At 38.4% G+C, this 123,140-nt stretch overlaps 1 protein-coding gene across 1 annotated transcript; it reads left to right on the forward strand.

Moving 5' to 3' along the window:
* Positions 1-45,028: 45,028 nt before the first annotated feature.
* CHST15 (carbohydrate sulfotransferase 15) lies at positions 45,029-121,058 on the forward strand. The gene is made up of 4 exons (XM_043980372.1): positions 45,029-45,284; positions 113,848-114,970; positions 116,088-116,427; positions 120,865-121,058. Exons 2-4 carry the CDS (start codon positions 114,431-114,433, stop codon positions 121,056-121,058), a joined length of 1,074 nt encoding a protein of 357 aa, XP_043836307.1. The 5' UTR covers positions 45,029-45,284; positions 113,848-114,430.
* The last annotated feature ends 2,082 nt before the right edge of the window (positions 121,059-123,140 follow it).

The raw sequence follows: 123,140 nt of genomic DNA on the forward strand, positions 1-123,140 counted from the left end.
AACTGAGACAGAGCTTGCCCTCCAAGGACTAACTGACGAAGCCAGTGGTTGATCCAGGGGATGGATGGATGGATATGGATGAAGGAAATAAAAAATATGAAACCAGGCCTCTTCAGACTCCATGTCCAGCATTCTTTTCCCTATACCACAGTATCACTCATGATAATAGCCTACATTTTCATAGCACTTTTAACCTTGCAAAACCATTACTTTTGGTTTCAGATATTGGTTAATTATGAGAGATACTGTTATGTCTGTTTCTGCCACAAATTCCAAACATTCTCCATAGGAAGGCAGATCCTGTCATTGAGAGACTCTCTAGGATCAATTCACAGCAGAAAATCTCAGAGTCAAAAGGGACTTGACTGACCATTTATTTCATTTAGTCCTGAAAATGAATCCTACATTGTTTCCCCTCAGTGGTTCCCCACCCTTTGCTTGCTCTGCTTACAGTGAACCTACCACCTCCCAAGACATACAATTCTCCTTTTCAATTACTCTAATCTTTGGGAAGATTTTCCTTATTTCAAGCCAAAATCTGTCTCTTTGCTCCTTCTACTCATTGCTTCCAGTTATGCACTCTGGGTATAGAAATTGCAATGGTTAGTTAGATCATATTATAAAGCATTTTTTAAAAGATACATTTTTGCCTTTAAATTTTACAACCATAAAGTGTGGTCCCATAATTTGATAAGAAAAAAAAAAAGGTCTTCAAGATACTTCCACCTCCTCCAATCATTGCTATACATAGATATGTCTAGGTGTCTCAGAATGTCCCAGGATGAATCTTCTCCCTTCCCCCAGCCTTGGACCACAGGAATTCTTCAGCCTCCAAAGAATCTTCATGAGAAATTGCTGATTTTATCTATACTGGATCAAAGCCAAGTTTCTTATCTTAAAGGGAGGTAGGATTGAAAAGGACAGTGAAAGAGAAAGTAACCATATATAACCTATATCAGATTATTTGCTCTCTTGGGGTGGGGAGGGGAAGGAGGGAGAAAAATTTGAAACTAGAAATCTTATAAAAACAAATGTTGAAAACTATCTCTACATGTAACTGGAAAATTAAAAAAAATTTTTATAATTTAAAAAAAGAAAGTAACTGGGCTTGAGATGAATAGCTTAGCTAGCTCTATTACATCTACATCCTCCCCTTTTCCTGTTCCAATTTTCCTAGCCCACCCTGTTTCCCTTTGCCCCCACTGGGTTTTTGTTTTTTTGTGTTTTTTTTTTGTTTTTTTGTTTGTTTGTTTGTTTTGCTTTCTGACCAAAAGGGAATTTTAAATATTAAGGTTTTTTAGGCTAAAATAGGATCATCAAGCAGAACCAGGAGAACATTGTACACAGTAACAGCAACATTGTGTGATGATCAACTGTGATAGACTTGGTTCTTCTCAGCACTGAAATGATCCAAAACAGTTTCAAAGAACTCATGAGAGAAAAGGTTCTCCACATCCAGAAAAAAAGAACTCTGGATTCTGAATGCAAACTGAACCATACCATTTCTACTTTTTGGCTTTTTTTTCTATTTTGAGGTTTTCCCCTTGTATTTTGATTCTTCTTTCACAATATGACTGATGCAGAAATATGTTTAATGTGATTGTACATATATAATCTATATCAGATTGCTTTCTCTCTTGGGGAGGGGGGAGGGAAGGGAAGGTGGGAGAAAAATTTGGAACTAAAAATCCTACGAAAACAAATGTTGAAAACTATCTTTACATGTAACTGGAAAATAATAAAATACTTTAATGATTAAAAAAAATAAAATAGGATCATCATTTTTGGAAAGGCAAGGTATCCCAAAGACTTAGTGAAGTTGGAGGTTATTCAAGTTCAAAACTGCACCGACTTTTGGGATGCCTTGTATTTAATATGATGCTTTTAGGATTCAGGAATCTGAATTAGTCTCTTCTGTTCGAACTGTTTCAACATTCCAGCTAAACACATTGAAATTGATGCATTAATAAAACCAAATTATACATGGGTGTGCTCTAGGGTTCCTGCTTGAGTAACATGGAGGAATGCTGAACCCTTGGGGCCAGTAACTCAATATTACAAAGAAATTTGGGAATGAAATCATTTGGGAACACTGTGGATATCAGTAAGAAATGTTGTATGACAGTTTCTGGAGAGAGAAGACTGTTTCAGTCCATCAAACAAGAGATAATTTACTGAATGTGTAGTAATACTCTGATTCACTTTACCAAAGTTAGGTGGACTACATCTCCCTCTCAGTGCTCTGGGGGAACTCCTGAGAGGTGGGGGTGTCTTTTCTCTTATGTTATCAGCTCAATTCTCCATCCCATTGTGTCCCCATGATAGAGGAGAATGTTCTCCAGCAGCACTCTCAGAGGTGGGTGAAAATGTTTATAATTCTGCCATTATATCTTTCAATAAATAGCACTTTGTATAAACTAATTAATTGTAATTGGCTAAATGGAACACCATTCCTTCTTATGTAGTATAAGCTCCATCCAAACTAGCCTATTTGCTGATCCTCTTCCTGGCATTACATCTCCTGTCTTTGTCCCTTCACGCAAATTGTCATCCATACCTGGGATTCTTTCCTTCCTCTCTGCTTCTCTCTTCAAAATTAAATGGAGGTATAGTTGTTTAGTCATTTTTCAGTTGTGTCTAAGCTTTTGTGACCTCATTTGGGATTTTCTTGGCAAAAATATTGGAGTGATTCATCATTTCCTTCTCCAACTCTTTTTACATGAAGACACTGAGGCAAACAGAGTTAAGTGATTTGCCAGGGTCACACAGCTAGTATGTGTCTGAGGCCAGGTTTGAACTAAGGAAGATGAGTCTTCTTGACTCCAGGTCCGATACTCTATCCATTGTGCCCTTTCCCAAGTTGTTACTACCCACCCTCATGTATACACAAACAAATCACTATAAATTATTTTTTATATATATGTATATGTGTGTATGTGTGTTATGTGCTTAGATATGTGTGTACATACTTATATCCTATATTGACTTATCTGTGATACCTATTATATTTTCCAATAGACTGTAAATTCCTTAAGATCAGGGAGAGTCTCTTATATTTTTATCTCTAGTGCCAGTACTAATGACTTAAGAAATGCATGTTATTTAGTTAGTTGATTTGTCCATAGATTTATACCAACTCAGTGATCTTGTTGATGGCACCTCTCCATTGCTGCCTTGTCTTGTCATTTCTGCTTGAATAATCACTCTCTCTACTCCCATGGAGCAAAGAGGAAGGAACTGAGGATAGAGAGTCACTATTACATCTGAAGACATCTGGAACACTATATGGAGGTAAATTGATTTTTCCCTTTTATTCACTCATTTTAGTCATGTCTCAACAACTAGACCATGTTCCATGAGGACAAGTACCATGTCTTATATTTCTTCTAAATCCTCGATATTCTCTAGTGTATGGTATGTGTCCATATATTTGTAGTAATTGCTCAATTATCTGAATCCTGGTGGTAATTACTAACTATAGACCCTGCCAAGCTTGAGGGTCCACTAAAGGAAATTCTCTTTCTCTTCCAGAACTGTAAAAATTCCTAGGATTCATGACCTGGGTGTTTCTTCATGTCAAGTTTTGAGGAGCTATTCCTCATAAAGTTTTATGTAGAGCCCCATCATTTAAACTTATTCTGTTGATCGAAAGAGAAGGGAGACCTTTACTTACCTAAATTTTCACAGCCTCCATTTCCTAAATTTTGAAAACTGACTAAAAGATTTAATCTTTTCATTTTATTTAAGGGTCCTGCAGTTCTAAAGAACACTAAGGGATGAGTTGGTTAAGATTAATATTATTACATTTGGGGGCTTAATTAATTAAAAGGCAATCAGGTCTCCAATATGCTTTCCCCTCTCTCCCAGTAAGAATTAATAGAAATCCTTTCAATCAGGAACAACTTCAGAACAATTTCTGACCTTGATGATAATCAATATTTCCCAGCAAACAGTTCCCCAATCTTTATGATTATATCATTTCTAGTGCTTTCCAAAATTAGGGGCAGCAATTTTTCCTTTCCTTTTTAATCTTTTTATACATATTGTATTTAAAAGAAATTAAAAATCTGTGTTGCATTTCTGAGTGAATTCCTAAGATCTGTGTTCCTACCTACACCAAATTTAGTTGTTGCTCATATTTTGAGGCAATGGAAGCTTGATTACATTAGCAACAGTGAAAAAGTAGACTAGAAGTGAGCATAAACAGTGATAAAGTTATTAGTGACCAGTATAAGAGCAACTAACTAGACAGGATGAATTTTCCTATGTAAAATAGAGAGGACAGATCTTCAGCCTCTAACACTGACTAATATGATCAAGAACTAGAGAACATTTGGGTGGTTAGGAAATAGGGAGAAAAAAAGTCATGGAATATTTTTTGAAGGAAGAAATATATTGAAACATACTATCCACCTCCAAAGAACTGATGTTGATGAAACAGACTGAAGTGTGCTATTTTTCACTTTCTTTCATTTTTTTCTTTTAATTAAGTTTTCTTTTACAAAATGACAAATATGGTAATGTTTTACATAATCATGCATGTATAACCCATATCTGATTGTTTGCTGCCTCAGGGAAGGGTGAGGGGAGGGAGGGAAAGAGGGATAAAAATTGGAACCCAAAACTATAAGTAAAATGTTTATTATTTTAAAAAATAAAATAAAGGAAGAAATATAGCACTTGCATTGGATTCCTAATTTGGAAAGAGGGGAAAAGAGGGTAGTTTTTCCCAAAGCTAGTCTAATTTATATAACCATGGGCTTAACCATATATTCATGAAAACACAGAAACTATTAGCAGGCCAGTTGGAAACTGACAATATCTTGTTTTCATCAGTAATCCATGAATGCTGTCTGAGTTTAAAAAGCTTTATGGAAATGCATTTTTATAAATGCCAGTTGACAAGGGATTTTGCCTAATGGCTAAGTATTCATGTTCTCGTGGGTGAATCTTTTCAACCCCTGTGTTGCCCTCTGTCAAAAGAAAGGGATGGTTTAGGGTTTAAAATTCTTTGAAATTCAAACCTGAAAAGTAGCTGTCCCAGGATGTCTATTTGACCATAAAAGCTCTAGTGAAACAAGTGACAAGTAAAGAAATAGCCCCAAATCTCACTACTTTGCATTTGCGAGAAGTTTTCCTGAATTGGGCTAAGGTTTATCTTCCCCAGATCAATAAGAGAGGGTTTGCTAAGCAAATCAAGTCAACAAGCAGTTATCAAGCACCTACTATGTTGCCAGACACTGTGCTAAATATTCGGGATACAAAGGAAGGTGAAAAACAATCCTTACCCTCATGAAACTCATAGGAGAGTCAAGAAAATGACTACATGCAAACAAGCCATGTGCCGAATGAATTGGTGATAATCTCAGAGGCAAAATCTCCAGCATGTAAAAGCATCAGGAAAAGATTGTAGAAGGTAGAACATTATTGAGATTTGAAGGAAGGCAGGGAAGCTGAGAATCAGAAATGAAGAGGGAGAAGGTTCCGAGCATAAGAGACAGTCATTGGGGCAGCTAGGTGGTGCAGTGGATAGAGCACCGGCCCTGGAGTCAGGAGTACCTGAGTTCAGATCCAGCCTCAGACACTTAACACTTACTAGCTGTGTGACCCTGGGCAAGTCACTTAACCCCAATTGCCTCACAAAAAAAAAAAAAAAAAGAGACAGTCATTTGTGAAAATTCATTTTTGGGACAGCCACTGAAAACTCATTTAGTCAAGAGATGGATTATCACATGCAAGGAACAGGAAGGATGTGTTCAGTGGATCACAGCAAATTAATTCTATAAGCAGTTCTAAACCATGGAGTCTTTAAAATACTTTTCAAAATATTTTTTCAAGCTAATGAGTTATTGTATGCAAATGAATGCTACTCATTACAAAGTAGTCTTCTGGCTTCAAGAAAGCTGGCCAGACAAACCGCTGCTTAAAAAATAAATGCTTTTGACTAATGCTGAAATATGCTTAATGTGATTGTACATATATCAGATTGTTTTCCGTCTTGGGGAGGGGGGAGAGGGAAGGGAAAGGAGGGAGGGAGAAAAATTTGCAACTAAAAATCTTATGAAAACAAATGTTGAAAACAATCTTTACATGTAACTGGAAAATAATAAAATATTTTTATTATTTAAAGAAAAGAAAAGGGGCAGCCAGGTGGTACAGTGGATAAAGCACCGGCCCTGGATTCAGGAGGACCTGAGTTTAAATCCAGCCTCAGACACTTGACAGTTACTAACTGTGTGAACCTAGACAAGTCACTTAACCTTCATTGCCCTATAAAACAAATAAACAAATCAATGAACGAAAGAAAGAAAGGAAAGAAATGCTGTTATATGAACTTAAAATTTAGAAAACTGCATTTATCATAAATTTCAGATTTCTCATGGTATTATAATATGTTTTCCTCATTAGTCAAAATTATTAGGGTTGCATAATGCCTAAGCTCTTCTTCAGTCTATCAAAAAATACAATTCTGGTCTTTTCCTTATGTTTCACTGCAAAATCATACAAAAGAATGTCCTTAAAAATCCATTCAACAATAAGATAGTCAAGGATGTGTCCCCCACCTAGTATGTAGAATACTAGATTGGGAGTATGAAGACTAGAATTAGTTTCCCATCTCTACCACTTCCCAGCCATGTGACAGTGGGCAAATCATCCAACTTCTCTGGACTTCATTCTTCTCATTTTTAAATAAGTTACTATTATTACTGCATGGGATATTCCCTTTATGAAAGAAGGAGAGAGGAAAATGGAAATTTATTAAGGTCCTACTTTGTGACAGACACTGTGCTAAGTACTTTATAAAATCATCTCATTTGATCCCCCCAATAACGCTGGGAGGTAGGTGCTACTATTACTCCCATTTAGTTGTTGTTGCTTATCCTTAGTTCTCAAAGAATACCAGTGACATCATGAGGAAAAGGGATTATTGCTTGGAGCTTTAGAGGATGGTGTTGCCCTCAATGATAATAGGGAATATAAATATATCCCCATTTTACAGTTGAAGTAACTGAGGAAAACAGAAGTTAGTTAGGTGACTTGCCCATGGTTACTAGCTGTGACGAGCCTACTCACAGCTACTGAGTGTCTGAGGTTGGATTCTATTTCAAGTGTTCCTGACTCCAGGTCCAGCACTCTATCCACTGCAAAATGCCTCTAGAAATCCCACCATCCCCCTTTTATGAAATTGATATTCCTAAAATATAGTTTTGCCTGTGTTACCCCCATTCTCAAGACATTTAAATAATAAGAATGACAACAACAATAATAATAACAGTTAACATTTAAATAGCACTTTAAAAATGTTATATGTTCTACAAATATAATCTCATTGCATCTTACATAATGCAATGTTCACAGTAATAAATACACAATATTCTATGGATTGCCATGAGCATAGCACAGTGACCGAGATATAGAAGCTATTTTAAAATGCTTATTGATTGGTCCATTCATTATATGAGGACAGGACAAAAAAGGAAAGAAGACACTGGACTGATGTCAGAAGACCTAGGTTTTGTTTTGTTTTGTTTTGTTTTGCTTTTAACTGGCCCTTCCACTAACCAGATGCCTTTTACAAGTCACTTTAACTCTTGGCTCCATTTTCCCAATTTGTGCAGTAAAGAGATTGGACATGGTAGATGATCTTATGGTCCCATCCAGCTGGTCCCACCTTGAATTCTTTGACCTCCTTAGATTCTCTCCATTATAAGTCTCAGGCCTGGATTTCAGGGCAATGTGGAAATAAAAGATGCATACTTTATGCTGAGTTCTCCTGTCCACAATTGTGAACCTCAAAATTCCCAAGGGGATCATTGCACTTAGTATATTCCAGTACAGATAAGCATCATACATTATGAAGAAGAGCTCTTTTACATATAGTATGCTGTTAGTCTAATAAGTAAGTCAAGCCAACACCAATGTCTCTGTTTCTGGACCTCTTATCTTCAACTTTACTGAAGTCTAAATGGACCAAACTCTTTAGTAGAAAAAAAAGTATAGTGGAAAGAAGAATAACCTTGAAGTGGTAAAACCCGGGTTGAAATCCTGCCTCTGGGGGCAGCTAGGTAGCACAGTGGATAAAGCACCGACCCTGGATTCAGGAGGACCTGAGTTCAAATCCGGCCTCAGACACTTGACACTAGCTGTGTGGCCCTGGGCAAGTCACTTAACCCCCACTGCCCCACCAAAAAAAAAAAAAGAAAGAAAGAAATACTGCCTCTGCCACTCTAATAGAAAAGAAGAGGAAAGAAAGAAAATAATTTCTCCAAAGAGGAGAAATAGTTGCAGATGATCTGGAGGAATCAGCTGCCATGACCAGCTGAGTCAATGGGGAAGTACCTGGACAAATCAAATCAATTCTCTTGATGGTTCCAAAGTATTCTTTCAGGCTAAAGGGAAGCTGGACAAGCATTGGAATAGGAGAGTTCTCTAGAGGCTAAACATGTCCAAGAAGTTCACTGCAGTCATAAAAACAACTCACTGCTCCACAGAGTGGACTGTATTTTTCACTTTTAAATCCCATGTTTGACATCATGTAGTCATCCATTGAAAGATAAAATTCAAACTGTCTGGTCGCTTAGCAGGGCGTCTTCCTTCTCTACTCAGCCTTACCAATGCAAAGTCTGTAAAATATTCCTCTTATTCTACACCAACAGGAGGATCACTTTCTTTTCTTCCAGATGCTCAAAATGATGCATCCATTTGTTAAATGAGGTGGGTATACAGACAACTAACTGACCATAAGGGCTATTGGAAAATTTCATCTAATTAATGTTCTTTGGCCATTGTGTACAATTTGTATCCACATTCTTCAGCCTCCAATAAAAAATACAGCAATGAACTAACCATTCTTAGGCATTCAATTGTAAGAGCAGTTGGGCGTGACAGCTATGAAAGGAGATTTTTTTTTTCCTTTTAGAAATGGCAACTGAAAAAATCTCTGGAAAGGTAAATGTTACTGGCCAGCTGACCTTGTGCTGGGTATATCTTTCTAGATACACCATACCATTTACTTATCTAAATATTGCTGTGGGTGGGAATTATCGCATTCATGAAACTAAATATCTTACAAAATGAATGGTACAGCAGAAAGAACACTGGATCTGAAGTCATGTGACTTATGTCCTAACTCCTAGATCCAAAATTCATTAACCATGACTGAGTCAGGGCTGGAACTAACCCATGGACAACTAGGGCTCTGTCCTACAGCATTAAAATGAAGAGGGTGCTGCCAGCACTCACACTCCTTCAGCAGCATCACTTAGAGCTTAGAACCTGGTTCATAGAATAATTAAGGGAGGCATGATGTCCTTCCTCTCTCTAGTAGTTGCACCCCAAGGTAAGCTTCTTCTGCATAGTGATTGCCTCCCAGGTAAGGGTCTCCCTTGCCAATCCCTACTAGCCTCCTTCTCCCTACCGCATCCTCCTCCTCCAGTGGCAGCCTCCCTAGAAGCACCATGACAGCTTGTATCTCAGGATCTACCCTCCTCCTCAACTGAATTGCCTTGAAAAAATGATGTGGGTCATTTTTTTTAGCTGCTTTCTCTGGGTATTAAAATTACTAGTTGTAGCTATGCTCTGGGTAACTAACCAAACTCATTTCCTTATCTTATCCTATTTTCAAGAGTTGTTTTAAAGAAAGTATTTTGTGAAATTAAGGTTCTATAAAGACTAAGGAACTCTCTCTCTCTACATACACATACACACACATATACATACACATACACACACATATACATATACATACACATATACATATACATATACGCATACACATACACATATATACACATACATATACACACATATATACATACATAAACCTATACATATATATGTATATGCGGGTGTATGTATGTGTATACACACAACATATATGTGCATTTGTAAATATGTAACATATATGTGGTCATAGTCAATATGTGGGTAAATAGTTTCTATAGCACTTTGTTCCACATATATACTATATTTTTAATATTATGTGTTATATATAAATATATGCACACACATATATATATTAATATACGAGCCCCAAATCCAAGAATCCTGTTTGAGACCTGTCTTCCACCCCGTCTCCAGTTATAGCTGAGAACACCAACTCCTCACAGAGTTTCAACCATCATGCTTCTTTATTCTCCCCCTGTTGGGGGCCTTTTTGAAAAGACAGAAAAATCAACTCGTTTCTAAGAGAACAATGGGGAAGCTGACATATTAAAAAGCACCATTTGTTAGCTAGGCAACTGAAGTTCTGAAACAGGTGATCAATTCCCAATGTGAGCAACGAGGGCACAGAGAGGGGAAAAAAGGCAACTGCTAATTATGGCGGGTGGAAGTGTGCTTTTAAGGCAGAGGATAGTAAGAGCCAGTCCAATGCATGATCTCTTTTGTGATTATCAAGGTAATTGAAATAGTATTAACCCCCTGATACTTGGGATTTGGAATTCAATATATAGTAAAAAGCATTAGCACTTAAAGTTGGTGATCTAACCCAAGCCACAGTGCGGAGTTATTCATATAACCACCATAAAAGTCTTCTTGCATTATTGAACAGTGTGTGTAGTTTTGCTCGGGAGTCTTTTATTCTCTGTTCCTTTGTTGTGCCTAGGAATTTCAAAAGGCTTTTTTCTACAAGTGATGCCAAACCCCACCCCCCACCCCTCATGTTATACCTCCAATAATGACCACAGCATTGAAAATACTTCCTTTCTTCTGTCCTCTCAGAAGAGCCTGGTTACACTGCAGCATCTTGCGGAGAAATTAGAGTCAAGCTCTTTACAAAGCAATCAATACATCCATTTTATTCAAGCCATCTTGCCAATGGATAAACCTAGCTGTGGAGAGGTTAAGTCATTTGCTCTGGATCACAGAGCAAATCTACAATCCTGTAAGAAGAAAAAAAAAAACCTGGAATGAAGAAATACTCTTTTTTCTCCTCAGAGGTGGTGGACAACAGCTTGGAAACAAGGCATGCATTGTCAGACATGGTCAATGGGTTCATTTGTTTTGCTCAGTGATATTTCTTTGTTACAAAGAAAGGTTCTATGGGAGAGAAAGAGCCACTGAGAAGTGACAATTATGTAAGAAAAAAAACAATAAAGCTTTTGTTTAAAAAGAAAATAATGAAATAATATAGAGGTATTGATTCCATCACACATGGAAATCATGACTATACCCTCCTGGTCTCTTAAAAAGGAAGCCCAGACCCTACCCACAAAATAAAAATAAAATGCCAAATCCTACTAGACAAATAATGAAAGAAAATATATTATCAGCGTTCCATCAGTAAGAAGCAGACTTGGAAAATGAAGCCATACTAGTTTCAGTTCGACTGCTCTGCCGTAAGGCCCAGGTACCTTTTATTACACAGGACACTATTCAACAATAAATATTTTTTATGCAAGGCCAGAGAAGTTACTGAAATTGGCTCTTTCCCAGCTTGACTGATTCAGCAGGAAATTAGCCAATGTGCACAAAACCTTGTGTTCTAGGGTTTGGTTTTTAAAAAAAAAAAACAAGTTGGGAAGTCCAAGAAGTGAAAAGCTCATATAAACACCCACACTTTTCCTATTTGTGAATCCCAGCAAAAATAGAGCAAGTATGCTGTGGAATTGGTGCCTAAGGAAGGGTGTTCACAAAACACAAATGATAGGCCAATGGATGCCAGATAACCCAAATCAATCAATGCCCAACCTTTTAGTGAGAAGAAACTTTCCATTTCACTGAAGCCTTTACATCAGGGTGGGGCAGTTCTGGGAGTTTGAGGGGCTGATGTTGAAGTCCTTGAGGCTAATTGGTAGGGGAAGCAGAATTGCTATTAACTACAGTCCTCTCTCTATCAGAAATCAAGTCAAACCACATAGAACCACAAAAATAAAAGGGGGATTCCTGAAACAACTGGCACCCTAGAAATGATTCTGATTCCTTACAAAAGGAAGCTCTGCTGCCTTTTGTCTCAAAATAGCTTCCCAGGTAACCTTTTGCAGATTTCTGAAATTCCACAGTTAGTGCTTTATTCCTTTGACTTGAAACGTTGTTCCCCATTGAAATGAAAAATATTGGGAAATGATACATACTAACCCATTTCGGTCATTAATATCATAATAGAAATTCTAGTCTTTCATCATATATGATAGCCAGGTAAATACATCTTCAGTGGGAAGGAAATGCTAAATAGGTATGGCTTTATGAAAGGGAAGGAGGAAGAGAAGGGCAACTCCAAAATTAGGGTTCTACTAGACAAAAGTCAGTCTTCATGAGATGACTCAGTGGACTTGATGAAACAGAAGGAATGGTGGTAGACAGGCATGAAAACCCTATATGGCTGGGAGAATCGAATGCCAGGCTGATTGAGAAGGGCATTGAAGAGGGTGCACAAGGGTACCCAAGGGAAATTTAACTTATTTTGCCCAGCTCTGATCACATCACTCTCCTGCTGAAAAATATTCAAAGGTTCCCTACTGCTGGAAAAATTTCAACTTTATTAGCCAGGAATTCAAAGCCCTTTAGGATCTGACCCCTTCACAAATCTTTCCAGGTATATTGCTTACTACTTCTCGATGTGATTTTTGTGCTCCGGCTCAGATGAAATATTTGGACCTTATCCAAAGCCTCCCCACCCCAAACCCCTTTTGCTGATCCAGACTCCCTTCTCTCCTGTGATGCAATCCTACACTCCTGCCCTTATCAGCTTTTGAAATCCTGCCCACTTTTCAAACCCAGCAGAAATGCTCTCTTCAAGGAGCTTTTCATGATCTCCCAGATATATGAATTATCTCTCCCTTATTTGAATTCCTATAAGCCTCTGTCTATACCTCTGTTTCACTCCTTATCACAGCTTACTCCATATTATCATCTTATACATTTTCTATATCTCCTTCAATTATTAGATTTTTCAAGGGCAGAGATTGTACATAACTCATCATTGACCCCTGCCTCATTTCCCACAAGTTCTTAAAATAGTACCTTGTAGATTCTCAAAACTGTTGGATTGAATGACATGATTTTGCTTTAAAAGTTAACTACAAACTTTGTGGAAATTAGACTTGAAAAGACTTCTTTGATAGGGTTCCACAGAAGATGATGTCCTCTTACAATCCTGTGCTTAATTAATATTCCATGCAAGAATTATGCAGCCATTTCCTATGAATATTTGATTCACTGTCTATATCCCTATCAACCTATCTTTTGGTCTGACTGAATGAAGAAGGGATTTTTTTTTCAACTTTTACATGTGACAAAACCAGTCATACACTGAAATTTCAGGCTGAAAAATCATTTGATTTTGTTGAAATGAGGGAAAAGGCAAGTGAATAAAACATTGGCTTAGGTAAGGAAATTCAATGTATATATGAAAGGAATATTTTCAATTTTTTTTCTGAATGGAAAGTCAAGACCAGTCAGTATTTTTTGAAGTAATATCCCAAAAAATCAAGTTCTAAGTTGCTGAACAGACATGTACAACAACAAACAAAATCCACAAGGAATGATCATTAAAATAGACTTCACTTATAGGAAATTGACTTTACTTATAGACCGGGGACTCATTAATTTCTACAATGTATAATGCTGCTTCCACTGGAAAGTAATTGGCTGCTATGTGGAACACTATACTCTATTATGTAGAACTGAGGATATGCCGACATGAGGATAGGAGAATGGTGTATTGTGATGTTGTTCAGTGTCCCTAAGTTTCTTTCACTAGGACTAAAGAACCAGAAGCAGACTTAACTGGCACAAATCGTATGGGAACTACTCTACTAGATCTGATCAGTTATCATTACTTCTTTCTCCCCACCCACCCCTATACCAATTCTAACATACAGTGCATATAGTAGTATAAGGACAGCCTGAGGCACTAATTCAATGGACACAGATGCTTTTGAATGTTTCCTATGTTCCATAATGATAACACAAAAAAAGTAGACACAGATCAAATACTATGGATATTTTCACCTACACCTCTTTGTCATACTACCCATGTTTCCACTACCTGAATTTCTCTAGTCTGTATTAAGTTATTTGCTTAAAACAAGGAATGCAAGATGAAGACCATGATCTCATACACTAGACTCTTTCCTTACTATGCAAGATGCTGACATCAACCACTTTCCTCATCAGTTACTCAACATTGGTGAGATCTGTGGCAGCAACTTTTATTCTGAGCTATGATTTCCAAGCCTGTGTGAAGGCTGCATGATTCCAGTTTATTCTCATGATAAAGTAGTCTAATGGAAAGGACTATAGTTTTGGAGTCAGAAAAACAATGTGATAGTCTCAGTTCTTCTACTTATCAGATGTGTGCCCTGAGGCATGTCTTATCAATTCTCTCAGCCTTGCTTTTTTCATATGCAAAATAGAGATGATAATTTTTTTCAACACAAAATACAATTACTAGAAAACAAATAAACCTAACTGTATAGATCATATACCTCCTCTTACAAAGTGAACAAATGTGTGTATATACATATATACACATACATATACATGTATAGAGAGATTTATAGATATGTGAGTATATATACATATGTATGTGTGTATATATGTATATATGTGTGTGAGTACACACACACACACACACACACACACACACACACATATAATGTGTCCTTAATAGCATGGTACTAACATCAGCCATTGTATTTGACCAGTTTTTTGCCTCTCTGAGTTGTCTGTTTATGTTGGTAGTGAAATATATTATTCTTTTAAGTACACTCTTCACTCTGAATCATTTCATATGTCTTTCTACAAATTCACAATATTCATGATTCTTATAGCTCAGTAATATTTCATTACATCCATATACTATTCAGCTATTGTCCAGTCTTTTCCACATGCTTTTTTTCTAATATTTTTATCACAGATAATGCAGGTATGAACATCTGTTAACGTGTTTCTTTTGTTTTGCTTTCAATAACCTTCTTGGAAAATAAACTCAGTAATAGTATTTCAGGGTCAAAGAATATGAACAATTTAATAAACTTTGTTGAATAATTCCAAACTGTTTTCCAGAATGGTAGAACTCATTTACTACTCTGCGGTAGTGTGCGTGTCTATATTCTCACAGTTCCTCCAGGCATGATTTTTTCTTATCTCTTAAGCATCTTTTTTGGTTTGATAGATATGAGCCAGCACTCCTGGGTGGTTGCTTCAATTTACATTTCTCTGACTATTAGTGATTTTGGATATTTTTCTGGTAGTTATAGATAATTTGTATTTCCTTTCCTAAAAACAATTCATGTCTGTAGGCTAATTATTAGAATTAGGGAAATGGCTTTAAGATGACATATTTGTGTTCATTCCCTATAGATTTTAAATGATAAATTTCCATCACAGATATTTGCTTTTTAAAAGTGCCCAATCTGTACCTTCTCTTTGATTTTAGTTGCATTGATTTTTTATTTGTACAAACTTTTTTTAAAAATTTACTTTATATAATCAAGATGTTCTGGGGGTTTTTTAATCTCTTCTAACCTGTTTCTGCTTATGACATGATTATTATGAAATATGTGATCTATTTTCTTTAATTATTTTACTGTACTATAAGATGTCAGTTGCTGATCTAAACTTATTTTTCTCTAGACCAGGGCTTTTTAAACTTTTTCAGGTTGTGACATTTTTTTGCCTGAGAAAATTTTATGTGACCCTATGTATATAGTACATAGAATAGGTTTACATAACCTTTTACTGTTGCCAAATTTTTCATGACCCCCATATTGTCATAAGACCCGAAATGGGGGCATGACCCACAGTTTAAGAAGCTAGCATCCAGATGACCACTGTCCAGTTCTGTCAGCAGGTCTTTTGAACAGTTTCTTCACCAGTAGTTTGTGATCTTGTCTTTTTTATATCATATAAGTATTTTATTATTTTCCAGTTACATGTAAAGATAGTTTTCAACATTTGTTTTCATAAGATTTTTAGTTCCAAATTTTTTTCCTTCCCTCTTCCCTTCTCAAGACAGAAAGCAACCTGATATAGGTTATATATGTACATTGACATTAAACATATTTCAGAATTAGTCATATTGTGAAAAAAGAATCAGATTGTGTACTTGTCTTTATAAAACATTAGACTTGTGCATTTTTGGTTTTTGATCTTATCTCCTGGTATAACTTTTGAAGAAAGGACTCTGCAAACCTTAAAGTACTGGGTTCAATTGGGAAAAGATCTTAGGATATAAAAAGGAAGTCTTGTCTTTAAATCTTTACTCTGCCACTTACTACATGCATGACCTTGGACAAATCACTTATTTCTGTTTCTTGAAATGGAGGATTGGATTAGATCAAAGGTTCTTAAACTTTTTTGTGTCATGGTATCTAGTGAAGTCTGTGGACTCCTTTTCACAATAATATTTTAAATTATGGAAGGAAAAACTAAATTTCAGTTAGAGGTTAGTGAAAATAAATATGTGATTAGATGTTATTGTTGTTGTTGTTGTTTTAACTCCATCCAGCTTCACAAAACTACTGAAATTTATCCATCAACCTCATGGGCATCCATGGACCCAGGTTAAGAATCAATGAACTGTGGGCAGAGCCAAGATGGCAGAGTAAAGGCTGTGAATCCCCCAAGCTCCCAATAAAACCATCCACACAATCCAAAATAATGTCATAAGACAACCCCCAGAGCAGCCCAACCCACATAAGAACAAAGTGAGACTATTTTCAAGCCAAAGACAGCAACTGGGATCATTGGATGATCAGGCTGAGAAAGGAGCTCAGCTTGCAGGGTGGACCCAGACAGGATCAGACCACACCTCCAGGACCTTAGAGTTTTCAGCACCAGCAGATTCTTCTGAGGCTCAGCTCACAGTCTGGTGAGGGGGTTTGGCAGTTGGATGGGGTGAAGTGGCTATGATCTCTGATGGAGTTGGGGCAAAGCACCCTGGTTCTAAACCAGTGGGCTAAATTGAGTGGTGAGGGCCCAGTGGGGGAGAGGCACAGGCACGCCAAGTTTCCAACCACAGAGAATCAGATTTCAATCGGATATCTACTTCCAGGTTGAGATGAGTAAGAAGAGAAAGCAGCATACCATAGAAAACTTCTTTGGGGGAAAGATAGACCAGAATATACCCTCAGAAGAAGATAATACCAAAGTCAAAGCCCCAAAATCCAAAGCTTCCAAGAAAAATATGAATTGCTCTCAGGCCATGGGAGCACTCGAAAGGGACTTTGAAAAGAAAGGAGAGATAGAAGGAAGATTTAGAGTGGTGGAGGAAAGAATGGAAAGAGAAATGAGAGTGATGCAGGAGAGTCATGAGAAAAAAGTCAACAGCTTAAAAAGCCAAATGGAAAAGGAGATACAAAAGCTCTCTGAAGAAAATAATTGCCTAAGAATTAGGATTGAACAAATGGAAGCTAGTGACCTTATGAGAAACTAAGACACAGTAAAGCAAATCCAAATGAATAAAAAAAAAAATAGAGGACAATATGAAATATCTCCTTGGAAAAATAGCTGACCTGGAAAATAGATCCAGGAGAGATCATTTGAAAATCATTGGACTACCTGAAAATCATGATCCAAAATAAGAGTTTAGACATCATCTTCCAAGAAATTATCTGGGAAAATTGCCCTGATATTCTAGAAGCTGAAGGCAAAATAGAAATTGAAAGAATCCACCAATTACTTCCTAAAAGAGATCCCTAAAGGAAAACTTCCAAGACTATTATAGCCAAATTCCAGAGATCTATTGAAAGCATCTAGAAAAAAGGAATTCAAATACTATGGAGCTACGGTAAGGATAAAACAAGATCTAGCAGCATCTACATTAAAAGACCAGAGGTCATGGAATATGATATTCTGAAGGACAAAGGAACTGGGACTACAGCCAAAAATCACTGATTATAATATTTCAGGGGGAAAAATGGGTCTTCAATGAAAAAGAGGATTTTTTTTAAACATTTGTGATTAAAAGACCTGAACTGAATAGAAAAGATGACTTTCAAATACAAGACCCTAGAGAATCATAAAAAGGTAAACAGGAAAAAGAAATTATGAGGGATATTAAAAGATCAAACTGTTTATATTCCTATGTGGGAAGATAATACTTCTAACTCATAATAACTTTCTCAGTATTAGGGCAGCTGAAAAGAATATACTTAGACATAGTGCACAGGTGTGAACTGAATATGAAGGGATGATATCTGTAAAGCATTTATTTTTTGTTTATCCTTGTTTTTTTGTGGGGCAGGCAGGGTGGTGTCGGCTTATGTCTGGGGCCGGACCTGGGCTTGGGGCTTTCTGAGTCCAGGGCTGGTGCTTTGTCCACTGTGTCACCTAGCTGACCCATGATGACAGCTTTAAAATAAAGTTAAGGGGTAAGAGGAATTCACTGGAAGAAAGGGAAAGGGAGAGGTGGATTGGGGAAAAGTAGCTCACATAAAAGAAATAAGAAAAAGCTTATGGAGTAGAGGAGAAGATGGAGAAGGAGTGCAGGAGTGAGCAAACCTTACTCTCATCAGAATTGGATCAAAGAGGGAATAACATATACACTCAAGTGGGTATAGTAATATATTGTCCCATTAGGGAAAGTGGGAGGGAAGGAGATTGGAGGGGGGGAGCCAAAGAAAGGAAGGTAGATTGGGGAGAGGCAGTAAAAAGCAAAAAAAAAACTTTTGAAGAGGGATAGGGTGAAGGAAGATAGAAAATAGAGTAAATATCAAGGGGAGGGAATAAAATGGAGAATACTACATTTAGTAATGGTAACTGTGAAAAAATGATGATCAGGATCAGAAGGATGTATGAAAAATGCAAACCATCAACAGAGGAAGAACTGATAGTATCTGAATACAGATTGAAGTAGATTTTTATTTGTTAGCTCCTCTTTCTAAAGTTATTTTGTCTATTTTTTCACAACCTGACTAATGAGAAGATGTTTTGCATAACTGTACATGTATGACTTACATTGAATTGCTTGATTTCATAAGGGGGTTGAGGAGGGAAAGAAGAAGAAAATTTAGAATACAAAGTTTTAAAATATCAATGTGAAAAGTAATGATGAGCAGGAAAAGTTCAGAGTATCTGGAAGGACTTACATGAATTTATTCTGACTGAGAGGAGCAGAACCAGGAGAACATTGTATATAGTAACAGCAACATTATGTAATGAACAATGGTGACAGACTTGACTCTTTTTAGTAATGCGACAATCCAAAACATTTTCAAAGAATTTTATGATAGAAAATGTTCTCAACATACAGAAAAAAAAAACTGTGGATTATTAATACAGATTGAACCATACTGTTTCTACTTTGGGGCTGTGGTTTATTTTTCCTTCTTTTTTTGAGGTTTTTCCCTTGTGTTCTGATTCTTCTTTCACAATATGACTAACACAGAAATATGTTTAATGTGATTACACATATATAACCTATATCAGATTTCTTTATGTCGTGGGGAGGAGGGAGCGAATGGAGGGTTGGAGAAAACTTTGTAACTAAAGATCCTATGAAAACAATGTTGAAAACTATCCTTATATGTGTAGCTTTTAACTGGAGAATAATAGAATAATAAAATTAAAAAATAGAAAAAAATTGATGGACTATATGATCTCTAAGTGTACTTCCATTTCTTTGTTTCCTATGAACTTTATTTATTTGCATAATGTGTCCCAGAACCTCATGGGCATAATGCTCAAACTTTTTATAAAAAAGATGTGGATACATGATCTCATTACTTTTTAAAAGTCTTATTAAATAATACTTTCTGTTTGTGAAAGCAAAACAGTCCTAGGAAATCTTTTATGTGTCTTTGCTATATTCATGGAGAAAAACTGTAGAAAGAATGAATTGGTGTTGCAGTCCATGAATAGGTTGTGTATGGTCTTTTTTTTTTTTTTTTTTTTAGTGAGGCAATTGGGGTTAAGTGACTTGCCCAGGGTCACACAGCTAGTAAGTGTTAAGTGTCTGAGGTCGGATTTGAACTCAGGTCCTCCTGACTCCAGGGCTGGTGCTCTATCCACTGTGCCACCTAGTTGCCCCTGTATGGTCTTTTAAAGAAGGAAATCTCACTTGATTCTCAAATGAGTTGGAAGGGGAAGAGTTAGGCAAGACAAAATGTATCACCTTAAAAGTCTCTGTGACCTTCTGTTTCCTATTCAGTGACAGAAGAAAAGGAAAATTTAGAAGGGGAGAAGTCTGGAAATGGAAATCCAGTGTAAAATGACAGTGTCATTCTGTGAGTTACAAACCTAGATCAATCCCTGTTTAAGTACTAAAGCTCATTGAGGAGTCCTATAGCTATATATCTAGTTGAATACCTATTTGAGTGCTGAAGTTTGAAGGAGTCCTACCATACCCCTGAGACTTTCTGTGCTCTGGGTGTGGTAAAACCAGGTAGGAGGAAATGTCAGAATGAGACGGAACAGAGATCAGCTGAGCAATAAAGACAAGAGAGAAAAAGCTCATTGTCAGTATCAGGGAGTAGAACTGGTAAGAATGATCCATAGAGGGCCTTGGTATAAGAAAAATACTCTAGGTGTTAAATCTATGACACTGGGACATACTCGTTGGGACATCTTTGAGACTTGGGGTTTCTGTATATTGCTTATTGCCAAAAATGTTTGTTGATTCTTCCTTTTATATTAACAACACCTTCCTTTGACATGTTGTGCCCAGGAGGCTTGCAAGTAGGGTGTTGGTGCCAGTTTTCTGGGCTGTCCAGTGGAGAAATTTTCCCAGGTTTTTGGAGTGGGCTAAGCCAAGTGAAATGCGAATTCCCCTCCCCACAAACCATAACCAGTGTCCTTTTACCACAGGTAGTGTGTGCACAAAGGTTACATTATCAATTTTCACATTTAAATTGCTTCATTTCTAGGTTGTTTTCATACCAACTTGTCCTGGTTTGGACTAATACCCCAGAAGGTATTTGGCCATAAGCCTAGGTAGTCTGTACTTTTAAAAGAGTCTTGAGGAGAATAGAAGTGTCTGACCTCTTCATTATTTTTGCCTCAACACCAGTGACATTTTGATGTAGCTCACCAATCCCCAAACACCTCACTTAGTGTCATGAAATTTCATGGATATTTGCCCAGGATACTAGGTAGAAATCAATGATCTCTACTGGGATAAAATGTGGTCAGTTTGAAGGGACAATGAGAAAAAATGGTTTTAACTAGACCAGGGGTTCATATGGGAGGATACTGAGAGATAAGGTTGGAAAGTAAGGTTACAGCAAAAGAGTAGAGGAGTTTGGATTTTAATCCTTTAGGCAATGGGAAACCATGGAAAAATGATTGATTAACAAATTTATCAAGTCATTCAACAAGCCATTATGTGCCCAGAAAAACACTGGGGCCTATGGAGATATAGAATAGGAATAAGGTATGATATTAGTCCTCTAGTACCTTACAATTCAATTGTTGATGAATGATGAGATCATAGGTAAGAAGTTCATGGATTTAGGAAAGGACCTTGGAGATCATCAAGCTCAATCCCTTTCATCTTACATGTGAAGAAACTGAGGCACAGAGAGGGTAAGTGAGCTCCCTAGGGTTACACAACTAATAAGCATCTGAGGTGGTATCTGAATCCAGGTCTTCTTGTTACTAAGGGGGCAGTTATTAAGACCCTTAGTTTGGCTTTTAAAGTCCTTCATAACCTGGTCACTTCCTACCTTTCCAGTCTTCTTACAGATTGCACATCCTCCCTGGTCCCCCTACAAGTACTTTGCAATGAAGTTGCTCTGGCCTCCCTGTTTTTCCCCTCACACAGCACGGCCTTCCAACTCCTGGCTCTGTCTTGCATTTCAGGAACTTTCTCCCTCCTCATCTCCACCACCTGGATTCCCTGACTTGCTTCAAATCTCAGCTGAATTCCTGCATTCTAGAAAAAGCTTTTTCTGATCCCCCTTACAGTTATTGCCTTCCCTCTGAGATCATCCCCAATGGATCCTCTCAATAGCTTATTTGTACACAGTTATTTGCATATTGTCTCCCTCAGTAGACTGCGAGCTCCTTGGTGATGGTGTTGTTGTTGTTTTTTAACATTGTTGTTGTTGTTTCTTCTTTTTAAATAATCTTTATTTATATCTCTAGCACTTAGCACAGTTGTTGGCACATAGTAAGCACTTAAATGCTTGTCAACTGATTGAGTAGAGCTCAGCTGTGCCAGATATGAAAGCCAGCAGGGAACACAAGTGCAGTGGATAGATTGCCAAGCCTGGAGTCAAGAAAAATCACCTTACTGAGTTCAAACCTGGCTTCACACACTTATTGGCAGCTGTGTGACCCTGGACAAGTCATTTAACATGGTTTGCCTCAGTTTCCTCATCTGTAAAATGAGCTGAAGAAGGAAATGGCAAACCACTCTAGTATTTGCCAAGAAAACCCCAAATGGGGTCATGAAGAGTCTGACATGACTGAAATGATTGCAAAAAAAAAAAAAAAACAACAAACCAAAACAGCACTGCCCCATAGCAGTATTTAAGTGGGGTTAGTGAGGCAAACAGTACTTGTGCACAGATGCCAAAGTGGCCAGTTTTGTAGGATATCCCCTCTTCAGGGCATAGCAGAATGTGAGGAAACTGTCAGGTTAGGGAAGGACAAACTCTCCAATGACTTGGTTATAGTAGGGCCAGTCTCATTTATGTCCCAGAATGTAATAGAGTGCTGAACATAGAGGCTGAGGGACTAGACTCAAATCCCAGCTCTTGTACCATCACCTTTGTGACTTTGGGCAACCTCTCTAGGTCTGTTTCCTCAACTGTAAAATGAACTGGTTGGAATAAATGCCTTCAGCTCAAAACCTACCATCCTGTAATGTCCTCTGAATGGACTTGTCTACTGACTGTGAAAGGCAGTCATAAATTCAGGTGATATATCAGTATTCAAGTCAATTGTCAGTTCAGAGGACCATAGGTTCAGAGCTGGGAGAGACCTCAGAGGTCATCCAGTCCTACTTTATCATTTGACAGATAAGGAAATGAAGGCCTGGAGACATCAAATGACTTGCCCAAGGTCACACGGATGCATCAGAGTCAGGATTTGATCCCAAATTCTCTGACACTGGAGCCATTATTCTTTTCCATTCTACCACCCAATCTCTCCAGTCCTGGCATACTCCTGAGCCTAAGAATCAAGAGCATGACCCAAGTAATGGTGATATGAATGATGAATTCAGCTTGAAGCTTTCTATCCCATCTCATGGCACTGGGCTCAATGCCCTTTACCTAAAGAATGCAAGAATCACCAAGGTCTTAACAGTAGTATTTAACTGAGCACAAAACACTTTTACTGAGTTGGAAATTGTAAGCTCATGGGTTCATAACCATGGAGTTGGGTTTTATTGTTGAAATGAATATAAAGTAAGAAATTGTAAATGGTTAGGAACCTGGTCTTGGATGTAATATAATTCTTATAGCTTCTACCTCAAATGTATTTTCATTTAACTTGATGGTTCCTAAAGCCATCTCGAGCTTTGTGAGAGTTACTTGAGATAATGGAGAGGACTCCCAACTGGTTCTTTTTTGTTTGTTTGTTTCATTCCACAGCCCCCAACATTTTTAAAAAGTATAATTCACTGAAAGGATTTTTTTTATATCAAATCACGTCTAGACATGTTCACATGGCTGCTCCAGAAGTGAGCATTCCTTTGTATCCAAGAAAAACAACCAATACATTTACCTCACCTAAGGATATATGAAATATTCTGTCCCTATAGTTTCCCTCATCCCTGACATTTCTCTGCCAAGAGATAGGTCACCTCCTCTACTTTTGAATAGCACCCCTACCTAGTAGATTTTTACAGGTTTTCTTAACCTGAAGTCAATGAACTTTTTTGTGTGGGGGCAATTAGGGTTAAGTGACTTGCTGAGGGTCACATAGCTAGTAATTATCAAGTGTTTGAGGCTGGATTTGAATTCAGGTTCTAGTGAATCACTGTGCCACCTATTTTCCCCTTCAATGAACTTTTAAAAAATCTTAATAACTATTTCAATATAATTTGTTTCCTTAGTACTGCTATGCATTTTGTTTGAGGAATTTAGGTTGTTTTTGTTTGTTTGGTTGGTTTTTTTATGAGAAGGGGTCAATAGACTTCACTAGGTGACCAGTGGGGTCTATGACATATATAAAGTTCAAGAACCTTTTCTATAGAATCAACCAGTCATAGAATATTGGAACCAGAAAGAACCTTGGATATCATTTAGTCTATCCAATTCATTTTATAGATAAGAAATTAGCATTATCTAGATGGAAAATAACTGCCACCAAGACACACAGATATTTAATTGCAGACTCAGAACTAGAACTCATATATCTAGTCCCAGATTCTTTTCTCCACACTATACTATCAGTTATTCAGAATTTTTCTTGTTTCCCACTTTATCATTTTACATTTCTCCCCTTGACTTGAATTTCCCTTCTTCTCTTTACTTCCTCAAAGTCCAAAGTATCAGATGTAAAAGGGATGGAAGTTTAGGGTTGAAGGTATGTTAAGGACCAGAAGATGCTGAGTATTGGGGAACAAGTTTATTGGACAGTCCATTGCTCAGCAGAACTGCTCTGTGCAGGATTTCTGGGGTGGAGCTAAGGTCTCAGAGGAAAGGCAGTAAGCTCTTATAACTCACAGCACAATCTCTCCAAAAAACCTTCAAATAATGCAATTGGACAATTCCTGGAGCAGCAAAATCCACAAAAGAATGACCTGATATAATTTTCCAGGAAAAGACAGCTTGGAAGGTCGGCAGGAGGGGGCTGCTATACCAAAGCAGGAGTCCAACCCCAGTCACACTGACACAGATCCAGTCCCAGGCAGGTCAAATCAATAAAAGAGACCCTCAGAGACTCTGAATCAGCTGCAGTGCCAGTGTTATCTGGAACTAAGCTCATGGTCTGGTGAGAGGGCTAAGAAATTGGCAGAGGGGACATTACAGGGGTCTCTGCTGGGGCTGAGGCAAAAATTGGGTTTTTCGCCCCTGCTGGGAACCAGAAAGTATGCTTGAGCAGTAGTGGGACAGGGGGTGGAGGGGCACAGGCTTGTCAGAGCTGACAACCACAGAACACAGAGTTTTGCTGTCTGGAGAATTAGCAAGTTGGCCTGGGGTTATCTAAGCACCAGGGAATAGGACAGGTGAGTGAAGAACCTGATCCTCCTTAAAGCATACCACCTGGGACCCTCTGAAACTTGGGACAATGCAGCCTGGAAACAATGCCCCAATTTAAGGATGTAAAACTCAAGTAAAAGACAGGCAAGATGAGCAGACAGAGAAGGGTGAGGACCATAGAAAATTTCTTTAGTGACAAGGAAGATCGAGGTGCATCCTCAGAAGAGGATAGCAAAGTCAGGGCTCCTACATCCAAAGGTTCCAAGAAAAAGATGAATTGGTCTCAGGCCATAGAGGTGCTCAAGAAGGACTTTGAAGAAAAAGTAAGAGAGGTAGAGGAAAAAAATGGAAAGAGAAATGAGAGTGATACAGGAGGGTCATAGAAAAAAAGGCAACAGCTTGAAAAGCCAAATTGGCCAAATGGAAAAGGAGGTACAAAAGTTCTCTGAAGAAAATCATTGCTTAAAAGTTAGGATTTATCAAATGAAGCTAATAACTTTATGAGAAATCAAGACACAATAAAACAAATTCAAATGAATAAAAAATAGAGGGCAATGTGAAATATCTCCTTGGAAAAACAACTGACCTGGAAAATAGATCCAGGAGAGATAATTTGAAAATTATTGGACTACCTGAAAACCATGATCAAGAAAAGATCTTAGATATTATCTTCCAGGAAATTGTTAGTGAAAATTGCCTTGACATTCTAGAAGCAGAAGGTAAAATAGAAATTGAAAGAAACCACCAAACACCTCCTGAAAGAGATACCAAAATGAAAACTCCCAGGAATATTATAGCGAAATTCTAGAGCTCACAGGTCAAGGAGAAAATATTGCAAGCAGCTAAAAATAAATAATTTAAGTACTGTGGAGCCACAGTCAGGATAGCACAAGATCTAGCAGCTTCTACATTAAAGGATCAAAGGGCATGGAATATGATATTTCAGAGGGCAAAGGAATTAGGATTACAAAAAAAGAATTACCTATGCAGCAAAACTGATTATAATCTTTCAGGGGGAAAATAGTACTTCAATGAAAAAGAGGACTTTCAGGTATTCATAATGAAAAGATCTGAACTGAATAGAAAATTTTACTTTCAAACCCAAGACCCTAGAGAAGCATAAAAAGGTAAACAGGAAAAAGAACTTAAGAGGGATGTTAAAAGGTTAAGCTGTTTACATTCCTACATAGGAAGGTGATGCTTTCAACTCATAAGAACTTTCTCAGTATTAGGGCAGATGATAGCAATAAATTTATACAGAGGGCACAGGTAGGAACTGATTATGAAGATATGATATCTTTAAAGTATCTTTGTTTATCTTTTTTTGTGGGGTGGTTTGAGTTGGGTGACATGCCTGGGGTCATGCAGTGGGTTAGTGTCTTGTGTCTGAGGCAGGATTTGGGCTCTGAACCTCCTGGGTCCAAGGTGGGTGCTTTAGCCACTATGTCTTCTAGCTTCCCCATGATGACATCTTTAGTGTAAAATTGAGGGGTAAGAGGAATTCACTAGAGGATTGGGAAAGGTAGAGATAGAATGGGGTGAAATCCCACATGAAAAAAACAGAAAAGGGCTTATGGAGTGGGGTGGGGGAGAAGGGGGAGGAATAGGGCAGTAAATGAACCTTATACTTATTAGAATAGGCTCAAAGACCTTAATCTCATCAGAGTTGGCTCAAGGAGGGATTAATATACACACCCAATTGGATAGAGTAATCTGTCTAACCCTGTAGGAAAGTAGGAGGGTAAGAGGATAAGGATTGAGGGGTAAAAGAAGGAAGGGCAGATTGAGGGAGGAAGCAATCAGAACCAAATCCCTTTTGAGGAGGGATAGGGTGAAAGAAGATAAAAATAGAGTAAATATTATGGGGAAGGGAATCGGATGGAGGGAAACAGTTATCAATAGTAACTGTGAAAAAGAGAAAAGGAAAAAAAATTGTACAAAAATATTTATAGCAACTCTTTGTGGTGGCTAAGAATTGGGAATCAAGGGAATGTCCATCAATTGGGAAATGACTGAACAATCTGTGGTATATGATTGTAATGGAATATTATTGTGCTATAAGAAATGACAAGCAGGATGATTTCAGAAAAACTTGGAAAGACTCATATGAACTGATGTATAGTAAAGTGAGCAGAACCAGGAGAACATTGTGCATAGTGACAACATTATAGCTCTATGAGCACTTGTGAATGTCTTAACTACTCTCAGCAATGCAATGATCCAAAACAATACCAAATGACTAATGATGAAGCATACTATCCACCTCCAGAGAAAGAAGTTATATTGACTGAACACAGACTGAAGCATGCTATTTTGCACTTTCTCTTTTTTTTCTTTACTTGAGTCTTTTTAATATTTATTTTTGTGGGTTTTTAAATTTATTTTTTCAGGGCACTGAGAGTTAAGTGACTTGCCCAGGGTCACACAGCTAGTAAATGTCAAGTGTCAGAGGCTGGATTTGAACTCAGGTCCTCCTGAATCCAGGGACAGTGCTTTATCCACTGAGCCACCTAGCTGCTCCCACTTGAGTCTTTTTATGTAAAATGACTAATATGGTAATGCTTTATAACCTATACTGATTGCTTGCAATCTTGGGGTGGGGGGGAGGGGAGGGAAGGAGGGAATGAGAGAGGGATAGAATTTGGAACTCAAAATTTCAAATAAAGAAAGAAAGAAAAGAAAAAAAGAACTGCCCCATGCATTTGGAAAATACTTCCTAGCTTTACCATTGATGAGAATTACAACCTGGTCAATTCAGCTACAGATCACATATGATAAGAGAACAAGACTTGATAGAAAACTGAATTGTGATCATTCCCTAACCTAGTCTGCAAAATGGACTCAGATTCAAGGGAGCATAGATTTAAACCTAAAAACTTAGAGATCATCTAGTCCAGCTCTCTCATTTCACAGATGTGAAATGAGCCCAGAAATTCTTAGTAACTTTCCCATGGACCCACAGGTAACAGAGTCAGCATTTCAGTCCACATCCTCTGACTCCCAATCCAATTCTCTTTCCACTGTACTATGGTGACTCACTTGAGCCTAACCCAACCAAAGATGGAGTCTTTGGAGGGCCAATTTGTAAGATTGTAGGTTTAGAAGTAGAAGAGAATTCTCCCAGTCTAGAGCTTCTAACTCCCAATGCAATACAATGCTCTTTCCATGACAATTTAGGGGCTTCTGGAAGATTTCCCCCTCTGCCCCCTATACACAGACTAAAATGGAACTGGATGCTTCTTTAGTGTTTTGTTTCATCCTTGTGCATAAGTGACTGAGTCATGGTCCTAATATGAATGTTTTCATTCTGGGAAGCAGCCTAATGAATTCAAGAAATCCAAAGATCCTAGATCCCTCAGTCAGAATTGGCTGGCATCATGAGGAGTTTTAGCATCAGAAAAGAAGACCATTTGCAGGAAGCATACAAAGCCATGACCTGCCTTCCAGAAGACATTAACCTGGAAGAAATTGTTTGGACAGTGCAGAGCAGAGGTACAATGTAAAATGTTTGTTAAGTGGTCCTGAAAACTACTGAATATTTTGAAGTTTAAAACATAACCTCCTAGAAGACTATAACAGTGAGCATTTATGAATGTATTATATCAAGTATATCTTTTGTATGGAGGGAATACATAGTTTTCTTAAACTTATTTACATTGGATCTTGATCACTTTGGGGAGACCCTTGACATTAGCAAAACTGAAGCCTTAAGTCATTTCTCCCAGGGCTCTGGGTAAGAGCACAAAGAGCAAGAGAATGAAATAAATAGGGCTTTTCTTGTCTATTTAGAGGCTGATTTTGCCCATGATTAAAACAATGCCATGCCAGAGCTAAGAAGCACCCGTTGGTGGAGAGGGAGAAGCACAAGCAAATGGCAGCATAAGGAAAATACTACTACAGAAAGTGGTAGCTGAGATGCTAAGCATCCTAAAGTGAGAGATGAGGGGGAGAGCACATTTTAAGAAGTAGAACAGTTTAGCTGGGATGTAAAATGAGGGAAGGGTAGTTATGTGTAATAAACCAGAAAGGAACAAGATTGTGAAGGACTTCAAATGTTAAATGGGTCTCTTCTACTCTAAAGCAATCATCCTAAATATAATCCCTGAATTTTTTTTAACAAGAACCAAAGTCAATTCAACCCAACAAATATTTACTGAGTGTCTACTGCATATCAGGGACTGTGGTACTTGCAGGGAAACCAAGACAAAAAAGGAAAGAAATAATGCCTTCTCACAAAAAGCTTACAATCTGAGGGAAAATAATATATGTCTAGATAAGTATTCACAAACTCTATACAGAGTTCATACAAAATAATGGGGTATGCTTGAGGGGATGGTGGGTGAAGGAGAGGAAAAATCAGAAAAAACACCTCCTATAGTCTTCAAAAGGAAATATCCCTGGAAGACTACATAGAAATCACTGTTAGAAGAACATAATGCTCAGATCCTGTCCTGAGGACAAATTTTGGTTGGGGGCTGAGATAAAAAGACTTCCAGGTTCTAGATGCCTTAAGACTTATAAGGAGCCTATCAGTAGAAAAGGGGAAGAAATGGAGAAACAAGAGAGGCTCAGAAAACCAACCTGATGACATAAGCCATCACTCACAACTTTGCTTATCAATCAATCTATAGGTATTTAAGTGCCTACTATGTGGCAGACACTGAATTAAGTGTTAGATCCTAACCATTTCTTTTTCCTCCATTTCTTTCTACTTTTTACTCTTTTCTACCCTTTGCTGAATGGTAATGATGAGTGCTGCATGATTTAGAAGGAGGAAGACAGCATTTTGGGCCAGCCTGCTTATGGAAGGCTTAATGAAGGTCACAGAAATGGCCATCTTTTGCCTCAATTCTTGCCTAGCCTTGCCTTGCCTTGCCTAGCCTTGCCTTGCCTTGCCTAAATAGGCATTGTCTCAGACAAACTGAGGCCTAGGAAGGACCCTAGATTAAAAAGTCCAAGCTCTTCCATTGTATCTGGGGCCAGTTCCAGTCATCCTGACCGATGTCTTGCCACTAGACTTGGATAACTGGAGGAGAGAGGCTGATGACTGCACAATTCACTTGCAAGTCAAGATATCATCCTCCTGATGTCCTCTTTCAGAGAGAAGGACTAACAACAACAAACAATCTTCTTTTGGACTTGAAATTTATTCAGTCCATACACTACAGTCCTGATGGGGCCAGAGTGAAACCCCACTGACCATGATTTATCAAGACTTCTTTTTCCCAAGTGGGGTTTGATATTTAATCCATATTTCAGGTCTTAACAGGGCTAGACTGAAACTCCATTGGATGTGATGTTATGATTTATATTTTTTCCAGACTGGCTTCTCATTTTAGCAAACTGTCACAAACTCTCATGCATTAACTCACAAAATGTTAATACCGAAAATAATTTCAGAGATTCCCTAGCCTAATACATTACTATAAGCCAAATATAAGGAAACTGAGGCCTATAGAAGTGATTTTCCCAAGGTCACACAGCTAGTAAGTTACAGAACCAGATTCAAATCCAGATTTTACTTCAAGTCTCCAGTGTCCTTTTACCTCAGTAGAATGTCTTCTGTTTACAGGGACTTACAAAAAGGACAATTGGAACTCTAACAGCTCAAGCCAATAAACCTCAATTACAATTTGAAACAGTTACCCACATTTTCATAATGAGCAGATTTGCCCTCAGCATATCAATTTCTTCAAAAAATGGGAAGCAGTGAATTGCTATACTGAAGGTAATGCACTGGATCAAGTCAGGACAGCAGATGATGTCCTAGGATTTAGAATTGGGAAGAATTTTAAAAGTAATCTCAATTTACCTCATTTGACAGCAAAGGAAATTGAGGCCCAGAGAAGTATAGTGATGTGTCAAATAAACAAATAGGATCATAGACTTATAGCAAGAAGACCATAGAAGCCATCCAGTCTGAATTTTTTATTTTATGGATAAGAAACCTAGCCATAGACAGGTTAAGTAGCTAGTCAGATGTAAATTTTGAACACAAATTCTGACTCTGAGTCTTGTGCCTTATCTACTATGCCCTGCTGACTGTTTGAACCCATGCCCCTGGTTCCAAATCCAATCCTCACAGGAAAGATTTCAACATGGGAAACAAACCTACATCTCTGAGACAGAGTATCACATTCTCCCCACTAAAATAGCCTGGCACTTGGATAAATGTGTTTTGTGAGTACTTTCTTATATTATCTTATCTGATCTTTGAAATAATCTTTTGAAGATGAAATAACTATTATGAGCTCTATTTTTTTTTAATTTAGTGAGGCAATTGGGGTTAAGTGACTTGCCCAGGGTCACACAGCTAGTGAGTGTTAAGTGTCTTAGGCCGGATTTGAACTCAGGTACTCCTGACTCCAGGGCCGGTGCTCTATCCACTGCGCCATCTAGCTGCCCCTAGCTCTATTTTTAAAAGGGGGAAACTGAAATCTAGAAATTTTGTTATTTTCAGTTATTCAGTGAGTTGCCAGATCTTGCCCATTCTTCCTCTACATCTTTCATATCCAGCCTTTTTTCTCTACTACCCTAATTCAGCTTTTCAACAGCTCTTACCTGGGCTACCACAATAGCTTCTTGATTGGTTAGCCTACACCAAACCTCTCCATTTCCAAATCCATCTTCCACATAGCTACTAAATTGCTATTCCATATAGATATTCTACACTGAGGGCAGGTAGGTGACACAGTGGATAAAATGCTAGGCTTGGAATTGATAAGACTTCTCTTCCTCAGTTCAAATCTGACCTGAGACACTAGCTGTGTGATCCTGGACAAGTCACTTAATCTGTTTGTCTCAGTTTCCTCATTTATAAAATGAGGTGGAGAAAGAAATAGCAAACCTCTTCCAACATTTTTGCAAAAAACAACAACAAAAAAACCAACCCAAAAGGGTCACAGAGATTTGGACATGACTGAAAAATGATTCAACAACGACAAATGTGATTTTGTCACTCTTTTACTTAGGACAGTTAGGGAACAAAATGGATAGAGGCTGAGACTAAAGTCAGGAAGACCTGACTTTAAATCTTACCTTAGACACTTATTAGCTACATTACCCTGGGCAAATCACTTAAATATTTGTCTCAATTTTACCCTGGGCAAGTCACTTAAATATTGTCTCAGTTTTTGTCTCAGTTTTCTCATCTGCAAAATGAGGCTCATAACAGTCCCTACTTCCCAGAGCTATTGTGAGGATCAAACAAGATATCAATTCTAATGTGCTTAGCATGGTGTCTGGCACATAGTAAGTGCTACAGAAATGGTTTTATTAATATGGTTGTTGTTGTTATTAAAGAACTTTAGTGGCTCCATGATGACTCTAGGATAAAACACAAAAGTCTCAATCTTGCATTTGAGTCTTTCCACAATCCGACTCCCACCAACCTCTCCAACTGTCATGTCACTTGTTGCTGGACTACCTATACATTTTTATTTATTTTTTTGTTTGTTTTTTTGGTGAGGCCATTGGGGTTAAGTGACTTGCCCAGGGCCACGCAGCTAATAAGTAGCAAGTGTCTGAAGCCGGATTTAAACTCAGGTCCTCCTGATTCCAGGGCCGGTGCTCTATCCACTGTGCCACCTAGCTGCCCCTACCCATACATATTAAAGATAGGATTGTAGCAACGCAGGAGGAAGGCAACAAGCATTTTTTTTCCCTTTTTTTTTCTTTTTTGCTAAAATTAGTTTGAATGACAGATGCAAAGTATGTTGGGTAGCTTAAAAACAACAAAAACAACAACGACAAATGGAATGGATGAGAATCACGTAGCTATGTGAGGTTTTCTCAGAGACTCCCTGAAGTAGTCTTAGGAAGAATCAGAGAATTATGAGGACTTTCTTAATTCAGACAGTTGTGCCAAAGATCCTGCCCTTAATAAGCAAGAAGTCAAGGTTAAAAATTAAATTGTAGTTGATGAACATTAGGTAACTAGGACTTTTGTTACCCAAAGATCTTGACTCCTGGATAGGGGAATTTCCTTCTGTAGATAAAATTCCTATCTTAGTCAAAGCTCTGAAAAGAGACAGATCCTTCCCTTGAGAAGAAAAGACACTAAAATTTTATTTTCTTTCCAGTTCCATGACAGGGTGTTTGAAGGCTCTATCTTTTTAAAATGCCTATAATTATAAATATGTTTTATGCCAAAAGAAAAATGACAGAGCCCACTCGTTAGCAAAAAAGTCATACTTGAGCTAAGTTCTCCAGCTGGAGCCAGAAGCTCGAGAAATTCTACAACTTTGTACTCAGAGCAGTCACTCAGGGTTAGTAGCAAGCAATAGGAACCTGGGACTAGCAAAGCAACAAATAAAAGAGGCTGTGTGAGATCCACAGAGGCAACATCTGACAGACTCACACACACACACACACACACACACACACACCCCTCCAGAAACATCTTACCTCTCCACCTACATACCATTGCTTCTATGAAATCCCAAAGTGTATCTGTCCATATGTATTCTATACATGTGTACATTCTTCCCACTAATGATATTTTTATTTGTGGGACCACATTCTTTTTAACCATGTGTGTTTAGTGGTGGAGAAATGGTTGGGGGTTTTCCCTTAGATTTCTTATTATGGTATTGCATTAAGTGTTTATCCTTTGAATTAGCCATGTTTTCTGGTTTATTAGAATAGTAAACATTGGTGAAGACTCATGAGCTATGGTTTCAAGGGTATGCAGAACCAGAGATTAACTTGACTCTGGGATTACCTTGTCTGGGAGGCCTATTCTCTCAGATGAGAGAGAGGGAAAGGGAGGGACTCTGAGGTGCTACACAGTCTTACTTTATATTATTCCCCTCCTAAACCTTTTCTGCATAAACTGACTTCTAGTACCAATCCTTGCACACACCATTCCCCTATTGACCAAATGCCTTTGCAAAGGCCACATCCTCCATATTTGATATGGACTCCCCCCTCACAACCACTTCTTAAAATCTCTGCCTTGTTATGAGTATATTTCATGACTATAACCCAAATATAAGGAAACAGAGGCCCATAGAAGTTAGATGACTTGCCCAAGGTCACATTCTAATAAATTACAGAACCAGATTCAAATTCAGATTTTACTTCAAGTTTCCAGTGTTCTTTTCACTCAGTGACACCTACATCTTACATAAGATGTCTACCTCTTAAATTACTTTGTATTAATTTCTATATATTTTAGAATGTACTTGTCTATGTACATATTATATACCCATGTTGGAATGTAAGCCTTTTCTAAATAATAGAAATAATAATCCATTAATTCATTTATTTTTCACATTCATTTAAAAATGTTTGATTTCCAGATTCTCTCCCTCCCTCACATCCCTCCCCACCCATTAAGAAAGCAAGTAATTATATCAATTATCCACGTGAAGCCCTGCAAAACATATTTCCATGTTAGCCATGTTGCAGGGAGGGAAGTAAGAAAAATAATGAAAGTGAAAAAAGTTAAATCTGCACTGAGAGTACATCAGATCTCTCTCTACAGATGGAGAGCATTTTCCAGCATGGGTCCTTTGGAATTGTCTTCCATCATTGTATTGATCAAAGTAGCTAAGTGTTTCAGAGTTGATTATCATTACAATATTTCTGTCACTGTGTACAATGTTCTCCTGGTTCTGCTTACTTTGCATCTGTTCATGTAAGTCTTCTAGGTTTTTCCGAAACCATCCTGTTTTTCATATCTTATAGCACAATAGTTTTCCATCACAAACACAGACAACAATTTGTTCAGCCATTCCTCAACTGATGGAAATCCTCTCAATTTCCAATTCTCCCCCCCCAAAGAATTGCATGTACACAAATATGCACACGTGTGTGTGTGACTATGTAGGTATATATGTATGTATACATATACTGCTTCTAGGTCTATATTCCAAAGCATTCATATACATGTGTATACACACATATATGTATGCATATAGACATAGATATAGGTCCTTTTCATTTTTCTGTATATATACACATATATACATAGAGATATGTGTCTTTTTCACGTTTTACTTGTGTGTATATATATGTATACACATATATACATACACACATACATATAAATATAGATATAGTTCCTTTTCACTTTTCTTTGATCACTTTGGAATACAGTTAGTTCTAGGAGCAGTGTTGCTGAATCGAAAAAAAAATAGACAGTTTTATGACCCTTTCAACATAATTCCAAATTACACTACCCAATGGTTGGACCAGTTTAAACAACAGTGAATAGTGTTCTATTTTCCCCCACATCACCTCCAACATTTATCATTTTCCTTTTCTGTCATATTAGTCAAGCTAATAGGTCTAAAGTTTTACCACGGAGTTACTTTCATTATGCATTTCTCTAACAAATGTAATTTTGAGTATTTCTTTGTGTGTATATGACCATTGAAAGCTTTGATTTTTTCTTCTGAAAACTGTTCATATCCTTTCACCATTTATCATTTGGGGAATTGCTCTTATTTTTTTAAAATGAAAGTATTTTATTATTTTCCAGTTACATGTAAGGATAGTTTTCAACATTTGTTTTCATAGGATTTTTAGTTCCAAATTTTTCTCCCACCCTCCCTTCCCTCCTTCTTCCCCAAGATGGAAAGCAGTCTGGTATAGGTTATATATGTACAGTCACATTAAACATATTTCTGCATTTGTCATATTGTGAAAGAAGAATCAGAGTATGAGGGAAAAATCTCAAAAAAGAAGGGAAAAAACATCTCAAAAGTAGAAACAGTGTGGTTCAATATGCATTCATAATCCATAGTTCTTTTTTCTGGATATTGAGAACATTTTCTATCATGAGTCCTTTGAAATTGATTTGGATCATTGCACTGCTGAGAAGAGCAAAGTCTATCACAGTTGTTCATTAAACAATGTTGCTGTTACTGTGTCTAATGTTCTCCTGGTTATGCTCCTCTCAGTCAGCATCAGTTCATATGAGTCCTTCCAGGTTTCTCTGAAATCCTCCTGCTCGTCTCTTACAGCACAATAGTATTCCTTAACATCCACATACCATGACTTGTTAAGCCATTCCCCAATTGATGGGCATTCCCTTGATTTCCAATCCTTTGCCAACACAAAGAGAGGTACTATAAATATTTTTGTACATGTGGGTCCGTTTCCCTCTTCTATGATCTCTTTGGGATACAGACCTAGCAGTGGTATCACTGGGTCAAAGGATATGAACAGTACCATAGCCCTTTGGGCATAGTTCCAAATTGCTCTCCAGAATGGTTGGATTAGTTCGTAGCTCCACCAACAATGCATTAGTGTTCCAATTTTTCCACAGCTTCTCCAACATTTGTTATTTTCCTTTTTTGTCATATTAGCCAAATTGATAGGTATGAGGTGGTGAATGGCTCTTATTTTTATAAATTTAGTTCAGTTCCCTATATATTTGGTAAATGTGGCCTTTATTAAAGAAACCCACTATGTCCCCTCCCTCCCCACCCACCCCCCACAGTTTTATGCTTTCATTATAATTTTAACTACATTTGGTTTTGTGCAAAACCTTTTTAATTTCATGTAAACAAAATTATCCATTTTCCTTTTCATAATCCTCTCTAGATCATGTTGGTTATAAACTCTTCCCTTATACATACGTAAATCTTGCAAATAAATTTTCCCATGATCTCCTAATTTACTTATGAAATCACCCTTTATGTTGTTGAGCTGGGGTTTTTTTTTGTTTGTTTTTTGTTGTTGTTGTTGTTGTTGTTTTACCCATGAGCAATTACTATTTCTCCACTTACTTAGATCTGTATTTGTGTAAAAATTGTTCTGTAATTGTGTTCACATAATCCCTGGGTTTGTCTTGGCAGATAGATCACCAAGTATTTGATAATGTCTATTGTTATTTTAAATGCTGTCCTTAATAAAAGTTTATTGCTTTCAGCTGACTTCTCAAAAGTATGTGTCTGGTAAATGATAAAACTCAGATTTGAATCAAAGTCTTTTGATTCCAAACCCAGTATTTCTTTTGATGTCCTATTGGAAAACTTGTTGCTACTCCTGGCTTTGTCATCAATGAATGGCATCACCTTAAGCAATTTACATATTCTCTGGCCCTCAGTTTTCTTAGAATTAGGGAATTGGGCTGGATATAAAACAGGAACACATCATATTGAATTTCTATGAGCGAATTCTATGAAATATATATATTTTTTATGACTAGGTTAAGAGGCTGTATGATATGATGGATAGAGAGCTATTCTCATTCAAGAACACTTGCGCTGAAGTCCTGCCTCTGAACCATACAAGCCATCTGACTTTTGGTAAGTCCCTTCACCTTTCAGTGCACCACAGGCAAACGGGGAATTTCTCAACCGAGAAGAAGTTGGCCCTTCAAAGATTGTTTAACCCACCAGCTGGTCTGCAAAATTGTATGTCAAATAAAATGAGTAGTCAAACTGAAAGGAAAAGAGATTTATTAGTGCACTAAGGAAAACTGCTCACTACTAGGATGTAGATTTGGTTTCTATAGCTTTTCTGGCCAACTTAAAGTATGCTTAAAGTAGAATAAAGTAAAGTAAAGTAAGCCAACTTAAAGTATAGGTCAGGGAAGCTTAACTAATCAATTAGGTGTTAAGTTCCTATACTTGGAAGAGTTATTACTGGAATCTATGGCATCTCCCTGATTTGGTAGTCACAACAATATTAGGCAAGAGTGGAAAGTCCCAAAGTGCTTTACCTGGATTATTTGGAGGGGGTTTGAACACTTCAAGATCAAAATGGAAGATACCACTCACATAAGGCATTTAGTAAATGACATTGTTCTCCCTCCACACAACTCTTTCAAAGACTTTAAGTTGTTTAATAGGTGCTTAACTAAATTGGTAGAGTGTTTCCTTACTGAAACTGTACCCTATACCATTAGAGTCATAATCCCATTATCTCCTCTCCCTTCCTACCCAAGATTAGATCATCTCTAAAATCCCTTCTAGCTCTAAAATTCTGGGGGTCTATGTCATTAGAATTCCCACCTTATCCCCCCTTTCTACTCTATGAAAGGTTAATGTAAGCAGATCTCCCACCTAGTCAGCATCTGTCACTTGGCAGATTGAACAATGTAGAAGGGGATCCAAGAAAAAATCACAACTTGATACGCATAGGGAAGGGCATGCCTTTTCCATTATCTTCCTAAGCCCTACTCTGAAATATCTGAATGTATCCAACATTCACCCAAGAAAATGAAACGAATTTCAAAAGCTTAGAAATTTCATACTTGGAGCAGGAACTGCTACTCTAAATATGCCAAATCAACAACTCATTTTTTGCTGTTTGGTACAATACAGATCTGAGAAGTAAAAAATATCCAGGATAAATCATTTTATTTTAGTGTTTTTTGTGTAATTTCAAATGTTAACAGGATAGACTCTGCCCTGTAAAACTTTAGCTACTCTCCTATTAATTGGCATTGTGGTAATAACCACTCTATTTCCTGTGTGTTATTTGTTATCAATAGTTTTTAAACTCCAGAAGATCAGAGCTATCTCCTTCCCTATATCTATATCCTTTTATTTTGGGGGGTGGGGGGGATTATTTACTGTGAAATGACAATGATGTTGAAAAAGAAAACATCAATTAAACATTTTAAAAAATTTAAATGGTAGTTGTAATTACTGAGAAATGAGGTGCTTGGTAGCATCTACTTGTAGCAGTGATGACAATGCTTTAGTCTTCATAATCAGGGGCAATACCCAATTCTTGGTCTGTCCATTTAGAAGGATCTGGATATGTAAAATGACCCAATACAGCATCTGAGTCATGCCCAAAATGCCATAGAATCCCAAACCACATGGTAGCACTTAACAGCTCAGCTTGGAACAGTTGAGATTTTGTTAGTTGGAGATACTGATGGTATTGAGGTTGAATGTGTACACAACCTCTAGCATGCTAGACTCCTCCGATGCCACGACCAGCAGTTTGCTCACTCAGATCCTCAAGGAAACGTCGGCCTCCTACAAGAAGGAAAGGGCCCAGCCACCTCAGCACCGACATGACTGTAGGGTTCCGCAGAGAAGAGCCCAGACACTGCAGAGCTGTTGCCACCTCCTATATCTATATCCTTAGAGCCCAGCACCAAGCCTCGATCTTACTAAGTATTTAAGGTTTATTGTTATTGAATATCCCAACCCTCTAGGACATAGGTATGACCGGAAGAGTTCAACAACCTACCAGGACTGACATATATGCCACTGAAATTATGATTGTCCCCTTCAAAGTAGGCCTCCTAGGCATTTATATCCATGTTCTAACGACGTTAGCTTTGCTTTTCAGACTTTTTGAATTCTGAAAGAACTTTCTTAGCTTGTGATGCTCTCTTTTGGGTACCTTCAAAAATGGCAAATCTTTATCTTTTGAGGATTTTTTTTTTTGACTCAGTTACAAGGCATTTTTAGCTGTGGTTAGAAGATGAAAAGGGTGATCAAACTGGAGGGTACAATTTGGGGCAAAAATAAATTAATAAACCTTCATTATAAGACTATACAAGTAATAATAAGAGCTTAACTTCTTCAAAGTTCCTTAACCTCTCTTTGTCCCCAGTTTACTCATCTATAAAATGGGAATAATAATAGCCCCTACTTCACAGGGTTGTTGTGAGGATCAAATGAAACATTTTATGTATATACTATTTCATTTGATCTTCACAACCCTGTGAGGTAGGGGCTATTATTATTCTCATTTTACAGGTGAGTAAACTGAGGCCAAAGAGAGATAAGGAAATTTGTCAGGGTCACACAAATAGCAAATGTCTGAGGGGAGAACTTAACTCAGGTCCTCTTGACTTTAAGTTCAATACATTATACAATCTAGTGCAATAGAAAGTATGCTAGATGAAGGGCCAAAGGCTCTGAGTTCAAATTCTGCTCTCTATAACTTATTACTTGTGTGTCTTTAGGCAAGTAACTCAACCTCTCTGGGGCTTAGCTTCCTTGTTTGTAAAATAATAGGTTTGGAGTAGATGATCTGACTATAAATCTGTGATTTTCTTGCACAGTTGATAAACTAGCTCTGAAGCATGCTCCCAAAGAGATTCCAGAAATGGCAGCAACTTTATGAGGAGATGCCATTTGCATGTGGAAGGGAGACCTTGACAAAGGAGTGAGATTACAGAGCAAAGGCAACAACCTACCTTTAAACAACTCTAGCTACTTCTCCTAGTCTTAAACCTCAATTTCATCTTTGCTAAATGCGGATAATGGGCAGTTAGGAGCACAGTAGATAGAGTTGGGGGCCTAGAGTCAGGAAGACTCATCTTCCTGAGTTCAAATCTGGCCTCAGACACTCACTAGCTGTTTGATCCTGGGCAAGTCACTGTTTGCCTCAGTTTCCTAATCTGTAAAATGAGCTAGAAAATGAAATGGCAAATTGATCCAGTCAGTATCTTTGCCAAGAAAATTGGCAATTGGGTCTAATTGGTCATGAAGAGTTGGACAGGACTGAAAAATAACTCAACAACAACAACTAATGAGAATGAGAATGCTTATATTACTTACCTCACAGGATTTCTTGTGAAGAATAATTGATATATAAACTGTCAAGGTTCAGAAATATAGGCTATTATTAGCTTTCAAAAAGCAATCTCACTACTATATAGCTATATCTCATACCTGTTGCTTCAATTTTGCTAAAAAATTGATTATCTTTCTGATGAATTATTATAGGAGCTACTATCTGGCATAATTAGAGTTCAGATTTAGATTTTGGAAGAGGTGTAGGAAATTTTCACAAGACCCCAAATTTCATGTCTATCGGTAATGGATTAGCATACCAAAATTGGTTTAAAGTGCACTTAATGGATGCATTACTGTAGAAGAGTTCTGTCTAACCACAGTATTTCTAAATTTATATAATTTAAATGTACTTCAAATTGCTGCAGAGTCTAAATATGTCAGTCAGAGTACAGACAGAAAGGTCATTTATTTGGTAGAAGAAATTGGAAGCTTACTCTGGAGCTGCTGCCCTGATCTGGGCCTTACACACCAGACAAGCCTTAACCAATATCACAAAGTAGGTAAAGTTTGTCTTTGGGGCCAGCCTGCTTCTCTCCCTTGCCTTCCTTCATCCCTTTAGTACTGGGTCCATTTTGGCTAGTAATTGCTAAGTGATAAAGAACATGTTACCTGCCTAAACCATATTCTCCTTGGGGGCCTGGGGGGGGGGAGAAGGGCTTGGGAAGGGGTCAACATCTCTACAAAATGAAAATCTTAAGCCCTCAAAAGAGTATAGCTCTAATATGATGTGGGTGATATTTGGGGAATATCAAATCACCCCAATGTAGGCAGATAAGCATGTAGAAAATTACTGTTTATCTATTATCTCCCTAGTAATGATAGCTCACATTTATAAAACATTTTGCAAATTACAAGAATAATTTTAGAATAGGAAGCTATCTTAAAGAGATTGCTTAGAAAGGGCAACCCTCTAATTGAAAAGATATGGATATTGGTAGTTAGGAAGGTTAACTACCTAAGTCACAAAGGTAGAGAAAGTAGCAAAGATAAATTTGGAATTCACATACTCCTACTTTACCTGGCAACATCACCATACCAGATGATGTTTTACCTTGTAACATCACAGTACTAGGGGGCAAACATTGCCCCCATTTTACAGAAGAGGAAATTGAATTTTGGCCATACCACAATTAGAACACGAACTCAAGCCTTCCTGACCTCAACTGAACCCAGTATCATGGAGCTGGACTGGGAGTTGTAAAGACCTGGACTCATATTCCAACTCTCATACATAATAACTGTGTGTCTCTAGTGAAGTCACTCTATCAGTCTCAGTTCCCTCCTCTTTAATAGATGGATAATAAATAATAGTGTCTACTTCCTAAGGTTGTTCTGTGCATCCACGGAAACAAAGGAAAAGTCATTTACAAAGTGTGAGCCCTTCCCCTAAAAAAAGTAAAGGGCTTTGAAAACCTTAAAGAGCCATATCAATATAAATTATTACTGTTCTGCATATTATTGTGAGTCTTGACATGTCTTCTACAAATTAATTCACTCCTTCAATATCCTACTGAGTACCCTTCACTTTTTCCAGATCGTCTTCCTGAATTTGAGTCATAAAATGGCTGGAAGTGGCCTTAGATATAATGACGCAAACTCTACATGTACTGGCTCTTCTTTCTACTTCATTTCAAAAAAAGAAAGTGTTGTTTTAAAGTAGCTTCATAGAGGGAGTACCCTTTGTCTGACTATGTGTTCAAAAAGACTGTAGGGAAATTCGAATCAAAGTCATCCAGTTACTTTATTTAAACACAATTTACAACATGTCAACTCTCATTTTTAGCATATGAATTTGGAAGGGACATGTGCTCACATTGGTCTGTTTCCATAACTAAGTTATGTGTTTACATGGAGAGAAGGAAAGACCTCGGTATGTGTGGTCACTGAATATTTTCCCCATTCAAGCTTACAGAAAGGGAATTTCCTTTTGCTGTTTGCCTCTAACATTCTTTATGTTTGTTTAAACCAGTTGGACACCATGAACTGATGGCTGTCTGGCTGAAAGCCTTCTCTATCTACATATGTACAACCAACTCTCTTTAGTCACTGTGGCTCTGAGTCCCCACTGATGCAATTATTTGTCTATATAAACCTTACTGAGGGAAAAAAGGGGTCTTTTCTTGGTAGCTAATAAATAAACCCAAATGGAGCAGCTATGTAAGAATTTGAAAAATGGCGTCATCATCTACAGGGAATCGTGAATGTAGCAAAAAGGAGTTCATTGTATTTTCTCGAAGGGCAGGGGAAGTATTTTGTTGTTGTTTTAAAGGCTTAGTTATTCTACATGAAAAACGGGTCTATTCCAAGCAAGCATTGCTAAATTCATTTTCCACATTAATCTTTCTTGCTAGATTAAAAAAAAATTTAGATTAGTATTTTGTAGGAAAACAGGATATTGTTTTGAAGAACTAATTTATTCCTCCTATTTCCCCCTGCCTGAAGTAATAATCCCTTGATTATAACCTCACAATTAGTTGCTATGGAGAGGTTTATGGCATCACTGTGGACTAGGAAGGGAGTTGGGGGTGAGGGGGGAGGACCTGAAGTTAAAGTAGGAATAAAAAATCATGATTTTAGAAAACGGGACATACCAGTTTCAAATACATTAACCACTACGGCATTTTTTTTTCTAAGTAAGCCTATTTTTCAGATTTCTGTGAAGTGTCCATTTCTTTACTGACAGCATCGTCAATCCTGAGAAAAGAGGTTAAACACATTCAAATTACAGGCTTCTTCTGAGCCTTAACCAGGTGTTTTCCTCAGGCAGCTGCCTCTGAGTCAGTTGTGGCAAACCATGGAACTGGAATCTCTTTGAGCCTTTGCACTCCAAGCATAAGCAAACATTCATGGCTGACAAGAAGCAAGGGTCCCCTTGATCAGAATAAAAAAAAAAAAAGTGGGCACCCACCCCATATGTGCTGTGGCCTTGAATATCAATGTATGGGTTGACTCCAGACCTTGAAGTTATTTCGGAATGTCCCTGGGAGTGAGTAATTGCTGCTCTCCATTTGGACAGTTTTCTGTTTGCTTTTTAATTGTATTATACCATCACTTAAAAAAAAAACAAAGTGTTTACTTCACGGCAAGAACAACAACAACAAACAAACCCAATGAGCTAAAACTTCTTAATTGGAAATTGGAGACGAATTGTGTCCCAGAGCCACGGGAGTGGGAGGGGTTGTTGAGAACGGGATGCGTTATTGGAGTGTTTATCAGTAACATGCTTTATTCACTTCATTCTTGAACATTTTCTTCTTTCCCCCTATCATCAGTTGAATCGTTTAAAGAAGACTCGAGATCCCCTTTATGGAGGGCACTGTTTGGACACTCCGGGTACAAGTTTTGTCACCCATGATTAGTGAAAACATATAAGTGATTAAACACACAATCACAACCAACGTGTTTCCTCCCGTGCATGCGTGCATAGGGGTGGACATTGCTTTTGGAGCTAAGGGGCAGAATAGCGCACCATCTCCGTTCCCCCCCCCCCCCCCGCCCCGGCCAAACCCCTCACTCCCCCGCCCTCCATAGTCAGGATAAAGACGGTTTCTAAGAGCACCTGGGGAAAGTCAGGGTTTGCTTGCTGTAGCAAGGGCTACCCAGCTCCAAGGCTGAGGTGGGAGGCAGCAGCCGGAGGGAGCTGCGGCGGCTGCAGCGGTCTCAGCCAGACACCCCAAGGCTGTAGAGCGCCTCGGAGACACAGGGACCCGAGGCTGCGTGCGCACAGCCTCCCTCTCCCACCCCGCGCTCTTCTCGCGGCAGAGGCGGTGGCAGCGGCGGCGGCGGCTGCAGCAGGAGAGGAGGCGGCGGTAGCAGTGGGGAGAGCGACGGACTAAAGACGTAGACAATGAACTTAGGAGTTGGCAGAGCTGAGACCCAGGTCTGTACCACCCCGCCCCCCTCCCTGCACCGCCCCCTCCCGCCCTCCCTCCTTCCTCCCTACCACCATCTCCCGATCCGCCCGGGGGCTGCACGCGAGCTCGCGCCTGGCTAGCCGGCAGTCCTCCTCCAGGCAGCCAGAGGCAGGGAGCTGAGCTCTGGAGAGGACATCGCTTGGGGGAGGGGAAGGGGCTCTCGAGTCTTCCGGGTCTGGTCTTACTCACCCCCTCCCCGAGCTGCGGGAAGCGACCAGGAAAAGGCTGCTGGAGCGGAATGGAGTGAGTTTCAGCGGCCCTTTGGGCTTGCAAGGGGAAGGCTTGGGGATTCTCTTCAGGAAGCCCGAGAGACATTAAGTAGGGCTGGATGAGGGGTACAGCGGGATGAGGGGCATACTCATCGCGGGGCAATACCGGCTGGAGAGGAGAGTGAGTAGGGATGTGGGGAAGGGGTGGTTCAGTGGGCATCGATCCTCCTGTAGGTCCGCGGAATGGACGCGCGCGCGGGTGGCGGGACCAGGCTGAGAATTCCTAGTGGGCGGCCCCAGGTCATGTAGGGGGTGGGGGGTGGGGGTGGAGAGTGCGGATTGGCGCCTGGCCTATTGGGGATGGACAGCAGAGGGGGTTAACTGAGGGTGTCCTGGGGACTGGGAGCAGAGTGGCTCTGAAGAGCTCGGGGTGCCCAGGGGAAGTTGCTGCTTTTCCTCCTGCTTTGCCCCCAGGGCAGGCGGACCCGCTCTATACCTCCAGGCTCGGAGCTGCATCTTTTCCGTCTTGGGGCAGCATTCCGAGCGTCTCAGAGTGAGTGCCCGGGGTGCCTAGTGCTTGGCAGAGCGTCGGCTATCCCGCTGCTTCTTGAAGAATGCTTGGTGAGGCTGGTGAGGGCAAAGCGCACTTGGTGAGAAGTTACCAGCAGACGCTCCCAGCTTTCCTCCTCCTCCTCCTCTTCCCTTTTCTCCTCCATCTCCTTCTCACTCACCCCCAGGTCCCCTTCTAACGTCACGCGCGTTTTTGACACAGCTGCATTTCCTCAGAAGGAGGAAGCCCAAACGGGGGTTCCTTTTCCCCTGGGCAACTAGCTAGGTGACTTGCTCTTCCTGGGCGGAGTGAACTCTCTCTCTTCAGAGATTCCCACAAGGTCTAGGACGCCTGGTGCTGGTGTTGGAGAACGCTGGGGATCTTGAGGACTGGGGGTAGATCGGGAAGAAGGGATTTCATCTTAATTCATTTCAGATCCTCCCTACAGGCATTTAACCAGGTGGCATATTGGATAGAGAGCTGAACCTGGATCTGAAAGACCTGAATTCAGAATTGACCTCAGACACTTAGTGGTTTTGTGACCCTGGCAAGTCACTAACTGATGTCTGCCTCACCTTTCTCATCTGTAGAATGAGGATAAAAATAACACCTACCTATCAGGGTTGTTGTAAGGGTCGAATGAAATAATGATTGTAAAGCTCACCTCTGCCTCAGTAATTGCACCCACCTCCCAGGGTTGTTGTGAGAATCAAATGAGTTGTTTGCAAAGCGCTTTATAAACATTGAAATTCTATATAAATTATGCGGGTACTATGTGTCCAGTTCACATTAATGGCGTTTGGTCTTTGTATTCTCGACGCCTAAAATCTGCCTGACACGTTCTTGGCGCTTAACAATGATTGTTGTATGGAACTTAAATGAATAGAAGGCACAGGACTCGGTACAAGGATGCTGGGACAAAAATTAAACAGTCTGCTCTCAAGGAGTTTGAATTCTTCTAGAAGGATGGGAAGGAGATGGAAGGAATTGCTGGAGGGTTGGGGGGGGGGGCGGAGAGAGATTAGAAGTGACCCTGAGCATTGGTGCATAGTGGAATCGCACTCCCTAAAGAGCTGAGGTCCGCTGGATTGGAGAGCCTCTGCCCTAGAGCCTTTCCACACTACTGATAACCTTAGCCCAATGTGCAGCCTAGAGGCCAGGAAGGAGCTTCTGCGATCATATTGTTCCCGGGTTAACTAGATTCTTCTGCTGAAAAGCAGAAGGGTTGTGAACTTTTCCTCTCTTCCCCTTCATTCTATTCTCCCACCCCCACCGCCCTCACGAACTTCCCTTTCCTTTCCCTCCTACACTCCCTTCCTCACTCCTCCACTGCACAGGGTCCCTATCTTCCTAATGAAGCTTGACACAGGATCTCTTGGCGCTCCCCAGAGCAGAGCAACTTGAATAGATCCGCAGCGGCTGCGGTATCCCCTGTTGGTCTCTGGGATATGGGGGGCAGGATCCGGGGTTAAGATGTGGCAGTATCTTTACTGAATGGAGGCAGAACATGAGGGGATGAGATGGGGAGGAGAGGTGAATGTGTTGAGGAGTGAAAGGTGTGTGTGTGGGGGGGGGGCGGGGTGTCTCCATGGTGCTGACTCAGGAATTTGTTTATATTTTTACTTTTCAACAAACTGTGTGTGAGGGGAACCTAAGATCCAAGTCATTAAAATGTATGAACTGATATCTCAGCCTTAGGAGGGAATGCCTTCTGAACTGAGGGGAATTGATTGATCAATTTTAACTTATATTTAATATGTGGTATTGATACATATATATTAATATGTGTGTTGTGTGCACATATGTATATCTATATATAAACATGTACATATAGGATATATAATAGAGTGGTGGGGAATTAGACATGTATGCTGTATAGATAAAATGGATGTATGTAGCTATGTGTTATAAAATACAATATACACATATATACATGTAATACTTTACTACTATAGAAACATATTTATCTGTATATACATGTATATATGATATATATTTGCCTATTCCAACCACTAGATATCTATTCAGTATGTATATTATACTTATTATTTATACATGTGTATATATTTATATGCAAGTATATGTATATTTATATACATAGATAGATAGATATAACATACACTTACACATGAAATATAGGGGAATTGGCCAATTAGTTGACCTAGGCTTTGAGAGATGTATGACTGAGAGCCTACAAATAGATAGATAGATAGATAGACAGATAGATGTGTATAGATAGATGGATAGATGGATAAATAGATGAATTGATAGATATTCTATGTTTGAACCTATGTTTTCATAGATGTGGGGAGCTGCTAGTGTGGAAATGCCTTCTACTGATTCAGATCTACAACTCTTCTGTAATTTATGGCATTAGGGAGCTGCCTGGTGGTATTGAGAGATGAGGTGATGCCCATAGTTACCCAGTTTAGTTTGTATCTGAGGCAAGACTTGAACTTGGGTGTCCTGTCTTCCAGACCTACCCTTTCCCCACCACACCAGGCTACCTTAAATCTCTTTCTCTCCCTTCCCTCTTTCTTCTCTCTCCTCTCTCCCTCTCTGTCTCTGTGTCTCTTTTTCTCTCTGTCTCTCTCATACACATATATACACACACACACACACACAGATGATGTATGATATCAGCAGACATTAGTTATAATTCTTACCTAAAGCTTTTTTTCCTCCCTCTCTTTCCACTTTGAGAAACAGTTAGCCCTGCTTGGTAATGCATATTTGAGATTGTGAAGAATGGTCCTGAAATGCAGGCTGCTGGCAGTCTGAAATAGATTCTTCAAAGAGCATTTGCTGAGGAGGCATTTAGGTTCAAAGGCAACTTATTATGGCTTGACTCTTTTCAGGCAACTCATCACAGCCTAAACTTCACAGCCTCTCTCTTGTAATCCTCTTCTTCTTGCACTCTCTATCATTGGATAGCTCTGGGATTGTATGACAGCTTTGTTCCCTAACAAAGAGATTCCTTTTATTGTCATTCATATTTCATGAATTAATGGGATGCGATTTTCTGGAGTAAATTGGAAGCTCATTGGAAGCCTATAGATGCTGGTCTAAAATTTGCTAAAATGATTTAAACTGTTAAACTTTTTTTTTTCCAATTTAGTTTCTCATTGAAGAGTATTTAATGCTTAGATTTCCCTGAGTCCTAATTGGTAATGACATTCTTTATCTGGCATGAATGAAAGGAGTAGTAGTGTCTTTAGGGCTTTCAACTTAGAGATCACAGGCTAGCCCCTTGATTTTACAGCGGAGGAAGCCAATCCAGAGAGAACAGCAATAGCTTGAACATAGCTGTCCATCCAGTCAGTATCAGAGTGAGAACAAATAATTGCTGAGAATGCTGCTGTTGTTGTTGTTTCCAGGGCAATGAGGGTTAAGTGACTTGCCCAGGGTCACACATCTAAGTAAGTGTCAAGTGTTTCAGACTGGATTTGAACTCAGGTCCCCCTGAATCCAGGGCTGCTGCTTTATCCACTGAGCCACCTAGCTGCCACAGAGTTCTGCTTTTAGAGTCAGAAGTTCAGAGTTCAAATTCAGGTTTTGGCACTTCCTGCCCATGAGACCTTAGGCAAATCGCTGCCTCTCTGTGATTTGACTTCCTCATCTATAGAATGAGGGAATTGCACCCTATGAAACCTCAGGCCCCTCTCTGCCCTAATTGATGATGGTGTAATGTCTTAGTGCTCCAAAGAATTTATACACCTCTTGCTGCATTGGCACTGGACAAAAACAAAAATGTTCTATAGTTGTAGATATAGAAAGTTCTCCATTTTGGAGGTGAACAAACTGAGGTACAGGCCTGGAGGCAATTACATTCAAGGGCAATTTATTATAGCTTAAATTTTTCCAGGCAACTATTCAGAACCTAAACTTGCCTGGGTTCATACAATGTTCGGCTCCCTAAATGCTCTGATTCTAGCCGAGTCCAAGGTTCTTTCCATTATATTTTAGTCTTGTGATCTACCATACTAAACATATTACTTTATTCCTTGTTCAGTGCCATTTTTAACAGCATGAAAAACCATAGAATAATAGAATTGATCATAGAATAATAGAATTTAGACATGGAAGAGAGCTTAGAAGTCATATTGTCCAGCTTCTTCATTTTAGAGACAAAGAGACTAGCACCTAAATAATGTAAGTTATCTGCACAAGGCTATCCAGACAATAAAGTAAAAGTCATGATTAGAACCTGGAGCTCAGGGTCCACTGACTCCAAACCTTTTTGCCATTCTATGCTCTTAGACAAATTTTCTTTTACGGTAGGTACAGCATAAGTAAATCAGTGTAGGGTATTAACTCGGTACTAGTATTTAACAACGTAAAAGGGAAGAAGACATATTTAGAGATATGTAGTACACAGAAATTGGTTGCTCTTCATTGATTACTATAGCTTAACAGGCTTAAAAACAATCTGTCCCTGCTAATGATCCAAATGCTGCCACTTCTGATGCTGTAAAAGCTTCCATCTTTCTTCTCCTCCATTCCTAGAGCTGTTTCATACACTGGGCAAAGTCGAATGAATCCGTGGGCTTTTTGCATGCCAAGATCAGGGAGATTTGTCCAAGTGCCAAAATGAAGGAATGCCTTTTAGGAGAGGTTACAGGACCAGTTGTGTGATGCCTTAGAAAAAGAATGCAGAAAAGAACTAACTTATGACTTTTGAAATCACTGGGAAACCTACATCTAAAACAGTGAATCCAGAATAGAAATACTAGATTAACTCAGTGTGCCCTAAAATGTAAGGGTGCAAAAAGTCAGATTTAGTGCAAGAAATACCACTGACATTTTCACCAGTATTTAATCTGTCTGGTTTTTTTTGGTTTTTTGTTTGTTTGGTTGGTTGGTTGGTTGGTTTGGGTTTTTGTTTTTTTTTTGGTTTGTTTGTTTTTTGTTTTTCCATTCAAGTACCTTGACTAGGAAATTTAGAAATGAACTAGACCTGTGATTTTGGTATAGGGAATTTTGAGTGAGGAAGCTCCCTCCACTAATACACATTTGTTCTCTAGGATTTAGAGTTGCTTAGAGCAAAACTTCTTAAACTTGGGTTGTGTAACTGAATATGGGGGATCTCGAGAAATTTGGGAACAGTAAAAGGTTATGTATACCTATTTTATATACCTTTATATCCAGGGTTGTGTAAAAAGGGGTCAGGAGTGGAAAAAAAATGAGAAGCCCTGGCCTAGGGCACTACTTTGTTAAATAATTTGCCCAGGATCTGGCTACCATTGAGTGTCAGAAACTGACCTTAAATCTAGATCTTCCTGACTCCAAGGCTAGCCCTCTATCCATCAGGTCATACCGCCTAGGTAATATAATGGGTATATTAAATCTTTGTAACCCTAAATCCTTTCACATACATTGGCCTGTTCAGTTCTCACCACAGATAGGTAGAGTGGCCACCATTATTTCCCCAATAGCGACTTATATTTATGTATTGATTCCAGGTTTTTAAAGCTTTTTGCTTACATTAGCTCATTTGATCCTCATAAGAATAGAGTACAGTAATTATTCCCACTGTACACATATTAGCACAGTATTAGCACATTATACAATATATTGTGCATATATTAAAACATGGATAGGTCCTTCATAAATGCTAGTTGACGGATTGATTGATTGCCATAAGGAAATTGAGGTCCAGACTACCTTGCTTGAAGTAAGCATATACAGTGAGTAATCAGTATATGTTGAATGTGAAAGATAAAAGACACAGTAACTACTGATCATTCAAAGTATTCATTTTATAAAAGTTTTCGATAACTTACATTGCCTCTTTGATCTTTGGCTTCCTACAAGCTATACTGTAAATAAGGTGAATTAGCCCTAATCAACAGCTGTCACCTTTTGTCTTTTCCTGCCACATCCTCCAATCTGGACTAGGAAATAGTATGAGATTTTGAGCTAAAGGAAACTATCAAGTACAACTCCCTCATTTTGTAGATGCTCAATGGCCATCTTAAACTCAACCTGTTCAACAGAGAATTCATTATCTTTCTCCCCCCAAAGCCACCTCTGTTCTGAATGTTTTCTCTTGAGGGCATGCTTCTGGTTTTCTGGATTCTGTTAACCTTTATTCTTCACTCCCCATCCCACATGTGTAATCAGTTGCCACATCTTGTCATTTCTATCTGTACATCTTCAAATCTGATCCCTTTCTCACTTTAGGAGAGTTCAGGCCTTTGCCATCTCGCAAAAGGACTATTGAAATAACTTCCTCATTAGTCTTCCTGCCTCATTTCTACCTTCTTCAATCCATACTCCACACAGCCTCTGAAGTGATTTTTCCATGTGACTATGTCACTTCCCTGCTCAATCAACTCCATTGGCTTCCTAGTACCTTTAGTATCTAATATAATCTCTTTTCTTTGGCATTTAAAACACCACCTAGGGGCAGCTAGGTGGCACAGTGGATAGAGCACAGGCCTGGGAGTCAAGAGTACCTGGGTTCAATTCCAGTCTCAGACACTTACTAGCTGTGTGACCCTGGGCAAGTCACTTAACCCCAATTGCCTCACCAAAAAAAATAAAATTAAATTAAAAAAACCCACCACCTAACCCATAACTATCTTTCAAGCTTCATTATACTTTACTTCTTTTCTAATACTCTAGAGCTGGGGTCCATAACCTGGGATCCGTGAAATTGGTTTTTAAATATTTTGATAACTGTATTTACATATAATTGATTTCCTTTGTAATCGTCTCCATTGGATTTTATGCATTTAAAATCATAGTTTGGAGAAGGAGCTCATCGGCTTCATCAGACTGACAAAGGAGTGACATGGTTCTGTGAGCAGTCAGTCTACAGTGGTTGGATCTCAAAATTAACCTTGAGGAGGAAGAATCAGTGTGGCATAGTAGAATGAGCACAGGATTTTGAGTTCAGAGGCCCTGACTCTGCTAGGGAGGAAGCCTGGTATAGTGCAAATGCACAGTCTTGGATTTGGGGTTCGAGGCCTTGGACTCCATTTCTGACCTAGCTACTTACAGCTTTTGTGGCCTTGGGTGAGGTAGTTCAGCTCTCTGGGGTCCACTTTCCCCATCTTTGAAACAAAGAGGGTGTGCGACTAAAGAGTACCAAACCCCCTTCTAGCTCTAAAAGACCTATGAAGAATCTCTTAATTGATCTCTGTGATTTTGAGCAAGCCACCTGACCTCTTTAGTCCATCACTGTACAATTAGGAATTTGAATGAGGTGATCTCTAAGCTTTCTTATATCTCTAAATCCCATGAAGTGCTAATCTCACAGTATTTATGCCAACTAGAATCTCAGTGCCCCAGAGTTGGAAAACACCTCAAGCTAGGTAGGCTAACATGTGGCTCTACATTTTCCTTGATAAGTTGCCAACCCATCTCCCCTAGAAGACTTATAGCGATAGGAAATTCACTATCTCTCCAGACAACCCATTTTCCTTTTGGACAGCACTGATAAGATTTCCCTTTACAGTGAGCCAAAACCTTCCTCCTTGGAATTTCCTCCATTACTCTTAGTTATGGCATCTGGGGTCAAGGTGCACAGTATGATTCTTCTTTTGAATGGCATTCCTTCAAATACTTGAGGACAGCTATCTGTCCCTGATCCAGTCTTCTCTTCTTGCAGGCCAAATATGGACTGTTCATTCCATGGCATAGCCTTCCAGCCTTCTCCCCTTCTCAAGTGACCCCCCCCCCCCCACTGATGTCATTCCTAAAATGATTCAGGAAATAGATCTTCAGCTTATGCTGATTGTGAGAAAGATGCTGTGTTTGTAAGGAGGCATTTATTCTGTACCACATCGGCATATAAATTTTATTAGCCAATCTACCGAGGCTTTTAAAATTGGATTGAGCTGGGATTATTTAGCAACTGTGCTGAATAAGTGATGCCCTTTGGAGGGCCGTGAGCCCTGGGACATCACAGCACTATGGCACTTGATGTGGGTAAGCAGAGTGTAGAACTTGGTTAAAAGTTACCATGTTTTGAAAGTTCAGTTTATAAAATGATGACTACCTTCAAAGAGCTCCAGCAAGTTCCTTGAGTAGTTTGTCCTGTGTCATCTGTGCCTTTCTAGCACTGAGGCTAGTGCTTTGGATATACTGCATACCAAATGTATGTATATGTTATATTAAAAGACTGTGTGTGAGACACACACACACACACACACACACACACACACACACACACACACACACACACACACACACACACACACCCCAAAGTGGCTCCTGCTATGTGAGACATTGCCTGATCCCTACCATCTGCTGATATGCCCCCTCATCATCCTGTATCTACTTTGTAGATTTCTATACTTATATGTAGATATACATGTAAGTATATTAAAATATGATATGTATATACACATATAAAGCTATATTAAGCTATGAGAGTTTAAAACTTCAGTAAGACTTTTGGAATGCTCTGTGTGTGGGGGGGGTGTGTGTGTGTGTGTATTGTTTCTCCTCATGGTGTTTTAGTTAAAATATTGGGTGACTGACTGTTTTTCCCTAAATTATTGGGGGCCAGACTGGGTTTAAAAAAATATAGCTACTTATAAATTAATGGCTATTGCATCCATTTAGGCAGTAAATATTTATTATTAAAGTATATTAAATATTAGTAAAGAATATTGACTACATGGCAGTTAACACAAGCAGAAAATACCCCAGCACCATTTTGCCTCTAAGACAGCACCCCAAGCAGAGTTCAGAAGCTCTACATTACCTAATCTGGCCTCTGAGGAGAGTGCGAACTGGCAGGATAGCCTTCATAGCCTAGAGTGAGAGCCAAGAATGGTGTTCTCCTTGTGGTCTGAGTCTTTTTCCTCTTCAGATAGAGGTGGCTCTTACACACTGATCAAAGCTAATTGGCTAGCATCATTCAATTCCATTGGTTGACATGACTTGAGGGTGGTCCATATTAAAATGAGCTGTACAGTGATGATATCAGCATCCAGTGGGAGACAGTTCCCCTGAGGGCAAAGGATCCTTTGGATAGGTGTGGTTTTAATCCCCTCAGTTCACTGGAGTAGACACTAAAGAGTCTTATCTCCATTCCTTGGACTCCCCTTGACCTCCCTCCTCACATTGACCTCTGGAGTGGGGAGAAGTAAAGAGAAACTGGGTCCCTGGATCTCCCAAAGAAATCCTTTAATAATAATTATTTTCTCACAATGGTAAGCCCTTAATAAATTGCTTGTTGATTGAATGATTGATGGTCTGTGGTTAGTGGTAGAGATGGAGTGTATGTGTGTAAGAGTCTTCCTCTGACAGGTGGTAGGAGAGTATGGTGGATAGAGCCCTGAATTTCATTCTAGGCTTTGTTGCTAACTTTCTGCTGGATTTGGATCAAGGCACTTTGACTTCTTTGAGGATCAGAACCCTCTAAAATGGGATGATAGTTGAACCATTCATCCTTAAAGACTTGTCTTAGGTTCCAATGAAACTATGTGGTGTCTTTCTGGGATAGGTTAAAAATCATTGCATTTAGTAGTCAGCCAAGACCTGTATTCACCTATGGCTCATGTCAGTTTTTAGTTGTGTGACAAGTTAATTAACATCTCTGAACCCCAGGGGTATAGATTTGTTTAAGGGACCTGCCAATACTTGTAGCATATCCTAGGGGTGTTAGGAGGGTCAAATGAATTAATGTATGAAAAAAGCCTTATTAGTATTTAATATACCATTTAACATAGCTCTTTTAGATGATTGGAGAGAAATATGGGGAAGTATTAATAATAATATAGAAGTAGCTCTCATTTAAATTGAGCTTTGTGGTTTTGAAGGTAGTGTGCTATATTGGAGAGTGGGTCAGAAAGACCTGGATTCAAGTCCTGACTTTTGATCCTGGACAAGTTAGTTAATCTCTCAGTGGCCAAGGCAGCTCTCTAAGACTAGAAATTACAGGTGCCAACATGCTTTGGTACAAGGAGTCTCCTTACCTTGGAGTTCCTTATGCCAATGAAATCATAGGGTACACCTTTAAGACAGGTGTTTCTAATCTAAGTCTATGAATTGAAAACAACTGTTACAGCTTTATTTCAGTATAAGTGGTTTCTTTTGTAATCAATCCTATGTGCCTAATGCATTTTACAAACATTATTTTGAGAAGGGGCTCATAGGCTTCACCAGATTGCCAAAGGGATCCAGGACATAAAAAAAGATCAAGAATCCCTACTTTAAGGTTTGTAGAATTCTTCTCTCATATCAACTCTTCAATGTAAGTAGTACAAATAATATTAGCCTACTTTGTAGATGAGAAAACTGATACTTAGAGATTTTATGGTTTGCCCAGGGTCATAGGACTGACCGATAAATGTAAGAGCCCAGGACCATAACCCAGATCAATGGTGTCATACTCAAGTAGAAACTAAACTGGATACAATGATCGCTGAGGGCTGTGTATTAGTTTTAAAATGTAATATTAGCTTTGTTTTATTGTAGTTTTATTTATTTTGTTAAATATTTCCCAATTTGTAGTTGGTGCATTTGGAAGGGCTGTGTTTCCCCAGGCCTTATATTTAATACCTCTTGCTTAGGTCATCTGACTCCAAGACCAGCATTGTTTCCACTTGCTTCTCGTGTATTCAAAAGCAAAGGGTGATATGTATGTATGTATGTATATATGTATATATGTATATATATTTACATTTATTTATTTGTATTTTGAATTAAACATGAAGATAGACATTTCCATATACATATAGAGCAGAAAAAGAGGATGGCACTTGAGACTTTAGGTCTCTATTGTGTACAGTTTGTTTTTCTTTTAAAATATTAAATATATTCAACCTGGAGCTTTCAAAGCTACCTGGCTTGTCTCTTTTTATCATTCTTTCTGTTCTTTCCTCTTCATTTTAAAAATAAATACTTTAATGACTTCCTCCCTTCTTCTTTCTCTCCCTCCCCCTTCTTGTCCTCCTCCCCCTCCCCTCCTCCATACCCCTCCCTTCCTCCCTTCCTCCCTTCCTCCCTTCCTCCCTTCCTTCCTTCCTTCCCTGGCTGTATCACTTACTCTCTGTCTTTCTCTATCTCCCTCTGTCTCCCCCACCCCACCCCCAATTAACCCTTCTACTCCAGGGGGAAGGGCAATAGAAAAGCAAACTGTAGTCATTATTCATAATCAAACAAAACAAATTACAAAATGTGTATGTTGGAAAATGCATGTCATTTTTTTTGGCATCCTGAGCCCATAACCTCTCTGTTATGAAGTGGGTATTATACTTCGTCATCAGTAAAGAGAGTTGTTAGAATGGAAGTTTGACTAAGCTCTTAAATTCATCCTGGAAATACTGCACTGAGCTCCCTACTCAAGCCAAGGGCCTGAGAAATTCCCTACAGTAGGCACACGTGTATGTACAGGTCAAGCAGTATTTTTCATTTGGTACCGGAAGGGATCATAAAATCTCCTTCAGAAGATCAAGAACATTTTGGGCATATTTTGCTTCTTGTGCTTAGAGAGAAGGAAGGGGGGTCACTTTGCTGCTCATGCTCCCCACCAGCCGAGCAAGCCCAAGAGATCACAGAGCAGCTTTCCTGATGCTGCAGGAGCCCTCCTACACCACATCATCAGACCTGCCCATACCATTTCTGTCTTTTCCAAAACCATCAGTGACTCTCTGTTGGTTACTACCCAAAAGACTAACTCCTCTGCCCAGTATCAAAGGCCCTTCTCTGGCCTTACCACACGCAATTCCCCTCCACATCCATAGATGTTATTTTCAAAAAGTTTTGCTGATTTTTTTGGTTTTATATCAGTTATTTTGGGATTGACCTTCATCCCTTCCCCTTACCCAATTGAATCTTACCTGTAACAAAGGAATAACCTTTAACAAAGGATGTATCTGACAGTGTCTCCATTTTATTGATGAGGAAATTGATGTGTACAGAAGTGAAGGGACTTGCCTGGGGTCAGCCAATAACCAAGCATTTATGATGCAGTTATTATGTGTCAGGCACTGTGCCAAGCCCTGGAAATGCAAATACAAGTCAAATGAAAGACAGTTGCTGCCCTCAAGGAGCTTACATTCTTTCTAATGGGGGGAAAGACACTACATAAAAGAGAGCTAAAAGTAGAGGGAGGAGGGAGGGGTTTGACCATGTTACCTGGATTGGGGGTAATGGTAGAAAAAGTCCAGAGTACAGCCTAGAGAGGATTACACAGCCAGCATCTCTTAGAGCTGGAGTGAATCCCAAATCCAGAGCTTTCTCCAGAAAACCATGCTCCCCCCCTTTCCCTTCATATTCATATTCAAGAAGAATCATTTTGTCAGAATGTACTTGGTCTGTGATGGGCAATAGCTATGAACCTTGCTTGCTATATTTTCCTTACAAAATAATTTGCAAGAACTGCCAAAGATGGCTATCTGTCCGCCTGATTTAAAAACATGAACTAACCTAGTATGTAGATGTCTTCTAAGAGAAATAGCTATCATTAATGCTGCTTATCTCCCCAATAACCCAATAATAATAATCATAATACTGACATCTGCATATGACATTTTATAATTTGCAAAGTGCTTTGCATATGTAATATTTAATCCTCAAAACAACCCTATGTGTGAAGTAGGTAATACTAGTGTTACACCCATTTTATAGATGACGAATAAGAAAGGTAAAGGGACTTACCCAAGGTCTTGCAGCCAGATGGTGACAGAAACAGCATTTAAACTCCTGTCATCTTTTGTCTCTTAAGTTGACTTAGTGTTCTTGCTAGTGCAGCTGTCACCACAACAGAACCGGTCGACTTTGGAGGTTGACAGATGGAAGGAACCTTCATTATATGAACAAGGAAACAGGCCTAGAGAATTTAAGTTGACTTGCCCAAGGTCATATAGGAAGTAGCAGGGTCCAGGGCAAAAATGCCAGTCCTCTGACTTTTGGTCTTGCATTATGCTATCCCCCTTTAGGTTTCCTTAGGACAAATTACTGACACTGGTTGTGAGATTGTGTTTTCATGTCCCCCATTAAAATGTGAGCTCTCGCAGAGTACCTAGTCCATGTTTGTTGACTTACAGCAGACCAAGGTAACCATAGCATTCAGCAGATTCAGGAGCAATAACCCAGAAGAAATCCCCATTTTAGATAGTCTCATCTCCAAAATAAACAAATAAATAAATGAAAAATGGCAACTTTGTTTCCTTGTAACTTCTTTCAGATTCATGAAAGAAGAGAAAGTGTTTGGAGAATTGGTGTTTCAGTAACATGGACCACAGCAATTCAGTCATGAAAACATTGCAACTCTCATTTCCCTTCTCCAACAACCATACCACAGATGGTATTATTATTGCATGTGTTTAAGTTACAAACTCTTAAATTCTAAGTATGATTTTTATTTGGTCTATATTTGCATTTCTGAAAAAAAAATGTATAACATCTCTTGTTCTATGTTAGGCATATTTGATTAAATATGTGACATATTAAATGTTTGCAAATTAATACATATAAATCAAGCAGATAAGGTTATATAACTATTTTATATATCTATATTTGAACAACATACCCATTTAATTATATTTGCTAAATAGCCTTTTGACAGAGATTTATTATAGTGGACAATTTTGTGGCCTATTGTTAATCCAAGCCATCTCTTCCCTTGTAAAACTGTTTCTCTGACTCAACTGACTGTAGTAGAAATGGCAGTGATCATAGAAACTATCATATGTTGTAGTTGTTGATCATTTCAGTCTTGTCTGACTCTTCATGACCCCATTTGGGGTTTTATTGGCAAAGATGCTGGAATGGTTTCTCATTCCCTTCTCCAGATCATTTTACAGATGAGGAAATTGAGGCAAGTAGGGTTAAGTGACTTGCCCAGAGTCACACAGCTAGTAAGTTTCTGAGGTCAGATTTGAATTCATAAGATTTGCAATTTTAGAGCTGGAGGGGATCTTACCTAGAGTCCAGCCAACCTCATTGGACAGGTGTGGAAATATATTTCTAGAGTTAAGTTTCCCAATGTCACACAGCTAGCAAGTAGCAGAGACAAGATTCAAGCTCAAATTTTTGGACTCTAATTCATGTTCTTTTCAGTATACAATTCTGCTTCCCCAAGGTCATATAGGAAATTGTGGTAGAGGAAGGAGAAATAAAAATAACTCACTTATATAGTCTTTCACGTTTTACAGCAACAACTCTGTGGGTAGATAATGCAAGTCTTGCACCACTATTTTAAGAAGGACCTCAGCCATGCTTTACCTCATGTATGCCCAGACTCTCTCAGGATACTTTTTCCTCCCTCTTCTTGGTTTCCAGTGTCCCTTTATTTGTTGTCCTCTCCCATTAGAATGTAAGCATTTTGATGGCAAAGAATATTTTGTTTGCTTGCATTTCTACCTCCAGCACAGCTTTTAAGACACAGTGAACACTTATTAATATATGCTATCTGTCTCTTTCTATATATCATTTATCTACTTATCTGTCTATTTATCTATCTATCTATCTATCTATCTATCTATCTATCTATCTATCTATCTATCTATCTATCATCTATCTATCTATCTAGTCTATCCAGTTAACTAGATACCTATCTCTATCTCTGCCTAACTATCTCTCTATCTGTCACCTCTGGAAAACTGAGCGTCAGAGAGGTTAAATGACTTGTGCCTGTGGTCTCAAAACTACTAAGTGTTAGTGCCAGGACTTGAATTCAGGGTTCCAGACTTCCATTTCAGGGTTCGTTCTCCTTATTAAACCCTGACTCTTAAAATGTGGTGAATAGAATCATAAATTTCTAGAAACTTAGAGGCTGGAAAGGACCTCATGGTGTGATGTTAACCTTGGTCTATTTCTTGAATAACAGTGATGTCTCCCTATTTGCTTTTTCCTCTTGGAAAGCTTGGAGTTGGGGAAAAGATAAACCCAAATAACCATGAGAGATGGAAGATAATAGCTTATCTGGTCACTGCCTTTTTCTCATTAGCAAGAAATATAAGGCTACATTTCTAGTCTGTGTGCTTATAGTGATTTGTAGACAAGAGAGGTATAAAATATGAATTTAGCTTGTCTGTTCCTAATGGAGTTACTGTACTAGAGTGCATTTTGTTGCAGTCAGGGATAGAAATACTATGGGAAGATAGTTCTAGCAGATGAATCTTGAGAACACTGAGGCTAAAGTGACTAGCCTGAAGGCATGTAGTGGATTTTCTGGGTACTCTGAAAATGCCTCCTGTAATCACAGGATAAAAGGGTAAATGAAATTGCAATTGACTAAAGTATCAGCATTTGAGATAAAACCCAAATGCTCCCAGAGAAGATGGGAAGAACTTTGTAGAGTAGTTGAGGAAAAGAGTTAGTGTGGGATTGTGTGATGGCAAGGGGGAGAGAGAGACAGAGAGACAGAGACAGACAGAGACAGAGACAAAGAGAGACAGACAGACATCGGCAGAGACAGACAAACACGAAGAGATACAGAGACAGACAAACACAGAGAAAGAGAGAGAGACAGAGAGAGAGAGAGAGAGAGAGACAGAGAGAGACAGAGAGACAGAGAAAGACAGAAGCACAGACAGACCAGACAGTGCCTCTAAGGCATGAAAACTGAAAACCTAGGTCAAGGCCTATGTCTGGCCTACTGACTTTATGCTGTGGTCTCTAAGACTGCAAGTTATAGATTTTAGACTAAATAAAATTCTTTTAAATGCAGGACCTCATTTACAACCTTTGTATTTGTAGGGACTCACAGGCAAGAAAAACACAGGATGGAGGGGTGGAATTTGGAACTTGAAACTTTAAATAAAAATCTTCATTATAAAATAAGAAACATGGGAGGCATGAAGAATTTGGCACTGCACTCCTTTTCCCCATCAGCTCTTAGAGTTTGGGAGCATTCTTTTGCAGCCAGAGATAGAACTACAATGCCATGTCTTCAACAGATGAGGGAGCTATGGGACAGAGATGGTGGATGGATGGGTTGAAATTGCAGGGACAGATTTTGATTTGATATAAAAGAAAATCTTCCTTTCAATTGGAGATGTTTAATAGAGGACCGGTGCCTTGGAAGGTAATGAGTTTCCCCATCACTGGATATCTTCAGTCAAAGACTGGATGATCATTTTGGGGGGAATCTTAGAGAGGAGACTCTTGTCCAAATACAACATGGACCAGACACAAGGGCCCTTCTATTTTTTGAGAGTTTATGAATCTGTGAACACTTAGGTCCTTCCCATATCATATTGAGCCCTTCACTATACCATTTTGGTGAGGAAAAATTGGGCTAACATCATGATGCTCCACAGAGCTCCTAAGGGGAGCCAAGACAGCTCTGTGTTCCTTAAGATTCCTCTGCCCCAGGTAGGATTGAGTCCTTTGGCATGTTGACATAATCTCACTTTAAGTATGGGAAAGATGGAACCATTATACTTAGTCAGCCTCAACTTCTTTTAAAAGTGTATTTAGTCTTAAGTAAACCCAGAGGTCATGTTTTCTTGCTGTAGTCCTGAAGAGAGAATGGTTAGGAGAGAGTGTGCTGGTCTGAGAATCCATAGAACTGGGGTCTTGTTCAAAGTTTTTTTGCTGCTTAGCTGGGTGCTTGTGGGTAAGTCATTCAAATTCTTTTTTTTTTTTAATTTATTTATTTATTTTAAATTTTCCCCACCTTACATGTAAAAACAAATTGTAACATCGATTTTTAAAACTTTGTGTTCCAAATTCTCTTCCTTCTGCTCTATCTTCTCCCCTTAAGAACTCAAGCAATTCATTGGAATTCTCTTAATCCCAGTTCCTTTATAAATGAAATGGGGTGGGGCAGCTAGATGGCGCAGTGGATAGAGCACCGGCCCTGGAGTCAGGAGTACCTGAGTTCAAACCCGGCCTCAGACACTTAACACTTAACTAGCTGTGTGACCCTGGGCAAGTCGCTTGACCCCGATTGCCTCACTAAAAAAAAAAAAAAAAAAAAAAAATGAAATGGGGAGATTGGATTTAGATCTCGATTCTAAAGAAGCGCAGTACATTATAACTTCCATCTTTGTATTCTCCACCAAGGGCAAGTTGATATAATGGTTGTAAGCTGACCTAGAAGTCAGGAAGACCTGGGTTCAAATTTGTTCTCTGACATTGACTAGTTGCCTGATTCATGTCATATCATTTAGCCTAAGGAAATTTCCTTGGGACTTACCAATTAAGTCTTAACCTAGGGTTTTCCTGTCCATGCATAGATTTCTGGGGTCCTGAAACTTAGATGGAGAAAAAATACTTCTTTATTTTTACTAATATCAAACTGAAATTTATCATTTCCTTCATCCGGCGACATAGGAAACAAAACATTCTGAGGTGGGGCCCAGAGGCTTTGCCAGTACTGTCAAAGAGGGGTCCATGCCCCCAAAAGCTTAAGAACTCTTGGACTAAGTCATAGGTGGGTGCAGCCTTAGGAAGGCACAGATCCTTACACATAAATGTACCTAGCATAGAGTGGTGCCTTCCGTAGAGCTGATGTTCAAAAAGAAACGGGGGGGGGGGGGGCGGCTAGGTGGCGCAGTGGATAAAGCACCCGCCCTGGATTCAGGAGTTCCTGAGTTCAAATCGGCCTCAGACGCTTGACACTTACTGGCTGTGTGACCTTGGGCAAGTCACTTAACCCCCATTGCCCTGCCAAAAAAAAAAAAAAAAAAAGAAACAGTGGGAGGCAGCTAGATGGTGCAATGGATAAAGCACCGCCCTGGATTCAGAAGGACCTGAGTTACAATCCAGCCTCAGACACTTGACACTAAACTAGCTGTGTGACCCTTGGCAAGTCACTTAACCCTCATTGACCCACAAAAAAACCACACAAAAAACAACAACAAAACAAAAAGAGAAATAGTGAACGAATAAAAAGGGTGTAAAGGGAGAGGATTTTTCTTTTTTTTTTTTTTTTGAGATATTTTATTTTTTCCGTTACATGTAAAGATAGTTCTCAACTTTTGTTTATACATGCTTTACAATTTCAGATTTTTCTCCCTCCCTCCCCTCCCTCCCCCCTCCCCTAGACAGCAGGTAATCTGATATAGGTTATATCTATATATCTCTATACATATACATATAGATAGATAGATAGATAGATATATACACACACACATATATATACACATAATAACATTAATCCTATTTCTGCATTAATCCTGTTACAAGAGAAAGAATCAGAGCAGTGATGCAAAACCTCAAAATAGAAAAAAAAAAACAACAGCACCCAAAACAAAAGAAATAATATGGTTCAATCAGCATCTATACTCCACAGTTCTTTCTTTCTTTTTTTTTTCTTGGATTTGGAGATCCTCTTCTATCATGAGTTCCCTGGAACTCTTCTGTGCCATTGCATTGGTGAGAAGAATATAGTCCATCACAGTAGGTCAACACTCAATGTTGATGATACTGTGTACAATGTTCTTCTGGTTCTGCTCATCTCACTCATCATCAGCTCACATAAGACCCTCCAGGTTTCTCTGAACTCTTCCTGCTCATCATTTCTTACAGCACAATAGTATTCCATTGTATTCATATACCACAACTTGTCCAGCCATTCCCCAATTGATGGGCACCCCCTCAACTTCCAATTCCTTGCTACCACGTAAAGAGCAGCTATAAATATTTTTGTACATGTGGGTCCCTTTCCCCCTTCCATGATTTCTTTGGGCAAAAGACCTAAAAGTGGGATTGCTGGGTCAAAGGGTATGCACAGCTTTATCGCCCTTTGGGCATAATTCCAAATTGCTCTCCAGAATGGTTGGATCAGCTCACAGCTCCACCAACAATGCATTAGTGTTCCAATTTTCCCACAGCCTCTCCAACATTTATTATCTTCCTTTTTTGTCATTTTAGCCAATCTGATAGGTGTCAGGTGGTACCTCAGAGTTGTTTTAATTTGCATCTCTCTAATCATTAGAGATTTAGAGCATTTTTTCATATGGGAATAGATAGCTTTGGTTTCTTCATCAGAAAACTGCCTGTTCATATCCTTTGACCATTTCTCAATTGGGGAATGACTTGGATTCTTATAAATTTGATTTAATTCCCTATATATTTTAGAGATGAGGCCTTTATCAGAAGCACTGGCCTCAAAAATTGTTTCCCAGCTTTCTGCCTCCCTTCCAATTTTGGATGCATTGCTTCTGTTTGTACAAAAATTTTTTAATTTAATATAATCAAAATCATCCACTTTGCATTTTATAATATACTCTATCTCATGTTTGGTCAAAAACTGTTCTCCTTTCCAAAGATCTGATAGGTACACTATTCCTTTCTGGAGAGGATTTTTCAAGAACCTGAAGCTATTTGAGCTAGAACACTGACTGAATGAGGTAGAATTCATGCATAAATCAAATGAAATAGTGGTTGATTCAGTGAGATAATGGATATAAAAGTGCTTTGTAAACATAAAATTATATGTAAGGGTAAGGGATTAAATGAAGGGTTTTTTGTTTGTTCTTTTCAAATGGTAGATTGAGTTGCTTCCTTCTGAGATTTTTTTTTTTTTAACGTGGGACTCCCCTAACCTTCTAATGTTACTTACTACACAAGTAGACATTATATATTGCCAAGGTCCCATGGAATTCATTCTGGTATCCCTAAGGCGATTCAAATGTGAAATTTGCTACTTGTACTCCCTTTCATTCTTTTGAGTGCTCTCTATCACATGCCTTCTCTGGAAGGGGTTAAACTAGAATCTCAGAGGATAATGAGGTGGGGAGGAGAAATTTCACAAGACAAAGGAAATAGTTTCTCAGGATGTGGTGAACTTGCCTAAGAAAATTTATCAGCAAGAGCAAATCAGGGCAATGAAGGGGAGTTCAGATTAATGAAACCAGGATTGTTTCTGGCGCTGTGCATTGTCATTACTTTGCAAATCTATTTCTATCCATTTTAAAGCTGTTATGATGAGAAATTAGATGAGGAGAGATGCACAGGAAGGAACAATGGAGTTTTTCAGGTAGGGTCTCATTATCAGAAGTCTTTTCCCCCCAAAACTCATTTACACAGTGACAGTTTAAAATGCACCTACTTACTACTAGCATTGACTCTCTGGCTCAGTGTGTTTCCCAGGGAAGAAAAATGGAAACTTAAAAGGTAGAAACTTGGTTTGTTTGGTTTTATTTTTTTTAGATGATATCAAATGGATTTGCTTTAGATTGCTCAAAACTTTAAAAATCCAATCTTCAAAGCAGCAATTTTTGGAGTGGGAGGGTGGGACAAAGGAGAGGGCATTGCCTCTTCAACAAATCCTTTTAAGCCCTGAAAACTGACATACATCTGGGACTTAACATTCAAGTGAAGGTGATAGATTTGGCATGTGATAAATTTGGCATTTTGCCTACTGAGACAATTTTACTCAGCTTAAAAAAAAACTTGTCATTTAAAAAAAAATGCCCATTTCTCAGCTTTTGAATAGAAATATCTCCTTAACTCCTTATGTTTGACCTACTGAGATAATTTTACTTGGCTTAAAAAACCTGTCACTTAAAAAAATGCCCATTTCTCAGCTTTTAGAGTAACTATATCTCCTTACCTCCTTATGTGTGACCTTGTCAAAGAATTATAGAGTATTAAACCTGGCAAAGACTTTGAAGATTATCTATTTCAACCTCTTTATTCTGAAGCCCGGAGATCTCACTTAGAATATACCTTGTATCAAAGGTTTCAGAGCAAGTGAGTCACCTTGCTGAAACCCAAACCCCTGTTAACCTCTGCTCTACTGCTCTTTCCACTTTGCCATACTTTCTGTCTTTATCTTTAGTTAAATACTTTAATTTCCTCATTCTGGATGCTAGGACTTGGATTCCTTAGACTAGACATGGAAAGGATCTTAGATATCATTTAGTTTAATTCTCTCATTTTATGAAATATACAACTAAGACCCAGGAGCTAGTGACTTTTTGCCCATGTGTAGATACTACAATCGGGCCAGGATTTAAACCCATGCCCACCAACCCCAAATCCCTTCTTCTTTTTCTTTCAGAGAAAATAACTAAGGAATGACCAGCTAGCTTCAGGTTCGTAGTCTTCCTCTCTACTATTCTCTAAAACCAAGTACATATTAATGACCCCTCTAACAGGTGGTAATACATTCTCTAAAGTGCATCAACTCCCAACACCTGTTTTTCTATCCCAACGTGGTTGAATGCTGCTTTGGACACTACTAGTTGCTACTGCCATACTTGCTAGTATGGTACAATGAGAACCACCCTGGGCTAGGAGAAGGCATGGGTTGGCATGGCCATCCTTCAGCTCTCACCATCTTATGAAAAATACCATCTCTAGGAAAATCAGTTTAGACATTCAACTTCTGTGATTGCAACATTTCTTATCAGATCACCTCTCCTTTTCTCTCAGTAATACTACACCTCTTCTTTACCCTCCTTGTGACTTCCAGTTCTTTATTCTACCATTTCATATGTATCTCTCCACCTTTATGTTTTCACCTCCTTTCAAATCTTTGCTTGACCCCTATAGCCAGTCATTAATGATTCATTAATTACCCCCTAGTATCTATTCCCTGCTTTACCACTCCTTAAAACATACATCTTCTGATGTTACCAACTTATTAATCAAACAAGTTTTTGTGACCCGCCCCCCCAAACAGATTTTGCTTCTTCTGTCCTCAGATAGCCAAGCATTACTGGAGAAAGGCATAAAATAGAGTATATTATACCCACTATATATTTATGGTATAAAGTGTCACTGGGTTCCAAGTGCTATTCTGCCATTCTTCTCCTTTCTTCTTCTTCTTTTTTTTTTTGTGGGGCAATGAAGGTTAAGTGACTTGTCCAGGTTCACACACCTAGTAAGTGTCAAGTGTCTGAGGCTAGATTTGAACTCAGGTCCTCCTGAATCCAGGGCCGGTGCTTTATCCACTGTGCCACCTAGCTGCCCCTATTCTCCTTTATTCTTATTGACTTCTTAATCACTTTACCTAGTGACTGTTCCCAACCTTTTTTCTCTCTTCAAACTCCCAACCAAACCTTAAGTCTTCAATACTTCACTGAAAACATTGAAGCTATGTACTTCCCTCACCTCTCTTCCCTCATAGCTCAAAAATCTCTCAGGATCATCACCCATTCTTTCCTCTTTTTTTCTCATGTAGAAGAAAAACATTTCTTATCCTTTGAAGCTAATCCCTCTACTTGCAGACTGACCCCACCCCTGCTTTCTTCCTTTAGTATTTTGCTTCTATAAAAGAAGACAGAGTGCAATGGAAATCCTTCTGGATTTGGAGTCAGAAGGATTCAGTTCCTGGTTCTACCATGCTGAGACTTTAAACAAGTCATTTTATCATCTAGGCCTCAATTTCTTGATCTGCAGAACATTAGGGCTGGACTAGTATCTTTAAGATTTCCCTTCAGGGGCAGCTAGGTGGCGAAGTGGATAGAGCACCGGCCCTGGAGTCAGGAGTACCTTAGTTCAAATCTGGCCTCAGACACTTAATACTTACTAGCTGTGTGACCCTGGACAAGTCACTTAACCCCAATTGCCTCACTAAAAACAAAAAAAAGAAAAAAAAAAGATTTCCCTTCAGCTTTAAATCAATGATGCTATGACCTCTCTGTCTCTCTCTGTCTCTGTCTCTCTGTCTTCCCCACCCCTAGAAGCTTTCTTTTTTTTTTCTCATGGAGCTACTACTTTGATATTTGTCCTCTCCTTGACTTCCGAACTTCTTGAAAAACACTTATACCTGTTGCCACTACTGCCTTACCACCCTCTCCACAACCACTTGTAATCTGGCTTTCATCACCAGCTTTTCATCATGCATTGAAAATGCTTTCTCAGAGGTCACTAGTGAGTTCTTAATGACCCAGTCCTGTGGGCCTTTTTTCCCCCAATCCTCCTCTTCCTTTATCCCCCTGTAGCGTCTGACACTATTGAACACAACCTCCTGTTGGCTACATTTTCCTGCCTTGATTTTCAAGACACTACTTATGACAGTGTTTTTGTTCTTTCTTTAACCATGCACCCATTTAAATGAGTTTTTCTTTTGGGTCATGGCATTTGAACACTTTTTAGATAACTTCTCCAAATAGTTGCATTCATTTATAACACCTCATTTATTTATTTTCGTGTGTTTGTTGTTGGTTGTTTATTTTGAGCCTGGTTCTCTCTAGGTCACCTAGGCTGCTTGGTGAAGGAATCTGCATTGTTTTGCCTGCTCTGTTTCTAACTTGGATACACCTTCTCCTGCCCTACCTTTGATCTGTCCCTTCCTAGGCAACTTGCTGAGCTCATCATATTGGTTCTGGACTTAGTGAGGACATCTAATAGAATTCAGCCCTCCTGAAGCTCAGAAATCCTGAGCTCAAGTGATCCACCAGCCTCAGCCCTCCCCGGTAACAAGGATTGTAGGTCCATATAAACATAGTTAGCTAATCCCTCATATTTACTTTAAATGACTTGAAATGTTTCTAAATCCTACCCTTATACTATATCTAAAACTGGGGTTTATTAAATTGTACAATTATGATCTTTCTTCTGAACCTCAGGATCCACCCTCATCCACTTCTAGAGCATTTCCAATATTTCAATGTCCAAAACAACTTAACTGAGCCAAGTCTATATAATGGTGTCCAGAATGAGGAAGGTGATTCCATCCTTTATTTTGTTTTTATCATATCAAATCTGCAGAGTTTTATTCAGGTTTGGGCTCTACATTTGAAGAAGAAAATTGACAACTTGAAGAGCATCCCAAGGCAAGAGGGTAAAAGAGACCATGGCAGAAAAACATCAAGAACACTGGGAAATACCCGAGAGACTAGAAGACGTGGGGGGTTAACATGATAGCTGTCTTTATGAATTGAAGGTCTGTCAAGTAAACAGATGAGATTTGTTTTGCTTTGCCTCAGAAGGAGCAAAGATATGTAAGATATTTTTAAAATTCCAAAGGATTAGAGCTTTCCCAGAGTAGGAGAGGCTGATTCAGGAGGTCATGGGTTGTCTCTCTTGAGATCCTTCAATGTAAAATCTAGAAAACTTATGGTCAGGGATACTGTTGAGGGGAAATCTTATTCAGGTATAAGTTAGACATGATGGTCCCTAAGGTTTGTTCTAAGCCTGAGATACTGGGATTCTTTGATCTTTCTTCTAAGATGGGTCCTCCATTTGACTTTACTGTTTCTTTTCAGTGATATCAGTCTCCCGTCTTCAAAACCATGGGGTTTTGTCCCTCCCCTTTCCCTCAGTTCTCATATTTAGTCAGTGGCCGTGTCCTGTAGAGTTTATTTCTTTAATATCTCTCACATGTGTCCCCTCCACTCACCCCTGCTAATACTCTCATTCAGGTCCTTATTACCACCGGCCTAGCAGCTGTTAAAATAATCACAGTCTACTGGTCACTGTTCTCTTCCTGGTCCAAGCCATCTTTCACACATGTCTTTTATGTTGGTTGGTTCTACAGAAACCTTCCAGAAGATATTGCATCCCCGTACAGCTGCCAAAGAAAAGCTGTAACTTGTGGCCTTAGTTCCTCCCAGGAGGCTTAGCCCTTGAGTAAGGAGCAGCAACTTCTGCTGATCTGAGAAATTATTAAATTAGAAACTAATGTTGAGGAAGAAACTTTATCTGTTCTAGTTGTACCATAAACAAATGGCTGTGATTATGACTCCAGGGTACAGTTGAGTTTGCTTTTTTAGAATTGAGCTGGACTAAAGTATTTAAACAACAAGACATCCCACAGTTTTTATTTGTTCTTGTTGTAGAAAGATAGCTTAAAAGCAAAAGAAGAATTTCTCTTCTTTACATAACATATTTCTTGGCTGTTCTATATCACTTATACTGCCTCTAGCTATTTTTTTCCCAAATGCCATTTCACTTTTGCTTAACTAGATTTATATGATTTTTGCCTGAAATGTTCTTGTGGAGGCAGCTAGAAAACATAGTGGATGTGGCCCTGGGCAAGTTACTTAATCTCTGTCTGCCTCAGTTGCCTCAATTGTAAAATGAGTATCATGATAGCGTGTACCTCAAAGGGTTGTTGTGAGGATCAAATGAGGTAATATTTAAAGTACTTAGTACAGTGACTGGTTTATAGAAGATGCTTAACAAATGCTTATTCCCCTGTTCTCTTATTCTCCCTGGATAGTAAACTTAATTATCATCAATACCATTATTGTTATTATTAATAATACATTTATGACTATATATGTATATATATTTCAAAAGATCCATCAGCATAGAAACTCCCTCCACCATATTTCTTAAGTAATAGATTTTTTTTTAAATGAATTGCTATGGCCAAAAAAATTCATGAACTGGTCATAAATTTTATAATATATGATTTTTTTCTTTACTTAGCTGTTTGGTTCATAGTTGACACATAGTCTGTTATGAAGCTCCCATCCTTGAGCATACTTCCATAATAGGGTCTTTCAGTGGCAAGAGCATTAGATTTAGGTGGCGCAGTGAATAGAGCACTGGCCCTGGAGTCAGGAGGACCTGAGTTCAAATCCAGCCTCAGATACTTAACACTTACTAGCTGTGTGACCCTGGGCAAGTCACTTAACCCCAATTGTCTCACCAAAAAAAAAAAGAAAAAGAAAAAGAAGACCTGAGTTCAAATCCTGGTTCTTTAAAAAAGATATATATTAAATTTAACATGGTGGTAGCAACATTGCCCTAATATCTATGTTTCCCTCACAACTCCCTATTGCTCAATTCAATGTATTTTAAAAATTTTATTGAAGCTCTTTTCTCTCTTCTTTTTTTCACATCACAGTCACTACCCACCAATTACCCTACCCACACATCTCCTATCCAAAAATAAAAGCCCTTCCTTACCAAAAAAAAAAATAATAAATCAATATTAGCCATGTCTGAGAATGTCTATCTCATTCTGCACCTATCATCTTTCTGCTAAGAGCAGGGACACATGCATCATCATCAGTTTTCTGGAGTTATTATTGGCCACAGAATTGATCAAATTTCTAAAGACTTTCAGAATTATTGTCATTTACATTGTTGTTGTCACTGTATCAATTATTTTTCTGGTTCCACTTAATTTACTTTGGATCAGTTCATCCAAATCATCTCAGATATCTCTGAATTTATCCCTTTTGTCATTTCTTACCACACAATAATATCCCATTACATTTATACATCATAATTTGTTCATTAGTTCCCAGTTAACAGGCACGTACTTTATTTTTAGTTCTTTGCTGTCAAAACAAAACAAAAAAAGTGATTAGAGGATCTTGCTATACCAACTTCTGGAACTTCTTTTCTGCTCATTTCGCCTTTAACATTAAAAAAAATGAATATGTATTTCCTCTTCCTATTTCTACCATAGACACACCAAAACACACACACACACACACACACACCCCAAACAAAAAACCCACTTGTAATAAATATGCATAGTTAAGCACATCAAATTCCTGAATTGACCATGACCACAAATGCCTCTCACATTCTGCATCATGAGTCCATCATCTGTGCAGCAGGAGGTAAGCACTTTTCCATTTAGCTTTCAAAAAATAGGGGTTATTTCCAACTCATAGTGTGGTATCTTAGCACAATGCATGGCACATAGTAGGTAACTGATAAATCCTTGTTGACTGGTATCTAAGTGGGACTTCAATGGACTAGGAAATAATGATAGCTTATGATCATTCACCTTGTGCTTTATGAGTTGAAGGACTTTGCTCTGCCAGTGTAGAATTAATCTGTTCTATCCTCTTTTGTTGAGTCAAGGGTCAGTCTGTCTCATCTCTCCCATTGAGAACCTAGTTACTTTTGAATTCCTTTCCTACTCATCATTGATATTATACTAGAATTTCTTTGAACATTCATAATTATGTATAACTCTCAGAAGTGGTTTTATTGGTGAGATTGAATAGAACCTATTAGGTTCAGAGGTATTTTGGGAATACCTCGAAACAGAGGGATTCTGGAAATAACCTTCTCCCACCCCTCCAAAACCCCTACATTGTCTACTATAAATGGTTTTAAAGATGTATTACTTCTATTACCTGGTTTAATTTAAGTCCAATTCTAAATGAACTATGGTCTGGACAATCTTAATTAAGTCATCTATAAAGAGATTTAAAAAAATAATCCATTTGTAGCTACCTATGCCCCCAAACAAACAAACAAACAAATCAGTTCTAAGAACATAGTAATATTTGGAATAGTCAGCAGAAGTATATGTGAATATCTGTTTATCACACATCTTGCATGTTTGGCAACAAAACATGGTGTATAGCATTAACCATGAGATACCAATGGAACAAAATGCAAGGGCATTGTCTGAATATATTTAATTGATTTTGCGTTTTCAAAAGGGGAGTACAAAATTAAGTTTATTTGTCAATAGTACTTAAGCTTGTATAATGGGATGCTGTGAGAATTAGGTATGCAAGACCCTTCATTGTGAGTTTAATTTCCTTTAAAGTTGTATATTAAATGTCTCAGTTAAGGTAAAGATTTTTCTATTTAAGTAGCTAGAAAGAGACTAAGCATCAGGTACTAAATCTTTATGACTGGTTCCTATCCCACTCAATTCCATGAGACTGTTGGTTTAAAATATCTTTTATGTTAGCATCTTATATAAATGTTCTACATTTTAAAAAATGTGAACAATAAAGGATATATTAAGTCAAAAATGTATTATAAAAGAAGTTAATTTATAAAAGTTTTTCTTAGCCTAGTGAAGGATCTCAAATGAAAGATTTTTGAAATATAAGCTCTACTTTGTTGTGTTAAGGGCCCTAATCAAGGAAGTTTTTACTGTTGAGTTGTTTTAGTCATATCCAAGTCTTTGTGACCCCAATTCAAGGAAACACCCCTTATTTAAACAATGGGTCTTCAGAACAGATGGCAGAATTGGAAGCATATTACACAAATTTTCTAATTGTGAGTATGGTATTTAACCATAACATATACAATGATTAAGTTAAACATCTTCCTGGTCAGCAAACTCTGAGGCAGCCATACTATAGTGGTCCAGAAATGTGGTTTTTCTGAATGGACATAAATTGATGCCAAAAATCCCTAATGAAATCCACCTTCTCAGTGGCTCTGCTTTATAAAGAGAGCAAAAGCATGATTACAAAACTATCCTGGTGGGAATTTGTGTGGAAACCTTAAATTTAGTTAATTTCTTGAGTTTAATAATAAAAGAATGACAAAACTTTGTTGATCTCTCTGATTGTATAATGAATTTAATAGTAATCATCTGTTTCTGTTATTGCTCCGTTACTTAGTTCCTTAGGGGTAAGGCAAAACTTCTTCCTTTGGTATTTTTTTTTCTTTGTGTTGTTTCGTCTATGTTTGATGTCTTTTTCAGATTCTGCTGCAGCATCTTCATTATGTTGGATACATATGCAATGACCCAATCAACAAATGTAATGAATATTTATTAATATGAGCATAGAATGATGCTGGGTATCTGGAATGCCCAAATGAATTAGCCACATGCAGTTCATACACTGAAAAAGTTTGCCATTTAGTAAGAGAGCTCAATAATACCGGCTTACCCAGGGCTTCACAAGACTTCCATCACAAAAGGCCTGTGAGGGAGGTTAAGGCAAATATTATCTCCACTTTACAGAGGAGAAAACAAAGATTCAGAGAAGCTGTGACAAAGTGGCATTGTTGATAGTGATTGGGGAAGAGATGATGCCATTTTATCATCTGCCCTGACTGGGTTGCATCTTGAATTTAGTATTTGGTTCCAGGGCTCATATTTTAGAAAGGGTATTGATAATAAGTGGGTAAACACCCAGGTTTGGGCAACGAGGGTGATGATGGGATTTGAAATCATGGCATATATTTGGGGGGGGGCAATGAGGGTTAAATGACTTGCCCAGGGTCACACAGCTAGTAAGTGTCAAGTGTCTGAAGTTAGATTTTAACTCAGGTACTCCTGAATCTAGGGACGGTGCTTTATCCCCTGTGCCGCCTATCTGCCTCCCATATAATTATCTCTTAAAAGAACTTATATTTGGGCAGCTAGGTGGCACAGTGGATAGAGCACTGGCCCTGGAGTCAGGAGTACCTGAGTTCAAATCCAACCTCAGAAGCTTAACACTTACTAGCTGTGTGACCCTGGGCAAGTCACTTAACCCCAATTGCCTCACTAAAATAAAATAATAATAATAAAAAAAGAACTTATATTTAACTCAGAGAATTTGGGAAGAGAGAGGAGAAGAGACATATCTGACTTCAGGTAGTGGTAGATCTGGTCATTCTTTGCAGAACTCCAAAGTGTTTTCTGCTCTATATCCATGACCTTATGATCCTTTCTAAAAGAAGCACTTAACCATTACTTCTTGCCCCAGAGGGGAGAACCAACAGCTGTGAATAGGGTGGAAGACTGTAGGTCTTCCTAAAGAGGTGACTTTAGGCTTCAATTCAATTGAGGTCTATTTAATTCAACCAATAAAGTGGAAAGAGAGCTGAATTTGGAATCACAGCATTTGGGTTCAAATCCTAATAAGCCTTATAAGATATGTGAGCATGTGAGGTAACTTTTAGAGCAGTGAATAGAGCAATGGGCCTGGAGACAGGAAGATGTGATTTAGCCTCAACAACTTCCTAGCTATGTATTCTGGACAAAGTCACTTAACCTTTGTTTGCCTCAGTTTTCTCAGCTTTGAAATGGGAATACTAATAGCATCTACTTTGTCAGTATTGTTGGGAGGATCAAATGAGATATTTTTTGCAAAGCTAACCTTTGCCTGCCTCAGTTTCCTCATCTTTAAAATAAGGGAGTCAGTCAAGATGATGCCAAGGGCCTTTTCCAGCTATAAATCTTTGCTTCTATGATTTGAAATGCTTACTACATGCTAAGCGTTAGGGATACAAAGACAAAGCAATCCCTGCCCTTATGGAGTTTATATGCTCCTGGGAGAAAACAAAATGTAAACAGACAAGGGGGCAGGGAAGGCAAATTCCTGAAAATTCGAATTATCCAAAAGTGGAGTGGAGGCCACCTCAGGAGGTTGTTGTTTCCCTTAATTGGAGGTCTTTAAGCAAAGATGGCCAATGGTTGAGTGAGATACAAAGAGTCTTCTTGTTCAGATATTAGTTGGACTAAATGACTCCAAGATCCCTTTCAGTTCTGGGATTCTAGACAAGATTAAAGCCCAGAGTCAAAGCCAGGCCTTCTCCAAGCCCTGCAAGCTTTCCACTATTCCATCCTAGGCTGTATGGAGATAGCTGTTGCCAATCAGCAGCTCATTTTATGAGCACAACAGCCAACTTAATACTTTGATATAAAGGCATTTAAACTCTCAACCATCCTGATGAACATTGCTCTTCTTAGCTAGTCACTTGGAGAGAGCTCCCCCCCCCACCCCAACCGTGCTAAGATCTTTGTTCTCTCCCAGAATGTTGAGTTGTACAAACTCAGTAGGGCGATGTTTACTTCTTTAGAGGCATGTTAGGAAGTGTGAATTTTCAGCCAAGGCGTGAAGCCAAAATGAAGGGATGTTCAGCTGGAGGAGAGCCAAGATATAGGAGAGCTTAAATTTGGACTGGGGATCTTAAATAAGGATTAGTTTCTTTGATTTACTGAGTGGAGGTATGGAGTAGGGTGGAAGAAACTCTGCTGAAGACAAAGAAAAGCAGTTGAAATCAGAGTAGATCCCTGGGTGAGTCACTGGGTAATTCCACCAGTTTTTTTTCTTTTGTCCTCAGCAGTGCTTTGAACTCTAAAGAAAGCCAGGATGAGGGACTGGCAGAAATGGGCAAGTGTTTTCACTGTTACCTGTTTGCACACATGATTGGACATGCTTGCTTCTTAGAGAAGCAAAGGAAACATTTCTTTTGTGCTCCCTTTCTTGAAAGGGGAAGGTCAGTAGCTTCATCTATTTTACTCTTATGCTATGACCCAAGGACATCCTGTCACCTGTATTCCAGATCTCTGCCACATTCTTTGTTGGGCAGGGCATCAAGAGACAGAGTTCAGACTAGCAATTGCATTGGTACATGGAATTGCCAGTTTAGAATTTTCTTCTGAACATGAAGGTATACAACTCTTCCATTTAACTGCAAAGTTAAGTGACTTGCTTACACAGTTAGTATGTCACAGGACTTGAATTCAGGTTTTCCTGACCCAGAGATTGGCCCTCTGTCCACTATACATACCACTCCGAACTTTTTTATTTTCTTAGAAAGAGTAAGATCTATTCTAAAGTAGCCAGAATCTTACTGTTAAAGTGCTTTTGTTCAGTCACTTTTTCAGTCTTGTCTCACTCCTTGTGACCCCTTTTTGGCTTTTCTTGGCAAAGCTACTTTTGTGGTTTGCTATTCCCTTCTCTCTAGCTCATTTTACAGATGAGGAAACTGAGGCAAAGAGGGTTAAGTGACTTGTCTAGGGTCACACAGTTAGTAAGTGTCTGAGGTCAGATTTGAACTCAGGAAGATGAGTTTGCCTTCCTCCAGGCCAGGTGCTCCACTGTACCACCTAGCTTCTGTAACAATTTTGAAAGGATTTTAGTATTCAAACAAACAGAAAACCTCTGACTTTGGAGTGAGGGAATCTGGGTCCAGATCTGAGCTGTACTGTTGATTAACTCTGGGACCTTAGAAAAACCTCTTAACTAATCTATAAGGCTCATTATGATCTAGATAGCAGGTTACAGGAGGAGAGAAGGATCCAGAGGTCTTAGTGCACACTTAATATGAGTCAGTAGAGCAGTAGGACAGTCTAAATTGCTAATGCAAAAAGCTCCCATTGAGGGAGGTATAGAGTCAAGAATGGGGGAGGTAAGATTCTCATTGTATTCTGCCTTGTTCAGACTATATCTAGAGTTCTCTATTCACATTCCATTTTAAGAAAGGACATTGTTAAACCAAGGATGGGGGGCGGGGCTATAGAGGAGGTCAGTCAGAATGGTAAAGGGCTCCATGATCATGACATGTGAAGATCAGTTGTTGAAATTGGAGAAAAGAAGACTTGGGGGAGAAAGGTAGGGTGTCAAATAATAAGCGTCTTCAAGTTTTTGAAGGGTTATCCTGTGGAAGAGAGATAAGCCCTGCCTCTGTATGAGTCTGAAAGCAGAACAAGGAGCAAGAATGAAAGGTTCAGAGAGGCAGATTTTGGTTCCCTCTAAAGAAGTACATCCTCACAGCAGTAGAAGGTCTTAAGAGTGGGATGAGCTAATAGCGCTCTGGTGCTCTGGATTCACTAGAGATCTCCAAGCAAAGACTGAATGATCACTAGTCAGGGACTTTATAGAATGGATTTTTAAGTATAAGTTGGATTTGCTTTAAGTTACATAAAACATATTTTCATGTTAGCCATGTTGAAAAAAAAAAGCAAGAAAAATAAAGTGAAAAAAATGAGCTTCTGTTTGCACCCAGAGTTCATTGGTATGGGTTAGATTCAGTGGCTTCAGAGGTCCTTTCCAACACTGAGGGTCAGAGGTTTTGGAACCTAGGATCTGATACTTCTACAGTGTTAAGATGTTGGGCTATATAATAATAATAATAACCTTGGTCAAGTCACTTAACCTCTATTTGCCTCAGTTTCCTCATCTGTAAAATAATAATAACAGCATCTACCTCCCAGGGTTCTTATAAGGATCAAATTCGATAAAATTAGTAAAGTGATTAGCATAATGCCTGGCATTATGTAAATGCTAGTGGAAGGAATACTGTATTAATGGGAGCCCAGAAGTAGTTATAGGACACATAAAATGTCAGCATCTGGAATGGGGGGGGATACATTCCAGACAAATCACAGGACCAAAGCTAGACCAGACCTCAAAGGCTGTGTAGTCTAAAGTCATCATTTTAAAGCTTGGTCTTTGGGGAGATAGAATGATCTACCTGAGGTGAAACAGGTAGTGTCTCTCAAAAGTAGACACTACAGCCAAATTCCTTACCATAGCCACCATTAAAAGCGGGGAGTTTTCTATGTGATCTAATAGAAATAACGCTGGGATGAGTTTGGCAAAAAAAGTAGCATCTCTGGGCATCAGTTTTCCCAACTGTAAAATGGACGGGATTATCCTATCCCTAAAGACTCTTCCAAACTTCAAGAGAAAGGAATAAGTATTTATTAAGCACCTACTATGTACCAGGCACCATGCTAAATACTTTATAAACCTTATTTCATTTGATCTTCACAACCACCCTAGGAAATAGGTGCTGCTATTATTATCCTCATTTTACAGTGGAGGAAACCAAGACACTCAGAGGTTAAGTAAGTGCTTTGCCTTGGGTCACTTCACCACTAAGTGTTTGAGGCCAGATTTAAATTCAGATTTTTCTGACTCCCAGCCCAGCTTTGTCCTGCACCACACTTAGCTGCCATGAACCTATAGGTTGGAATGTTGGGTTCTCTGGGAACCTGTGCAAAATCCAACTGGCAAGGTCTGAATCTGCGAAGGGGCAATGACCTGAGGGGGAAATATTTCCCACACAGCAGTGATTTCATTATATTCCTCTCTGGGGACACACCCACCTGTTTCACTGGCCCCTTGTTCTATGCTGGAACATCTAATAAGATCTAATATTCACTAGAAAAGGGGCCTGGATTGGTTTCATGGAGGTGGGTGGGGAGTAGGTCCTTGGTTTTCATAGGCAGCTAATTCCTCAGAGAGCTCTTCTCCTGCAGCAGCCTGGATTTTTTATACCATTTGTGGCATTTTGCCTGCTCAATTCTGATATCTTTTATGGGGCTTTTAGAATACATGTGATTTTGCTGGAGATTAGAGATATTCTTCTGGGAGTAACTCTTGCGGAGGAAGGAAATGGCCCTTCAGTGACGACTAGTGAAGCTTCTTTTAGCTTAAATAGAGTGTATAAGATTAAAATCCTCACACCCTTCAAGGTCCTTGACTGCATAGATATATAGGTATGAATTCTGATTTTTTTTAGGTTCTAGAAATAGCAAATTAAGTTTATTTCACTCGTCTAGGGTTGCTGCTGAATAACTCATTTGTCTTTCAAAAATCATATCTGGGGGGCAGCTAGATGGCGAAGTGGATAGAGCACCGGCCCTGGAGTCAGGAGGACCTGAGTTCAAATCCGGCCTCAGACACTTAACACTTACTAGCTGTGTGACCCTGGGCAAGTCACTTAACCCCAATTGCCTCACCAAAAAAATAAAAAATCATATCTGGAAAGGTTTTTGTTTTTTTGTTTTTTAAAGAGGAGGATTTAACGGTAATCTTGTTATGATGAATGTATAGATGACCTGGATTTGATGGAGCTGCCTTATTATCCAAAAGTATTTTATGAAACCCTGGATTAATAGAAGCAAAATGCCCTTTGAACTCCAAACTGAACCCAGATAGCTGGCAGATAAGTCTCTATCTGCTGCCCTTTTTCCCCAGGATAGTAAGTCCCTATCTTATAAAAACATCTGGGTATCCTCGCCCTTGCCAAACCCCATTTTTTGGAATCATATAATCTTATCATACTGTTTCTGTTAAGTGGAACTATCCCTTTGATTGGTATTTCCTACATTCTTGTTATAAAACTGTTAAACTGATTGGCATTACATCTATTGTCCATTCTTGTTATAGTATTTGCTTTTAGGTTAATTTGTATCATGCTAATGAAACTGATAACATCCTGTAACCAACCAGTGAGCAAAGAAACCATATATACCCCCTCAGAAAGAGGGAGTCTTAGAGCTAGCTCTTTCTTTGGAAGGGGTCTCTGCATGATTCATGCCTGCTTGTTCTTGGGACAAATAAACTAGCACTGTGTTTTTTCCTTAGCAGTTCTCTGATCTGTTTGATTTTTTTTTTCATAGGAGGACAGATATGGAAATAAAATTTGACAATCTATAAATGATCTTGATAAAGTAGTTCCAGCCCTTTAGTCTTAATCATTAACTAAAATCTTTTAACTGATATCTCAGTTCTTAAAACAGCCTTGTGAGCCAGTTCTTAGTAATGTTCTCATTGGTGGAGTATGGTACTCAAGTGAGACATTTTAAAATTCTATCTGGGAAACACTAAACAAGGGAACTGTGGGTCATTAGACTCCTAACTGCTCACTTAGCAGTAAAGTGAGGCCTAAGTGGTTAATGGCACTAGTTAGAAAATTTTAAGTCTGAAAGGAGAATGCATTGATTTGGCTTCTCTTCAGGTGGATGCTTTGTCCAATTTGAAGTGACAAATTTTGTTCTAATGGTAAAGACTAAAAGAGCTACATTACTTTGCCTCATCATGGATATCTATGGAAAATTACAGGTATATCTGGATTTTTTTTTTTTTGCTGCTTTATATCTCATAGGGGTTAACATTTTTTAACCGTATGTTTGTGTGTAGGTGTGTTTGTTTGTGTGTGTGTGTGTGTGTGTGAGATTCTGGTGAAGCTGATGGACCTTTTTTTAAAAAATCAAATGAAATGATATATTTCAGTTAGAAGTTATTGAAAATAAGGATGCCCTTTTCTCCCATCTGAGTTCATGGATCTACTATCTATTCATGGATCCTTTGTAGGTCAATCAATCCCAAGTTAAGAACTCCTGGTCTAGGGCGCTGTACTATGTTCAAGAAGACCTGGGTTCAATTTCTGACTCAGACAGTAGCTGTGTGTCTCTGGACAAGTCACTTACTTATCTTCTCTGCCTCAGTTTCATCATCTATAAAATGAAAAGATTGGATTTCATGACCTCTTAGGTCTCTCCTAGTTCTAAATCTAAAATTCTATAATTTCTTTCCTAGGGGAGAAGAGACAGAAGTTGAGACCCATTACCTTCATCATAGCTAATTTTTAAACAATGTTGTTTCTAAATAAATAAAGCAGCTCTGAATATGGGCTATCTTGATTGAAGGAACGATCTCTTTTCTCTTGAGTAGTTGGTACTTGCTTATGCTGCACCATGAATTTAAGCAGTAAAGATGTATACAATATTTCTGCCCTAATGGGAGAGAAGCATCTGCCTGTTGTTTTCCCCCACTCTAGCTTCTATTGCAAAAGTGCTGCAAAAGAACAATAATAGTTTACATTAGTCGAGTGTTTGGAAGGGCTTTCTTTGCCACAACCCTATGAGGAAGATAGGGCTTGTATTATTATCTCATTTTACAGATGAGAGGTTCAGTTTGCCCCAGGTCAAATTGCCAGTTCCATCAGAACTAGGATTCATGGGGCCTTTTAGCAGAGGTTTGATAGACTCATAATCTAGCTTATTTGGTGGTACTATAGAAATAGAGTAGCTGATACTGATTGTGGACTGTAGATATACAGTTGGTGCTGTATTTTTTTTTTTTATCAAGGCAGAATATGTGACTGGAAAGGAATAATGGTTCTTTTGGAAGGCAGTTGACCCAGGACAGCTAATTGTTTGTCAGACCTCAGTAAAATTGTAATAAGAGCAACAAGAAAAAATAGATAAATTATAGACAGCATAATGAAAAGGTAATTACTCAGAATGCTGTAATACTTTTATGTGTATGTATAATTTATGATTTTTAAAGCTTTATAATTTTAAAAACACTTAAATCTATTATCTTTGAACTTCATAGTAAGTAATGCAGTTTTTATTATCTCATTTTACAGAAAAAGAAACTGAGACAGGGCCGTTAAATGAGAGTCAAAATTGCTTTTGTTATATTGAACAATTACTTCAAGAGTAAGACAGTGTTATGGAGTCTGGGAATGCAAGGATTTTTTTTTTTAAACCAAGGTTTAAGACTAGCTAGGAATGTAATTTTCTGAAAATGTTTAAAGTTGGTGTCAGTCTGCTACTGATATTGTTTTCATGTATGCAGATCAGTCAGTCAGCAAGCATTTATTAAAAACTTGCTATATGCAAAGAAGCGCTAAGCCCTGCAGTTACTAAGAGAGGCAAAAAACTCTCCTTCGTCCTCAAAGAGCTCTTGATCTAATGTGAAGGACAATGTGTAAATAACTGGCACATACAACACCCAAGATACAAGGTCTCTAATGAATGGGAAACCAGAATACTAGAACAGTATCAGCTTATCCTACTCAAGGTACTCTATTGCTAATGGTGGGGATGTATTTCCTTATAGGGAACTGAAATCTGCCTCTCTGCACATTTCACTCTTGCTCCTTGTTCTACTTTCAGAGCCACACCGAGGTTTTGGGGGGGGGCTCAGGTAAATCCTTCTGCAGAAGGTGGAATTTGAATTACATCTTGAAGGAAACCAGGGACAAAAGCATGGGAAAGTGGGGATGAGGAGAGAACAAACATTCTAAGTGCCTACTGTGTGCCAATACGGTACCAAACACTTTAGAAGGATCTGATTTGATTCTTACAACAACCTCTACTAGGTAGGTACTGGGAGTACAAGTATAAAAAGAAAGCAAAAAAGAACCAGTGGCTGTTTTCAAGTTTACAATCTACTGGGACTAGATTCTTGGATCTCCTGACAGCTAAGTCAATTCAGTGCTCTTTCTATTACAGTAATACTAAATTACTTGGTTCACTAGACTGTCCCATCTCCACCCCCTTAGAGATTTTGTTGTTGTTGCTGTTGAAGTTGTTTTTCAGTCGTGTCCAATTCTATGTGACCCAATTTGGGGTTTTCTTGGCAGAAATACTGGAGTGGTTTACCATTTACTTCTCCAAGTAGATGAGGAACAGAAGCAAACAAGGTTAAATGATTTGCCCAGAGTCACACAACTAGTAAGTGTCTGAGACCGGATTTGAACTCAGAGAGATGAGTTTTCCTGACTCCAGGCCCAGCACTCTATCTACTGCACTACCTACCTGCCTCCCCCTAGAGATTATTGAAGTAAAAAATCTTTTTAAGTGGGGAAATCAAAGCTAGAAATACCAAGTACTTTTCTCAGAGTCACTGTAACTGGAGCATGTTGAGTTAGTTGGTTTTTTTCCCAGCTTGACATTTTACATTTCAGGAAACTGAGGGAAAAAGCAATTAAGAGACTTGCACAGAGATACACATCTAGTGTCAGATGAGATTTGCAATTTTACCTAACTCCAGGCTCAGTTCTTTATCCCCTGTGCCAACTGAACCACCTCACACTGGGAGATGGGGTGTCCTTTATAAGGAACATCTTGTGGGCCACTATGACTAGTTCATAGAGTTTGTTGGAGGGAGAGACAAAGTGTAAGAGGACTGAAGTGGGTAGGTTTTTAAAAAATCATTTCATGCAAAATTATTATCTGGAGGTAATAGGGAGTCACTGGAATTTATTGAGTAGGAAGTAGGTGGGTGGGGTGATATGATCCAGCCTATACTTTAGTAAAACTACTTCATCAGCTGATTAGAGGATGAGTTGCAGTGGAGAGAGCTCTAGATAAGGCAGAGAAATGAACTAGAAGGCTGTAGCTATAGTCTAGGCAAAAAGGTAATAAACATCTAAACTTAGATTGATGGATGTCAGAGAAGAGAGAAGGGGGCAGAAGCATATGATTGATGTGAGAGTAGAAAAGATAAAATCTGGTGACAGATTAGATGTGTGAACTGAACGAGAGCAGATTCCCTGTTGAAGAAAATCCAACAGACTTGATTTCCTCGTACTTAATTAACAACCAATTTAGTCATTGTATTTAAGGCTTCAGTTCAAGCATGAACCTCTCTAGTGCAAAATAAGGACTCATAAAAAAATATGGCCTGATTTGCCCTATATTCTGTAGAAAGTTTCTGGGAAAAAGAGAAGAACCAACAAAAATTTCTCCAGAGAGAATGGCTGGTCCTGACCCCTTTTTGGAGATCACATTTGATGAAGTGGGAATTGAGCCATGGAAAAGATTACCATATAAATCTAGTGAAAATCCTCTCTAATTCCTTCCAGGATTTTGAAATCTAGGGATCTTACTTTACAGGAAGCCCAAGTTCTTCATCTAAGAAGCACTGGGCATGTTAAAGAAAAGGATGTGTGCTTCTCTGAGAATTATGTCATTCTTTCCCTTGAGCCTCACAACTCTCTGAGGTTGATACAATGGAGTATTATTGTTCCCAATGTACAAATGAGAAAACGGAGACTCCAGAAGTGAACCCCATGGTCTCAGAACTAGTAAACCTGAACTAGTTAATATCAAAGGTAGAATTTTAAAATCTTTTCCTGAATCCAAGCCTACCATTCTTTTCATTGGACCTCTCCTGGATGAATTTGCTTGTGTCTTGTCAAATGTTACATAGTGGTAAGATCCTGGAGCAAAAGGACTAGAAATCAGTTTTCAAAAGAAACATTCATTGAACTCTACTTTGGAGCAGGTACTGGGGATACAAAGACAGAAATGAAACTACCTATTTTCAAGCTAACATTCTAATGGGAATAGAATTCTGGATTTCCTTGACAGTTAGTACTCTTTCTATTATACTGAAATTTCTTGGTTCACTAGTCCTCCCATATCCCCCCATTCCCTTTAGAAATTCCCTGAGTCAAATACCTCATTTTACAGGTGGGGAAATCAGAGCTGTAAATGTTAAATGTCTTGACCAAGGACACCATTATTTGAGCATGTTGAGTAGTTGTTTTCCCCCTTCTTTTCATGGATTTTTGCCTATCCACTGGTGATGTTTGTACTTGCATTATCATCCTTGTTACTAAGGGCAAATATAGGGAGTCCCTGAGTTATTGTTTGATTGCTGTCTTCTACACAACACCCTTGTCCCCACCCCCAATCCAAGTATGTGAAAATATGTAAAGCCTTTTTTTAACATCTGAGTTGAACTAGGGGAAGATAAGAAACTTTGGGAAAAAAAGTAAATTAGGGAACATTCTGACCCCCACCCCCATCCCAGTGGGGAGATCTAATTGCTCAAAAGCCTATTTACCCAACATTACTTGAATATTCCACTTCAACTTTATGGCTGCTAGAAATTCTATGAAGCAGAGACTCATATCTTCAAATAAGTGTCTACATTTAAATATATAGATACTTCTGAGATGGTTAAAAGGGATATCATTAGAATAGATTAGCTTGATCAGCTTGCTTTTTGGCTAATTAACACAGAGATATGAACATTTGTACTCACAAATGGGAGCTATAGCTGGTTGGATAGGGCTGAGTAATTGGGAAAGGATGGGAGAACTGAAGGCAATTTGAAGCATGGAGAAGTTGACTGTTAAGGGACATTTAAGTGGGATTCTACAGGGGGTGGTTAAGGCATGAGAGATCAGGAAGAGATAAGGCAGGAAAACAAGTATTTATTAATCACTTACTATATTCCACTGCTCTAAGTGGTGCTTTACAAATACTAAATTTATAAATATTAGATTAATTTATTCTCCCCCAAATCCTAGGAGGTAGGTGTCATCATCATCATCCTCATTTTACAATGAAGGAAACTGAGATAGAAGTGACTTGCCTAGGTCATATAGCTAGTCTGAGGTCAAATTTGAACTCAAGACTTCCTGACTGCATACCCAGAGTTCTGTACATGGCTCCTCTACCTAGCTGCCTCTGAGTTAGAGCTTAGAAAGGGATATAGAAGGAACACTATAGCAATGTGCAGTATTATTACTGATTGTGATTGCTGCCTTCTCCCTCCAAAAGATTCCTCCTTCCTTGTTATCCTTTCCTCCCATTGGTGAGTTCCTGAGTTCTTTCTGGAACATTCATCTTGAAGAAGTGCCCAGACTAGCTTTGTTCACTCCTCACTCCTGTCCTGGTTCCCCTCTTGACTCTCAAAGCTTTGCCCTCAAGTCCCCTTTCTCCCTCTCTCACCTTTTCAACTCCTTAAAGTGTTCTCTTCCCCTATTAGAATGTAAGCTCCTTGAGGTCAGGAACTGTCTTTCTTTTGGGTTATAATTTCATTTCCAGTGCTTATCACAATGCCTGGCACATAGTAAGCGCAATAAATTCTTGTTGACCTGATCTGATCTGTTTTGGTAGATTAAGGAATGATATATGGGGGCAGCTAGGTTGGTGCAGTGGATAGAGCACCAGCCCTGGAGTCAGGAGGACCTGAGTTCAAGTCCGGCCTCAGACACTTGACACTTACTAGCTGTGTGACCCTGGGCAAGTCACTTAATCCCAATTGCCTCACTTAAAAACAAACAAAACAAACAAAACAAAACAAAACAAAAGGAATGATGTATGATATTCCTGAATGAACTGGGCCTTTGTACAATTGAGTGACCCGCCCCATCAGAAAACCACTAAATCTTACTTTTAAAAAAGCCACCAAGCATTTAGTTTAATTTAATATAACACACACAACCACATTATTTAAAAAAAAAAACACCCACTGTAGTTGTGATGGGTTCTCAATGATTAATTTTGCTGCATAATTTTTGTTTGCATTTACAAGGAACACTAATGATAGGCCCATGGTTTGTCTTTGCTGCATGCAGCTGTATTGTTTCCTCTTATTCAGCACTAGGTGAAAGATGAAATGCTCAGTCATGGAGACCAGGCTTGCTACTTTTATGGACAGTAGTATATATGATGCTTCTTTTCCTTTAGGGCAGTGGATGTGGTGAGGCCCATGGACCCCATCTCAAATTGATGTCTTTAAATGCATGGAATAAAATGCACAGGATTACAAAGAAAATTGGTTCTATTGAAATACAGGTATTGAGAATTTTTTTCTTTTAATTCATGTATCTAAGGCTAAATACTTCTAGAAAGAAGATCACCAAATCATAAGGTTTTTAAAAATGTGACTGACCAACTAGGCCAACCTGTATCTGAAAAGGAATTCCTTCCATTGCCTATCTGAAGAGGGGCATGTGATCTAAGACCTTTGATAAGGGGGAGTCCACTCCCTCCCTCAAGGCAGTCTGTTCCAGCCCATATCTCTTGTTATTACAGGATTTTTCTTTCCCTTCAAGTTTCAGTTTGCCTCTTGGCACCTTCCACCCAGTGTTCCTATTTCTGCCCCCTGGGCCAAGGCAGAAAAAATCTATAATCATTCCACTACTTGACATCCCTCCAAATTCTTTAAGAGACAGATCATATCCCCCAAGACCTGTAACCTCTCTGAGCTTCAGTTTATTTCTCATTAAGTGAGAAGAATCAAAGTTGTACTGTTATCAAAGGACTGTTGTGTAGATGAAATGAGCATTCACTAATGATAAAGAGCTCTACATGTTGTTTATTACTGGTTTTATTCTGAGCCTGTGATTTCATTGTTATAGGGAACTCCCTACAAGGATACTTTCTGAACTTTGAACTTGGATCCCTGGTTCTGAGCACAGTGCCTGGCACTTCATAGGTATTTAATAAATATTTGATTGAATTAAGGCAGATCACTGAGTAACTACTCTGCAATTTAGTCTTAGAAAATATTGCCACTCTCTCAGGCCTCACAGCTTTATATAAGAAGCAGGACTTGACTCCAAGACTGGCTCTCCATCCATTCTTCTTCTTTTTTGTTTTGTTTTGTTTTGTTGTGTTTTTTTTTTGTTTTGCAGGGCAATGAGGGTTAAGTGACTTGCCCAGGGTCATAAAGCTAATAAGCGTCAAGTGTCTGAGGCCAGATTTGAACTCAGGTCCTCCTGAATCCAAGATCAGTGCTGTATCCACTGTGCCACCTATCTGCCCCCCTATTCTTCTTGTTTTTATACTTATAAGTATACAATTTAATTAGTATGGGACTGGTCCAATAATTGAAGGTTGTACTCTGCCTTCATGGAAATATAAACTAAAGAGCAGGACCTAAGTGGGAAAAATCTTAGAAAGGAATACTTGGTTATGATTTCTTGCCTCCATTAAAAGGTAGACCTGTAGGGGTGGCTAGGTGGCACAGTGGATAAAGCCCCAGCCCTGGATTCAGGAGGACCCGAGTTCAAATCCAGCCTCAGACACTTGATACTTACTAGCTGTGTGACCCTGGGCAAGTCACTTAACCCCCATTGCTCCGCAAAAAAAAAAAAAAAAAAGGTAGACCTGTAATTTGGAAATTTTATTTGGATATTTTCAATTGTAAGGTGACCTGGATTTAGGTTTATGGGATTTCCAGCTGGAAGGGACCTCAAAGGGCACCCAATCTCACCCCCCCTCTAGCTGAGACCTAGAGAGGTTGGAGACCTTGGATTGAAAACCAGGGCTTCCTACTCTAAATGCAGTTCTCTTCATGACTATAGCAGTGTTCTTCCCACTACACTGTGCCCCTACTGATATCAACCACAAAAATAAAGCAGAGATCAAGGGGATTCTTGATTGTCAACACTGGACCTAAAGCTCAGATTTTCCTCCATTGTTCTTCATCTCTGTTTCTAAAGTAGTTTTCCACTGAGGTCATCACATACTTGTATCACATCATGGGTTTTTAAACAAGACCATTTACCTCAAGTTCCTGCAGACAAGGAGCATAAGGCCTTGGATGCAAAATGGGACTTCATTCACATCTTCCACTGTCTTCTGTGCCCAGTAATGTAAAATGTAAGGAGGGAGACATAAAAGCTGAGCTAGGCAGTTTGTCCAGGATGATGTTCCTGCCACACTCAGAAAGCCTATTGAGGTGTTCCTTCTCCTTCCAAATTATCATTTGGGTGGTGAGTGATATAAGCCCCATCCATTGGAACACTGAAAAGATTCAACTTATTTACCTTGGGGGTCTTTCATTGTGACCAACCAAAGGAGAATCAAAGGCATTAGAGCTACAATGGACCTTTGTGGTCATCTAATCCAACCACTTCATTTTTCAGATGAGGTAACTGAGACCAAGGGAAATGAATTTACCTTGTATGATCACACACGTATTAAGTAAAGGAACAGCGATTCAGACTGATGTCATCTGATTACTGATCCAGGCCTCTTTCTACTAAAGCCTGTTACCTTTTATTTTTTTAATTAATAAAGTTTTTTGTTTTGGGTTTTTTTTTTTTGTTTTTTGGGTTTTTTTAGCCTGTTACCTTTTGATGAAGTCTTTTTACAGAAATCCGTTCACAATGGTTGGAGCTCGTGACAATTTAGACACACAAATATCTGAACAGCAGTGAGAGCCCTTGGTGCTCCAGCTCTGCCACTTGCTACTGGTATGATTTGGGAAGTGTATTTGTCCTCTTTACCTTCAGTTTCCTTGTCTATAAAATGACTAAATGACCTGATGACTAAGCAACATCAAAAATAGTAAGGATATGCAGAGAATATGGAGCATCAGAAATAGGAATTCAAGTCCTTCCTCACACACTAGCTGTACGACCCTGGACAATTCATTTAATTTTTCTAAGTCTCAATTTCTTTATCTGTAAAATGAAGAAATTATATTCTTTGGCCCCAAAGTTCCCCTTCAGCCCTAAATCTGAGATCCTATGATTTACCCTTGACCCTCATGTCTTTCTCCAGCAAAAGCCCCATCACGCTAGGGTTGGGCTTGGTCCATAGTCTAAATTTTGGTCTTTCTGCATTATTTTTTTTTTTTTACTTACAGTATCATTTCATTTCATGAAAATGAGGTCAAAGGTCACAAACTCACCAACTTAGACAATGGGGAAGTTTTTGATTCTGTTTTTGTTTTTAAATGTTTCTTTGTTTCCTAGAAGTATTTATAATGCTGCTTGTGTTGTAGCTGAAACTGTGGAATTAAGGTAAATTGAATCCAGTTTTCCCCTTGTTTGGAGGGGTGTGTGGGATCTTGATGAATGATGCTAAATTATAGAGAGAGATACGTAACCATAAGAACAAAACAGTGCACAGTACTTACAATCACCTCAGCTATTGTCACTAGACAAAGAAGAGAATATTGAAAAATGCATAATCCAAAGTGATTTATGTTTAGCTCGGGAAGGTAGCCAGAGAGAAAGGAGCAACCTTGCCAGCACTCTACGACGAGCCTACACACATCCTCTTTATGTGTAGATGTGTAGGGATGCGGCATACTGCTGCACCCTGTACTGATTAACTGACGTGTCGGTATTTATGCTTCTTCCTCATATTGAACATCGTACAGTCTGTCATGAGAATAGGTCTTAGTGTAAAAATCCTTGTTAACTGTGGCTGTCTAGGTGTTTTATAGCCAGGTTATGCCGAGGCAATTGATATTAAGGTAGGATTTAAGAGCATAGTGATTCCTTTCGAAACTAGTTTTGAAGAAATTAAAATGAAATTTCTTTTGAGGGATGTTAGCAATCCTTTTTAAGGATTTAAGGAGGAAGGAGGAACCTTGCATCACCAGGTATCACTGGAGGTAGCCAAATGATTCATTTATGATAACATTATAGCAAAGCTTCTTGGATATGAATAGGGTAAAGTAATTGAACACTGACTGGCTTAGTGGAGACAGTGTAGAACAATGTCTGGGACAAATATCATGCATTAAAACCTTGATCCACATATGAAACTGAAGACCTATGACCTGATAGTCCACACAATCTAGTGAAGGTCTAGTTTTCATCAGCTCTTTAGAACAGAAGGAGGGGGCAGCTGGGTGGTGTAGTGGATAGGGTGCTGACCCTGGATTCAGAAGGACCTGAGTTCAGGTCCGGCCTCAGACACTTGACATGTACTAGCTGTGTGACCCTGGGCAAATCACTTAACCGTCATTGCCCTGCCAAAAAAAAAAAAAAAAAAAGAAGAAGAAGCTACTCAGCAAACTCAGATCTCAAAACCATTTTTACCTGAAGTAGCCAGATCATTGAAATAAATATGTGGGAGTCTTTTAAAAAAACTGAATAATTGCTTCAATTAATGATTGTATCTTAATTTAAAAAATTGTTTTTAACTGTATTCTAAAGTTTTGTTTTTAGCCTGAAAGCATCTCAGTGGTAGTTCAGTGATCTAGGACAATGAGTGTGGGGCTTGAAGTCAGGAACTCCTAAGTTCAAATTCTCTCTAGACACTTAGGAGCTTTGTGATCCTGAATAAGTCACTGATTCTCTCTTAGCTCTAGCTTCTTCATTTGTAAAATGGAGATAATAACAACATTTACCCCATGGAGCTGTTATGTGGATCAAAAGCTATAAGATATATAAAGTGCTTTGAAAGCTTCAAAGTGCCACAGCTGTCTACCAATGGTCTTGATTAAAAGCTATACAGTAAACAGTCCAATATGTAAAATGTTCTAGTTGTTATGATGTTCACAATTAAAACACTGAAATGTCATTTAGGGAATTTTTTTCTTTCCATTAAGAGTTAGGTAAAGCATTTCTGGGCTTTTAGATTCTTACAATGGCATGTGAGCATGCTTCTCCTGACAATAACACCTGGAAAACCTAATGCAATTAATAAAATAATAGAAGTAATACTCTTTTACATTTGAATTGCACTTTTATGTTTTCCAAAATTCTTTCATGCAGTAGCTCATTTTAGCTTCACAAATAACCTTGTGAGTTGTGTGTATAGGGTAGATGTTTTTAGTTACTTCATGTCTCTTGTTCTGTTTTCTTGTTTTTTCATCTGTAAAAGTAGGGGGTTAGAGCAGATGATCTGAAATTTCTCTTCCACTTCCAAATCATAGAATGCTAAGTTTTCTAGTCTATTTGATGAAGAAACTGAGATACAGAGCTACTAAATGAGTTGTCTAGTTTCATATTTAGTGTGAGAGCCAGGAATGAATCCTAAGCCCAGCTCTGCTTTCCTAATATCCCTTCCTCCATTATACATTTTTTCATATTTTATATGGGGTAGCTAGGTGGCACAGTGGATAGAGTGCTAGACCTGAAGTCAGGAAGAATCATCTTCCTGGGTTCAAATCTGGCTTCATACATTTGCTAGCTGTGTGACCCTAGGCAAGTCACTTAAGCCTATTTGGCTCAGTTTCCTCATAAAATGAGTTGGAGAAGGAAATGGTCAACCACTCCAATATCTTTGCCAAGAAAACTCCAAAAGGAGTCACAAAGAGTCAGACACAACTGAAATGACTGAACAGCAGCAAAAACAGCAAATATTTTATATGGATATGTACAGATAGGGAGATGCAATGTGGCATATTAGGTAAACCTGCATTCATCACAAAAAGAGTACTTCATACCAAAGAAATCACAAACCTAGAACAATCATCAAGAGACATGTTCATTACATCTTCAATTCATACTTTTTCCATTGGTGATTCTCCAATGCAAAGATCTAGTTTTGGTCTCTTCCATGAGTCTCAACCTCTTGTGTCCTCTTGTTTGTCCACAAGTCCCTCAAATCAACATGGCCTAAACCAAACATCTCCCCATCTCAAATCTTTTGAATTTATGAATTATGATTATTAATAGATCATATAAATGCAACACTATGCAATTGCAAAGAGCTTGCACACATGTAGCCTCATTTGATCGTCCTCACAACAACTTTGTTGCCATTTTATAAATGAGAAAACTGAGGTTCAGAGAAATCAAGCAACTCACTAGTTCAAGGTCACAGAAAGTTAGTGACAGAATCTTGACTGTGGAGCAGTAGTATTCTTTTGGCTAAAATTCTCCAAATGATGACAGTGATCTTAAAAAACATAATAATCATTCAGAAAATACTAATTGAATGAATAATTCTAATCAATCCAAATGTCCTGAAAGAAGGTAATGACTGAGTTAATATGTGTGGAAAATGTAGCAGAATATTTGTGGATGGCAACTTCTGAAAAATGCTATTAATATTCTGCTTCTAACCCCTCCCCCTCCCTGAAAATGTAAATTTGTAGAGATCTGAAATTATGTTAGTCTTGGAACATTAATCACAGTCAAGTCTAAAGTGCATGCTTTGGCTTCTCCAACTTTTTTTGCATCATTACATTCTGTGTTCATGAACCTTTGTGGCCAGTACATCAGAAAGTTCAGCAGTTTATTTGGAAAATACTTCCATATACTCTAGCTAGAAACCTCACATTTAGTAAATGCTCAATTTATAACAGGGAACTGAGAAAAGGAAATGAACTAAAAATATGGGATACATTAAGCTCTGCTGTCCAGCAAGGCCTTACATCATTTTAGACCTTGATTTGACTTATTGCAAAGCCAGAGAATTACCCATATTTTGGTATAGATAGACGGTTATCTCCTACAAAACTGGTTTGTTTTTTGATTTCATCTCTTTGTAAGCTGGTAGTTTCCCAGGTTCAACTCTAAAATTCTCTCCTCCCTCCCCTATATTTTCCCACCTACCCAAACCTTTACTTATTCTTTCCAGATCTATTTAGCGAATGTTGCTCTCCTCTCAGTGGGCATCATTGGGGATAACCAACTCTTATTTTTTGTTAAGGTTTTATTTTTAGTTAGGACTTTACCGTCATCAGGAGAGTGTGAACACTTTTGAAAACCTTAGTCAACCATATTATATCTTATTTTTTCCATCAAAATATGAATCATAGAACTCCAGTATCTTTGCCAAGAAAACTCCCAAAGGGGTCATGAAGTGTTGAATGTGACTGAAAAACAACTAAACAACAAACATTTTATTTAGTCTTTTGCATACTGGATGATACTCATATTCGAAGCAGTATTTGTTTTCCTTGTCTATAAGTTACCTTAGGATTAAAGTAAATGAAGGGGAAAAAACCTGTCTTAAGCCATGATTAACTCTATAAATTCTAACTGTCCTGTTAGCATCCACTTTAATTTTTCTCCTTTCTGCCCTTCCCCATCCATGTAGTTCTAGGATTTAGAGTGGAAAGGGGTGTTAGAAATCATAGGTTTAAAGATCTGAATTTAGAAAGAGACCTTACCTGTCATTTAGTCTAACTACCTCCTCATTCTACAGATAAGAAACTGAGGCCCAGAACTGAAGTGACCTTCCTAACGTCAGATAAATAGAAAGTGGTATAATTGGCACTCAAATTCATGTCATATGACTCATCCTCCTACACTTTCTAAATTGACCATGTTGTCAATTCAACTTCCTCAATTTTCAAAAGAATATATAACCCCAAAAGGGTAGAGTTTACCCAAAGTCACACAGCTAGCAAATGGTAGAGCTAGAATTTGAACTGAATTGCATATAGATGACCTTCAATTTTATCATGTCCCTTACATGTATTCTAAGAATCCAGTCTCATTCCTGTCGTTTATTTTTGGGTGTGATTACGTGATATCAATGTAAGGTTTTCGAATACCAAACCTCATTCCCAGCCAAATGCAGGCCCATAAGACAATGATGGTGTGAGATCCAGTGGAACTTTACAGTAATAGTCCTTTATTTCTGTGGTCTTTGTACTACTCTATGAATTTCTTTTTCAGTTCTTTTCTAACTTAACTTTTTAAAGTATATTATTAAAAATAGGAATTATTAAAAACAGGAAAACTGAAATTACATACCAGCTTATTTTTTCTTTTGAGATAATTTCTTCTCAAAGCCAATTCTGAAAGCAATGTTATGCATTCAGCCATGAGATGCAACTTAGGGCTATTCATGAAACCCACTTGAAATAATGTGACCATCTTTCAGCTAGGCTGTCTACCCCTATTTTTATAATATAAGTGTTTTGAAATCATCATAGCTTGTAGGTGTTGTTCCTCCGATTTTACAGTTGAGAAAACTGAAACTGAAAAGTTAAATAATTTTTTCAAGGTTTGGCAACTAAGTAGCTGAGGCAGGATTTGAATATCCTCCTTCAATCCAACATGCTATCAAATCCATATCATCTGACTAAATCTCCATTGACCACATAGCCAATCCAAGTCCCTTATTTGTTTGTTTGTTTGTTTATTTACTCATTTATCTATTCATTCATTCATTATTTATATAATCTATTTATTTATTTATTCATCCATCCATCCATCCATCCATTTATTTATTTATTTATTTTAAGTTTTGTGAGGCAACTGGGGTTAAGTGTCTTGTCTGGGGTTACATAGCTGTTAAGTGTCAAGTGTCTGAGTCCAAATTTGAACTCAGGTCTTCCTGAATCCAGGGTCTGTGCTCTATCCACTGAGCCACCTAACTGCCCCAAAGTCCCTTATTTTTTGTTTGTTTGTTTTTGCGGGACAGTAAGGGTTAAGTGACTTGCCCAGAGTCATACAGCTAATAAGTGTCATATGTCTGAGGCTGGATTTGAACTCAGGTTCTCCTGAATCCAGGGCCGGTGCTTTATCCTCTTCGCCACCTACCTGCCCCCCCCTTATTATTATTATTTTGGGGGGGTGGCATGGCAATGACAGTTAAGTGACTTGCCCAGGGTCACACAACTAGTAAGTGTTAAGTGTCAAATGTCTGAGGCTGGATTTGAACTCAGGTCCTCCTGAATCCAAGATTGGTGCTTTATCCACTGTGCCACCCAGTTGCCCCTCCTCCCTTATTATTATTTTTTTTTTTAGTGAGGCAATTGGGGTTAAGTGACTTGCCCAGGGTCACACAGCTAGTACATGTTAAGTGTCTGAGGTCGGATTTGAACTCAGGTACTCCTGACTCCAGGGCCGGTGCTCTATCCACTGCACCACCTAGCTGCTCCCTCCCTTATTTTTTAAAGAAAGAAATGATCCCACCTTGCTACCAGTGACCTCCTTGTCTTAATTGAAAATGTGTTTCATTTTTCCTTAAGCACATCATGGGACAATGATTGAACAATTAGAAATGGAGAAGGAAGTACCAGCACAGAAGAGGATCTAGTGAACTGGTAAAGGAGCTGGAAATGAATATGCCTGATTAGGTTTTTTTCCTAACTTAACTGGGGTTGAATTTTACCTGGTTTATTCTGCTTTAAGAAGTGCTGGTTTTGCATTCTGTAGACACAAATGAATACCCTCAGTTGATTTAACAGAATGCTCATTTAATTACCATATGTAATTGGTATTTTGTCGCTTTTGTGAACATTTCTTGCCCAGTCGTAGTACATTTTCAGTTCATTGATAATAGGCATGGAAGAGAGGGAAAGTAGTTAAGGGAACAAAAAAAGATAATTTGAGGTTCAGTTTACTCTGAATACTTGATGTTCTTGAAATGTTGCCAAGTTTCACTTATGGGAAAAGAATGAAAATGATCCAAAGGGAGGACATTTTCCCACAGAGCAAAGTACCTGGAGTTTTGTGAGAGGCACTGAAAGGCAGTGTAATGTGTATTGGAAAATTTGGTTATGAGGGTAGAGATAGTGAGATAAATTTGTAGATAAATATTATATATATATGTATATTATATATACACACACATATATATATACACATACATATATATACACACATACACATATATATAACTTTTTCCAGTCTCATATATATGTGTATGTGTATAGATGTATGTATGTATATATTTTTTATAAAAACACTTCATCTCAGATAAGCATCCTAAAATCTAATACAATGAAGCATTTTCATGTGTTTTCTTAAGTATTAAAAGCAAATTTTAAAATGCAAGCAGGAGCATAGCGTGGAGCCTAGAATCTGAATTCTAGACTTGGCTCAAACACTAACCTGCTCTTGTGGCTTTGGGCTGGTTACTGAGTTTCTCTGGTCTTCCATTTCCTTGGCTATCAAATGGAGGAGCTAGGCCAGATGGTCTCCCAACTTCCTTCTAGTTTCCAAAGTGTTAGGCTTTTATGAGCTATGATCTTCTGTTCAAATTTATGAAGTGTTAGGATGGGTGATGAATAAAAAGTTATCTCATCATCCTAACTTTTGACCAGTGGCCTAATGGAAGTCACTATATAATATTTGTTTGTCAAGGAAACCAAAAGCCATTAAAGAGCAAATATAGGTGAAGTTACATAGCAGTACAAGGTTAGGGACTGGTCCTCCGATTTCTTTGTTGTAGGGGAACTCGCTGGTAAGGAAATTTTCCCTATAAAGACAATTCACTACCTTCTCTGCAACTTTCTGGTCTTAGGGAATTGCCTAGAGAAGAGTTATCAAATCAACCACATTGTTACCCTATGCTCCCAACTGAGATAGAACCAGACTAAAATGTAACTGGGAAATATTTTTTTTTAAATACAATGGAACATAGATAATATTAATATGTGGTTTTCTAAGTCAATTTACTTCAAGAATCCTTATGTATGATTTAGTGGCTTCTGTTTCCATTTGAGTTTGAAACCACTTACTGACCTAGAACATTGGGGATTAAGCATCCTTGCCTGGGAATGGCCAGTATATGTCAGAGCTGGGCCAGCCCTTTATCTACTAAAAACAACAACAACAACAAAAAAAAAACCTAGTACTACAGGATAGTAGGATGGCATAGACTGTTTGAAATGTCAGCCATGTATTTACCAGGACTCAGAAAATTCTAGTTGAAAAAATGCAAAAAAGAATGGGCAGGATTGCCCCTTCAAAAGTCAACCCTAAGAACCACCAAACCTTTCCATCCACCCTACATAGGAACCCTCCTTTATACATTTTCTTCACCAATTAGAATGTGAGCTCCTTGAAAACAGATTTTTTTTTCAATTTTCTGTTTTTATTCCCAGCACTTAGCATACTGTTTGACCCATAACTAGAATTTGATAAAGGCCTTTTCATTCATTCATACTCACCCTCTTTACTCCTCTCCATGTGCTTCCTACCTTTCATCCCCCCATCCCAATTTACCAATAATAAGTCATTGGTGTTGTTGGGGCCAATGTGTTAGATAGCATTTGGATTATGCAAAGAGCCAACTTATTATTAGTCTTTGGGAGGTAGAGGTGGGAAGGGGTGGTACAATTATAGGAGTGCACATCTGGATGCAATTATCAAATGTTTTAATTAATTTTTTTTCCCAGACAAAGACTATCGATAGTTCTTGCCTGGGAGTCAGTTGATAGATTTTATTTTAAAACTTTTGGGGGCAGTAATGTTTGAAGTTTGAAATGTCATTCTCCCACTTTCTCCCTAAGGATGTTGCATGTTGGCTGTCTGAGGAAAAGTCTTGACCTTCCTAATGAGTTGTTGATATCTTCCAGACCATTATGGACCAGATCTTCTTTTCTATATCTAGGTTGAAGAGGTTACCCATTTCTCATATCATAGATCATTAGCTTTTTTAGGGAGGGTCAGAATTTGTTTGATCAAGAGCTACTTTTTTTCTTAACTTGTTTACATGATGGCTAAATACCCAGAAAGCATCCAGAAGCTTGCCAGCCCGGTTTTATTGCCTTTTATGTCTTCTTCTTATTATTATTTTTCTCTTCCTAACTTTAAGGGTTGAGGTCCTCTTCCTAAACCCATCAGCCTTCCTTTCCTGAGCAATAAAATTGGCTGGTATAGTAGCTCAGGCTTTTTTTATGATAGCAGTTATTGTTTGGCATGACCCTATTTGTAACTCTGGTGATTTTCTTTTTCACTTAAGACCAAAGGTCTTTTGAACATTTCCATTTTAATGGGGAAAATTTCTTTTGATAACCTGTTCTGGTTATCCAATTTTGATACTGCTATGGTGGAATGGACATTGTCCTTAATTTCTGTCTGTAAAAGAGCTGCTGCTTCCTTTGTCCTCCCCATGCACTGCTCCACTGAGTCTGGATTCTTTGCTCATTCCAAGTCTGTATGGGGTGAGTTGGCTAGAATCCATGTGTATTCTAAAAATCCAAAGGCAAGCCTAGAGTAGGGTAACTTAAGCCATTATTATTGTAATTGCTTTTTCTACTTCTAGCCTACCTACTAAAAGACTAAATTCTTCTCTCTTAGGGACAGCTCCAATTTGAAGTCTTTGGGAATAGCAATGGAGTGTTTCTGGTGGAATTGAACTCTTCATTATCACTTCAAAGGGACTGCTTTTCTGTGAAAGTATTTATGCATGGCTATCTTGTGCACTGTTGGTTTTCATTATGTTCAGCCTTCTTATTTTCCTCCTTAATTGTCCTTTTGCCTCTGGATCAGTTGTTAAACACCCATCCAGAAACTCCCATAGCAATGTAAAGGATGACATAAAGCTAAATTTTTTTATCAAAAGTCTAACTCTACCTCCAATTTTTTACTAGTAATATTTTATTTTTCCTAAATTTTTCCCTAATTTGTGATCCTCATAGTTCAAGGATCTCTCTCTCTCTCTCTCTCACACACACCCAAACTTTATTGAGCACTATCCATGTTCAAAGGCTATAATACATGCTTCCACCAGATGCCTTCTTTGGCAGGCTACAGATCTTTCCGAATGGTCTTTCACTACAATAGATTTCCTTTTTCACTCCTGGGACCAAAGAGTGGTCCAAATATAAAATGGTTATCTCTGGCTAATTCTTTTATACTTTTTTTTTGTTAATCTGTCAGGGGGAAAAGACTTCTGCACAAAAGGTATATTTTGTATCCTTTTCTTAAATAGGAGATCAGAAGTTTTCTTAATAGCTGTGGAAAAGTACAGTACATTAGGTAGAAAAAATGTCATTGATACAAAGATAAAGTCAGGAATGATCAAGATAAAATGAGACTTAGATTTTCTTCTTCCTAGATACTGTACTTCTTTTCCATTGTGAACTAACTACTCCAGTATAGGGGCCATCTACTACCACTTTTCTTTGATATCCCCTTTCATCCCCTAATGCGGACTCTTGTAGTCTGAGGACACTCCATGAATGCTGACTGTCTAAATGACTCATACCTTAATGTCTGCAGGCAATAGAACCCCCAGAGGAATAACACGACTTACCTTTATATAAGACCCTTTGGGAAACATCTCACTTCTGAATAATTCAGTAAGCTCACTTGCTCTTGTCCCAAAAAAAGTAGCTTAGAAGCAGAAGTCTCAGGTGACTACCTTATATCAAGGGTTAACTGTGGGGCCTTATCTCGCTTATCTTTGGAAAGGAAACAATATTTAAAACTATTCAGATCATCAGGGCCATCTGTTTTGGAGTGTGCAGCTGCTATCCCTCCAATTGTGACTCCTATAATCTATTCATTCCAGGGTGCATTGGTACATCTGCATTATCATTACTGCAAGTTGTTTTGAAAGAGAGAGCTCTATCTACATGCAAACCCTCTCTTTTCAGCCCAATTATGAAAGACATCTGCCTTCTTAGGCAGCTTACCCTTTAAAAAAATATATCATCTACTGTGCCTTAAATTGCATCTCATTGGACTTGACTTTGATGGGACAATGGCCTGACTCTCCCACCCTCAAAAAAGCAAACCCCTCCAATAATGTTGTTTATCTCATTTGGATGTGGAACAGAGATTGGACTGGGACAACATTGTTCCTTTTCTCTTCTTAATTATAATTTCCATTATCTGTAGTATTTGTAGTATTGCTAAGGAGAGATTGTTAGGGAGTCATCTTAGCAGAGATTCTCCAAGGAGTAAACACTTAATAAATGCTTGTTGCTTCCTGCCTACCTTTAAACTTTGTATACTGCTGGTATGTGCAAACAAAAATGACCACAAAAATGTAAGTTTACACTTTTCTTGACTGAAAGTAGGTGTTTATATAAACATGTAACCCATTAGGAGGCTGAAATGTTTTGGAAGTGGGTGGAGGGGAGGAGATCAGAAGATCTGGATTCTATTCCTGGTCCTGATACTAATTATTTGTGTAACCTTGTGAAAGTTCCTCTGTACCTACATCTTTTTATCCATAAAATTAGGGTGAGAGGTATAGGAATAATGATTTCTGAAGCCTTGTAACCAGTAGTGTGCTGGTAAATGTTTTAATAACAGGCTGGGGAGGGGGTGTGTGATAGGTTTGGGAATGTCAGTATGACATTTTTAAAATTTTACTCTGTATTATTAACATATTCACCATCACTTTCTTAAGTCTAGGCAATGAGCAAGACAATAAATCAGCTCTGAGGATTTCTAAAGTGTCAGTGCTCACACTGAAAACTCAACAGTCTGGGAACTTTTGAGCCACTCTGCAACAGTTATTAAGGTCTGTGATTCTGTGACTCTAAGTATCATGCTTAGACCACAGGACAACCACGTGCCTTTTTTTTTAGCTCATTACTGTATCATTTCAAATGTCTTCAAGCATCAAATTACCATTATTCATCATCGAGATGCCCCCAAATTAATCTAACTAGGGTAGGTGTATCCCTTGTAGCCTTTCTCAAAGATTAGAATAGCATTTAATTATAAGCGGAGTGGTACAGTAAGAAGACCTCAGATGAAGAGTCTGGAGATGGACGTGTGAGCCTTGATTCTATCTCTAAACAGTTGGGGGGCCCTAGGCAACCCATTTTACTTCTCATAGTCGTTATCCTCAATTAAATGGAATTGGACTAAATAATGATCTAAGGTCCCTTCCAGCTCCAACTTCATCTAAGTTGGTGATCTAAGCAAGGTTTGAATATCTAGCTTTATTGAGTGTTGATCTACTGTGATGGACTATATTCTTCTCACCAATGCAATGGCATAGAAGAGTTCCAGGGAACAAATTGTGTGATTGTATAAAAGTCAGCTGAAGTATATTACTTTATCTGTGAGCATATTCCAGGAAAGAGAATATTCAAGATTCCATTGTCTCTGACACCTCCCAATATTAGAGAATACCAGGACCAGAGATCACCTCTGCAACTTAATGGAATTACTCTATTGTACCTGAGGACAGTTGGACCTAATCCATAAACTTTGTAGAAAATTTTTGTCTTCTGCAAGGGGCTAACATAGATATTGTTTATAATCACTTCTTCAAGTGTTTCATTATAGAAAAAAAGACTGACATTGTGGGCTTTATATCCTTGGATAGAGATGGAGTCAGGTGTAAATAGACAGAGATTGTGGAGATAAGTCTTGTAAACAAGGAGATGAGTTGCAGAAAGAGACCTGTATTTGAAATCAGATGATCTGCATTCAATATCTTAATTCACTTAATCTCATTTTCTTCATCTGTAAACTGAAGACATTGCTCTAGTTGTGCTCTAAGGGACCTCCCAGCTCCCAGTTCCTATGATCTTCTGACTTCTATTTCTCCCACTTACTGGTGGGGTCATGGGGCTCCTATGGCTTTATGGGCAGGTCCCTTAAAGACCTGTGCCCATCCACGGCTCTGTAAAATGGAGAAGACAAGATTTTTATTGCTGAATTCAACAAGGTTGTTGCCAGGAAAGGGCTTCTTGTCTAATGGTAAAGTTGTATAAATGAGCTATTATTAATGCAAAGTAGAGAATTGTTTAATTATCTTATTTTGCAGTGGCATAGAAAACTAATTAAGGAGTTTTTCAGCCTGACTCATCTGAATTGATCATCCAGCTGAGGTCCTGAAGGGCTCAGCATAAAGTTAGTGTTCCATCAATTTTTATTTAGGTGCTCTTTGCTAGAGCTCTGGAAACTAAATCACCCTTTAAAAAGCCAGATCAGATGGTAGCAAACTGAGAAGTTTTACTTACATCTATTAAGGAGCAATTAAGTTGAATAGGGGTAAAAAAAAAATAATAATACCTTCTGTGCCACTCACTTTTATGAAGCTAAAAAAAATGCTAACATAAGATTCCAAAAACTGGTAATGTTCTATTGAGTTATGTAGTTCAGATGTTGCACAAATAAATGGTTTCACTCTTTTTGTAAAGAGTATTAAAGAGTTTTAGTTGTCTTTGGTAATATAGTACTTACATGTTTCTTTGGGGAATAGCGGAATAGCGTTTCTCCATTTCTTCTCTCTGTGTCTTAGATTTCCGGTATTTCCTTAATAAATTTATTGTCTCAGTTGAAATTTCAGCTGGCTTATATTATCTGTTCACCTATTTCAAAGTCAGACCAATTTCTGTCTTTGTATTGCTACATACTGTTAGGTAAACAAGCCAACATCATTACATTTTCTTTGCTTTTTTTTTTTCCAGTTCTGGCAGTAGATCTGGTATTCTGTGTGTTATAGAATAAAACAGACACAAACCCCAAATCCAAACAGTTGAAGCATAAAACCACAAAATGAGAAGGTGGTTTAAACGAGGTGTGACATTAGGAACTTACTTGGATTGCCTGACTTTTTATTCTTTCATTGTCCCTTTTGTTCTACATCCTCCATCTAGTAGAAGAGGGCACTGTCTCTCTCACCCTTCATGAAGAGCAAAATTCCACTAGGGATTTGATGGGGGGGAGGGGCTGGTGAAGGAAGAGTGCTTTGAAAAAGGAGGAAATTGTATTCTAGATCTGGGTGAGCTAAGCTGTTTGTTAGCCTGAAGTCACAGTTCTTTCCCTTTACTCACCCTCACCCTCTCTCAGCAATCCTCACCTATAAGGCTTTGATTCATGATGGCCCCTCTACCTGCCATATTCTTGCTTCTCCCTTGGCAGTATTTTGAAATGGAACCTAACGTCAAACTTTTCATAAATCATTGGGCAGGGCAAAGAGCCATGTAGACCACTTATCCTACTCACTACTTCATGTACATACACAAACACATATACATATATTTAGATGTAAATGTATCTTTGTGTACATACATATTTATAACTATATCAGAGTGGTTTCAGATGCTGAAATAAGGCATCTCACACACCGATTAACATTATATGAGGTATTATGATGGATATTACTGAAGAGATAGCTTTGTTAAGTAGTCTGCTAACTTGGGTGACACAGTAGATAGAACACTGGGCTTGGAATCAGGGAAGATTCATCTTCATGAGTTCAAATCCAACCACAAACACTTACTAGCTGTGTGACCCTGGGCAAGTCACTTCACCTTGTTTGCCTCAGTTTCTCATCTGTGAAATGAGCTGCAGAAGGAAATGGCAAAGCACTCCAATATCTTTGCCAAGAAAACAACAAATGGGGTCATGAAGAGTAAGATATGATTGAAACAACTGAATAGCAACTGAGTTAACATCAAGCTAACGTCACAAGGGTTTTGCCAGTGTCTTTGAAGATGTCTCATGTTGTCCAAAAAAAGATTTCTTATTGTTGGCGAGACTCTCCAAGTGCTCCTACTGGCAGCTATATTAGGATCCTAGGATGCAGACTTAGAAGGGACCTTAGAGATGATTCAATTTCTTTGTTTTATAGATTAGGAAAAGGAGGAAAAGTGACTTGCTTGAGGTCACACAAATATTAAGTAGTAAAGTGATGATTGAAAATCATGTCCTCTGACTCCAAATCAAGGGTTTAATCTATTATGGAGATGCAATGCAATTAGTGGTATAATATTGTGGTTTTCTTAGATTCATATCATACCAAAGAGACTGGTCTCACTATCTGTAACAGAAAAACAAAGTGGATGAAAAACTCAATGCTTGTGTTATGACATGAAGCTGGTTGGATGGATACCCTGATGAAGACTGATTGACCCTAGAATGGTCTTCTAACTGGCTTCCCAACCTTATGTCTCTACTACAATTCATCTTCTACACAATGGCCAAAGTGGTTTTCCTTAAGCATATCTTAACCCTTTCCTACTCAATAAATTCCAGAGGCTCCCTATTGCTCCTAGGATAAATTATCTAAACTTCTCTGCCTGGCATAGGATACTTTTAGTAAATGCATATTTCCTTCCTTTCTTCCTGTTTGGATTTTAAAGACCTTCACAAATTGGTCTCAATATATCTTTCCAGCCTCATTATACATTACTCCCCTCCCTGAAGTTTAAGTCCAGCCAAATTGGCCTTCTCTCTATTTGTCACACATGACACACCATCTCCTGTTTTATGCCTTTGCAACAGCTGTCTCTGATGCCTGAAACATGCCTCTTGCTCACTTCTGCCTCATAGAATCCCTAATTTCTTTCAAGATGTAGCCCTAGCAACACACAACGTCTTTCTTTACTCCTACTCTAACCCCCCAACTGTTAGTGTCTTCCCTTATTATCTTGTATTTAATTTATATTTGTTTTCTATTTTTCTGTATAAATTTATCCTATAATTTTATGTGTGTATATATGTTCATTATCTTCCCTGATTATAATATGTATGTATATGTGTGTATGTGCATACATATGTATTCATTATATTCCCTGATGGAATGTAAGCTCCTTAAGAAAAAGATTTGCTTTTGTTTTCTTTCTTTCTTTTTCTTTCTTTTTCTTTCTTCCTTCCTTCCTTCCTTCCTTCCTTCCTTCCTTCCTTCCTTCCTTCCTTCCTTCCTTCCTTCCTTCCTTCCTTCCTTCCTTCCTTCCTTCCTTCCTTCCTTCCTTCCTTCCTTCCTTCCTTCCTTCCTTCCTTCCTTCCTTCCTTCCTTCCTTCCTTCCTTCCTTTTGCCTTTAGAGTCTCAGGGCCTGGCCCAGTACCTGGACTCATAGTAGGGGTTCTATAAGTAATTATTGATTGCCTAACTTTGCCTATTTCTCCATCCCCTTGTCTGTTTCTCCCTGTTTTTACATGTCCTTATGTACCCACATATGTGGGGTGCCTTGGACTGGTACTACAGGGGAATAATGAGCTGAGCCCAGAATTGAGCAGAGGGAGGAGAGGTGTGGCCAGAAAGAAGGCAAGCCATTCTTGTATCAGAAATGGGTGATGCCATCTGGCTAGACTGAGCTAGTTTCCTGGAACTCTCCTGTATGCTACATCACCTCTTAGGTACCTGGATGGACAGCTGAGACAGGGGTGGCCAAATGAAGCCAGTTATTTTGATGATTACACATATCCTTCCCTTGTTCTTTTGGGTACAACACTGTCTGTATTGCTTAATCATGGAGTTAGATTTAAGGAGTGTGGGGGCTGGTCCTCTCTTCCTTGAGGTCAGAAATTATTCATTCAAGAGGAGTGATACATTTACATACTACTCCAAATCTTTAGAACTGAAATAAGCCCTCCAGTGTGATCGATGGATCTTCCATTCTGTGTTGATGGAAATAATTGGATTAGAAATGCATATATGGAGGCAGCTAGGTGGCCCAGTGGATAAAGCACAGGCCCTGGATTCAGGAGGACCTGAGTTCAAATCCGGCCTCAGACACTTGACACTTACTAGCTGTGTGACCCTGGGTAAGTCACTTAACCCCCATTGCCCCACCAAAAAAAAAAAGAAGAAGAAGAAAAGAAATGCATATACGGACAAGGGAATTTAATCTGCACTATTGGACAAAACACTTATTCTGATGGAGCCACCAAGTCTTCAAAGCACACTCAAGTTCTATTCCGGTGACTCACCATGGCATGGGGGTGACCCTGGGTCCTTTTCCTTGAGGACTGTATGACTCCCTTTCCCTTGTACTGAAAAGTTCCCCACTATCTTTCTAGTTCTTACATCTAGTTTTACTAAACCCTCTTTCTTTTCCCATGTTGTTAGGCCTCCAGTTGTCCTTTCTCATTACTGTCAGTTTATCTGTGACTAGAAGCCACTTCCCTCTTCTAACATCCAGCTTCTAATTTTGCTTTGTGGTGAGGAAACAACCAAGCTTATTATGCATTTTTTTTTCTAGGTTCAGAGTGAGCTCCTGAAGAAGTCTCCTATGAGCAAAGCATATGCACTTCAAGAGGTCTCTTTTGTGTATTTCATACTTATCAGCTCTACATTAGCAACTTTTAAAAGTGCTATGTAAATAAGACTGCAGAGTAGGTTGGATAGAAAGCCAATCTTCAAACTGAGAGGCAGCAAGGTGGTACTGTGGAATAACCTCTGGACCTAGAGCATCAGGAAGGCCGGAGTTCAAATCCAGATTCAGACACTAGCTGTGTGACTCTGGCCAAGTAATATCACTTCTTTCTGCTTCCCTTTTTTCATCTATAAAAATAAGAGAGTTGGACTCTTTTTGTTCATTTCAAGTTTAGTAAATGGCATGTATTATTTTAATGTAGATTTGGTGTTTGATAAAGGATGAGACCAAAAAAAAATAGAAATACTGCCTCACCTGTATGCATGAATTACATTTTCAACTAGACAAGAAGTTCTCCCTTACACCTCTGTTTTTAGCAAAGCACAGATGGTGTTAAAGTAAATGCAATGGTGATAGTGTGATTGGAAAAGATGGTAGTTGGCAGGGAATTAAATGAAGGACTTGGACAACAGAAGGAAGCAAGATGAAAAATTTTAAAAAGAAATTATAGGGGCTGTAGGTAGAGACGGAGTATAATGACTTCATTAGGAGAAGAAGAATTACCCAAATAATTCTATATAGAAAGCAAGTAAATCATAAATATGTGTTATATTAGAGGAACTCATTCTATCATTCTGTCTGGCTTTCTACTATCATTTCATGATGCTGGTTTTAATATTACTGGAGGAATAATTTAAGGAAAAAACATTGACTCACTGATCTTTGGCTGAAAAGTGTTATTTTCATGTCAATTGCTTCTGTTCCTCTCTGAGGTACAGAGACAAAATCTTATGCCTGTTAGAGCTCACCAAAGCCTCACGACTATTCTTTTCATCTATTCTAGCAGCACTTTTTAATTTATATTTTATTACAATTTATACCTCTTATAGTGTAACTATGGCTGGTTGCCCCTGTCAAATGTTTCCCAACTGCTTTACTCTCTGATTTCTTGCATGTGGTTTTTATATATTTCCTTCTCCTTCCTATGAAAAAAAAATATACATTTATGTTTTGGGAAGAAGCCTGACAGAAACAATTTTTATTAATTAGATTATTCTAATGTAAAGAATTCGAGAGGGAGAGAGAAAGTGAGAGAGACAGAGAAACAAAGACAGAGACAGAGACAGAAACAGAGACAGAGAGAGAGAACCAAAGACAGACAGAGAACCAAAGATAGAGCTATCTCATGATTATGAAAATCTCTCTCCCATGCTATTTGGGGATATCAATTTATGATATTCTTAAAATAATCGACAGAAATTCCAAAATGTAGTTACAGGATGCACACTAAAGTTAACATTTTGCTTCATCAAAGAGAACAGTCACGTAACTTTCTGTATACCCTTGGAAAAATCATTTTCCTAAATCCACTCAATCTGTTTTTTTACCACTCCATTTGAGGATTCTTTGTTCTGTCTGGTCAGAGGTAAACTTGAAAGATGCTTTCACCACTGAAGTAATCAAAGACTTTTTTTTTCCTTTTCTTAGTCTGATTCTACCCTAATGTGGTTTTCAGGAAGGATTCCTTTTTGGGGACTGATCTGGAGCAGAATGCCTTCAGAATGGAGAGTCAAGTAAAAGCTGATTAATGTTTCCCTGATTTCAGATGCCTAAAGGCTTTAGACTAGAATAAGTTTCAAATGCCTTTTTTTTTTAACATTTCAAAATGGGTGAAGGAGGGGACTTAGTCTGATTCCATATTCCTTATATTATCATATTAATCAGATAGTACCTCCCAGATAATTAATTGTCTTCTCTCTTCCACCCTCTTCAGCCTAAAGGCAGATTTGTTCTAGCTATTGGACATCACTCTGCAGCAAGTACAACTCTCTAGGTAGGGTTTCGACAAGAATCATTTGTCTATTCAGAACCCCAAAGTCTCTCCAGCACGTTGACCATGTCACATGAAGGATCCTATAACATGATGTGTCCCAAACTAGAAAGTAGTCTTTCTGTTGGTGAACATTCCTTTAAAAATATTACTGTCTACAATAGCCAAAAGAGAGATTTCAGTCACTATGCATAATTAGAAGGCTTTCTGTTTTACATGAGGCTAATTAAGATGCATTTTTTAAAACATAAAAGAAAATAATTTAATTAGCAATTTTACTCCTTTCTTCCTAGAGGGAAAAAATAAATGTTGTGCCTAAATGAGACTATTTGTTTAAGTCTATCCACATTCCTCACGAACTTTTTAGGTATCTTTCTTCTGCCATCTCAGCATATATCTGTAATAATTTAATAAGTTTGCTAGGGTGAAATTGGATGCCCTTTATTGATCTGACACTGAGGGGGCATTCAATTACTTAATAGAAAGTGGTATTTCTGGGCCTCTCAATTACAATTTCTTTATAAATGGTTTGCTAATGATACTTCTGTTGCATAGGTTAATACTGAGGCCATCCAAGCAGGGAATGAAAAATGGAATGCTTTCTATTTTAGGGAAAGTAGTCAACTTTCATGCAGCTCATACAAAGTACCAATTATTATAGTTCATCTCCTTCGGGTCCAGAGTTTAGCCAAGGTTTGGATGCATTTTAATTGAAGTTTCTGCTTAAGTATTCTTTAGTTTAATGAATGAATTTAGGTATCAAGGTTCCTTTGTAATCTGCGTGGTGATTGACAATAAATCATTGAAGTTACCAATGGTTACACAATAGGGAAAATAAATACTTAATATTGAGTAAAGAAGAGTGGCCAATGTTGAAATGTGCCTTAGTTAGACTCTTTATTGATAAGAAATTATTTACAATTAATGTAATGATCTATTTTTTAAGCAGTGTAGTCAAATATTGTTCTTGTTGAATTCTGTGTTTGGTTTGGAGTAACATCTAAAAGGTTGATGCCCACTTAGAGTCAGTAAAACCTGGGTTTAAATTCCACACCTGACACACATTTAAGCTGCTTGACACCATGACTAAATCACTTAATCTCTCTGCTTCAGTTTTCTCATTTGTATAATAGGGATAATAATACTTATAATACCTTCAATGCAAGATTGTTGTGAGGTTCAGATGAATGAATGTATGTAAAGTTCTTTACAAACCTACAGACATAAATGTCATCTGCTTTTATTATCTCACTATACCTGCTCTATTTTTTGGGGTGGGGGGGAGAGAATGAATGACGAAATCTCTACCTTCCTTTTATTAGTTGAAACTTCTGAAAGCTGAAAGCCTGCTAAAAGCTATAGAATGCTTAGCTAGATGTACAAACACCTATCTGCTTTTTCTAGTTCTTATTCCTTGACTTTGGGTTAATTTAGTTAACCCAGGGCCAAGTTTCTTCATCTTTGAAATCTGTATAAATAATTCCTGCACTATTTACCTTACTTCAAATGAGAGATTATTCTGGAAAGCATTTTGTAAACTATAAAATGCCAAATGAATATGCTTCCCCAATCATAATGCAATGAAATAATTGTATCCCTGTGGTTTCTGACATGCTTCATATAGGACATCTTAAGAAGGCCCAACATGGGCTGTTTATCTAAGTCCTTATTCCTTAGACTGGTCATGTCAAGTGACCTGATGCTGAAAGTGGAGGCAACAAAGGATCATTGTGAGAGGGAATCCTTGGGAAGTGTGTGTGGTGGGGGGTAGGGTTTGGATCCCATCTCAGAGCTTTCTTGGACTCTTGATAGTAGTACCAGTTAGACATGGTATGCATTTTCTCCCGTGTTAGTCTCATATCATTCTACTCATTTCTGACCCAAAGCCTCCCCTGCTTCTGACATTACAGACCATTTTTAAAAAATTCATTAGCAGGGCAGCTAGGTGGCGCAGTGGATAGAGTACTGACCCTGGACTTAGGAGGACCTGAGTTCAAATCCAGCCTCAGACACTTGACACTTACTAGCTGTGTGACCCTGGGCAAGTCACTTAACCCCAATTGCCTCACCAAAAAAAAAAAAATCATTAGCAGATGGCTCCTTCCTCACTTATTTTGCTGTTACCTATTTATCCTCTATAAAATAATAAATAAATAAAAATCTTGCCACCTCGAGTGAACTCAAGGACTGTGCTGGTGAATTTATATTTGATGTGTCCTAACAGTGTGTGTGTGTGTGTGTGTGTGTGTGCGCGCGCGCGTGTGTGTGTGCATGCACACACAATGAATCAATCAGCAGGTATTTATTAAGCATCTACTATGTGTCAGGCACTGGAGTACAAAGAATGAAGCAATTTCTACTCACAAGGACCTTGCATTTCAATGAAGGACACCACAACAGCATATAAAACTTTATACAATGCCAATAGAATGTCAGTAAACCCAAATGTTTACAAAGTAGTTAAATAGAAAGTAGTTTGAGAGGGAGGGCACTAGCATTTGGGAATCAGGAAAGATTTCATGCTATAAGATGGTGCTTGATTTTCATTTTAAAGAAAGACAGACAATAAGGAAGGAGTTCGTTCCAGGCATGTGAGATAGCCTGTGCAAAGGCATGGAGGTGGGAAATGGGGTGTTGTATGTAAGGAACAGAGTACATTTCAGGCCAGTTCACATACAGCAGGAAGGAGAGTAATGTCCAGTGATGCCGGAAAGAGATGTTGAGAACAGGTTGTAAACAATTTAAAAAGCTAAAGAGAGGAGTTTATATTTAGTCCGAGAGGCAATAAGAAGCCAGTGCAGATGTGTGAATAGGGGAGTGACATGACCAGGTCTGTCCTTAAGAAAAATTACTTTGAAAGCAATGTATAGGATAGGTTGGAATGCTAAGTGACTCAAATGTGTATATATATGTATATATGAGTATGTATACATACATATGTGTTTGGGTGTATACACATATATGTGTGTGTATCTATATATCTACATTTTTCTTACATACATCTATGTAGATATCTATATTAAGATATGCCTATAGGAGTCAGCTAGGTGGCCCAGTGGATAAAGCACCAGCCCTGGTTTCAGGAGGACCTGAGTTCAAATTTGGCGTTAGACACTTGACACTTACTGGCTGTGTGACCTTGGGCAAGTCACTTAACCCTCATTGCCCTGCAAAATTTTTTTTTAAAAGATATGCCTAGGGCAGCTAGGTGGCGCAGTGGATAGAGCACGGGCCCTGGATTCAGGAGTACCTGAGTTCAAATCCGGCCTCAGACACTTAACACTTACTAGCTGTGTGACCCTGGGCAAGTCACTTAACCCCAATTGCCTCACTAAAAAAAAAAAAAAGATATGCCTATAGAGAGATTTGGATAGAGATCTATAGATCTCTATTGATATCTATATTAAGATATAAAGATACAAGATATATAGATATACATATACACATCTTTCTTAAGATATATGTGTCTATGTATGTATAAAGACATAAGTATATAAATCCATACACACATAAATGGAGAAAAATATATACACCTATTTTACTATATATATGTGTGTGCTTGCGCACGTGTGTTTATGCATTGGTTATCTGATGACTTCAAATTAATTGCTTTAGATTTTCCTTCAGAATTTTTGGGACCCATGAATACAGTCCTTTGTAAAGCATGTCCTAGGAATAGAATTATTTTGTGTAAAAAAGAATCCTCTCCTTAGATTCAGAAAATGTGAATTTCAGTCTGAGCGCTGCCATTGAATTGCTTTGTGGTCATAGTGGTCATTTGTGGTCATTTTCCTTCTCTGGGCCTCATTTTCCTCTGGACAACGAGGGGTTAGGTGAGATTGTTTCTAATGTCTCAGCTGGTTTATGATATTCTAGTCTTTCAGTTTGTATGCTCTGTTAGTATAGGTAGTAATGTGGAGAACTAGATTGTATGTTTGCTCTTTGTTTCTTTCAAGAAGGGTCTTTTGGGGAGTTAGTTTTGGGAGAATACTCCCTGGGTAATTCATCTTGATAGATCTATGGAGAGTGGACAGGGACATTTGCTCTTTCCTTTCCTTTTCTTGCTTCCTTTCATGCCATTCTCTATTTTTCCTTTACACTTGGATTTTCCATTAATCTTTGTTAATCTTCAGTCATTGTCCACTAAGAATGGAATCGGGGTAAACTCAAGGATGTATTTCCTTCTTGAGTAGAAACAGCACTGACCTGATAGTCCAGAGGTTAAAGACACTTTTCATCTCTGTGCCTCAGTTTCCTCATTGGAAAGGAAATATGATGTCCATAGCCAAGCTGACACAGCTTTTTTTTTTTCCCGTACAGGAAGTCCTGGCAGTAGCTGGAAGCTGTCCTTAGATAAAAATTCCTTTGAAGCAACAAGAAGGGCAGGTTTAATCATCACACATTAGAACAGAAAAGACATCATTATGTTCACTGTATTAAGCAGGACAAATTACGTACAACAAACTCTGTGCCCAAACACGAACCTGATTGGACTGTTGGTTTCTTAGAAGTAGAATTTGATAGTGTATGATTGTATATGTTTTTCTTTAGAAATTGAGAATACAAAAAAAAATACTCCTCCAATTAAATTGATAATTGTCTTCTGAACATTACTTGATTGAATGCAACTTTGGACATCGGAAGAATGGTATTTACAACCCAAAGACCAAGTTAGGATTCTCTTCTCTTAGCTACAAACTAAATGCAGTGTCAGGTACTTTTTTCCAAACAATAAAAAAGGCAGTTAAAATCATACAATATTAGCATTGGAAAGAATTTTAGGAATTTTCTAGTTCAGATTCCCTCATTTTGTAGATGAGAAAACTGAGGCTCAGAACTTAAATGACTCACTCTATGCCACATAGCTAGTTAGTGGCCTGCCCAGGATTAGAAACCAGGTCTCTTAACTTACAGCAGCACCTCTTCTATCGAAGCATTAAAACGCATTCTTTTGGCAACAGGCCATTTACAACCATAGCATTCTATTAGAAGATTCTGAAAACTTATGCCCTCCACTGATGATGAAAATGAAAAATTGTTTCAAGGTCTGAAGTGTTATGTTACTCATGGGAATACTATATATTGGATATTGTTGCTGAATGTAATTGTCTAATAACTTAGAGTCAAATGCTTTCTTTGGATGGTGTACTCTCTTTTCAAAAGGCCTTTCCACTCTTTCTGTGTTTTCATTCAGTATGAGTTTCTTCCCAAAATGACAATAAAAGTTAGCTATTAGTAACAAATTACCGATTTTATTGGGAAAATATTTTTTTCTCATCTTCTTTCTTCCTAACCATCATCCTTCTTCTTGCTCTTAGTGCTTTATAGTGATTGGAAATAGGAGCAGTATTTTAATTCAGACAAACCCAGTGCTCCTATGTGAGTTTGAGAGGGATTTCAGTATATCAGAACTCAGAGGTGCAGTGGTTTTCTCTCACAAGGCAGAGATGACCAAGAAAGACTTCAGAAGAACTTATGTGTTTCTTTGTGGGCAAGGAGTGGGGAAACATTGTTGTTAGTAGCCAGTCCCAAGGGACCATGTGTGAGTCACTGAGATTTCCTTCTAGAATATTAGGTTTTGATTCCTGTGTGACCATGAGAAATTTGCTGAACCTTTTAGTTCCCCTTTCTGTAAAATGGCTATAATAACACTTCTGTTTCCTACATCACAGGGTTATTGTGAGAAAAGTACTTACTATATTTTTAAGCACCCTGTAAACAAGTTGTTCTGTCAAATTTATGTTTATGATCTTGACTTGGCTTGATTGCCTTCAAAAGAAATGAAGATTATCAGACTATTGTTTCCAAACAATAAGACTTTAAAATTTTTCATTTTAGGTAATCTGAAAGATCTTTAATATTGTCTCCCAAGAAGATGAAACCTTTCAAAGATACTTTCCAATTGTGAATACTTGAGAACACAGAAAAAGCAAAAATAAAAAATAAAAAAAGAAGAAGAAGAAGAATCTGAAAGGATCTCTCCATGGAATTTATACATCTATGTGTCTATCAATGGGAAGAAAATGATGTCTTTTAATTTTTTGTGTATTTCAATACCCTTCACTGTTGTCTCTTCCACCTCCCTGCACACAATGGGAAAAACTTGAGTAACATTCTAAACTGTATTTCAATTCGAAGAGTTTTCCACGATTGTGGTAGACTTTAACCAAACATGCCAACTGAAGATCTTTTTCTTTTCCTTTCATTTGCATATTGGGCCTAACCAAAGAATGTGTTTGTACATTCTCTAACTCTCCAGCATCAACTCCTTTTTATTTGTGTTTTTGTTTCTTTAGCTTTCCAACAAATCCATGTAATTACAAATTGTAGTTAAAGTTTTACAACCCAATTTGCATGTGTTAGAAATAATTTTGATGGCTGGTCCATGGCTCATTGATGCAGCGATAAAAAAGGCAATAATATGAGGCACTGTGTTAATTGCTGCATACAATTGTTACCTGATGACTTGCACCCACAGTGTTTTAGCTGCCGAGGACCCTATCACAGTCACCACAACTGTCCCATCTGCAAAGGAGAGAAAATTCTGTTTCGAGTGGATAGCAAGCAGATGAACTTGCTCGCAGTTTTAGAAGTAAGGACAGAAAACAATGAAGGCTGGAGTGGGCTTTTTCGCTTCAAAAAAGGGAAGCGATGGAGCCTTGTTTGTGGATTGATAATAATGACTTTGGTGATGGCGTCATATATACTGACTGGGGCCAAACATGAACTCTTGCTCATCCCATCATCGTTGCGTTATAGGAGCTTTCCTAATAACCCAGCTTTAGCAGATGATGAATACCTGAGGAATTTGAAAGATTTTCACCAATCCTTTTTGATGAATATTTCATATGAAAAATATTATCCAAACATTAAATTGATCATCAACACAATCACTTCAAAGGTTGAATTTACTACAAGGCAGCTCCCAGATCTAGAAGACCTTGAGAAACAGGAACTGCATGTGAGTATGCTCTGAACCTTGACTTCCTCTCATCCTGTTTTGTAGAAGGAGAAACCAAGGTTTCCTTTTTTATAATTTTTGACTTTGGTTTGAAGCAACAAAGGGAGAAATAATTAGGCTCATGGAATTTAACAACAGGAAAGGAATTAGGAGATGCTTCATGCTAACCTCCCCATTTCATAGAAGAAAAAAACCGAGGTTACCTGCAGAGATAGAGACTCTCCCAAGGTCCCTCAGAGACTGAGGTTCCAAGTCACCTCACTCATGTACTCTTTCTTTTAAATGTCAGGGAAGGGCTGAGAACTGAGCATGAAGTTGTAGAAGATGCTCCTTTAATACTTCCTTTTCTACTATCCTGCCCTGGAAATTTCTCAGATTTAGCAAGCATTCTCAGAGGTAGCCTTAGTTAATCTCTGCTGCTGGCATGTTCAATAAATTTTAAAATCTCAGTTCAAATAGGGAAAACTTGACAACCTCCCCAAAGTCAAGCGATATGGAACTTAAATAATGTGCTATTTCATTTGTAACGTCCCAAATGCCATGACTAATAAATTTTTTAAAATACCCTTTTGATAATTGCTTTCCAAGATATCTTTCTTGAAAACTGATAATTGGGGCTGTAGTCATTCATGCAGATCCCATAATTCCGAATTTAAAAGTGGAGTTATATTTGATTTTATGATTCTACCCTGAGCTAAATCAGTGTTCTAATCATTATTCTTGTCTCCAGCATTCCTGAACTTAATTAGTATCACAGATTTCAGCTGACTTGGTTTAATTTGATTGCTCTTTTATGATAGGAATGTGGGTAATGATAGATTGGCATTGGCTTGGGTCATCACCTATCACGCTCCCCCTGCTGATTTCTTTTCTAAAAATTTAATCTACCTTTCCAGAAAGGTATAAGAAAGGAAATAGGGGAAAAAAGTGTCCATTATAATCTATCCCTTTTAATTAACTTTTATATTCAAGCATAACCAGTGCTTGGGACATATATATTATAATATTAAGATAGGTGTAGTTTGTTGTGGGTTTTTTTTTTCCGGGGGGGGGGGCAGGTATTAATAATCAAACTTTCTAAAATCACCCTCTTTTGTTGTTGTTGTTGTTGTTGCAGATGTTCTCTGTAATACCTAACAAATTTCTTCCAACTAGTAAAAATCCTTGTTGGTATGAGGAATACACAGGGAAAAATACTACGGATCCCTATATGACCAACCTCTATGCACTGTATTCAAAGCATTTTCGGTCAACCTTTGATTACCTCAGGAAAGAGTTTTGGAACCACTTGTACCATTTCAAAGAGAAGCATTACCGCCTACGCTGCCTCCCTCATTTCTACATCATTGGGCAACCAAAGTGTGGGACAACTGATCTTTATGATCGTCTCCGGTTGCACCCAGATGTGAAATTCTCAGCCATTAAAGAACCACACTGGTGGACAAGGAAACGATTTGGTAAGTGAGGCCTGTTGGTCTACGCTGTGTCTCAACTTTGAAGGGTACTTTGGACTTGGCCAAACATTTTCCCATCCATCATTTTCTCCTTAGAGTAGCTCTACTGGGAAGCTTTGTCAGAAGTTATGTCTATTTGATATATGAAGTTAGGTGCTGTGCTTAAAACCACAAAGCTATTTGCAGAGCTGGAAACAGAACCTAGTTTTCAATCAATAGAATCAGCAAATATTGAATTCCTATTGACTATAAGGTACCTACTGCATGTATGGTGACTGTTGCAACAGCAGCAACAATTCATGTTTCTCTAGAAGCTGAAGTTTGCAAAGTTTTTTCCCCACGACCCCTTGAGATGGATAATACAAAGATTCTTATTTTACAGATGAGGAAAATAAGGCATAGGAGAGGTTGTGCCTTGCTCATGCACACACAAGCTAGTGAGTCACTGTGGAGCTGGGACTACAACCCAAGGCTTCTGACTTAGTTCTATGCTCTTTTCACTGCATTGCATTGCCCTTTTATAAAATTACAGATGATAAGATATCAACACTTATCATTATGATACATAGAGCACGCAGTACAGTATATTGAAAAGAATGTTACACTGAGGGGCAAGAAAGGCCTTGGTCAGCATTAAGCTTTGATTTTTTTTTTTTTTGGTGAGGCAATTGGGGTTAAGTGACTTGCCCAAGGTCACACAGCTAGTAAGTGTTAAGTGTCTGAGGCCGGATTTGAACTCAGGTCCTCCTGAATCCAGGGCTAGTGCTTTATCCACTGCGCCATCTAGCTGCCCCAGCATTACGCTTTGGACATGTGCTGGTTGGGTGACGATGGGCAAGTCATTAAGTCTGTCAGCCTCAATTTCTTCATCTGTAAAACAAGAATAATAATTATACAGGTAGGACTGATGAACAAATGAGAGACTAGGTATAATATAAATAAATAAAATAGAAATATAATCTATCATAATTATCATTATAATAATAGCATTGTTATGGAACTTTAAGGTTTTCAAAGCATTTTACATATTGTTGTTTTATCTGAAGACATAAGACATTTATACACAGTCAGAGATAACCAATAATACAAGGCAGCCCAATGCATGAGCTCTCCTGTTTCTATTACACCTGAAAGTATTAAATTATTTTTTCTACTTGAGGGATTAGTAAATAAAACTTTGTTGGAGGAAACATAATATTTTATTAACTTTAAAAATTCCACCATTCTTGACTTTTTCTAGTTATTGAAAGTAATAATAAAGTTTCACATCCAGTGTACAGGGGTCATTTCAGATTGATAGTCAGTTAGCTCTAGCTTATGGCATTTATTTTGGGTATCTGTGGCAGCCAGAGCTAAATTCGACTGGTACTAATCACTACCGTTATGTAGTCACCTACTGTGATGGCCGATACTTGTGTCCTCTACATTGTATCATCTTTGCTCAGAGGGTACCTCTTCTGCATTTAGCTATTCCTCTGTCTTCTGTTAGATGTCGCTGTACCATAGATCAAATGTAGATTTTGACCTTCAGCATTAGGAAACCTTGTTTCTGACCCTGACTCGAGCACTACCTTTGTGGCTGGGAAAAATCAGTCCACTGTTCTGAACCTTAGTCTTTTTATCTGTCAATTGGATCCAGGTTGAATGAGAGGCAAGGAGAAGGGTGACTTTGAACTAAATGGTCTCTTCAGATGATTCTCTAAGCCTCTGATTGTGTAAGTTTTCTTTGGGCTGCTTTCTACCCTGCCCCAGCCTAGCACCAAATGGCTCTCAGATCATTGTTTTATTTCCTTAACCTTTTTATTTTCTGCCAGGAGACATTTGGTCATTTGGTCCTAAAGGGTGATAAATGCTAATCATCTGCCAGAGTTTGGTACTTGCCAAATGGGTGTTTTCAACTTAATGCTTCCATATTCATTAAAACTGAATTTTTAAAAGTCATACTTTTACTATAACTTTAAAGTTTCATATCCTTTTGAGCATTTCTTGGCTAACTTTTAATCAGTCTTTCACACTTAAAGGAATGCCATGAACAGAAAGAGGGGACTTTTCACTTGTGTTTTGCTAAATAATGATTTTGGGGTGCTATGTCTCCAAGGATTTAGTTGTTCACTAGGCATTTTCTATTAATCTCTATTGTTTTATATAACCTTAATTTCCAAATATATACATCCTCTCTTTCATACCTATAGATACCCCACTCTCCTGCCATCCCTTCAAAGAAGTGAGGGAGGTAAATTTCTCATCTCTTTTCAGGGTCCAGGCTCATCAGACATTTTTGAACATCTCCTACATCAAAGAGCTTGATACACAGAGTAGAACGTGTTTTTTGCCTTAATGACCACCAGCTTCATGGCATCCACAAATAGGATCCATGAGAAAGTGTTGCTGTTCAGTCATTTAAGTCATATTCGACTCTCTATGGCCCCACTTTGGGGTTTTCTTGGCAAAGATAATGGAGTGCTTTGCCATTTCCTTCTCCAGCTCATTTTATAGAAGAAGAACAGGGTTAAGTGACTTGCCCAGGTTTTCACAGCTAGTTAGTGGCTGAGGCCAGATTTGAAATCATGAGGATAAGTCTTGCTGATTCCAAACCCAGCGTTCTATCCATTGTTCTACCTAGCTGCCATGAGAAAGTAGGGTTAGTCTTTTTTTTTGGGGGGGGGGAGACAACGAGTGTTAAGTGACTTGCCTAGGGTCACACCAGCTAGTAAGTGTCAAATGTCTTAGGCCAATTTTGAAATCAGTTCCTTCTGAATCCAGGGTTGGTGCTTTATCTACTGTTCCACCTAGCTGCCCCCAGGTTACTCTTTATTAATTTTTCTGTATGGTGCTACTTTCTTGTTACTTCAGAACACTTGTCTTCCAGCTTCCTAGTTTATACTTTTTATTTCTGTAAGCTTTGGTGATTTTTTTTTTAAGTTTTGGAACTGACATGACAAGTAAGGCAATGGAAACATGGAACCTATGTTGAGTTATAGTTCTATCACTGACTAATTAAGTGCATGATGCTAAGTAAGTCACATCAATTTGGGGCTTCAGTTTCTTTATATTCAGAATAGTATTGGACGAAATGATCTCTGAGTTCTCTTTTTGGCATCTATAAATTTTTCTATAGGTAAATTCTATTGAAAGCAAAAGAGGAGCTTTGGCTGTTTCTGTGTTCATAAATGGCAAAACTTCTTGAAGACAGGGAGCATGGTCATACCCTTTTCAGTGCTGTGAACACTGTTGGTGCTTGACAAATATTTCCTAAGGGAATTGAGAGGTATCATGGAATGATGGATAGAATAATGAGCATGTGGCCAGCAAGATCTGAGTTCAAACCCCACCTCATGCTTATGTGACCTTAGACAGCTTTTCTGGGCTCAGTTTCCTTTATAACATGAAAGCATTCAATTAGATAGCCTCTGAAGTCCCTTCCAGCTCTAGAGCCTGATCCTATGAATGAACGATATCAAAATAACTTTAATCAGTTCAAAGGACAGTGAAATTAATAGAAATATTCAGCCTAAGCAATCAATGAACTCTCCATTCCTAGAAAAAGAGAAGCAACATTCATAATTGTGATATACCTCCAATTGGTCTATCCTTTGAATTGGCTTGCATCTCCACTTTTGCTTTTTCTATTACATGTAATATATGCCTCATATACTGCTCATGCCTAAGTTATTGCAAGTAGACCTAAACTTTACATGCCTCACAAAGTTCAAATGTTTACAGTGCTTGAATAGGTATAACATTATGCTTAAAACCTCCACTAACCTAGGTAATGATGTTTTCTATCATCCAAACTACACAGAAAATGACATTTTTTTTTTCACACAGAAAAGTCAGTTACTTATTTAAGCAGCTACAGATAAAGGGAATTTTAATCATTCATGGGCCTTCTTCCCGTCTGATTACCCACTAGAATTTACCCAAGAAAATATGGCTTATTTTACTTTTCTCAGTGACTTTCATTAAATCAGTGAATGAGCACCTCCCGTGTTCAGAGAGAGCACCGTGCCATGGGAGTGATATCAATATAATACTTCACCTTTATTTAGCTATGGAAGCTAAATTACTGTACTAATCTCACACTTGCTGGTTGTGTGGACTTTTACTAATGTATTGATCTCTTTCCTTATAATAAGTCTATAAAATAGGTAGAACAAATATTAACCTCTCCCAATTTGCTGATGAAGAAAGGTGTGGAGAGCTAGTCAATTGTCCTAGGTCAAACACATAGGACTCACTGGAGCCAGGACTCAAATCCATGTATTTGGACTCCCAAGTTCCCTGCTCTTACTTTTATGAGATCATTCTACCCTTATGAAGCTTTACAGTCCGTTGTTGGGGGTCAGGGAGGAGTCAGGTATGATCCAAACTAGGTAGAAACAGAGCTTCTGCTCCTTATTTCTCTTCCCTGTCACTCACAGACTCTCCATTTCTGTTTAGGAATAGTGCGTCTGAGAGATGGGTTTCGTGACCGCTCCCCAGTGGAAGATTACCTGGATTTGTTTGACTTGGCAGCCCATGAAATTCACAAAGGACTTCGAAGTGATTCAGGGCCAGAGCACAGCAAGATGAATAATATCGTCATTGGTATGGTACCTAATACTCTTGAAGGGTTGCGTCCACTGTTGTCTTGATGGATGGATTGGTTTAAATGTATGGCCATGTTACCTCCAAAATGATAGAAGTCCCATTCATTCCATAAATATATTAAGCATATACTAAAGGCAAGGCACTGTCCTGGAAATATAAAGACTAAACAATCCTTGCCAATTCAATTTGATAAATATTTATTAAGTGCCTACTATATGCCATGTGGGCAATTGGTGGCACAGTGGATAGGGTGCTGACCCTGGAATCAGAAGGACCTGCATTCAAATCTGGCCTCAGACACTAGCTAAGTGACCCTGGGCAAATCACTTAACCCTGTTTGCCTCAGTTTCCTCATCTATAAAATGAGTTGGAGGAGGAAATGGCAAACCACTCCAGTATCTTTGCCAAGAAGACCTCAAATGGGGTCACAAATAGTCAGACACAACTAATCAACTAAATAGCAACAACAGAATATTTCAGGCATTATGCTAGGGTCTGTCCACAAGGGGTTGCCACACTACAACAGGCATTTATTAACCACCTGCTATGTTCAAGGCACAGTGCTAGGTTCTGGGGATACAAAGGCAAAACCAAAAAATATCCTTTGCCTTTAAGAAGCTTATACTCTATTGAGCACCAAAGCCTATAAACACAGATAGATGTATATTCAGGATAAGTGGAAGAAGTGGAAAAGAATACCAACAGCTAAAAAGATCAGGGAAGTTATCCCATAGTAGATGACACATAAGCTGAGCCCTGAAGTAAAATGAGGATTTTAATAGACAGAAATGAGGCAGGAGGAGGATCCCCTGTGAAAAGGCTCAGAGCCGGGAAATGCAATGTGGGGAATTAACAAGCCGGTCATTTGGGCTGCGTGACAGACTGTGCAAAGAGGAACAGAATACCCCCAGTCTACAAAGGTTCTAAGGGGAGGGCTTCATTTCTTTTTCCCTTCCCAACCTTTCTCTCTACACAAAATGTTTAATTACTTGTGTCATGTTTTAAAAACAAAAAAAGTTTCAAAGAATTTATATTGCATTTGGGCTCAGCCATGACTCAAGTTATTATTGGTGTATGTTTTATAAATGATGTTTTCATTTATGGATTGCAGTCATTGCTTCAATGGAGTGTCTGTACTTAACACAGGGATTTTAGATCTCTCTTTGGTTCCTACTGCCTTTAAAAGAAAACTCAGAAATCCAATCAACAGATTTTTTTGAAGCTATTGATTGAATAATTTTCTTTTGAAAATGCTTGACTTATACACACACACACTCAGGTTTCTTAGAAGAAATACTGTCTTAATGCTTCTTCTATGATTGAAATCTATTTATAAATCAGAGATACTTCTAATCCCATTCCTTTACACTGTCTAAAAATGATTGATTCATTTATGATCATCTTTTTGATAAATTCACAAGAATATTTTGTGGATATACTCAATACCTTTGTTGCATTCATCTCAGAGTAAAAATATGGACTTATTCTTTTGTGAAAGAGGGAAATTTAATGGCAAGCTATTTGCTGAAATCCATATGAAAAATTGATATGTTTTGCTTGTCCTTTAGTAATTTGATCATTAAACAAAATGAATATGTTAGTGATTAAGATTAAATGCAACCATTTGAAACATGGATATTTAATTATATCCTTCATTTCCAAAGGGACAGATATATGTTTAATCACTTGAATTTCTCCTCAAAAAATACCAAGTCCCTGGGAATAAGAAGAGACCAGAGTGAATTTCTTCTCTTTGTGGCCTAGTCTGAAAAGAGTTCATTTCAGCTCATCCTACCAAATTAGGTGAATATGAAGATTTTGTCTCTTTTTTGGTAGTTCATTTTATCATTAGACACAGATGGAGCCTTGACCACCCTTTACGATATGAATCTACCCAGAAAAAATTTGAGGCCCGTCATTATTAACCTGACCAGCTCTGTACCTCTGCCCTTGTAGACATACTTAAACCATCTGTCTCCCACCAAGGATCTAGAGTTCTGTTGAGATCACAAAGGGCAAGACAGATCCCATTCTTCTGGCTTAGTTCTCAAAATACTGGTCTGGAAAGGCACACACTCTCAGAAAATGGGGGAAAGAAAGGACTGGACATTGGACAGTGCAGAAAC

This window comes from Dromiciops gliroides, chromosome 2 (assembly GCF_019393635.1).
Source record: "Dromiciops gliroides isolate mDroGli1 chromosome 2, mDroGli1.pri, whole genome shotgun sequence".
Lineage (NCBI taxonomy): Eukaryota > Metazoa > Chordata > Mammalia > Microbiotheria > Microbiotheriidae > Dromiciops > Dromiciops gliroides.

Coding starts and splice junctions, on each gene's coding strand:
- CHST15 (XM_043980372.1), top strand. CDS start 114,431: ATGAGGCACTGTGTTAATTGCTGCATACAATTGTTACCTGATGACTTG. Junction 114,971..116,087: donor TTGAGAAACAGGAACTGCAT/GTGAGTATGCTC, acceptor TTGTTGTTGCAG/ATGTTCTCTGTAATACCTAA. Junction 116,428..120,864: donor GTGGACAAGGAAACGATTTG/GTAAGTGAGGCC, acceptor ATTTCTGTTTAG/GAATAGTGCGTCTGAGAGAT.